The sequence below is a fragment of the Pipistrellus kuhlii genome, unplaced genomic scaffold, assembly GCF_014108245.1.
Source record: "Pipistrellus kuhlii isolate mPipKuh1 unplaced genomic scaffold, mPipKuh1.p scaffold_m20_p_12, whole genome shotgun sequence".
Classification (NCBI taxonomy): Eukaryota; Metazoa; Chordata; class Mammalia; order Chiroptera; family Vespertilionidae; genus Pipistrellus; species Pipistrellus kuhlii.
Genome location: NW_023425427.1, coordinates 11,645,806 through 11,789,984, shown reverse-complemented (window position 1 = coordinate 11,789,984; position 144,179 = coordinate 11,645,806). Strand labels below are relative to the sequence as shown.

The following is a 144,179-nucleotide window of genomic DNA, read 5'->3' as shown; positions in this document are numbered from 1 at the left end:
TGCCCAGGAATGAGTGATTCTCAACTGGGTGGCAATAACATTAAATATATCATAAATAAACTCTATAGTATTTCCAAAACTCACATGACTATCCCTGTGGCCATTTTTGAGCCTTCCCAGATACCCTGTTCCAGCCATCTAAGTAACTCTTATGCCTCTACTTTGAAAACTCCTTATACATACTAGAGGCCCAGTGCATGAAATTCATGCATGGGTGGGTGGGTGGGTCCCTCAGGTGGACTTCACCCTCTCCAATCCAGAATCCCTCTCACAGTCTGGGATCATTGGCTCTTAACCACTCACCAGGCTGCCTGCTTGATCTCCCCTAACTACCTCTGCCTGCCAGCCTGATCACCCCTGCCTCCATTCCCTGCTAACTGATTGCCCCTAACCACCCTCCCCTGCTTGCCTGATCACCCCTAACTGCCTCTGCCTCAGCCCCTACCACCATGGCTTTGTCCAGAAGGAGGACTGTACCACTGGAAGCTGTCTGGTCAACCGGGTCTAATTAGCATATTACCCTTTTATTAGTATAGATGGAAGAAAAAAATGTAAGTGAAAACAAGAGTCTCTTGAGGCTCTTTATTGATGAATACATTTAAGTAAAAAAAAAAATACCATGTGTAACTTAGTTATTTCAATATAAAAATCAGACAAGTTCCCACCTGGCTATAACAAAAAAAAAACAAAAAAAAAACACACAAACAAACAAAAAAAAAATTGGTCTAAAATGTTGTTTACATGAGGGACTGACATTAATTTAGGAAAATTTTAGAAAATAGAAATCTTATCCTGGGGAATCTCATCCTGAGAAAAGAACAAGTTCAAACAATGTTGGAATTCAAGGAGAAGACAGTTTGCCACGTCTGCCGACCTCAAGATCCAACCTTAGAAGAAAAGGAAACAATCAGATTTGAGATTTCTTTTATGTCACTTATCCTAACCCACGAGTGCACGAATAGAAACAGAAACGCAGAGCAGAAGCTCTGCCCATAAATAAGAAATATATTTGAAGTGAGAAACCTCCCTCACCAGCTGTGTTTCAGGGACATGAGTGTAGTGAGCATGATATAGGATAATAAGGCTCTCCTGTGGTTGACAAGAACCCCTAAGTCGTCTTACAGAGAAAGTTTAAAAATTCAAGGGCAAACAGGAAGTCAGCAAAACATTAAGTGTTGTTTTGGTATATTGTCACTAAAAATAAGTAAGAGAGTTTTTAACTGTCACTTAAAAGGAATCATCATATTTAATGGGGAATATGCTTGTGAAACATCTAATTTGTGGTATACTAGTAGTTAAATAAATACAGAAATCATGAGAAAAGACCTTTAATATTCTCCACTTCAGGTCTTTTTATACTCATCTCTGTGTGGTAATCATTCTGACATAAAATATGTTGGAGTTCTTAGGAAACATGTAGCCTGTGAAAAACAATTGTGAAATGACAATCTTCTAACCTAATTACAAGACTGTGTTTCTTTTGGAATCTATTACTGTCATCAAATATTTACCTTTTTGTTTTGCAGGGTATGCTTTTTGCTTTTTCTCAACCTACTGATAATGTTATTTGATAATTTTTAACAAAAAAAAAGTGTTTAAAATCATAAATTGGTAAAAAATAGAAAACTCAATGGATTAGAACTACAATATACATTAAATCAGCAGACTAAGAAGTAGGGACCAGCCAAAACTGGTTTGGCTCAGTAGATAAGAGCATTGGCCTACAGACTTGAAGAGCCTCAGGTTTGATTCCGGTCAAGGACATGTACCTTGATTGTGGGCACATCTCCAGTAGGGAGTGTGCAAGAGACAGCTGATTGATGTTTCTCTCTCATCTATGTTCCTAACTCTCTATCCCTCTTTCTTCCTCTCTGTAAAAAATCAATAAAATATATATATTTAAAAAAAAAAATTAGGGACCATGGAAAAATCAATCAAATGAATAGTCATGGTTCTTATTCTGTAGGATAAAACATCACTCACCTTCCAGGGGGGAAAAAAATCCAATGAAAGTAAGTATAAAAAATAAGAATCATGTGATTATGTGGGAGAGATTGAAAGTTGATTGAATTTAGGGAAGGTTATAAAGAAATATTTACTTTAAATTTTAATGTTTTAATATAAGGCTATCTTAACATTTCTAGACCTCCAAAATTTTTTGCTCAAAACACATATGACAGGATGATATCCCATAGTGGTAATGTTGTGGGGTTGTTGTCTTTTTCTTTTCTTTTTCTTCTTAATGGAACACAAGGTGTCATTTTCTCTCTCCCAGCGCACTCCAGAGCAGAAATAAAGATGAAAAGCTCATGGGCTAACTTATAGGCTGTTTTTACTCCCTCACAGAAAGTGTATAAGGCTAGACCTGACAGAGAGCACAGTGGATGACCAGGTCCACCACTTGACTCTGTTCAGTGGGAATATTTTTTACAACTGTATCTCAAGGCCTCCCATCAATGTGGCTGTATTGCAGCCACTGCCCATTTTTGGCTAACACCCACAAATCAAGCATACCTATCCGTTAGCCAAATTCAAGTTTTGTTTTCTTTTTCCTTCCTCTGTGTGGTCATAGATGTAGGCTGATGGAAGGACAAACTGTGTTGGGCCATCTAACTTACTGGTATCCTCTGACCCTACTTGGTCTTAAACACAGGTACCATCTTCATCTTCCAATGGGCCCACCTGACTTTATTGACCTGGTAGATCTAACAGAATTCAACTCATAATGTAGAGCTCTGGATGCATGGTCACTCCATCACTATAGGACCTGTAACACTGGGAAGACTCAGAGAGCCAGGAGTCCTATTGTCAACCTACCTTTGGCAGGACTCCATTTATTACCTGGTCCCTGGAGGTACCTACTCTGATAAGATCCATGATAATACTTGTGATTCCAGGTGTCACTATCAACACAGAGCCTGTTTCCAATAACCTTCAAAATGTCTAGATATTACTCTATCCCTGAGACACAGTCTCTTGAATAAATGACTTAAGAATCTTTGAGGAATACATATCCCTGCATGGTGTGGCATGGTACTTCTTCCTGGGAGTATGACTATCTCTTCCGTCAAAAGTTCTAGGTCAAAAAACCCACACAGATTGAGAATTTTGGCAAAAGATTATGGCTTCCGGCATACGTGGCCCACCCGCAGTCTTTTGAATATGCCTAACATATTTACATATATTAAGCCATGCTCTTGATGACTGCTAATCTATAGTGCCACTAGGGATACTATTCTATTCATCATCTCTAAGCATCCTCAGTTGCTCCTCTTAACTTTTTGCTCATTCAGGTAATTGTGTCTCCTTGCTGCAGCTTTGGGACATCCTCCTCCTCATTGTTATTAATATGCCAAGCTTGTGACCATCACGCAGGGATGATGGTGCCTATTTCTCCAGTGCATCCCTGCAGACCTCAGTGAATGGTGTGCTTCTTGAAGTTTCCCATTAAGCCTCTGCTGAATCTTCTGGCCTCGCACAATATATCTGTCCAGTATGTCCACATTCCTGAGCCTTTTAATCCCTTCCTAGACTGTTGGCTACTCATGCCTCCAACTGGCTTCCTGAGAGATATAACTTTCTTGATATAAAAAACAATCATAGGGAATTTTTCATTATAAAAAATGGAATTTTTATGTGCCATAACTTAACTATCTTATTGCTGTGCTGTTATAAATATTGCAAAACATGGATTGTGTAAGTTAGAATTGAATTGCATTATGAAATTTTTTATTTTTGCAATGTCTCATTTTGTTATTCATTATACCCTTCTGTTTTATATTTTATTAGTGTTTGTATCTTATAAGTAAGTCTGGTGGTCCAGTTAGGCAATTTTTGAATACAGAATGTGAAATGAAAGAGGAAAATTCTAGAATTAGGCCTATAAACCATTCCTATATGGTTAGTGAGGAAGAATTACAATCTTCTTAGTTATTTCACAGCACTAGAACATAAAAGGAGACCCCCCAAAAAAGCTCTTTCATAATAAGGGGAGCTATTTATCCATAGATTTTACATGGGCTATTAATCTAAGTAGTCTTGTTCCATTGCATGTTTTCTTTGGCAGGCAAATTAAAATGCTACAATGCCTCCAGAAGTCCCAAAAGACATTTAACTACACACCGTATCCATTTGACAAGGAAAAGTGCTCATTATCTTAAACATCTATTGGAATTTCAAAATAGAGTAAAACTGTTGTCAAGAAAAGGTCACATTCACTAAAAAGTCTCAAAATCAAGTTACCAAGCAACAAAACATATCACCTAGAAGAAAAGTTACGTAGTTGGTGAGAAACTTGAAGAAGAAAAAAAAAAAAAAAAAAAAAAAAAAAAAAAAAAAAAAGCCAGCATATAGTGAGTAAAATAACATTCAGTAGGAGAAATTGAAAAGGTTCCATCCTTGGAAAAATATGTCAATACAGTGATGACATGTTCCAAGATATTGAGTAGATTTTGTGTAATGACCTGAAAAACAAGAGCTTTTCTGTCTGTATTGATGAAAAAATGGATTTCACCAATGTCATCCTATAGCATTTGTAAGATTTGTAAATGGTGGAGAAATTCAAAAAACATTTTACTGCTGCAATAAGTTGCAAAAAGCAGAAGTCACGATATGTTTAATGTTTTATTTTCATACTTGGGGGGGAAAATAATGTTCTCATATCTTAAAGAAATTACACTGCTTCTGTCGGTAATGTGCATCAATAGTTGGCTCCTTGAGAGGGGTTTTCTTTCTAATCCTAATGCACTGATTTTTTTTTTTTTTCAGAGAAGTGAAGATGAAATAAGTGATATTCCTGTTGAGGCTACTGAAGTGATTAACTTTTTAAGCAATGACCATATTACTTGAAAATGTTTTAAGAACTGTAAAAACCTTGGAAAAGAGCATATAAAATGTTCCTCTAAATGCAGAAAGCTGGTGACTTACCCAAAAAGACTTCTCGATATGATGTTTGAACTAAAATATTTATTATAGGAGTGCTAGTACTTTCAAAAAGTAGTAGATGGATTTTTCTGAGTGCTTGAAAGAAGCCTACAGAAACTAGTCTACTTAAGAGGGACTTTTTTTCACTTGAACTAGTTGAACACAATTGAAATATTCTTGGATTTATTATAAAAGGAAACTGCATTGGGGGGAGGGGACATCATATTGCGAAAGAAAATCTTATAAAGTTTCCACTGCTGCTTAAGTTTGAGTATAGGAATTGATTCAAGTTCTATGATATTGAAACCACCTAGGAGAACTTCAGGGGGGAAAAATGAATAGTATTTTTTTCTCTCTTTAACACACATGTATGATGGGTATGACTCTTATTCTGAAACTTCTGCTCAGTCTGAGAAGTTGACTTTGAGAGAAAAGAACTTTGTGAGCTACAGACTGATCCAATATTTAAGATAGTTACTCCTTTGCCTGGCTAATGTTGCTTAAAGGTTGAACTTCAACCTATGACCAAGGGGTCACAGTTGGATTCCCGGTCAGGGCACATGCCTGAATTTTGGGCTTAATTCCCAGTAGGGGTTGTGCTGGAGGCAGCCAATTAGTGATTCTCTCTCATCAGTGATGTTTCTCTCTCTCTCTCTCCCTTCTTCTCTGAAATCAATCAAAAATATATATTAAGATATTCCCTTGCCTTAAACATGTTCTAGTTTATCTGTGAGTAAAATACCCTACCATTCAATTGTAAAGCAATGGACATTTTGGTGAAGTTTCCAAATTTTGACATGTGTGAGCCAGCTTTTTCATTTAGCAGTTATCAAGGACAGAAACTACCTTATTTCTGTTAAAAATGAAATTTGTTTGTACTTATATCAAACTTCAACCAGAAATGAGAATCTGTGCAGTAAAAATGAACCACTGATTTCATATTAAAAGGTAAATCATTCTTTACTTCTACTTTTAAAAATTATACTTATAAACATAATCCTATAAAACAGAGCAAGAAGCCAACACATGTATAATATTGTAAATAGGGCTAGGATTAAAATTGACATGATCATATGTCACTCAGTTTTAAAAAATGATCAAAGCTGTACATAAAATTGTGTTTTAGGATACTTATTTTATCATCATAATATCTTGTTTTATCATTTTAGTAATTTTATTATGTTATCTTTATTTAAATTAAACTTATCAAGTTGAGCTTTAGAAAAGCAGTTATTTAACATAGGCAGATTGCAGCCCACAGTTTTCATAAATAAAGTTTCATTGGAACACAGCCATATCCATTCCTTTATGTATTTTCCATGCTACTTTTGCTTTAAAGTTGGCTTAATTGAATAGTTAAACAGAAGCCATATGCCTTGAAAATCATTAAATATTTACTATGTGACCTTATACGGTAAGAGGTTATTAGCCATTATTTAACAGAAGTTTATAATATTTCCTTATGAGTTTTAACTAATTGAAAAGAAAAAGGTAATCTAGGCTTAAAAACCTGATTAGGTGTTTGTTTTTCCCTGAGAAGTTTGGCTGTAAAGTAATCTTTGATTTAAATAGAGAAAAACCTGATTAGCAGCTTGTTTAATATAAATTTGTGTAAAGACTTTTAGGCCTACTTGGAAAACATTTTTAAAAATCAAGTAAGAAATTTAGGAAAACAAAGAACTGAGCTATTCTTAATAACACTGCTGGCTTAGAGTTTATTTTCTCTGTGGAGAAGCAGAACGACACCCCCCCCCAAAAGAGAGAGAGAGAGAGAGAGAGAGAGAGAGAGAGAGAGAGAGAGAGAGAGAGAGAGAGAGAGAGAGAGAAGTTAATAATTTGGGGCCAAGTTAAGAGATCCATAGAAAAATATCATTCTCTATTCAAAAAAAAAAAAGCATTGGCAATTGTTGTAGGATTATTATATCTAATTACTGATAATCTTAAGGTACTCTGGACTATTATATTACTATAGGGGCTCTCTGAAACCCCACAATTATTTCAATAGTTCATCTAGAGTAAAAGGATTGAGAAGGGCTGCTCTTAACAGGTTATGGAAATAAAACGGAAGGGAACCAAAGAGCGATCTCTCTATTAGTGGGATTTACTCACAAACCTCCGAAATCATCACTGATGGAAAGCCTGTCTCTCACATGTTCTAGAAATATGTTAACTTATTTTTATACAAGTACAGATTATGAACACAGGAAATAGATACATGTGGAGATGGAACTCACCATCCAACATAATAAATCGGGCAGAAGCTGTGGAGAATATCCCTAGGAGAAACACCTTATAAGAGGAAGAGGTCTCACCAATATTGGTTTGGCTCAGTGGATAGAACGTTGGCCTGCGGACTGGAAGGTCCCAGGTTTGATTCCAGTCAAGGGCATGTACCTTGGTTGTGGGCGCATCCCCAGTAGGAGGTGTGCAGGAGGCAGCTGATCGATGTTTCTCTCTCATCAATGTTTCTAACTCTCTCTCTCGTTTCTTCATATATATATATATATATATATATATATATATATATATATATTTCTTTTTTTTTTTTTTAAGAGGAATAAGTCTCTCCCGTTACCAAGAAGGAGTGCAGCTCTGATCAGGAGAGGGAATGGGGCAGATTATGACACATAAGTGAGCAGAGGCCCAATGCTGATTCCTACCTCTTACCTCCCTGAATGCAAACATGGGATGCACCACAGAGGCAAAGATAAGAGACAGAGCTGAGAAGATATAGCAAGACAGAATGAGGTGCCACGGGTCCAGAGCTTTCTTCCTTTGCCATAGTTTCTTACTGAATACCGGCCATAGGTGGGTTCATTTGTAACAGGAAGCAAAACAGCATTATATTTTATCTTTATCTTCTTAGCAGAGGAAACCAGAGATACCACTCAGTAGCTGGCCTAACTAGTCGTTATGGCCAATCCCAGCCAGTCATTGTCCATTGAATACAAAATACAGCTGCCTTTGAACATTCATTTGTGTCAAAAATATTTACTTAGCCTAACCAGTTTGACTCAGTGGATAGTACATCAACCAGCAGACTCAAGAGTCCCAGGTTCGATTCTGATCAAGGGCATATACCTTGGTTGTGGGCACATGCCCAGTAGGGAGTGTGCAGGAGGCAGCTGATCAATGTTTCTCTCTCATCAATGTTTCTAACTCTCTATCCCTCTCCCTTCCTCTCTGTAAAAAATGAATAAAATATATTTTTTTAAGTATTTACTTAGCAGAGTCAATTCATTTGCTTTACAGACTAACTTCATCTGTAAGCATATTTGCTTACTCTATTCTATTTGTGACTCAACAAGTTTCTCTAAGAAAAAGAATAGAGGAGAGGGAGAGGGAGGGGGAAAAAGGGAGGGAAGAGAGAGAGAGAGAGAGAGAGAGAGAGAGAGAGAGAGAGAGAGAGAGAGAAGAGAAGAGCAGAGCTGGTAAATTGTAGAAACAGATTTTATTGAGGCCAAGAAGAGAAGGCATATAATTTATATGGGCCCTAAAACATGATTAGTAAAACACATTGAAAACATTTTCAAACCTTTTCTTAATTGTAGCAGATGGTTGAGCAATAAATTTATATTTCCAGCTAAAGACTGTTCTGCAAATATATTTGTCTTGAGCCAAGGCTGGCCAAAACAGTGTTTCATCACTCAAAGAAGATTATGTTGGTATTAGTGAACTAATATTAGAATTGCTCCCACTAGCTACCTAGGTGAAACTATTATTATTGAAATGAAAAACCTTAGTATAATGAAATTTCAGACCTAAAAAAAAATAATTCTATATTCTTCTCATTTTATTTGTAAGAAAACAAAAACATAAAAACCAAACAAACGAAGGTTAAGTGATTATGCTCAAACCACCCAGCTATCCTATTGACGAGCAGGAACCCAAGCTTGAAACATCTGGTTTTTAGTCAAGTGCTATTTACTCACCATTCCATGTGTGAAGCCATCAGTAATACTAAATTTCAGAGATTCGACACTAGCTTGTCCAAACTCACATAGCTACTCCAAGACCCTCTCACTTCAGATTCTATTATTTCTGCACTAGGTTCCATATGATGACTTTTAAAAAAAATCTCCAGGGGAGCATGGGACAGAAAAAAGAACATTGATTTTGGGATTAAGCAGACCTAGCCTAAATTCTAATCTTAATACCGTCACTTGATAGTTGTATTCCCTTTAGCAATATACAAATATCACCAAGTAAGTATCAGAAGATCAGTTAGTCATCCATAAAATTACATATTGACACTAACATCTTAAAGTTGAGATGTGTTTTAAATGAGAATACAGTTGATTCTTGAACAATGCAGGGCTTAGGAGTGCTGACCCTCAGCAGTTAAAAATCTGAATAAAACTATTGACTCCCTCAAAATGTAAGTCTTCCCTCAATGCCTATGGGGGACAGGATCCAGGACCTGCAGATACCAGAATTCACAGATGCTCAAGTTCCCTGTATAAAATGGCCTAGAACCATGCATACAGTAGGCCCTCCACATCTTCAGACTGAAATTTCAAGTATTTATTGGGGGGAAAATCTGGGTATACGTGAACTTATGCAGTTCAAGCTCATGATGTTCAAGGGTCAACTGTATGTATAAAATACCTAGCCTCACATAACAAATATTCTATAGATTCTAGTTGGGTTTATAATCCTCTCTGTCAACATCAAAATTTTCAGATTATTTAGGACATTGGTCAGCAAACTCATTAGTCAACAGAGCCAAATATCAACAGAACAACAACTGAAATTTCTTTTGAGAGCCAATTTTTTTAAACTTAAACTATATAGGTAGGTACATTGTTATTAACTTAATTAGGATACTCCTAAGATACCCTTTGCTAAAAACTCAAGGGGCCAAGGAGCCGCATGTGGCTCGCAAGCCACGGTTTGCCGACCACTGATTTAGGATATATTAATATGTTGCCAGCATCACATTGATTTTAAGTAGAGAGAAGATTTTCTACTCTGTGCAGACCACATCATCTGTGTACTTATATCTTCAAGTCAGTGTTGGGGCCTGGAATAGGAGGAGGGACTAGCACAAACAGGAAAGTAACAAGGGTATATCCAAAACATTTGTATTCTTCCCACAAGTGATTGAAAACATCAAAAATATATATAGACTTTGAATTCTAACGCCCTCTATTTCAGCCCCTGTCAATAGTTGTAGCTTATGATCGGACCTGCCCCTAGAGAATGTTTCTCACACCCAGAGCCTTCTAACAAAAGCACACCCACTCTCCCTCTCCTTCCAGTCATATATCTGGAAGAAATATGCCTCGCACCTTCCAGTCAAAATATGAAGCTCTGTAAAGAGAGAAAGCAGCCATAAGTAGTCATGCGGACTTAGGGGAAGCTGGCTCTTTTGTGGGTTCTCTGTGGTTGGGTGCCTTTCACCAGTCACTGCTATCCATCAAGATGCCAGATGGCAATTTTGAAATCCTGACCTGGTGAGGGTGACATTATTATTCCCATTTTAGAATAACCAGCCCTCTGACACTTACAGAAGTTAATACGATGACCAATTTCACAGCGCTTGGAAGTGGCAGAATCAGTCTTGGTAGGATATGCATTCAAGAGAAGAGGCTCCAGAATGGATCACCAGAGCAAGGGTTACAGAGAAAGTCCCCAGAACTAGAGTCAAGTGACCCAGAAACAGAAGCGGCAGCCCTTGCCTGTGATGGGGCTTTAACTTCTGTCGGGCTGTTGGAGCCAGTTGACAGACATGATGAACGCCGGCAGTGTTGGCAAGAAGCACGGGGAAGGCAGAGATTCCCTGTTGGGCTGTGGCTCCCATATCTTCTTAAAGTGATCTGAGCTACAAATAAAAGTATCAACGATACTAGAAAATGTTATATTTTTTCCACTGAGGAAACAACATTGACGTTCTCCCAGTTAACGTGTATAGAGATCATCAAGACATATCAGCTAGTGGTACAAACATTTAGTGGCTTTAAACAACACAAATTTATTATCTTATGTTTCTATAGGTTACAAGCCAGAAACACTGGTCTTGCTGAGCTCAAATCAACGTGTCTGCAGAGCTGTGTCCCTTCGAAGGCTCTCAGGAGTGATCTATTTACTTAACCGTTCCTCGTTCCCAGGGCCTGCCTGCATCCATTGCTCATTGACCCTTCCCTTTGGTTAAAGCACTGTACTCCAATCTCCACTTCCCATTAATACGACTCCAAGCTCAGACTGACTCTCTTGCTTTCCTGTTATAAGGACCCTTGTTATTAATTGAACCCATTTGAATGATTCAGAATAAGCTCCCTATCTCAAGATCTTTAATTTAATCACATCAGCAAAGTCCCTTTTATCATGTAAGGTAACATATTCCCAGGCACTAGAGATCAGGATGTGGAATCTTTGAGGGGCCATTATTTTATCTACCAAAAAGGTCTTAATATTTTTTTTATTTGCAGCTTTAAAAACAGAATGAAACCTATTCCTCTCTTGTATTTACCTACTCTAGCTTCTCTCTACTGGTGTTCAATGCTGGAAACTTCAACAGCATCAGTGACTCCTTCCTCTCATTCCTTCCCACATCTAAACTCTAAAACATCTAAAAATGTCCCCTCTCTATCCCATTTGCATCCTTAATTCAGGCTCTTTTTTAAAAAAGTTTTTTTTTTTATTGATTTTAAAGAGAGAGGAAGGGAAAGGGATAGAGAGATAGAAACATTGACCAGCTGCCTTCTATATGCCTCCTACTGGGGATCAAGCCCACCACCCCGGCATGTGCCCTGACTGGGAATCAAACTGTTGACTTCCTGGTTCATGGGTTGGTCAACTCTCAATCAGTGACCTACACCAGCTGAGAAATTCAGGCTCTTTTTACCTATTTCCTGGATTATTTCAAAGCCATTCAAACATCCTCCTGTCAACAATTTCTCCCTGCTCAATCTTTTCTGCAAAGCTCTTCCACAATTATGACTTAACACACAATATGAGTCAAACCCTATTTATAGCCTCCAATAGCTACTCATCAGCTCACAGGATGAAGTCCATACACCTCTGTTTTCAATAAAAATCCACTCACAGTCTTACTGCAAACTTTTCTTCTTCCATCCCCCTTTAACATACCTTATGTCCCAGCCCCACAGAAATCTCACTGTTTCCAAAAGAGGTCTGTGAGCACTTGAGGATGCTTTGACTTTACTCATCATATTACTTGGTGCCCTTTATCTTCATCAACCTAGCGAGAGTTAAGTCAGCCTTTTCATACACCCACCTAGATAACTTCCTAAATTCACGTGTCAATCTCATTGGGAATTTTTTCTCAAGATGCTGTACACTGCCAAATCAGTCATTCCCATCTATGTCGACAGCAATCCCTAGTTCTCTTTACCATTACACCTATAACATTGTTTTTGTTATGACTTGTTTATTTATATCATTATATGCCATTTCCAAACTATGAGCTCATTGAAGGCAGGGCTGAGTCTCATTCTTATTTCTTATCCAGTGCTTAACAACTCCTGGCTCATAGTAGGTGCTCAATCATATTTGTTTTTGTTCTAAGCAAAACTGGAACTCAGTCTGGTCCTTTGCAGAACAGGAGACTAGTGACACCTGGGAATCAATTTACTAATATTGATATGCATTTTCAACTTGGGATGAATTGGGGTAGAAAGAGAAAAATAATTTCTTATTTTTTCTTTTTCTTTTTTTCTGTTTCTTTTTGCATTAGTTCCTGATTTGATTCAGCCTAAGAACTACATCTGACCTGATAGAAAGTACAACAACAGAAAGAAGCTAAACAGATCATAAGAAGGAATCTTGTAACACTTTGGGCGAGAAGTGCTAATCCAGAGGTTCCCTAAGCAGAATTTCACAGAGGTAGGTGCAATGCCAGTGTCCACCCTACCACAGCCTGTTGGATAAGAAGGTTCAGAGTGATAACTTACAGGAGAATCTTTGTTCTGACCATGTAATAGGGGAGATTATAGCATCCAACAAACTCTCCCGCTCACAAACAGTCTCAGTAGTTATAGCAGGAGCAGGGGATCTTCTCACAAGTGGCTTTGTGCATCAGATCTTAGACAAACATATCAGGGCAGAAGAACATGGAAGAATTTATTCAGAGGTCATTTTAACTTCCTTTAAGGGGGTTATATAAAAACCAAAAATACTCTGAAAGTATCAGCAGCTGAGGTTCTGCCATCATGCAAATTAAAGCTATGAGACATGGGAAAAGGAGTGTTAAAGTTCATCCAACCTCATACTTACCCAAAGCTGGTGAGGCCTGAGGTCATGCTGGTTAAATAAAAGGTTTAATGAATAAGTGAATAATGCATGATAGGATGGAAGTCAGCATTTTTTTTCACTCTTACCAAAATGCAAGTTTAATTTTTTCAGTACAGCTCTATCCTTAGGAAATTGTATACTCATGTCATTGAATGTCTATTTCAGATAAGATTTAATAATTTTGCCCAGCTGGTGTGGCTCAGTGGTTGAGGGTCGACCTATGAACCAGGAGATCATGGCTTGATTCCCTGTCAGGGCCCTTGCACAGGTTGTGGACTCGATTCCAAGTTGGGGATGTGCAGGAGGCATCACTCAATGATTCTCTCTCATCATTGATGTTTCTATCTCTCTCTCCTTGTTTTCTCTCTGAAATATAATAGATATTTTTTTAAAGACAATAATTTTAGAAACTTAATTCAGTGGCTGGCACTTATTTTTGTTTGATTCTTGAGCCTATCATCCTCACACAATATCAGCTGTAAGCTTTTTATAATGCTACTAGATCCCAAGTGCATGAAATTCATGCACAGTAGGGTCCCTAGTGCCTGCCGACTGGGCCTCCTTTCCCATGGTTCATGGTTGGCCAGCTGGCCCCACTCCCTGACTGAACTCCTGGTCAAATCCCAGTTGAGGGGATAATTTGCATATTAGGCTTTTATTATATAGGATATAGCAGTTTTTCATTCATGGACATGTAGTACCGAAAAACTTTGAACTTTGATTTATCCACTATATGGCATAAAGGAAAGTTAGATAGGTAATGTGGTTTTTACTAGAAGATGGTAGACACTATATCAAATAAAGCATGATGATCTACTTAGCCTTGCTACCAACTAAGGAGAAAAAAACTAAATAATATGCATAATTTTTTAAAAGAATTGAAACATTAATGTAATGTATCTATTCTGTTATGTAACTGTCTATGGGATGCTAAGTTGAAATATTGTCTAACATTTTGCCAGTACTGGAGGGGGGGATAATTACAGATGGGCCATGTAGAAGGCAGAACCAAATCATTTTGTATTCCTTTCGATGTATATTTTCAGTTTCATTACAGATATGACTGTGATACATAATCTTACATCAGAAAACATGTATCAGCTATCCTTAGAATTATACTAGAGTCCTGGTGCATGACATTTGTGTACTGGGAGTGGGGTCCCTCAGCCTGGCCTGCACCCTCTCACAATCCGGGAGCCCTCAGGGAATGTCCAACTGACAGCAGGGAGTAGGTCTAAGCCGTCAGTCAGACATCCTTAGTGCTGCCACGGAGGTGGAAGAGGCTCCCTCGACCATTGCGCTTGGCAGCAGTGAGCCCGGCTCAGGGCGTCTGGCTGAGTGGTGCTCCTCCTGCAGGAGCACACTGACCACCAGGGGGAAGCTCCTGCATGAACATCTTTCCCCTGGTGGTCAATGTGCATCATAGCGACTGGTCATTCCACCATTTGGTCAATTTGCATATTAGCCTTTTATTATATAGGATTACATATGTGTTTCTTTTAGGACTACTTTTACAAGTAGAATATTACAATTATAAAATATTTTCTGGGAGAGATGGATAAAATCAGGAATCTATGGGAAGTGCAAGACATAAAGATGGAGAGGTTTGCCTGATCAGTGTGGCTCAGCAGCTGAGCACCAACCCATGAACCAGTATGTCATGGTTTAATTCCCATTTAGGACACATACCTGGGTTGCAGGCTTGATCTTCAGTAAGGGGCATGCAAGAAGCAACCAATCAAAGACTCTCTCTCAGAATTTGTTTCTATCCCTCTTTCCTCTTCCTTTCTCTCTCTGAAATCAATTTAAAATTAAAAAAAAAAAAAAGATGGAGAGGTTTCTACTAGGAAGCTGCACTCTGATGCCACTGCCCTGCCTATGATGTTAACTGATTCTACTCAGAAAGATGTTTAGTACATATCACGCACTAACTCTGTTCCCATTCAATTTGTCATCAGGAGCTAAGTGATATAACAGCAAACACAGCAGATGTTGGCGATGACAAGCCAAATTATTGGAAACTCAGCCAATAATTTCTCCTCAAAAGTAAGTTGACTTTATAATCTCCGGCATCCATTTCTTTCATAAGCAGTCTATGGGTTTTCATTGTTGAATCGGAATGCCATCTGTTTGCTGGATGCAGAGAAACTTGGTTTCTGTCCCACATGATAAGTCCACCTGTCACAGTTGCACTAGCATTCTCTTGTCATTGCAAACCACTTCTTCCAACTGCCGCATTCTCAGTCAGGACCACAGTTGGAAGGCTGATAACATCCCCCCAGGACATTTGCATATTTTAGAAGGGCCACCAAAAATTCTAAAGCTTTGAATTTGCACATTGTCCAGCATGTCTTTAAATGTGCTTTTTAAAATTAATTTCAGAGAGAAAGAAAGGGAGAGGGAGAGGGAGAGCTAGATACATCGGTGAGAGAGGAACATGGATTGCCTGCCTCCTGCACACCCTCTATTGGGGATTGAGCCCACAACCTAAGCATGTACTCTGACCAGGAATCAAATAGGTGACCACCTGGTGTATGGGATGGTGCTCAAACATCTGGATGTTGGACAAGAGAGGTACCAAGGGTGTTCTATGAATAAAATAGACATGGATTCTGCCCTCAAGAATCTTTAATTTAATAGAGGAGATAGGGATTAAATGTGTTATATTGTTAACGATGACAGATTCTATCAAGAAAATAAAAGAGTGTGATCAGAGATTATAAGAAGGAAGGTTTAATTTAGATTGGAATGTCAGGAAAGCTTTCTCTGAAGAAGGGATGTTGAAGCTGAAACCTCAAGATGATTGGGAGTTACGTGGGCAAAAGTAAAGTGAAGAAGGGATGAGGCTTACCTTTCAAAAGTCTCTAGGTGGAAAAGAGGTTAGCCCTTTCCAAGAGTAGATAGGAGAACAGTGAGCTGGTTTAAAAGCAAGCCAAGGGAAGCACTGTCAGTGGTGGCTAAGTGGCTTGAAGTGACTTCCCATATACCGAAGGTTGTGGGTTCAATTTCTGGTCATGGCTCATAGCTGGGTTACAGGATCCAACCCCAGTTTGGGGGCATGCTAGAAGCAACTGATCGATGTTTCTCTCTCACATTTATGGATTTCTGATAAAACTGATTAAGCTGCATTTCTCTATTTGCAGTAGAAACCATTCATATATGTATCTTTTCAATTTAAAACATTTTGAAGCTGTATTGCAAGTGCTGCATGTGTTGTAGTATATTCTGAACTTGCTAATACACATTTCAAAGGCATATTTTTGAGCACTGAAAGAATAAAAAATTTTATCTTAGGAAAAGATGAATTTGGCATGGTCTTTTCCTAGAGGAACATAGAAAAATGAAAGGGAATAAATTAATTATATCAATATCAATTATCTAAGGCAAGAGTGCATATGTAGTGTAAAACATTCATAGGTAAGATACAATGCCTAGTAATCCCACTTATGCCCTACCCTGTATTTCTCCTTTCCCTTGTGCTTTTTATTGCTGTTTAAAATATTAATAAATCAATACCTTAATTGAGCCTTCAGCTAATTTGGAGGGAAATATATTTTATTTGCATTATATATAAAATGTATATTTGGACACTTAGTTCCTTTTTTTTTCTAATACATTTATACATTTTCTCTTCTGTAAATATCAACATTTGTGGGTTGAATAGTCTTTAACTCAAAAGTCCACATGCACCCATAACTTCAGACTGCAACCTTATTTTGAAATAGGGTATTCCCAGGTTGATCAAGGTGAGGACTCAGGTGAGTTCATGGAGTGCCCGAAATCCAGTGGGAGTGCCTTTTAAGAGACAGAAAAGGGCACAGAGATATACAAAGAGGAAATCTCTGGAGGCCGAGATTGAAGTTATCTAAAAGCAAAGGAACACCAGAAGCTGGAAGAGGTAAGAAAGAATTCTCCGTGTGGGGCTCCCTGGCACTCTGATTTCAGACTTCCGGTCTCCAGAACTGGAAGAGAATGCATTGTTGTTTAACACACCAAATTTGTAGTAGTTTGCAGTGACTGCCCTAGAAAAATAATGCAATGACCATTATGTTTTGTTACAATTTGTTTTTAGCTGAACTTTGGGCTAGGAGAGAAGCCTGTGTTCACCTTAGACAAAGGTGCTTTTACAATGCTCGGGTTCTCACTGCTTAAATAGAAACTACTACTGAGAAACGATGATCTCTAGAGTATAACATTTGCCAGAAGCAAGGGTGTTGGCCGAGGTGGCCAGCACACAGGGTGGATTGAGGTGCATCTAAGCCTTTTCCAGCACCATCCTTCGCCATCCTCAACTATGTGTGAAAACAGGAATACAATAAAAGATGTGAATTCCTGCTCCTCAAGTCATATAAGATGCAGACCATACTACATTATTAGAAAACTAGGGAAGTTGAGGATATATAAGTTATATCAGAGCATAGAGAAATATCTAGAATAATAAAAGCATAATATGCTAATTAGACCGGATGTCCTTCTGGATGACCTTCAGGATGAAGTGGAGGTTGCAAGGGAAGCCCGGGTCCCCGGTGCCTGCTGGCGGCTGGAGGGAAACCTGGGTCCTGGATGCCAGAGGGAAGCTGGTGCTGGCAGTCAGGGGAAGGAAGGCCTACTCCTGCACAAATCTTGTGCATCAGGCCTCTTGTAATACGATAAAGTTGATTTAGAACTATAGTAAATACCTTACCCTCTAAATGAGGATGAATCTTATTAGATACCTTATATCATATTGCCAAGTTCCCACACATAAGACTATATATTAGACCTCTAGTAAAATTTGAATAGTATTAATGGTATAAGCCATGCTTTATGACCATAATTGAATTTTTAAAATAGTAACAGTCCTAAAGACCCAATCTCTTTAAAATAAAATTAAGTAAATAATGAGAATCAAAAAGAAGAATAGAAAAGAGTAAATTCTATTCAGAGGAAAAATAATTAGAATACTGTCAAGCAAAATATATAGTATTCCTAAAGCCCTGCTTTTAGAGTTAAAAAAAAAAAAGAATGAAAATAAAGTAAACATCTAACTAAAAGTTAAAAGACAAAAGAATCAATGCTAAGAAAAATGGAATGCAGTTCTTTAAAAGGCAACCGTGCCCATTAAAAATCTGAATGACAAATAAACCATAGATCAAATGTTCCTGTTAGGACAAACTTAAGACACACGGCCAGCTTGTCTACTCAGCAATGACAACAGAAGATAAAATGCAAATACCTAAATTTAGAAACGAGAACAGCATAAAGCCACAGGTCTCTGGTAAAGCCTCTGTGCTGGGAGAGCCGGAGCAGCACGGTGGGGATCAGAATGGCTATGATGCCAACCAGAAGACCCGTTTGTCAGAGTTCAAGCCTCAGGGCATTTGAGTGTTCACTCCCCTTCGGCCTCTCCCTCTCATAATTGGAGCATGGCCTACTTCTCTCTGTCCTTTCTCTCTGCAAGTCATAGCATCAGAAGTTGGGGTGTTAGAAGGCAGAGATTTAAGAGGGAACTATTTGTCATTGGCCTCTTTTTTTCCTATAGTTTGTTCAGAGCAATTTAGGCCTAATTAAGAGAGATTTAATTGTTTCACTTGCTTAGGAGTGTTCAGTTTAGCTAAAATATAACAGAAAAACTATTTTTTCATTAACTGATACTGCGAGGTGTGAACCAATGCGTTGATTCACACACACGTCCTTTATCCCTGACTCTTCACAATTCGTTTTTTGGCGTGACAGCAAACTACAGGATTTTTTTTATCAAACACTGAATATTTTATCTATGATGTTAGAGACTCTGGTTCCTATTTAAATCTTTTATTGTACTTAGCATGTAGTCACCCTGTTTCAGTTTAGCACAAAAGTCCTGTCCTACTTTTGTGGGCTTGGTTCCAAAGACAACACGTTCAGAGCCTCTGCAGAACCACGTTAGTTGGCTTGGTTGATTTTGTGCCTCTGGGGCTCCCACTGGTTCCTTCTGGTGCTGTCCGAGGTGAAGGAGTCTCCCTGCAGCCCCTGGGTTCTGGGAAAGTAGTCTGAAGCCCACAGAGCAGTGTTAAGGCAGCTCGGGTTATGGCAGGATCCCCACACTCAGTGTCCCCTGCTGCCTGTGGGGCATAGGAGTCTCAGCCCTGGGATGAAGAGACTTATCCCCTGGCCAGTGCCCCAGCTCCCAGGTGTCTCTGCGTAGGAGGAGGGAGTTCAGGCCTGGGAGAGGAAGGGAATGCTTCCTCCAGGGGGGACGGGGAGGCCTAGGGGCGGCGCTGATCTTTGGCAGGGCTCCTGGGAGGCATCCTTTGCAGAGGCTGCCTGTTTCAATGCTGCCTATTCTGGCTGTGGGACTCGTCAGTCCGGGTGTGGAATGAGCCACCTGGGCCCTCTTCTGTGGCTAGCCCGAGGGTGGGAAATGCCAGCTGTAAGACTGCCTTCTTCATCCAGTCTAGGTTCCCAACCAATTTACCTTCTTCTTCTTGCCTTCCAGAGTTCTCTTCTGGTTGCCTTTACATCATTGCCAGGCTTCTAGCTGTACTTAGTGGGAAGAGCAGGGAGAAATTATCTGGTCATTTAGGCTTTGGGACCTGGAGCTTCCACTTCCTTCAGAGGAATGAATCAGAAAAGGTGTCAAACTCCTAGTTTTTAAAAAACAAAAAAATACTTTAAAAAAACTAATGGTGTCCTAGCTTTTCATATCCGAAGTCTGTGGACTTCTGAATAACAAAAAAAAGTAATCAGAGTAAAAATAAATTAGTTATTATAAAACAAACATATGTAGATAGACAGATAGATAGATATACCATTTAGATTTCATTTTTCATCTTAAAAATCCATACATAGGAAATTTATGGATCTAAATTTTATTTATTTCATTGAAAAATAATTTAAATTTAGCTACAAGTTTCATGAGAAAATTGGTGAAACTGATTACTAATGAGAATTGAAGATGAATTTTGAAAATTATAGCATCATTTACATAATTTTGAATAAAAGTTAAAGATGTATTTACTGAGTTTGCTGAAAGATTTTTAAAATCCATTTTTTCATTTCTATTCACATAACTTCTGTGAGATTGGTTACTAAGGGCATCACCCAAATAAAACATAGATACAGTTAAGTATATGTTATCCTGTGCAAATAATGTCATTAATCCAACATAAATAAATTAACATATAGAAATCTAGAATTTTTGTCATATTAAAAAACTTTAAATATTGGTATACATGTTGTTTATACAAGATATGTAGAGGAATTTAATATGAGGAATTGCTTTTAACCCAAAACTTTTAAAAACAAATATATTTCTATTTGTTATAGATAGCATTCCCAACTATAAAATTGTGTACTCTTTAGAAAGTAATTCTGAATTTATGTATATCTTCTAATAACACATATTCTGTATGATTTTACCTCTTTTCCAATGTGTGAAGAGAACACAAGTATTCTATAAGCAATATCTTGCATCGACTAACACCTTTTCCCCCCCTCACTTTCCAAAGTGAGATCATTGCAAAAAGAACTTTAAGAAAGCTTACTCAGTAGATTTTCTAAAACGGAAACACCCTAAACCTTTAGAAATAGATGAATAATCAAGTATATCAGGATATACTGTGAATTATTGTCAGTTACCAAAAGAGAGAATTTCAAGAAATACTTAACAGTGGGGAAAGCATTCAGATTGAATCAATCTGGCAAGGTTATGGCATGTTAGACATAGAACATGCTCCGTACAGTCTTTGCAGGTTGAGGATATTACTTGCCTGGGTCAAGTATATTTGTTCTTCATCCATACATACAAGTCACCTCTTCACTGATTATCAGTCAAAATTAATCAAGTCATTCTTTTTTGTGCTTCACCTGTGCCCTGAACTTAGATTGTATTATGCTTGTGATGCTGTCTTATTTCTAACCTTGCTGTGTCCTACTTACCTTTGTGTCACCAACCACTAGCATTGAGATTATCCCACAGAGCAGCTAAGTCCTTGTTTGTTGAATGCATAAAACAGAGAAAGAGCCCTGATTTCAGATCATGTACTCAAAACAAGTTTCTTGGTTAATTGAGGGGTTTGCACATAAGTGGGAACTCTTGAGATTGATAAATATGAAAAAGAAGAAAGCTAAAGAAAAAGGAAAACCGATATTTATTTCATAAGTAGTATTTATTGAAAATTTATATAATGGAAGCTCTGAACACATGTTTGAAAGAGGCTTTCATTTCTTCTTGGATTTTGTCAGGTCAATTGATCAATTAAAGAGCTGTCACACTGGCAATTGATCTTAAAACTAGACTGCTCTTATCAGCAAGTCGTTTGGTTAGATTAAAGTGATATGACTGCATTTTCACTTAATTGTTTTTCCTTTGTTAATTTTTCTAAAGGGAAGGAAATGAACCAAAAGGAAGGAAAAATGGTGCAAACAGGCAAAGCATTGACTAACCATTAAAATTCCAAATGCCATTTCTTACTGTTATTTATCAGGCTCTCAAATTGGGCTTTCATTAGTATTTCACCTCAAAACTCTAATTGTAACTCTGTACCCTGACTGATATGATAAAAGTGCTGTGGGACTTATTGCTACCTCTCAATATGTAGTGCTTTTAGGTATTTTAAACTTTATTTGTGGTGATGGTTAGTTTACATTTCCGCTAATAATGGAACTCTGCCATGCTTACAAAATCTGGGGTGGGTCTTTCAATATTTGTCATGAGTCTGACTACAGAATTCTGAAGTTCTTATATTAGGCAGGTCTGAGGTATCCTATAGATTGGGTTTATAGAACTGGCAAAGCAATAAAGATTAACAGTCCCTCCCATCCCTCATCCCCAAATCCCCATCATGCAAATTAATGATCTACTCATTCATAACTAACCAATAATATACAATATGACCAATAGGGCATTCAGTAGAAATTTGAAGTAGAAGAACAAATAACATGGGGCGTTTTGGCGTAGAATGTATTTCTGCTTCATTTTATGCCTTTCCATTTGTCTTCTAAGTAATATTTTAAAATTACCTCTGAAAGAATGAGACTCAACAACACCTACATTTGAACAAAAGTCTAGCCTAGACAGATGTCCTGTAGCAATCTAGTGAATCTCTTGAGTTTTGAACTTATCAGCTTTGAATTGCACTGAATCTTAGGTTCTTGTTGCCTCCATGAAAGTAATAGAATCATAGGCCGGGACTTTGGCCATTGTCTAACCCAGTTGTTCTTAGTAGAAGTGGTATCACCATCTAGGAGTGCTTTAGAAATTTTGGGGTACATTTTTTGATTGTTGCAATTACTGGGGATCTAACTGGTGTTTAGTGAGTGAGAGTCAGAGATGTCCTATCAGGTGTGCGACAGCTGCCCCAAATGAAGACTTATCTCACATTCTATCTGACTGACAAGTATCCCTCAAATGTCAGTGATTCTCAAACTTTAGTCTGCATTAGAATCTCCTGGAGGGTTTGTAATAACACAAGAGGGCTGGTCCCCATCTCAAATTTCTAATTCAGTGGAACTAGGTTGTAGCCAGAGAATTCAAACCTTTAACAAGTTCCCAGGTGATGCTAATGCTGCTGGTCCATGGGCCACACTTTGGGATTGTAAATCTAGATTAGGGGTGTGGAACTCAATCAGAGAAGGGGCCAAAATCTAAAATCCAGCCTAAATCGCGGGCTGAATGGTTTACTGAACAGTCATAAACTGTCATTGTGATGGAAACGCAGTGGAGTGCAGTGATGACAGCGCGGTGCGGGCCACATTGCAAGGCCTGGCGGGACGGATTTGGCCCGTGGGCCTTGTGTTTGACACATGTGGTCTAGATGATGGATAGCATGTAGGTGGAAAATCTATTTATAGTAAGCCAGAAAACTGGGTCCAGTTGATGTGTAGAAAAGTTATTTTTACACTGAATATTTTGGTACTGCAACCAGCATATAACTTAAAAGAACTGTGTTGTATTCAGAGTTTAACAAGTGTTGTGTAACATTTTATTACCAGTCATTACCAGTGCCAGTGACAGCACCAGTACCACACCTCTGTCTGCCTGCGTTTATAGCTTTCACATATAAATATATAACAGAATAGGTTTGAAACTATTTTAACAGAAACAAATATTATTAAATTACTAGAAATGTGAAATTCAGAACTTCCTCAGTATTTCATTCATCTAAATTATTTCAACAAACTATGTATATACCATTGCTGTACTATTAGAGCACAGATGTAAAAATTACATATGGAAATAATTCATTTTTACAGGTGCCATTTGAATTTTCAATCTGATTTTGATATTGTTCTCAGAAAACGGCCCCACAACTTTTCTTCATCCTCTTCATTATTATTTACTTTTCTAATCCATCTGCTATCCCATATCACATGTCAAAGAAAACAATTTCTAAGGACCATTTCAGTATTAGAGACCTATAGAAAAATTTTAAGATGGGGCATATTTTTTTCTATCACTCCCCTTTCCTATCTCATAAAATAGTTACTTTGATATTAATTTTAAATATAGGGCCCACTTCATTTGTAGTTTTAACATATTCTCTCATTGTATCAATTTCACCATCTCTGATTTGTTTTGATGTGTTAACTTATTTTTCTTTTTTTCTGCTATATCCAAATAAGTCTGACCTTTTTTAATTGACTCTAAGACTAATTTCTTATTTTAATGTAAACCTTTATATCTATTCTTCTATTTCCTATACTACTTCCTATAGAATAGCTTCTGATCAACTGGTATCCAATAAATCCAAGCATTTATTATTAAAAAAAAAAAAAAGTACAATTTCTGACCTCTTCAATATTTTCTTCTGTAAAGCCACACATACTTTGTCTATAGATTCTATTATATTTTAAAATGATATGTATTTTGATAATTATTGCCTTTATAATTATTCAAAGTCTATATACATTTGGAGGGTATATTATTTTCTTTTTAATTAGAACACTATCCCTGTTTTGCTGGGAATTATATTTGTAGTAGTTTCTGTTATATGTGAATTTTACTTTAGGACAAGAGAGTATTAAAATGTTTGTTATAAAGAGATGTTGGCCCTGATAAAACTGAGAACCACTGATCTAGTTCAGTCTGTTGAGGTATTTTTTGTAGAAATAGAGACTCACTGTGAAAAACTTAATATATTTATCTGAGAAGCCACAGCTATTTAGAGAAACCAACCTTTCTAAAATCTGAGTTTACCAATTTAAAATTCAATAGTCATGCAACTAAAAAAAATATTAGGTCTAGTAATCATTAATGTCGTTTTCTAATACTTTTTTAAATCGAATTTATTTAAACAATACAACAAAATTTAATCAACAATATAGTTGCCGTTGTTTTCTACTACTTGTGCCCAACGCTCAGGAAACATTTTAATCCCTCTGTTGTAAAATTCTTGTGATTTTGATGCAAAAAATTCGGTCAATGCATTTTTGAGGCATTCTTCGTTATTAAATTTTTTTCCAAGAAGAAAGTTTTGCAAAGAACGAAACAAATGGTAATCGGAAGGGGCGATATCAGGAGAATATGCAGGTTGAGGGAGAACTTCCCATTCCAACTGGCGCAGTTTTTCAGCAGTGATTCCTGCAGTATGCGGTTGTGCGTTATCGTGGTGAAGAATTACGCCCTTCCGATTAATCAGCGTGGGTTCTTTTTCTCTTAAAGCTTGGGCTAACCTTTCCAATTGGGCACTATACACTGTACTTGTAATGGTTTGGTTAGATGGTAAAAGTTCATAATGAAGAATTCCTTTAAAATTCCACCAAACACACAACATCACTTTTTCCGCATGCAAGTCAGGTTTTGGCGTGGGCTGCGGAGCCTCATTTTTGTCCAACCATTGAGGCCGCCTTTTCAAATTAACATACAGCACCCATTTTTCATCTCCGGTAACAATTTGCTCTTGAACTGCAAATTGTGACTCTTTGATTACGGTTGTTGTCGGTCAACTCATGAGGAACCCATTTTCCAAACTTTTGGACTTTGCCAAGTGCACGCAATTGATTGGAAATTGTTTTTTGTGAACAATTTAAAGTTGTCGCAAGCTCTTGTTGGGTAATTTGAGGATTTTGCACCAAAAGAGCTTGAAGAGCTTCTTGATCAAATTGGACACACGGCCTCGACCACTCTTGTCATCTAACGAAAAATTTCCCTCGCGAAATTTCTCAAACCAACGCTGGCATTTTCTGGCGCTAACTGCATCTTGACCAAGAGCACTACAGATGTCTTTTGCAGCCTCACTTGCTTTTCTTCCTAATTGGAACTCGTAAAGCATGCAGTGCCGAATATGCTCTTCATCCGCCATCTTCTTAGCCCTAGTTTTGCAACAAAAACCAAACCAAACACAAACTTTTTCAAGCAAAACTTGTTAATTGCACTTCACACGTTCTGTAGATACCACGTGTTTGAAGGTTATGTCAATACAAGTCAACGCCAAGCAAGATTTTAAACGAATGTTTAAAAACGACATTAATTATTACTATACCCGATAATGTAGTTGTTTTTCTTTTTCTATATTTCAATGGAGAAGGCAAGAAGCTGAGAATAGAGTTATTTCTAATCATGGATTATAATAGCAACTGAATTTTCTTCCTGGCTTCAGGTATAATTTTTCTATGGTAAAATTCATTTATAGGCTTTCTCCAACTAAAATCTATAAATCCACAGATTCTTGTTTGAGTAAAAGAAATTGTGTTATAGATTATCCCTTTTTCATTATAGCATAACTTTGTTCTGCCTTGAGATGCTATGAATTGGGTTCAGGCAACGTTTTGAAAGGGATACATTTCCAGGGAAAATGCACAGAAATGGAGGCAATCATCCTCAACTAACAGAAAAGAGTGGTGAACTCAGAAAGGCCAAGAACTCCGTCAATACGGAATCAGGCCGAGCACAATGAAGTATCAGATTATTAGATAGCGGCCTTCAAAAGTGCAATACTTACAACCCAGGAGGAGTTTGGGTACTTTGAAAGCTGGGCTCAGCACTTATTAAGCACTCCCATTGCACACATCAGAGATTGCTGAGCATTGGTCCAAAGTTTATTACCACAGGATGCAGTGATTGAATATGTCTTTGTATGGGACCTAAAGAAATGAATCATTTTCAGCAGCTGATATACTTTAAACGTATTACCTTAGCCTTCTACAGAATCAATGCCACTGCATGGGTGTTATTGCTGTGGTTGTTGTTATTATTGTTTTATGGTTATAGTTTTTTAGTTTATTGTTTTATGTTGCTCTGGGAAGACTCGGGGGTATCAGTGGCTGAATTGTGTAGCATTGAGGTGGCGGCCATTCTCCCCACTTTCCTGTGAACCTATCTGGTGCTTCCCCTCATGAGAGATCCACTAGCCATACCCTCTGGGTTTCAGAGGCCTCGCCTGCTGAACTTTTAGTGGCTTTGCCCAGCTGAGGTCAGGGCAAAATCTGGGACAGACTGAGTTGTGTAGCTCCAGGGTAGGGACACCCTCCCCCATCTTTCCTGAAGCCCGACCTTCACTTCTCCCTTATGAGAAAGAGAAAGAAAGAGAAAGAGAAAGAGAGAGAGAGAGAGAGAGAGAGAGAGAGAGAGAGAGATCACTAGCCCCATCCTTCCTACACCCCAAGGTCCCACCCTGCTGAGCTCTGTCTCCTGCTGGCAGAATCTGAGGCAGACTGAATGGTGTGGCTCTAGGACATGGGCCATTTTTCCCTTACACATCCATCCAATACATAGCCCTCCCTTCATATGGCCAAAACTTGGTCTGATTGGGCTGGATAAACTCTGCTGGCCTCACCCTGATGACTCCCTGAGACCCTGCCCCAACACAAAGTGTGTGAGCACCCAATGGGTGGCAGCTAGATTTGGTATACCCCGGGGACATTTGCTGAATGGCCTCAGACCCAGCACTGGCATCTAGGTTTGAACCCAAATAGACACTTCTCCAAAAAGGACATACAGATGGCCAATAGACATATAAAAAGATGTTTAGCATCACTAATCATAAGAGAAAATATAAATTATAGCCATAGTGAAATATCACCTCATCTTTGTCAGAATATCTGTTATCAATAAACAAGTGTTGGCAAGGATATGGAAAAAAGGGAACTGTTGGTGGGAATGCATATTGGTGCAGCCACTGTGGAAAGCAGAATGGAATAACCTAAAAAAAAATAATAAAAAAATGGAACTATCTTATTACTTAGTGATTTTACTTTTGAGAATATATATGAAAAAATCCAGAATACTAATTTGAAAGAATATATGCACCCCTAATGTTCTTTGCAGCATTATTTACAACTAGAGGCCTGGTGCACAAATTTGTGCATTGGTGAGGTTTAGTCAGCCTGCCCTAATGGGGGCTGATCAGGGTCAGGCTGGTGGGGGAAAGAGGGGATGCAGGAAGTTGGCTGGCTGGTCCCACCTCCAATCCAGCCCCTGATCAAGGTTGAGGATGGGGGAAAGGCACGATCAGGCCCAGATCAGGCAGTTGGCCACTACAGTGCATGTCATAGCAACTGGTCGTTCCACCATTTGGTTGCTGGCCTTTTATATATATAGATAGCCAAGATTTGGAAGAAGCTTTAGTGCCCATCAGTAGATGAGTGGATTAAAAAAGCTGTGGTATATTTACACAATGGATTACTATGTGGCCATAAAAAAGAAGGAAATCATACCCTTTTCAACAGCTTGGATGGACCTGGAGAGAATTATGCTAAGTGAAATCAGTCAGTCAGAGAAAGACAAGTACCATGTGATTTCATTCATATGTTGTTAATTAGATTCCCATATGTGGAATCTAATTAACAACATAAACAAATAAAATAGAAACAGACTCATAAGTAGAGAACAGACATAGAGTAGGGGCTGGGTGAAATAGGTGCAGAGATTAAGAAAAAAAAACGCACAAAAATTCATAGACATAGACAACTAAAATAAATTACTATTTTAAAATAAGCCCAGAAAAGTTAAACGCATAGTTTAACTTTTTCTAAGGATATCACAAGGGTTTCACTCACATCTTCAAAACTGGTAGATGAGACTTTACACCAAATTAATTGCTGAGAAAAGAAAGAAAAGAACAATTTTTAGAAAACTGAGAGACAGCATAAAATCCTGTTGTATAAAGAGGTCCCTGTGCAATTACATTTAGTACATTACTCGACTATGTGGTTGAAGTAGTTAGTCTTTTAATGGAGATACAAAACAGGAATCTGGACCAGTTCAAGGATAATGTCGAAGTGTTCAGTAGGGAAGGATGTTAAGTACTCTGGTTTATTACATTCTGTTTATTGCATTTTGAATACCTTAAAATGACAATTTAATGTAGCTGAAATTATAAGGAGTACATTTTCTGCCAGCCTCTTCTTAGCAAAAACTTGTGAGATGTGACCAGAGATCAGAGGCTAAATCTTCATTACATTATGGAAACAAGAAATGAATTTCTAAAAAAAAAAAATGAAAGGGCAACTCCCAGCTGTGAAGAGTTTTATGTTTGTTTTTAACAGACTTTTCACTCCCAAGCCATGACTCACATTTAAGAGTTGCCCAGTCCAGAACATACCCTTGAGGCAGAGAGCTTTAAATCTAAACTTGAGAACATTGATTTGTTGAAACTTTTGAAGGCGTAAATATATCTAGACTTTGTGTGACCTTAGCCAGGGTGGGAAAACAACGGTCAATTATTAAACACTGACTCCCTGGAGGGTAAATCCTTCAGTAGAATACCAGGGCCAAGAAAAAAAGTTCATACAATGAGGTGTTTTCTTTTTAGAAAAAAATAAATATAAAATATAATTCCTAACAATGCAAAGTAAGAACAGGAAGTATAAAACCTGTATTTTTTAACCCTCATTGCTATGGGATGATTCAACAAAAACAATAACCAAGATACAATTATTATACTTATTGATATTTCAGAGAAAGGGGGGAAAAGGCAAAAGACAAAAGAGATAAGTTGAATCAGAGGGCAACAGTACAGAAGAGGAGAGAATCTAATGGAGAGAAGCAAGAAGGAGAGAGGAGAAAGAACCATCTGCTTAAAAACACAAAAGAACACATTTATCATTAGGATTAGGTTTTGTTAAAAAATATCAGAAAAAGCCAAAATAACAGTGGTTTAAACCAAGTAGATATTTATTTTTCTCTCACATAAAAGCCTAAGCAGGCAGACAGCTCTAGCATCAGGGGCCCCACATCCATTGGCATCCTGGCTCATCCAGGCATTCCCTGCCCATACTGGTATTGGTGCCACATACTAGTATGCCCAGGTGGCTGCTCACACTTCTCCATGTCCATAGCTTAAACGTTCTTTGGGAGTAAAGGATAAAGAAAAACATGTCTCTGTCTATTGTCAATTTTGCCAAAGCTGCATGCTTTACTTAATAACATAACACAACTTAAATGTAAAGCAGTGCAAAAAATGTAGACATTATTTCAAGTTTAATGTTGAAGTTTCTGTTATTAAGTAAAAAGAAAAGAATGTGTATTTCCATAGAAGTTAATATCAATTTCTACCAAAACCCATCATTTATTTATTTTTTCTATGATCACAAAAAATTAGGATTTTTTTTAAGTTATAAGAAACTAATATTTCCCGATTCTTCTGAACATTCTGATTTTTTTTTTATTTCTAGGTTTAATAAGTAAATACTATTTTAGAAGTCAATATGTGTTTTCCCATGAAGTTTTGAATTTTTTCTTCAAATATGGAAAAGAATTATTTGAGATTTTAAAGTTTACTTTGAGGCTCTTAGAATATTCCGTCAATTTACTATGTCTGCTCATATCCTTGATATTTTCTTCGCTCCACAATTCTAATTTATAGTTGGAATCTTTGTGTGATTAGTTAAGGCATCAAATTTCATGTATTCTTTCAATAAAGACAAATTATTAAATGGAATATTAAGCATAATTAAGTTAATTCCTTTGTAAAACAGTGCATGTAAAAAATAATTAAAGAGAAAATGCCATTTGTAATCCAATATGTCCCTATTTAGAATTATGGAAATAAAGCTATTCCTTCTCTTGGGAATAACTCTAAATTAATTTGTGTTGAAAGAAAAAAAAACACACTGAGAATTACATTTATGCAGTACTTTCTGAAATTCATAATCAAATTCTGATGAATAGAATGTTACATGACTTCCAAGGCTAGGCTATGAGCAGTTTCTACCTGGCTTTCTCTTTCTACCTGGCTTTCTCTTTCTCCCAGGACATGAACCTTTGAAGCTTTGAGCTGCCACATAAGAGTCCAACTAGCCGTGCCCTCTGCTAGAGAAACTATGAGGGGAGAACACATAGAGACAGAGCAAGCAGCCCAAGAAGTTGTGGGGTATGATAGTCACATAGAGGTTTGATATAACCACCTATTCTTCCAGAATAGATGTTATCTAAGATGGGACAGGATTGACAAAGGTTATTGAATCCATTGATTGACTCCCTATTTCTGGCAACTTGATCTGAAATACATCTCTGGAAAACCTGAAGTATGAAGTAAAAACAAAACAAACAAAAAAAGTACATGGATATCAAGGTCTCAATGAAAGATGCAATGATAGATATCCATGTGATAGTGGAAATACACACACACACATACACACACACACACACACACACACACACACTCACTGAGTGGCTAGATTTTTATGATCTTTGAATGCATAATATTCTGGCCACTCAGTATAGGTATATACAATATTAGAGTCCCAGTGCATTAATTTAATGCATGGGTGGGGTCCAGCCAGCCTGGCCAGGCGGGGAGAGGGGAACATGGGCTGTTGGCCGGCCTGCCTGCTGGTCGAACTCTTGTTCGAGGGGACAATTTGCATATTAGCCTTTTATTATATAGAATATACTCTGAATAGCCAGATTATTACGTGTTCAGAGATCATAATAATCTGGACACTCAGTGTATATCACACAGGAAGGATTAGTACAGGGTGGAACAAGAGAAGCGAATATACAATTTAAAATAAATCAGCACATGTAAGGTATCAAATGGAAAGTTTAGATTAAGTTACAGAAAAACAGGAATAAGAGAATAGAATCCTAGTGAATACTAAGAGTTATGGCATGAAGAGAATTAGAGGAAATTGAGAAGGATTTGCCCAGAAATGTGAAAATAAACTGGGGAGGCTAATGACCCCAAACCATGACAGGACAGAGTATGTGAAAGAAGAAATAGTTAACCATGTCAGGTACTTCTAAAAGTCTGAGTAATGTAAGGACTAAAAATAAAGTGTTGGATCTGACAACTAGGAAATTATTGGAACCACTGTGAGAGCAATTTCAGTTGGGTGTCAGGCAGGAAGCAGTTTTCAGCGGGTTGAAGTGGAACTGGCAGGTGAGGAAGCCAGTTCTTCAGTGAGAAGAGATTAATTTTCAAAAGGTCTGGCTATAAAGGCGAGGTGAGATATAGGCTGCATGGCAAAGGGAAGGTATTTTGATTTTAACATGGCAGAATAGAGGATGTAGATTTGCTGAAAGATACAACCAGTAGAAAGAAAATCGTTGATTTAATGAGATTCTTAAGGAATTAGAAATACATGGGATCCAAACTACAGGTAGAAAATTTTTTCTTTTATATAGAATACTGTGAAATGAAGGAAAATTGTTCAATGGAAAACCCAATGACATGACTTTGATGACAGAGGAAATTCCTGCCCAATGCTCTCAATGTCCTCAATAAAATGGAGGGTACAACAGAAAGGATTTGGCAATAAGTGATGCAGAAAAGAGGAATTGGATTGGTGGGAAAGAAGTGTAGACTTGTATAGGATGGAGTAATGAGTAGACAGAAAAGATGAGAATCTTTTATTTTCGATGTTGGCAGAATTGATATTGAAAATACTTAACTGATACAGCTTGGATCCAGTCAGTCAAAGAGGACAGCATGCAATCAGCAATGTTAGAATTGGGCCCAGCCAGTATAGCTCAGTGATTAAGGAACCAAGAGGTCAGAGTATGATTCCAGGTCAGGTCACAGGCCTGAATTTTGGGCTCGATTCCCCAGTGGGGGCATGAGGGAAGCAGGCTGATTGATGATTCTCTCTCATCATTTTGTTTCTACTAGTGGCCAGTGCATGAAATTCATGCACGGGGGTAGGAGGTGTTCCTCAGCCTGGCCTACACCTTCTCCAATCTGCGACCCTTGAAAGGATGTCCTACTGCCGGTTTACAAGGAACGGGCCTAAACTGGCAGTCAGACATCCCTTACACAATCTGGGACTGCTGGCTCAAGCCACTGCCCTGACTGCCTGCCTACCTGATTGCCCTTAACCTCTCTGCCTGCCCTTAACTACTCACCCCTGGCCTGTTCTCCCCCAACTGCCCCTTTACTGGCCTGCTTACTCCAAACTGCCCCCACCCCCCACCGCTGTCCTGATCACCTCCAACTGACCCCCACTGATAGCCTACTCACCCTCATCTGGCCCCCCTGCTGGTTTGCTTACCCCCAACGGCTCCTGCTATCCCGGTGGCCTGATCAACTCCAGTGACCTTCATTATTTCATTTAATCCTCATGGAATTTAGACAATGGACGGGTGAATAGTTCTAATCTCAATTTATTAATGAATAAATTGTCCATTGGAGAGTTTGACTTGCCTACCGTCCTTCATTCATTGGTAGAGTCCAAAAAAGAGCATATACATAGTGGTTCTCTGACTCAAAATCCAGTGATTTATCCATTGTATGCTTCCTGTTTCACCTGCAATGATCATTCAAAAAGAATAAAATGTGCTGAGATAGTAAGTGCCAGGCTTTAAGTACTTTGTTGTGTTGACAAAGTCCATTTAAAAAGGAGAAAACCTTTTAAAACTTATGCAACCATCAAACTTTATTCCAGTGACTAGACATGCTGGTACCATCTTAATGCAGATATTTGTAAGCAGAAAAGAGATGCTCATTTTTATCCACAGTGTTTTTCCCATCCCATCTGGCCCAAGCAATTTCCTTTTGTTTGCCTTTAAACAGTGTTATAAAAAAAAATTAATTTTACCCTGAGGGCTTTCACTATGAATCTCTAAATTTCATTCTGGTTATTTCTCATCATCAGTAACAAATTGTGCTTGTGAAGGGAACTGTGCTTATCAATTTTTCTAGTTTACAGCCCATCAGATTTTTTATTAGATTGCCACTAATAAATGCCTTTGTTTTTTTCCCATAAGTTGTTGACAGCTACTATGATTATTTTATCATAATAATACAGTTTACTTTAGTGTATATTTATTAATTGGAAAATTACCTTCTCAAATTAGTTTATAATGAGAATGATTATGTTTACTGTCACTTAGACAAGTAGTAAATAAAGAGTCAATTCATCTAAATATATGTGATTAATAATTTAAAATATAAATATGTATCTTGTAATTGGTTAGCCATACTTGCTGCAGAGCTTTCCCAACGATTTCAATAGGTGATTAGAAAAATCTGCTGATGCATAACTTCAGCTTTCTAAAGTCCTTGGAAGGTGAAAGACAAAAGAATAGAAAAATTCTATCACTTTTATTAGTTCTTTCTTGATTTACTAATCTAAGTTGAACTCAGATTTGTCATCAGGGACATACAAGTAAACAAGGCATCATTTCTGATCAATTTTGTTTTTGTTTTGTTTTAAATATATTTTATTGATATTTTACAGAGAGGAAGGGAGAGGGATAAAGAGCTAGACACATCAATCAGCTTCCTCCTGCACACCTCCTTCTGGGGATGTGCCTACAACCAAGGTACATGCCGCTGATTGGAATCAAACCTGGGACCCTTGAGTCTGCAGGCTGACACTCTATCCACTGAGCAAAGCCAGCCAGGGCCTGATCAGTTTTAAAATGTCACAATATTAACAAGTACCATTAATTTGACATTTTCTGGGTAATGGGCAGAACTCTGGGTGTTTTCACAAGGTATATAAATATTTTTTCATTGAGATGAACCCTGGGAGGAAAATATATTGTAGGGAATGTAAGATTCCTAGAACTCACCTGCTACCCTTGGAGGCAACTGGTGGGTTCAGTCTTTCTCTCTCTCTACAAGAGCCTTATCAGTGATGGAACTACCATGCTATATAAGTAAACACTTATCTTGGCCTCACTTATCTTGGCCACTTCTACTCAGAAAAACCTGACCTTAAATGACAGTCACAGTAGTCATTGAGCTCACTGGTTTTCCAAGGCACTCTGTCATTAATTAGAATATTCTGGAGGAGATGACAGTATCTGAAGCATCCCCCTCCACCAATCTCCACGCATTGTTGAGGGTTTGGGTCAGAGCTTCCAGACGTCATCATGCTCTGTCTCAGCCGAGAGCCACAAACACTTTAACTCCCACTACAACATTAGAATCAATCTTTAGTTCAAACAGACTTTTTTTTCCCCTTCAGCTTTAACTCTGTCAGTAACTAAATCAGGAGATAAGGATCAGTGGAAGATTAAGACAAGACATCTGCCCTCAGAAATTCTATTGGAAAACACACTGTAAACACATTTTAATGGAAATGAATAAGCACAGTATGAATTTATTTGGAGATAAAAGGTACAAAAATGTTCTGCCTTTGTTGGCTTGGGCAGAAGCAGTGGATGGGGAGCAGGAGTGAAGAATGTATAACATCTAAGACAATTCCTAAAAATACGTATCGAAGTGGAATTAGAGAGGCATCTCTTAAAAGTACTGAGGTAGACAGATTCGATGTACACCCTAGTTTAATTTTGTCAGTTTCAAACTGTGGCACCAAATAATTGACCTACTTCTGTTGTATTCATTTCCTTATCTGAAAAAAAAGTTAATGATGACATGTACATTTTTCTTGTATGTCTGATGCTACAATGACATAGTGGGTATCAAATGCTTAGCACAGAAGGTAGCACATATTGAGGTAGGAGGTACATATAAAACATAGAATTAGTATTTATCATTTCAGGGCATGTGTCATTTACCTTCAGATATTTTGACATGTAGGAAACAGAATATCAGGCTGTTTCCACGATTATTTAAAAGAAATATATCCAATATTTATCATGCAATGAGGAGACTAGAGCATATAAATGCTAGCTTGTATAATCCTATAAGTATCAGATAATGCTGCTTTTTGGTGTGTTGTTTTTTTTTATCATAGAGTTGTTAGAATTCTTTAAGATCCTATGTTTACATGGCCTAGACCAGCATGTTTGTCTATGCTGATGTGAGCGGCTTGCGGTTATTTTGTAAGTTACTGTGGCACTACTATATTGTGGGTTTCCCACAGCAGGGACCATGAACTATCTTTGACTCTTTAGTACCTGACACAACAGATGCTCAGTAAGAGATGCTTAGGAGCAACTGATAACTTTTACCCATTTAAGAATTAAAAATTTCAATTTTGTGATATGTACGTACAGGACATCATTTTAGTTTTTTTTTAAATATGTTCTTATTGATTTTTTTAGAACTAGAGGAAGGGAGAGAGAATGACATGTCAGTGAGATAAACATTGGTCCATTGCCTCCCACATACTCCCTACTTCAGATTGAGCCTGCAACCCAGGCATGTGCCTGACTGGGAATCGAACAGGTGGCCTCTCCATGCATGAGATAATGCCCAACTAACTGAGCCACATAGGCCAGAGCCATTTTAGTTTCTAAACTCAACATAAATACTGAGGATTACTGAGAAAATCACACAACTGGGGAAATTGATGTAATTAATGTCACTTTAAATTCATGAACACTGGGATCACCAGCCTCTAATAAATATTCACTTACCTACTAAGTCCTGCTATGTGTCTCCAGAGGCTTTTTGTTTTTATGCTTTATTCACCTACTTAGTTTATTTTTCTTTTTGTCTAGATAATCAATTTTCCTCATTATTTAAGTAAGTTAAGGAAGAGTTTTCAGTTACTTTCTGCTGAAAGCATTCCCATTTATGGAAGCCAAATACAAATATCTCTCTTTCTCTAGCTTTTAAGGTTTTTTTTTTCATCTTATTTCTCGCCCCCTTCCTCCCATCTACAACCTGTTTCAATACAATTTACTTTTAAACCAAACTGGAAAACTATAATTGGCCAGATTATTATGCATTCAGATATCATAATAATCTGGCCACTCAGTATATTTCTTTATCTCTCATGACCATATTTTTTGTCTAAGCTGTCTTTCATTTCAGAAATACTGTCTATTTTTATTTCAGAAATACTCTATTCATTCTCCAAGCTAAAATTCTTAGGACACACTCATCTCAGATCTTATCTCCTCATGAGGGTTTCCTGACTCCTGAAACAGTTCTTATGCTTTCCTCTTTTGAATCCATATTGCAATGAGGTCATACTTGTCTCATGACACATTTGACTCCATGCAATAGTATTATGTAGAATTCTAAATCTTGCCCCTACACTTACTCTTCTCTTTGTTCTTTGAGCACCTGATACAGGATTTTGAATATGTGAGAAATACTTAAGTTAAAATTCTGAAAATATTTCACTATCTTAGTTACTAGTGAGTTAGCAATATTTTCTTATAATTTTCTAGACACTACACTTACTTACATCAGTATTTTAAGATAAAGATTAGGGAGAAAATTAATATCAAATGATTAACACATTTTTTGATTGGCTAACACATGCTAAAAATAATGATAGATCTTTTGCACACATCTGGTAGGTAACTACTAACTACTTGGCCAAAGTGATTATTTTGGTGTTAGAGTATTTCTACAATATACGTATCACATACTTTGAAGAGATAAATGGAAGCTTGTCACATAGCATGCCAAATTCTTTATTGAGTTAAAAGGAATAGGAAAATAAACATAATCAGTTTCTGGTATACTTCTTACTCAGATGAAATGCCTCTGATTTAGCATGCTAATATTAAAAAGCAGACTTGAAATTCTACTATTCCTGTTTAATATTCATGCTAATATTAAAAACAGACTTGCAATTCTACTATTCCTGTTCCAGTTCCTTTGTTTTAAAAAAGTTAATTTAGCAAGAGAAAAGGGTTGGGAGAAGCATGAAAAGACCTATACTGTCTGAGTGTCTAATATATGCCAGATAATATGTTAAGACTTTTGCATACATTTTCTCTTTTTATCCTCAGAACAAACAACAAAGTTATCACCAGTATACTAATGAGAAATATGAGACAGAGAATTGTGCTCACAAATACAATTTTTAAATGATAGAGCCAAAACCTAAATCCAGGTATTGGTTAACTCCTTGGTCAGCAAACTGAGGCTCATGAGCCACATGCAGCTCATTGGGCCCTTGAGTGTGGCTCTTCCACAAAATATCACGGCCTGGGTGACTCTATTTTGAAGAAGTGGGGTTAGAAGAAGTTTAAGCTTTAAAAAATTGGTTCTCAAAAGAAATTTCAATCGTACTGTTGATATTTGGCTCTGTTGACTAATGAGTTTGCCGACCACTGGGTTAACTAAACCTAAGTTGCCTTCACCAAATATATAAGTAAGTTAACATTTTGGCTTAAAGATCAAAAGCTATGTTTAATAATATAGAATATTTAGGATGTAAGTTGGGGAACTCACAAGTTGGTAGAAGTGGCAAATGCCCATAAATAATATAATATTTTTTAAAAATCCAGTAAGATCCTAAGGAGTTCAGAATTGAAAAGCCTAAGTGTTTGAATTTAAATTTCCCTGAAGGATTGGGGTGTGGGTAGATTATTGACAAAGTGACTATAGAAAGCACAAATGAGAGGGTACAGGGAAGGGCAAAACACCAGTAGATGGTGCATTAAAAAACAGGTATGATGGACAACTGATGCTTAATCCAAATGGGACCCTTTTAAAAAACAGACATGATGGGCAACTGATGCTTAATCCCATTGGGAGGAATTTTGTGGAATGAACTTCAAAATTACTTCCTCCAGGGGTTTGGGAAACTGGGGTAGTTACCTACACACTCCCATCACTCCCTGTTTGAGGATTATTTCTAGGGCTGTTAAAAGCCCAGCACATCAGGGATTCCTTGTACTTTCAGCACTAGCACTAGAAAAAGCTCCAAGGAGAGGAATGGAGATAGAGGTGGGAAACTGTCAGTCGGCACAGGACCAGAGCCAGGAACTGTCCACAACTGAGCAACACAGCCATATGTGGGGATGTAAAGGAGAGAATGTTTAAGGAATATTGAATGAATCAAGGCAGGCATCACAGATGAAATCCCATTTGAATGGGGCATTGAAGGATGGACAGAATTTAACTCAGCTAAGTACTGCACGAGGTGAGGAAAAGAATCAGGAAGTAGAATTGCGTTTCATTCAATTTCAGGCTACGGTGACCACCTAACTTAAAACTGCAAGCCATCCATCCACCATCCCTTACCACATTTCTAAACTCCTCCTTAATTCATCTAACAATTTTGATTGCAATTATTAACACACTGTATAATTTACTTATTTGTTATATTTATTGTTTAATGTCCCTTTGCTGCTCATCTTCACTAGAATATGTTTCAGGAGGGCAGGACTATTTGTCTATTTTATCCACAGATGTATCCTAAATACTGAGAACAGTGCCCAGCACTTCAGATTGTTATAATACATATTTGTTGAATGAAAGAATGAATCTGATCATTCAGCTCTTGAGTTATTGGATGGCTAGCTCTACCTTTAATGAAGATGGAGAATCTGAAAGGAAAGTAGGCATGAGAAAAGAATTAATGAATTCTGTGTAGGGCCCACTTGAATCTGAGGTACCTATGAGCCATCCCAGCCACGTTTCAGTACAATGATGAAGGACGGGGGTAAGAATTGATGCTCCCTTGACACCGTGTCTCTGCCGTTTAACTTGATATTCAGCAGCATATATTTGGTACATTTTCAAGGATCCTTTTCCTCAGGAAATCATCTATATTTATAGTATTAATATACTCTGGCAGGCACAATAATCTCACATTTTTTCTGGCATCATCTATCCTCAAGGGCCTCTAGGCCTTTTGTGCTGGAAAGTTATTTCTCTTATAGTTTTACATTTACTTCTTTAAACTGAGCGTATCTGTCACCAGAGCGGATTCTCCCTGGCAGCCCCCAATCACTCACTCCTGCCCTTAGCACCACCACCAAACTTTCCCTGTGACTCACTCTTCTGCCCTGATATGCCACAGGATTCTCCTCTGATGTTGCTGGCTGGAACTAGGAGATAAAAAGTCTTTAGAGAGGGACAACATCCTTTGATTTAAAGTCTTAGGGAGTCTTACCAGCAAGACTAGGTAGAACTGACATTTATGCTGGATCTTGGATGATCAACAGTCAAAATAAATTATCCAGTGATTGCCAATGCCTCTTTCTTTTTTTCTTTTCTTTTTTTTAATAAAAAAATATATTTTATTGATTTTTTTACAGAGAGGAAGAGAGAGGGATAGAGATTTAGAAACATTGATGAGAGAGAATTATCGATCAGCTGCCTCTTGTACATCCCTTACTAGGGATGTGCCCACAACCAAGGTACGTGCCCTTGACCGGAATCGAACCTGGGATCTTTCAGTCTGCAGACCGACGCTGTATCTACTGAGCCAAACTGGTTTCGGCAACCAATGCCTCTTTCTAACATTAAGACTGTACCTACCCTAACTGGTTTGACTCAGTGGATAGAGCATGCAGACTAAAGGGTCCCAGGTTCAATTCCGGTCAAGGGCATGTACCTTGGTTGCACGCACATCCCCAGCAGGAGGTGTGCAGGAGGCAGCTGATTGATGTTTCTTTTCATTGATGTTTCTAACTCTCTATCCCTCTCCCTTCCTCTTTGTAAAAAAATAAATAAAATATTAAAAAAAAAAAAAAAAAAAGATTATACCTGCTTCGCCAGCTGCTGTGGCTCAGTGGTTGAGCATTGACTTATGAACGAGGAGGTCACGGTTCAATTCCTGATCAGAGCATGTGCCCACATGTATATGGGCTATCTCCTTCCCCCTGTTCTCTCTGAAATCAGTAAAAATATATTTTAAAAATTAAAATTAAAAAAAATAATAAAGTGAGAGGCATTTCAGTTGAATACTGAAAGGCCATTGTAGGGTTATTAATTGGCCTGATTTCAGTATTATCATGTCTCAAGGATTAGTGAAACCCAATGAGTGGGAAAGTGCTGGGAACTGTCCATCATTGGAGGAGTCAGAACACACACAGCATTTACCAATTATTTGCCATCTTATATGAGTTTGTCACACCCTAAGATAATTACAATAGCAACATCAAAGATCGATAATCACAGGTCACCCCAATAAATATAACAATTATGAAAAGGTTTGAAATATTGCAAGAATTCTTAAATGTGACACAAAGACACAAAGTGAGCAAATGCTATTGGGAAAATGGTGCTGATAGACTTGCTGGAGGCCTGGTTGCCACAAACCTACCATTTGTAAAAAACACAAGATCTGCAAAGCACAAGAAAGTGAAGTGTAATAAGACAAGATAGTATGCCTTAAGTAGATGATCTTAGTTTGAAATGTTCTTATGTTGAAGTTTACTTTTTGTTAATGAGGAGGAAATGGTGTGTTAGGCAAAATAACAGAGGAAAACCATTGTGAATACAGAATGTTGAAAGTTTATAAGTGCCGTATTTTTCGGACCATAAGACGCACTTTTTTCCCCCCAGAAGTGGGGGGAAAAAGTTCCTGCGTCTTATGGTCCAAATATAGCCTACACATATACTTTAAAAAAAAAAGTTTTTTTACTTGCCCGGCTCTGTGTGGTCTCTGTGTGCTTGCCCGGCTCTAAAATGGTTCTAAATGCTGCTGTTTACTTTACAGGGTTGATTACATGTGTTTATGACTGTGATGTTGGGTTTTAATGCACATAAAATATTTTAGGACACTATTTGTTTCAGAATCTTTTTTTCTTCATTTCCCTTCTCTAAAAACTGGTGCGTCTTATGGTCCGGTGTGTCTTATGGTCCGAAAAATATGGTAATTCAAAAAAGTAATTCCTTTCAAGCAAGCTCAACTACTTAGGAGTATCATTTACATACAAATACCTGGGAGGATAGGCTAATTACAATTGTTTCTATCCATTGTAACCATTTCTCAAAAACATTCTCTTAAACTACATTTTTATATTCTATCATCTCCTTTGCTTAAAAATAAAATGAGTAATTTTTAATACCTAACTGAATTAATGCACAGGTGGGGTCCCTCGGCCTGGCCAGCGACTGTGGCCCAATATGGGGGAGGGACCATGGGAGGTTGTTCAGCTATGAGAGATTGTCTGTGGGAGCACACTGAGCACCAGTGCACTGACCACCAAACACACTGACCACAATAGCAATGGTCACAAGGGTTGCTTAAGCTTTTATATATACAGAGATAATTTAAATTTGTCACTAATTATGCTTCTACCCAATTCATCAGGTTTCCAGCAGTGTATTAACCAGCCATGAAACAACATTATCAAAATAAAATGTCAAAATCCCTATGTTAAGTATCAACATCAAGAAATTTCAGGTTTTATAGAGTTGTTTGAAAAGAAAGTATAAACACTGAATAGATATTATTTAAGTAATGGACTAGAATCCCCTCATGGACTATAGCACAGCAAGAGAAACATAGCCATGCAAACCCTGTGCCTTTATGTTATTTTTATTTTTCAATTACAATTTGCATTACATTCATTTCAGGTATACAATAATATAACTGACAAAGTGATCCCTTTGATAAGTCTAGTGCCCACTTGGCACCATCCATAGTCATTATAATGTTATTGACTATCTTCCCTATGCTGTACTTTACATCCCCGTGACTATTTTGTAACTGCCAATTTGTACTTCTTAATCCATTCATCTTTTTTACCCAGTCCCTCAACTCTCCTGCCATCTGGCAACCATCAGTTTGTTCTCTGCATCTATGAGCCTGACTCCATTATGTTTGTTTATTTTGTTTTCTAGATTCCACCCCTTAATGATTTCATATGGTATTTATCTTTCTCTGTCTGGCTTATTTCACTTAGCATAATACTCTCTAGGTCCATCCATGTTTTCACAAATCCATAAGATTTTATTCTTTTTTATGGCTAAGTAATATTACACTGTGTATATGTACCACATCTTCTTTATCCAGTCATCGATGGACACTTAGTTTTCTTCCATATGCTAGCTTTGTAAATAACACTGCAATGAACATAGGGATGCATAAATCTTTTCAAATTAGTGTTGGATTTCTTCTGATAAATACCCTGAAATAGAATTACTGAGTCATAAAGTAGCTCTATTTTTAATTTTTCAGGAACCTCTGTGCTGTTTTCCATAGTGGCTGCCTTAATTTGCAATCCCACCTACAGTGCATGAGTATTCTCTTTTCTCTACATTCTTGCCAACACTTATTGTTTGTTGATTTATTGATGATACCCATTCTGACATGTGTGAAGTGATATCTGATGGTTTTAATCTACTTTTGATAAATAGTGATGTTGAGCATATTTTCATGTTGGGTCTGTTGGCCATCTGGATGTTCCCTTTGTAGAAATGTCTATTCAAATCCACTGCCCATTTCTTAATAAGATTGTTTGTGGAGGGAAGGGGGTTGTTTTGTTTTAAGGTATCTGAGTTCTTTATGTAGTTTTATATTAACCCCTTATCAGATATATTATTGGCAAATATCTTCTACCATTCAGAAGGTTGTCTTTGTTTTGTTGACAGTTTCATTTGCTGTGCAAAAACCTTTAGCTTGATGTAGTCCCATTTGTTTATTTTTTCTTTGGTTACCCTGAGCATTTAAAGGAATGAATGACATAAAAATTTACCACCCCTTGGTGACTTTCTCCAACTGTCTCATTACCTGACCACTAATGTTTCTATTACTTATTTCATATGGCAAATTCTAATGTCTTTTTATCCTAATCATTACAAAGACTAAAAGGCACTTCTTATGGATATTGCGTGGCTCTGTTGCTCCCTCTAATTATAATTCTGCCTCTATTCAGCCAGAAATCCTCCATATTTATCCAGTTAACATGAAATTATCTGCAGAAACTTGAAAAGCACATTGTTAGTGTTTCTCCTAGTAATCAATATGATTATTTTACTTTTTGCATTTAACTCTGTGATATGAGGGTAGTGTTGTATACTCAATGAATGAGTTTTTTACTAAGCATAATTATTCATATCAATTTTACTTTGCTTGTAATTTTTATTCTACAAGGATAATTGTTGCAAGCCAAAGACAATGGGAAATACAAAGGCATGTTGATTGGTATAATGGGGTAAACTTAGAAGCATGCAAATGGGTCGGGCTTACACAGGGCTGGTCAGTCGTGTCTGTGCTCATAGTAACTCCAGCTTCTTCCAGTCAGTGTACAGAGGAGACATGGCAATACCATGGCTCCAACCTGGCTTCTAGCATCAGGTCCCTACAGAGCACTTCGGAGTCAGGAAAGAACCACCCTCGCTTCCCTCTTAAATCAGGGAGATTTCCTCAAAGGAGCTTTACCTTTCAAACAGCTTATTGGCCAGAATCAGGTGACATGCTCACTCATTCCATTAACATAAGGAAATATTTAGCTCACACTATTGATGCCTAATTTCATAAGCTTCCCATGCTACCTATCAAATAAAACCAGGCTTCTTTAAATTAGCCTGTAACCAATGACATGGCACTCAAAGTCTCTGAGCCTCAGCTTAGTTATTTGCAATATGTCAAAATAAATTAATGAAAGGAGAAAAAGGAGAGTGGACCATGAGGACCATGGTTAAAAACAAAGAAACAAACAAAACAAAGAAAACCATTTTCTGTATCCAGAAATCAAGAAAAAGCAAAATGGTAGCTTCCATCCAGATTAAAAATAAATAAATAAAAAGGACATGAAATAAATGCTTAGATACAATGGTTACACAGTGACATGGCTCTCTGTATTTTTAGGGAGGTTATTCCAACACTCTTTGTGAAAGAGGTTTTTATATTGCTGAAAAATATATATTGCATAAAAATATAGAGAAATGGGTCAAGAAAGTAATGCATCATTTACATTTAAATATAGAAAGTACATTTATATGCATGGAATTAAGCTCACCTAAATAGAGACCATAGCTTATATCATGGCATACATCCAAAAGTCAAGCCTAATGCATATAAATAATTATTTGATTTTCATATGAATGGTCACTCATTTTGTATTTATTTTAAGCACTATCTACCACATTCTGATTTGTATTTGCATATACTGCTATCACCAGCACAGAGATTGTAAAACAATGGTCCATGGCAGTGGTTGGCAAACTCATTAGTCAACAGAGCCAAATATCAACAGTACAACGATTGAAATTTCTTTTGAGAGCCAAATTTTTTAAACTGAAACTTATTCTAATGCCACTTCTTCAAAATAGACTCGCCCAGGCCGTGGTACTTTGTGGAAGAGCCACACTCAAGGGGCCAAAGAGCCGCATGAGGCTCACGAGCTGCAGTTTGCCGACCCTGGGTCTGTGGTATCCAGATAGAGGATAGATGGGGCCAAATGAAAAGGGAAGAGAATATCACAGCCTTTTAAAAATGCAAGTTTCAAACTGCATGTTCTCTGTGGCATATTCTGAATGTCAACAACCTCTGTATTATAGTTTCTTTACTTGGTCCTAAGGTGGAACTCAATTTTTGTTTCTCAGCAATATGTTATCTTGTTAATTATTTTTCTTTCATGTAAAGCATTGATTGTATTCGACATCCTTATACATAGATTGTAAATAATAATAAGCAACTATTACATAAAAAGGCCTAAGCTTCTTATAACAACTTGACAGTATGATCCACCAAATGTCCATGGCCCCCAATAATTTTTCTTCATGCACACTCCTCTTGGGTCTGTCCAGTCTAGAATTTATGCTGATAATAAGCTTTGAATACTGATTTTATATGACACAAGGTCATACTGGAGAGCTTTTTATCAAAATAACAGGAGATGTAATCTTAAAATACACCTCATCTATACAGCTGTCTTTAATCTCTGGGGATAAATAGTGACAAATGAGGCTTAGTTTTTGACTTGTTTAGCTGCTGCTGAAGCAGAGTGGGTGTTCTAATGGAGCTTTTAAGTGGATAATAGGCATGCAGTGAGCATTCTGAGGTGTGATAATGAGCTCTATGTATGGGTGCAGGACTATATTTTTCACTGTGTTTCTGCACAAGAAAGTATTTGCAATTTATAAGAGAATCAGAGGTCTATTTACACGGCCACTGGGATGTGTGCTAAATTTCCTTATGCATTTAAATATCCCTATTTTCACACCCACTACAACTATTATTTAGTTTGCAGATTCATTAAGCTACACAATGTGTTCTTATTAACTGCCAAAGGAATCATGTCAAATTAGGTGTGGATTTTTATTACTTTAAAAAAAAATAGCGCATAATAATGCAACATGCTCACCTTGGTTAAATCACAAAATGGGTGTGAGAAGAAAAAACTCTGGATAAAAATCTTTCATACAAGCCTTTAAATTAATGTATTGAATGCGCTCCAGTTATAAGAAAGCACTAGTTGTGACTTCAGTACTGGTTTGATGAAAGTAAATCTATATTCTCTAATTGCTGAAATATGACAGACTATATAAATGACTATAACCAGGATATAATAGGCATGGAATCTTGACAAAGAAACTCTTGCTCTTGCAAATCTCATTGTGGTTAGTGTAAAAGAAAGAGAGTAAGAAAATGTTAAAGTAAAAGCTAGCATGGGGTGCTCTGACAAAAAAAAAATAGTCTGGTTTCCTAATAAAAACAACAGTTAATTTCCTGCAAATAAGAGAATGTGAAAACATATACATAAGAATGAGATTTATAATGCCTTATGCTACATTTCCCATGATATGTATCCTACAAAGTGTGGGAATATGATATTATGGAAACAGCATGGACTTTGGTGCCAATAACTCTGAATTTTCGTCCTCTGTATGACACTTCCTAGCTGTATGATTATAAACTATATATCATCTTTATTTTCAGTGTTCTTCTTATTAAAATATTGCAGAGGGTGTACATCTGACTTAACTGATGAGCTGACTTCTATTTATAACCCAAAATATTCTGAAGGGCTCTCTAAATACTAAACACCTAGAAAGTATTTGTGTGTAGTTGCTTTTTAAAGCAGTACTGGACTCATAAGAAATAAAACCATTCATTAGCCACCCCCACATTTTTTTTTAATTGAACTAAAACCAAAAGGCTTGATTGCCCCAAGTACAAATTCCAGTACCTGTTTTCAGAAGACTATACATTTGACCAGCTATAAAACATTTGCAAATCAAATCTAACAATATGTAGAATATACAGAATATATCCTAATATGTAAAAACCCAGGTGCTGTTACAACCTAAACGACCAGACAGACAACCAAACAGGAGGCTAGGGAGCTGAGAGAGTGGGAGCTGTAGGCCCTTGGCCTCCCACTGCTTGGCGGGGGGAAGAGGGACCGTGATTCAAACGAACAACCAACCAGTCCAGCTCTCACAGCATGGCAGGTTCTGAGCCTTGGAGGCTGAGGAGACTCTCGACTTGGAACTTCACGGGGAGGCTGAGGAGGAGGAGTGTCGTGGGTTGTGGGCGGCTGAGGCTGAGAGCCTCGCGGGGCGGGGGCTGCGAGCGTGGAGCTTCACGGGGCAGGGTCCACAGAGGTGGAGGAGTGATGCTGGGCATCGGACATGTCCCTGATTGCAGGTAGGCCCAAGGACCCTAACTACTCACGATTTAATTGTGCACTGGGCTTCTAGTATAAATATATATAAAGGATAAGATAGCATGTGCAACTAAATGAGCATATTAATAGTCTAAGTAAGAAAACCTATATGAATATCTCAATAGATGTAGAGAACATATTTGCCAAGCTTCAACATTCAAGAAAAACCTAGGAATAGAAAGGAATTTCCATAACAGGGTAAAGAACATAAAAAAATAAAGCTATAGTTACTATCCTACTTAATGACCAGAGATTGAATGCTTTTCCTCTAAGCTTGGAAAGAAGGCAAGAATGTACTTCCTTATCACCCCTAATCAACAGCTATAATAATAAAAACATAATATGTTAATTAGACCTGACAGCCAAACAACCTCTGGCATCATTCTGGTTGTCCTTCCAGAGAAAGTCACCATGGCAGGGGCTGAGGCAGAGGCGTTAGGGGTGATCAGGCAGGCAGGTTAGTGGCTAGGGGTGATCAGGCAAGCAGGTGAGTGGTTAGGCGTCAGCAGTCCTGGATTGTGGAGGGATCACAGATTTCGAGAGGGTTCAGGCTGGGCTGAGAGGACACCCTCCCCACCACCACCACCATACGTGAATTTCATGCAGCAGGCCTCTAGTGGATCTACAATATAAGTACCAACTTGTGCAAAAAAGCGAGAAATAGAAATGAAAGGCTGATAGACTGAATTGGAAAACAGTATTCACCAAAAAACATGCTTATCTATTCAGAAAATAGAATGGGTTTAACAAGGGCATAGGATACAAGATCTCTATATAAAAGTCAATCATATTTCAAAATATTAGTAAAGATGGGTTGGGCGTAGTATAGACACTCCCATTCCGAAAGGGATAAATGGGAAGGAAGAAAGGCATAGCAAATCCCAAGTACGTCAAAACCTACCAAGACAAATTCCATCAGACTTTAAGCCCCAAGATAACTCTTTTTGGTTTGAGGCTCTGCCCTCCAAGCCTGCTAGGGTGGCAACATCACCTCCACAACTTTGGTTGGAAGCCATCTGGCCTGTTGAGGTGGTGATCTCTGGTGATGTCTGAATCACCCATGCAGCCCTTCTCTTTTCTTGAAGGATAGCCCAAGTTCACAGCCAAATAACTCTATAGGACAGTCTGTAGGGTCTAAGAAGTCCTACAATCTTCCTTTATTTTGTTTCACCTTCTCCATTCTCTTCATTGTAAACTAACAGAGTCTTTGCTGGTATCATCCTATCTCTATTCCTGGTCTCTGTCGAGATGGTTGATTAGATTCCTGGTTCCCCCACTCATATTTAATCTGCTTATCAAAATGTCAGTCAGACACCCTCTTGGTTTTCTCATTTTTTGTAAAATGGACAGACTGACAATTTTCTACATCTCCAAATTCTGATTTCTTCTTGCTAAACAATTCCATCTTCAATTTATCTCTCCCCTGTCATATTTCACTATAACTAGTCAAAAGTAACCAAACTGCTTTTAAATACTTTACTTAGAAATCGCCTCAGCTCAAAATCTTTCAGGAAACAGGAGAGCATGTGTGTGCGCGCATGCACACACACACACACACACACACACACACACACAGTTCAGCCAAGTCCTTTGCTGTTCTATAGCAGGATAGCAGTAAAGTGGGATTATAAGAGATTTTTGTCTTCATTGTCCAGTAACACATTCCTCATCTCCATCGGAGACCTCACCAGAGGCCTTTACTGTTCATATTTCAATTAATTTCTCTACATGATTATTAATGTATATTTTAAGAAGAGAAACACTTTCTCCAATGCTTTCCTCTTTCCATTCTGAGCCCTCACCAGTGTTACCTTTAAAAAAAAAAAAAAAAAAAAGATACCTTCATAGCAATATTAGATTTTTCTAGTTCTTACCCATTATCCAGTTCCAAAGCCAGAATTTTGTTACAGTGCAACCCCACTTCTCAATACTAATTTCTGTCTTAGGTCTAGATCCCATTGTGGGGAGAGGGCAGAGTCTAACCATGACTTCATTCAAACCTAATTACTTCCTAGTAGCCTCATCTCTCAGCACCATCACTTTATGGATTAGGAATTCAACATGTGAATTTTGGGAGGATACAAACATTCAATCCATAGCACTACCATAGTACCCTACCACAAAATTTATTAGATTGTACTGTAATCGCCTGTTGATTTCTCCTGCCTTTCCTGTTGGACTGTGGAACACGATCTTTGCCAGTTTTATGGCTGTAGCCCATGCCACTAGCACAATGATGCATGGGCTACAACCATACAACCATACATTTTTATTGAGTGACAGAAGGAATTATTATGTAAAATGGAAATATGTATTTTTTATTTTTCTAGTAGAATATTTTCAATATTTATTATATATCTCTAATGAATAGCAAATGTATTTTTATTGTTTTATACATTTCCAGTGAATGTAGAGTTCTTTCCTTAATTTAAAGTTTGTCATAACTTTTCCTGGAAAGCAGAGAAATTACCATCAGTTTACAGATCAGATCATTGAAGCTCAAAGCAAGTAACATCTCTTTCAGAAATTAGTGCTAGCATTCAGATAGAAATCTCCTAAAAATCAGCATTCGGCACATAAAAATGATTCTCTTAAATGCTCTCGGTATTATGATGGTTCTGCGATGTGGGTAGAAAAAAAGAGCTCTATATTCTTATAAACAAGTATATAATGTAATGTGGAATATGAATGATATAATTAGCTAAAATTCTTACAGCTGTTATTATTGAAAAGTAAGTGTTCTCATTTTTCAAAAAAATGACCCAAAATACAGTTAAAACACCATTTTCAAGAATTTTTTTCTTTATCCCTAACCAAATATATTGAAATATTGAGGAATTGGAGAATAATTGTTTTATTCTTTATCCTAAAGTCTACCCAAATACGTCTATTATTCTCATAGTGTTTATTTCAGATTGATGTAAGTTTACTGCTTCAAGAACATTTAATTGAATCTATTGAATAAAGGAGATGAAGCATTTCTGGAAATAGGAAATTACACTGACATTGGTAAGCTATAGAGAATCAACCTGTAAATTGCCTTCAAGTTCTGACACCAGAGTGATTAGTTCCATTTTATTAATTTCTAGTTCTGTTTTCTATTTGTAGCACAAGAAGTATTATATCAATAATGAAAAAAAGAAAAATCTCTTATAATCCCACCTTACTGAAAAATCCTTATTTTATTTTTTTATATTTTCTTGATCATAAGAAAACTACTGTTACGTGTTTGAAAGCATAGTATAAATTTTAATACTTTTTTTTCACTTGACATTACAGTATAAGCATTTTTACATGTAGCTGTTCTTACCAATATTGCTTTTCAATGGGTGGTTTATATCTACAAATTGATATTCTGTTACTTACTGAACTGTTTTTTAGTTTTCAGACATTAAGCTGCTTTTAATTTTTCATTATTATAAGTTAGCAATGAATACTTTTGCATGTGATTTTTCCTTTTTCTTTATAGAATCTCAACAATAGCAACAACATGTCAAGAAACCCAAAAACTTTTAGTTTTTGCTATTGTGTTTTCAAAAAATTACTACCATTTATAATCTCAGCAGTATACATTAATGCACTAATTTCAACACAAACTCATTATAAACTAATTTAATAGATTTAAAAAGATACATATTGATTTTACTTCTTTAATAGTCACATTAAATTTTGTTCTATATGTGATTGGTGGTATGTGTACTCATTATCCTCCTCCTTGTTTTCAGCTCCCTGATATAAGGGTTATGACAGTGACAAGGTTACAGAGGAAAATGATAATCTTCTGAAGGGAAAATGATCCTACCCTCTTTTAGGCCCTCTCTAATCTGCTGGTTTATCCTCCAACTATGTTTTAAGGATTCATTTCTTACTTTATTCTTACCACAAATTACTAATTCAGCATTTTCTGACGTTGGAAAAGATCATTCTGTATTTCATCTTGTGGATGAAGTAAGAATACCAATTAAGATGGGGATGTGTGGCTCAGTTGGTTGGGCATCATCCCATGCACCGAAAGGTTGCCAGTTTAATCCCTGGTCAGGGTACACGCCCTGCATGAGAGCTCAATCCCTGGTAGGGGTTGTGCCGAAGTAGTTGATCAATACTTTTCTCTCACATCAATATTTCTCCCTCTCCCACTCCCTTCCTATCTCTGAAAAACAATAAGATGGGAAGGTGGTGGGTAGCTGCAAGCTCCATAATTGCATAATAGCATAATTATTTCCATTTGGCAAACATTCTAAGAAATAATATAAGTAAAATATGAAAAATACCTGCACTTAAGAATACCACTGATGTTATTCGTGATTGTGTCACAATAAAGTCACCATTTACACTTTTATTTACACTTTTAAGTTATATAACATATACAGCAAAATAAAAACTGATGCTAAAAGCCATAACAACTTAAACCATTTTTCTTCAAATTCCTGTTTCCTAACTTATATTTTTATGTCATATAAAAAGTAGGAATTTTTAAAGGAGGTCTTTGATCATTTTCAACATGTAATTTGTTCAGGACCATTATTTTTGGCAATAGATTTTTTTTCATGGTAGCAAAATAGAGTATATAAATTCTGCATCGCATGCTGAGGAGAAAATCAGTATGGCTACACAATTCTCATGCTTCAAGGATTTTTGCTATAATAGAAATCCACCTGAGAACTTCACTGCTTCAATATGTCTTAGACAGACATGGTGAGAATGCATTCCGTTGAGCTTTACTTGCTGGAATGAAGAACAACTTGGATTTAGTAACCAAATAAATGTGCTGACTTTACATACAATATTAAAAGTTATCTTATCAATGAGCTTTGAAACAATAGTCTAAAAACACCAGTATGTCCAAGAAAATTTTAATATACCAAGGTTTATATATGTAGTAAAACTCAGAGCTGAGATTTGACTCATATGAAAATAGGTACAATTTTTTCTCACTCAATAACAGAATATAATCCCTGATGACAATAAAATCTATAACTTCCCAAATTAATCTGATCTCCTGATCTCCTGTTATAGGTTCATATGTTTCTACAGGCCCTATGAACGTGGACTTCAGTGTTTCTAACATTTGACTGGCATTTTACCTTTTATACATGTCAAAGGCAATTTTTTAAATAAAGTTTATCAGTAAGAATGACTTTTTAAATATATGTATAGTAGAGGCGAGGGAAGGGTTGGTCCTCATTTCCAGCCTGCCCTCTCTCACAATCTAGGAGCTCTCAGGGGATGTCCTACTGATGAGAAGCGGGCCTAAGCCACAATCTGGCCTCCCTCTGTGGGAAGTGACCAGGCTGATCAAGGGAAGGCACCACCCCCATCACCCTGCTGCTGCTGCCACTGCTGGCTGCCATAGTCACCAAGTTGTTTTCCTCAACAGGATCGCCAGTTCCTTCACCAGGGAAAAATGACAAATTTCTTTAGGCATTTTCAAGATGTCTCTTTCATAAAATGTGACATTTCTTCCTTTCTTTTAGTTTTATCCTCACTTGAGTTATATGTTTCCATTGATTTTTAGAGAGTGTGGGAGAAGGAAAGACAGAGAGAAACATCAATGTGAGAGGACACTTCAATTGATTGCCTCCTGCATGAGCCCTGACCTGGGCCCCAGCCAGGGAGAAGCCTGCAACCTAGGTACACGCCCTTGATCAGAATCAAACCCGGACCCTGCGGTCCACAGACCAAGACTCTATTCACTGAGCCAAACTGGTTAGGGCAGGATATGACATTTCTTAGCCTCTCCAGCAGCAGACCTTCATTTTTTCCTCTAGGAGTGAGGTGGAAAAACCCTAGATTACCTTCATGGATTGTTATTACCCAAGATACCAAGAACACTGAGAGTGGTGGCATACAGGAAACTTAGCCAATGAACGGTCAGAAAAAGGTGTTTCCTCTGCACCCCTGTGTTGTCCGCTGGGGTAAGGGAGTGCTCTGAGCTACGCTGGTCATGACTGTTAAGGCTTGGAACTTGTCATGACTGTAAAGGTGACCAGGACAAATTTGCATATTCTCTCTCTCTCTCTCTCTCTCTCTCTCTCTCTCTCTCTCTCTCTCTCTCTCTCTATATATATATATATATATATATATATATATATATATATATATATATATATATGTATAGTTGATTTCAGAGAGAAAAAGAGAGATAGAAACATCAATGATGAGAGAGAATCTATTGGCTGCCTCCTGCATGTCCCCTGCTTGGGGTCAAGTTTGAAACTCAAGCATGTGCCCTGACCAGGAATTGAGCAGTGACCATCTGATTCATAGGTGATGTACAACCACTAAGCAACACCAGACGGACACAAGCAATTTTTTATATGGAAAAAAAAGCTTAAATGTATTTTATATAACATTTAAGCTTTTTAAATTAGGGTTTCACAATTATTAAGTAGTTCAGAAAGCTCAAACGAAACTATGGGACAATAGAATTAAAAATTGTGTGCTTAGCACCTGGTTTTATTATACTCTCACATCAGTCCATATTGGCTGTAGTTATCATTGAGGTTCTTTCTAAAATCTTTCATGTTTCTACAGCCTTCACTCCCTCTCAGAGGTAACCTGCTGTCATTAATTTGATGTTTGTCATCTATGGTTAAGTTTTATAATATTTCTACATTTGCATTTATCTTTAAACAATATATATTATGATTCTACAGAATTTTTAACAATGAATGATATTACTTTTCAACTTGCTTTGTTTTATTTAACATTACGTTTGTGCGCTTCATCCATATCATTCTACCTTCTGCTCTGTTGGTTTATCTTGGCTGTATTGTTTTTGTAATATTCCATTTTCTGACGATATCACACAATTTATTTATCCACCAGTTGATGGACACTTCAATTACTTCCTATTCTTCCCTTTCTCAAACAATGCTGTCATAACATCTTGGCCATGTCTCCTTTGTTACACATGGAATAGTTTCTCTGCTAGAAAAGAAGCTGCTGTGTTTTAGGGAATATTCACCTTCAACTTTACTCGGTATTAACAATTCACAGTTCCTTCACTATATGAGAGATTCCTTTCTCCACCTGTCCTTCCTAAAATAAATTATGTCCTTTCTTCATATCATAGAATGACACCTACAATGTCCTGTGATCCCTTTTTCCTCTTTACTCAGACCTCAATGTAGTAATCAATTATGGTAACAGCTAGGCTTTCCTCATTAAGACCATGGATTATAATTACACTGTGGGGCAGGACCATATTAGTCCTACCACCATGGTTTGCCCCAAGATAGCGATTTATTCTGTGGGAGGAAGTATCAGGAATGTTGAGAATGGAGAGAATGTTTGATTATGTAAAGGCTGCCTGCACCATGTGAATTCCCTGCAAATAAGCATACAGATCTCACAGGGCATGGCTCTAGGTATTCTGCAGCATGGGAATCAGTAGGTAAGCATCCTTCACTCTCCACCCCCAAGTTCTCCCAGAAAGCTCATCCTGTCTTTGGAATAAGACACTTGTGCTGTGTGTTGTATTACAGTCCAGGAGCCAGCAATGTTTGCCCTCCCTCCATCCCCCACAAGGTAATAAGCCTGCTATGACTCTGATCTTCCATGTAGCACCAAGTTTGCCTGACATAACAATACATTAACCTCTTCAATTTCCAGTCACCTCATTTACTACAGGAGATGCAACAGGAAATCAGAGAGGGAAAGCATTTTCTCAACACAGCCAATAGGTAGCAAACCATGAAATGTAACTCAGTCCTGCTTCTTAGTAAGATGTTCTTTCTACTAAGCCATTCTTCCCAAGTGATTCCTCCCTTTAGTTTCCTCTGAGTTTTATCGGTATTTGCTAGACAAAATTGGGTTTTGAAACATATTTATAGAAATAATATTATGTAAACATAAACTTTAGTCTCAATATTACATAGGTCCTCTGCATACAATATGCCATCCCCTGACAAGTTTAATAGCCACAGAATTTCACAGCAGGAAGGGAGCCTCAAAATGTTGGCTGAACACCATCAATTTCCATATAAGCCAAAGGTGGAAAATTAAATGTAAAGAGGTATTTGCCGAGCGTCAACCTGCTAGCAAGTGGCAGAGCCCCTATCATCTTAACTTTTTCTAATTGCAATAGTAGAGAATAAAGGAAAACTCAGCTACAAAATCCTACCAGAGATAACTACTATTAAAATATCATTGTCTATGATACCTTCCCTTGTTTTGGCATATATATAAACTTAAGTATTCATTAATAGGAAAATAGATAAATTGTGGTATGTATGTAATGCCATAATAATTACCACAGTCTTCTTGGGTTTTATTTCAGTTTGAGTATTTATTATAATAGATGTGTGACCTTGGGCCATAATACTTAATTTCCCTGATCTTCAGTTTCCCATCTATAAATTCAGGGAAATAGTTTTGAGGATTACATGCAACACATGAGGAAACAGAGAACAATATCTGCCAATAACCCATGCTTGTTAAAGCACAGATATAATTCAGTCTAAACAAGTGAAAACATATATTGTGTGCCATTATAATAAGACAGATATTTTTACATTTTACATGTATTCTATTCTGTACACATACATAGTTATACATGTAAAACTCTATTATAAACAATGCCTGAGGGTTTCTCTTTTGTTAAAAAGAGATCTATCAACATCAGCCTGAAGACTGAAGGGTCCCAGCTTTGATTCTGGGTCGAGGGCAGATGCCCAGGTTATGGACTCCATACCCAGTAGGGGACGTGCAGGGGGCAGCCAATCAATGATTCTCTCTCATCATTGATGTTTCTATCTCTCTCCCTCTCCCTTCCTCTCCTGAAATCAATAAAAATAAAAAATATGATTAAAAAGAAAGATATCAGATCAATCAGAAACCTGAGATATGTTGGGCATAATTTTATCTTAGGAAAGGCATCCTGCTCGGCCGCTCACAAAAACTAGTCATGTCCTGCAACCTGACTACCAGTTCAGTAGAAGCATTCAGATCACAGGCCCAAATAAGCTTGTTCTCAACAATTAATTCATACGTGCATTACAGGTCAGAAAAAAGTAACAAGGTATATAAAAAATCACCTTAGTTACATATTTTAAATTGTGTATTAATATTAGGAATATATAATATATATATATATTACAAATATATATTTAAATAGGAAAAAAATATGCCCAAATGGTATCATATACTTTTTTATATTTTTTTGAATTCCCATTATGAGTTAGAATACTTTTGTAATAAGAAAATTTGTCTAAAAGAAATAAAGGGATGCCTTCTCTCCCATATGAATTATTTATAGCTGAACCCATAATACATTTTTTAATGGAAAACAAAGACAAATCTTTGGCTGTACAACTTAGACTGATTTAATACATTACAATATGTCACAAGTTGGGGCACCCCTCTGTGTTTTGGCCTGTGATGCTCTAACTGCCTGGATTCCCTTTTGTCTTTTAGCTTCTTATACTCCATCAAAAGCCTAAGAAAAAAAAAAAGAACCTAATTGTATCTCCAGATACAACTTGTTTCTCCTTCTGAATTAAGGCTTTATTAATTACTCACTAATAATTGACTTCTCCCATCTTTAGGAGCCATTGTAACTTGAACATATATTTTTCATAAGCCTGAAACAATTTTTTGTACCTTCCAAGTATGTCTGTACCTTGGGATGGCAGAGTCTGCCTAATTCATCTTTGTTTCCTCAGTACTTAGCAGAACAGGTGCTCTGGGAATATTTGTTAAAGATAGGTAGGGAAGGATAAAAAGAGAAAAGGAGGGAAAGAAGAATGGACTTGGATAAACTGGAGTCAGACTGTAGACAGGGACAATGGGGATTCTGCAAGAGAATTTTCCTGAAGAATTAGAATGAAAAGAAACTGGCCTCTTTTGGTGTTACATTTTTCCAATAATGAATGTGTATAGGTCCAGGGAGAATAAAAGAGTCTCTGTGTAATTAACATAAATTGAAAAACAAAAATAGATCCATAGACAGAGAAACATCAGTCAGAATGTCAAACCTCAGGGAAGGTAGGGGATAAAAAATAAAAAAAAGAAGCTCTGTGTCCATTGCAATGTCCGTAGAGAGGGATCCCTTTTCTGAGTCCAGCATGGATAGAAGGCGATCGGGTTCCTGAGTAGGGGCGAAGGGGAATTGAGAAAACGAAAGAAAGAGACAGACACAGTAGGGAAGGTTGGGACCGGGTGAGACCACTGTCCTCTGATGGAGAGACAAGGACCCTGACCTGATACAAAGTGCTTATTTTATACCCCCAAATACCAGGAAGTTTTACTAAAAGTCAAGACAAAGGAGATTATTTGCATGCTTGGGTGGGCCTGAGTCCTATTCATTCCTGGTGCTTGGCTGGATTTACATAATCAAACCCACTCCCCAGCACTTGGGCAGAAATGAAGGTCAAGCTGACAACACTTCTGCCTTTGGCAGAATGTGTTTCTAGCACGTGGCTTTGCCAACCGCCCTGGATTCAGCTGACAATTTAAAGAAGTACCCATGTGCCTTCCCAGGTGCTCTCTACAATGTCTATTTCACTAAGCTCAGTAATGATTTGGAATCTAAATAAGTGCTTTGGAATACTTCTGTTTACAAATGAACATAACACACTTCACAAGTGCAGCGATATTTGCATACTGCCAGCAGTGATGTTGGTTCTTGCTATGCAAGGCCACTGGACAGAGTATCATTAAAATAAGGACAAAGCAATTTTGTAGGCCAGCAGCTGGGACATCCCTATCAAACTAGCAACCCTGGCTGTGACATCAGCAAATCTTGAGCGTGGCTAGTTTAATAAATAGCAGTGGTAGAAACATACTGATCTGAAGACAGTGAGAACTGTCACTGCTTAGAGCAGAGATGTCTTTTTTAGAATTATTGAGGCCAGTGGCTGTGGAATCGTGAGTTAGTTAAATTAACTTCTTCACAGATTAATTCATCATTTATTTGTTTAACACCTACTCTAAGTCATAGCCCTGAGTTTTTGTCGGTGTTAGATACACACTGGGGAACAAAGCAACTTCTCTTTCTGTTCTTATGGAGCTAAAATTTTAGGAGGAGGAGGAGACAGAAAATAAGCAAGGAGAGGAGCAAATAAGTAATGGAATTTCAAGTATTCACACCCAGGATGACTTCTAGGTTTTAGAGAATGGTTATACCATTTACTGAAATGTGGAAGCATAGGGGTTTGGGTGGGCAAAATCAAGTGTTTGGTTTTGAACAAGTAAATTTTAAGATGCTGACTCGATATTAGCAGAAATATTGATGAAGCAGTTGGGCATAAGATCCTGGAGCTTGGTGGATAGGTTTGAGCACAACAATGAATCTCCACTGTAACTACCATGGGATCAGGGTTAGGGGCATTGGTAGTACAGCCTGGAGCATAAGCCAATTCACAGTCCCATCTAGGGCTGTTCCCCCAAATGTTTAAGAATGGTTACTCTGAAAAGAAAGGAGCCAGAATTGTTTAGGGAGCATCTTGGAGTGGTGGAACCAACAAGATTTGAGCTTTTTTTTTTTTTTACCCACCCCATGATTTGAGCATGTTGATATGATCTCATTGATACCTACAAATTAGTAAGGTATCGCATGCTTCAGTGATAGATAAACATGCATAAGTGCTATGTGATTGTTTAACAATGTCCCGATGTGATGATTCATTTTCATTGTATAACTTAATTTATAGTTAACTTCTATCAATGTCTACAGAATAGTGATGCTCTATTAATGGAGATATAGTAGTAGAGTAGAGTAGAGTAGAGTAGAGTAGAGTAGAGTAGTATAGTATAATGGGAGGGTCCTGGATTCAAAGCCAAAGTGAAGTAATTGCTTTTTAATGAAGAACTTGTTGCCTCAAGCTTCCTGGAGTCCTTTTAGCAGTCAGTTACCACCTTCAGGGATTGTTTCAGCTGCAGAGAACCATGTTTCCCAAGTTCACACCCCTGGGGGAGGGTGGTGGCACATCCAGTACAAAGACTGTGTGGGGAGACCACAGAGAGAGCTATGCTTGAGGAGTCTCAACATTGTCACACCAGATGTTTGAGTCTTCCCAGCCCGTGTGAGTGAAGCCTCTGCATCACCTCAGCCCCAGCCATCACACGATTGCAACTCATGAGAGACCACCAGCTGAGCCTAGCTAACCCTCAGGTGAGCAAAATAAATGAGTGCTATTATTTTATGCCACTGTTTTAGGGTGGTTTGTTCACAGCTATAAATAACTGCAAATATAATTACATTATTTTAACTTTTTCAACCTCAATTTCTATATCTATGGCCTGGAAATAATTTTATTAAAACTTCTGGAACCAATCTCATGAGCATATTGAGCATATTGTGGAAATAACTTTAATAGTATATGTAAACTTGGTTTATAAGCTCTAAGAGGCATTAGAGGTGCAATTTATTATAATTATCATCATAAATCATCATTAACTTGAAGGATAGTGTTCAGAATACCAAAAAGCATGGCTCCTGATTTTAGTTCCATCAGCTTTTAGTTCACAAAAACTTATCCTAACCATATAAAGATTTGTAGCACTATATGGAAAAAAAAAAAAGAATATAAATAGAAGAGACTAAATGGTGGGATAGGGGAGGATGGAAATCAAGAAGTGGATTTAAATGCCTATGAGTCCCAAAGTATCCTGTTGCTACAGTGTCTTGTAAGCTAGCCTCTTCTCTCTTTTTACCATATTCTATGGATTATTCTTCCAGTATTGTTCCTAAAGCTTTCATAAAGGATTGTCTAAATGTTTCATTCTCTATTTGGCATTGTTTCAGAGGCTTAAAGAAAGAGCGGACCATTTCAATTTTTTCTCAGGCCTTCTGTTCCCATTCCCACCGCGACTCCATTCCCCATTCATGCCTGAATCCCGCATGGTGGATGTAGTGGTATTTGTGAGGGATTTCCCCCAGGGCAAGGCAAATGTCAGAGTGTGAGAGCCTGGCTGTCAGGTCTACCTGTTCTTTTCCAAGTAGGAATTCTCCCCACAGTGTCAAGCTCTTGACTATCTAATTATTTTAATTTTTACTTTATAGGGAAGCTATTTATTTATACTTTAAGTTAAAAGTACTCATACATATATTTTACTACCTTATTAGACCATCCTTAATTTACTTGAGATAAAGAGTAAATTTAGGAAAACCACTAAAGCCTTCATTTCTCAATTGGAGAATGAGTGGCTGTAATTCTTCAAGGGCTCTTCCAGTTGCAGGGCTTACTGATTTTATGTGAGTCAGCCTAGACACCATAACTCAGGAAGGTGGCGCATACCTTATCTCCAGTTTCCATATTAGTTTGCTGGCAGATATGCTGCTTACATCTTTTTGTTTCTGTCAAGTGAAATAACTGCTCTGGAACGGAGGGTGAGAATAACACAAAGAAATAAAACAAAGAAATTCCACATCAGCCATCACCAGGAGCTCAGGGGCAATTTGGCTAAAAGGAGCTTGAAATGTTAAAAGAAAAACTGAAAATGCAATCTGTTTCTTATTTGCTTTCTGTTTCTCCCTTAAACAAGCACACTCTGACCCACCAAAGATTTCTCCTAAAAAGAAATACATTGCACAGCTTGACCTATAATTTAAATCACAATTAAGGTTCCAGTTAGAATGTATGTTTATCATAAATCTGCCACAAATCCACCAGTGCTCTGGTAAATTCCCTTATCCTCTTAAACAGCATGACCCTAGTTTTATTTTCCCTAGACAGAAAATGCTAAATTATAGCTTATTTATGAGCTGCATGAATAAGACTAATTTGATTGCCATTTGCAGAGAAATTCTCACCAGGTTATTATACTCTTAGATCTCATTAACTAATAAAAAATATACAAAATAAGAATTACTCCCATTTAGTTGGACAAGCAGCATTGCTGGCAATATTTCTTTGCATTAAAAAGAAGGTGCCACCACTATTAAGAACTTTTCCACCTTTTCCCTAGGCCCAGTACTTCTATCTATGCTATATACATATGCTTTTAAAAAAAAATGTATTTTATTGATTTTTTACAGAGAGGAAGGGAGGAGATGGATAGTTAGAAATATCCATGAGAGAGAAACATTGATCAGCTGCCTCCTGCACACCCCCTAATGGGGATGTGCCCGCAACCAAAGTACATGCCCTTGACTGGAATCGAACCTGGGACCTTTCAGTCCGCAGGCCAACACTCTATCCACTGAGCCAAACTGGTTCCGGCTTCATCTGCTTTTTATAAACATTTACAAATATACTTTTTAGCCTGTTATAGCATTTATTACTAGTGGGCCATTGCTTCTCCCCTAAGAATTCACTCAAGATGAGCAGTGCTTTCTTTTTTTAACCTATTCATTGCCTTTACCTTTATTAGAAAGCAGTAAATAGCTCCCCTAAATATATTCATGTTCAACAAATATTTATGATATACTATGTGATAGGTACTTGTGATATGTCACAAAGGAGTAGAGGTCAGAAGAAAAATCTGGGTAAAGGATTAAGGGATTATAGACGAGGTTGCAAATAATTCTTCCAGAAATGGACCAGATTCAGGATTTGAAATATAGAAATATACATGGTGGAGAAATAGAGAGAGGGGGTGATAATTTCAAGTTCAGCACATGCAAAGACAAAGAGTCAGAGAACATCGATATTTTAGGGATGACAAAAAGTTCTTTAAGATGACACATAAAATGTTCCGTAGTCGGTTTCTGAGCTTCTCCTACACTAAATCTTGCTCCTTCTTGCCTCATATATTGTGTTTATCTTCTATGCCCTTGCCTGTGCAAGCTTCTCTATTTATAATACCTTTCATTCTTCTCTTGCTCTGGTTATGTCTTTATATGTGTTATCTCTACACAACTAGAGGCTCCTTTTAGTCAGGCCCATATTTTACTTATCTTGGTATCCCAACACTTGACACAATCTTTAGCATAAGGTAGGCATTCTATAAGTGCCTATCTTTCATATATTCATTAACAAAGTTAGCTAACATTATTTTTGGCATTGGTAGGTGCTTGGTACACAGTAGTAAATAACAACAAAACAGGAGATGAGTCTGGGAAAATAGGTTGAGGATAAATTGTCAAGGACCAAGCATTCCACCTTAAAAAGTTTAGAATTAAAGTTCTGTAAGTGGTTTTCACTAAAGGTCTACACAGTGATGAGATAACATATTTCTGATATAGAAACAGATCTTTATAGATTAGACCTTTAGAGGGGCAGAAACAGGTGGCTAATAAGTATTGTTGAAATAGAAATTTAAGTTAGAATTTGAAGACCATGACTGCAAAGGACTACAGAATGATGTACAGAAGAGGTAGAACTTGTGAAAAAAATCTTGTCTCTTTGGGTTTAGTAAAAACTGAGTTGGTAATAACAGAAACCAATAGGAAGACAAGCAGATATGTAAGGATCTATATATATAAAAGGCTAAGTGATTTGCCAACTGGCCAGTATGTATGACACACACTGACCACCAGGGGGCAAACGCTCAATGTAGGAGCTGCGGAGCTGCAATGACTTGGCAGGAGTGGTTCTTGGGTGACACATCCCAGAACGAGAGAAAAGGGAGCCTGATTCCTCTAGGGCACATGTGTCAAACACAAGGCCTGCGGGCCAAATCCGTTCCGCCAGGCCTTGCAATGTGGCCCGCACCCTGCTGTCATCACTGCACTCCGCTGCGTTTCCATCACAATGACAGTTTATGACTGTTCAGTAAACCATTCGGCCCGCGATTTAGGCTGGATTTTAGATTTTGGCCCCTTCTCTGATTGAGTTTGACACCCCTACTCTAGGGGTCACACAATTCCACCTTCGGCCACGGGCTATGTTGTTGCTGGGACACTGTCGCCCAGAATCTGGTTTGCTGCCGAGCTGCAGTGACCACAGAAACTCTTGGGAGCTATATTGTGGTGTTGACCCAGGTGCAGCCGGCAGGGAGGGACCAAGGGAGGCTGGCTCCAGGGCATGTCCAGCCCATCTCACCCAATCCTGCTCCACTGGCCACCTAAGCAATTTCCTTTCAAAGTGCATGAATCCATGCACCGGGCCATTAGTTTTAAATAAAAGATAATAAGCAACCATGATGACAGGGAGAATAATGAAATGAGAAGACCAGGTGAGAAAGAGAAGCCATTAGGGAAGAGATATGGCAAAGAGGAAGAGAGATGGGATGAGTGGCTTTGCCTATGAACCAGCATGGAGGTGATAAAAGCCAACGCAATATGGGAAAATCGAAAGAACAAATATGAGATAAGAAGAACCTGGATTCTATAAATAGTGAATAAAAATATTTTAAGAACTGGTACCAGAATTCTTTTTTAAAATCTACTTTGAATGTGGACTATGGGATTCTGAAAGAAAGACTTGGCAAGAGTAAAACAAAGATCCCTGATGTTTTTCCATAAAAAGTAAATGAGAAGACCTCCTCCAACATAGCTGATTGATGCCAGGGGTCACCAGCAGCCCCTTAATGAGGAATGTACAGAGTATTCCAACAGTTTCACTGTGAAAGAAAAGGCTAAGGGACAGCCTGGCTATAGCAGCTAGGCAGCCTTGATTGCCTGCCTCATTAGGCTTTTATAGGAATTTTAATATTTAGATACAATCTGTAGGGTGAGTAATCTTGGGAGGAGAATGTATTTACATTGTCCACTAGGCAAGAGCATCCAGGTATTAAGCATAAGGATTCCAGTAAACACTGAGGTCTACATATGCACAGACTTGTTTGCAAAAGTCAAGGAATAATTAGGGGTGCTGCCTTCAACACTCCCCTAAGTCTCCCCTAAGTTGGAATTCTATTAAATAGGGCAGGCGGCCTTCCACACACTTGCCTTTTATCAGAATGTCTTCCTTACAAACTTTCCAACCAAGTCTCGTATGTTCCCCAACAGATTGAAGTTCCTTTTAAAACTCAAGCGATATACTTAGTAAAATATAATTATTATGTTAATTACATACCAAGATCAATAACAGAAAACAACAATAAAAAGGAAGTTCTCAGGCTTGCAACTGATATAAATTTACAATATCTGCATAATTCAGGAACCACAAACAGAAATAATAATTTACCAATGCTCTGAGATCTTTAAGAGCCAATAACTCTGGCAGAAGCAAATACATAACTGCTCTGTAGGGACTCATTTACAATTTAGGGCATAAGAGACTCCCATAAACAAGACTACCCCATCCCAAAACAGCACCATGGGAGGAAATAAATCGCTATGAGTAAAGATTCAGCAAATGTTGTAAACAGCATTTATATCTTTGAGTTAGGAACTTAAAAGCTTGAAAAAAAGAATCTGAAAGAGAAGATAAAATAAAGATATTTAACTTGATTAAAGACACAAAACCCTATATAATAAAATCCCAGCGACTGAACAGCAAAATGACCAGAATGACTGGTCAACCATAAGTTCCAGAAGTAAAGATTCACCCAGGACCCTAAAAAGCTACTTTAGGGCTTCAAAGTTCAGAAAGTGCATCTGGGAAAGAGGACCCCTCCCAATGTCTGGAGGAGATCAAATATTTTCCTAGGTTCCACTTTATAACTTTAATGGTATCCTCCTATCTAATAAAAGGCTAATATGCAAATTGACCATCACTCCAGCACACAAGATGGCCACACCCTTGTAGTAAAAGATGGCCACCCCCAAGGGACACAAGATGGCCACCACAAAACGGCCAGTAAAGGAGGGTAGTTGGGAGGGACCAGGTCTGTAAGGGAGGGCAGTTGGGGGTGATCAGGCCTGCAGAGGAAGACAGCTGGGGGTACCCAGGCCTGCAGGAGAGGGCATTTGGGTGGGACCAGGCTTGCAGGAGAGGATAGTTAAGGGCAACCAGGCTGGAAGGGAAGGGCAGTTAGGGGCAATCAGGCCAGCAGGGAAGGAATTAGGCATCAATCAGGCTGGCAGGGGTGTGGTTAGGGGGTGATCAGGTTGGCAGGCAGAAGTGGTTAGGGGCAATGAGGCAGGCGAGCAGTTGGGAGCCAGCAGTCCAGGATTGTGAGAGGGATGCCCAACTGCCCGAATAGGTCTGATTCCTCAAGGGATCCCAGATTAGAGACAGTGCAGGCTGGACTGAGGGACACCACCCACCCCATGCATGAATTTCATACACCGGGCCTCTAGACTTTACAAGGACAAGATTCCTCTGGCCTGCCACAGTTGAAGCTTTCAAAAGCTTTTGATCCATGGTGATAAAAGAATAGTGCTCTATTTATACACATACAGGATAGTCTACTTTTACTTAACAGTTCTTTCCTCTCCAAATTGGGGGGGGGGGGGGCATATCAGTGCCTTGGTCTTCCCCCTTTCCTGTGATCTCAGGAAGCAGACTTATACTTCACCCATTAATGATTTCTTCAAGCCATCTGTACTAACAGTTCCTTAGTATTTCTGGTATGCACTAACATTGATACAGATCTCTCCCTTTATAAGCAATTTTCATTTTAATAAATACTTTTAGTTGGAGTTAGTTAGATGTGTATATTCTTGTAACTACCCAGAAGCCTTTATTTGGCAAAAGTGCATTTGTATACATTTGTTTGTTCCTTTTATCTTAAATATATCAGCTAGTTATTAATCTATTAAACAAGTGCAAAGGCTTATATCTGTCTTACACTTACATTTTCACCCAATAAGAATAATTTCACAACCTAAAAAAATTCAATTGCAGTTTGTTGGCAAATTAAGATTCTTTATTCACAGTGATGAAATGAAGGGTACACAATTGAAAATAAATACATTAAGATTAAATAGAATCAATACAAGTGAATAATGGCTATGGAGTGAAAGGGATGCAGGAATTAAGGTCAACAAAAATAACTGCTTAACTAAATTGGTTTTAGGGCCGTAATGGTTGACATTACAGGCGGAGGTGAGATATGAGTAAATAAATGAATTTTTAAACAACTCCACTGACCTTCAAACACACACACACACACACACACAAATTCTTTTATTCTCAGAGAATTTGGTAGTGTATGTAAGACTGATGTCAAATACTGCAAAGCCATTCTCCAGCCACAAAGGAATTCGCCATGGATGGCCTAAAATATACTCTCCTCACCTCCTTCCTATTTCTTAGGATATAGCTCCACAGCGCTCTCTCAAACCAAGCTCTTCCTAAGTGTTAACATAAGAAAACATTACAACCTGTAAAGAATTTTTGTGGGTTTATTTGAGCCAGACTGGACAATTGCTGGGAAGCAGAATCTCAACTTTTTGGGATAATGCTCGGGAGAATGGTCGTTTTTATAAATTACCACCAAAGGTGGAGACTTAAGTAGGTTACATGAAATCTATAGTTAGAATAGGAAGAGGGGAGAAAGCAAAAGGGTTGCTGGGAGACCTCTGGGATTGGATAAAAAGAAAAATGATAGACACAGTGCTTCTTTTACACTGGTAGGTGCAGGATAGTTAACAGCCTACAATTCACAGAGAGCAATAACAGTGAGGGAATCTGTGGACTCTGCCCTAAGGGGTCCAGAAAAAGGGAAGTTACAGATTACCCTGACCTTCCACAGGTAGGTTATCTTAGATACAAAGACAATAGGCTCAGTCAAGATCTAAGTTGATTTTGTCAGGGAAGATACTGGCCTGGGACTTGACTACCAAGGGCTTTTTACTGAAAGGTGTTAATTTCAGACCATCCTTTGTGGTGACTTTAGGACTCTGAGTTTGCAAGGCCTCCACGAGGGCCTTCCCCGAGTTAGGTTAGCATGGGGTCCCTTTTCGCCCACATAACTTACTGGTATCAATGTGCCCCACTCTAGGTAAACAAGCCAGTTTGTGTGTATTTTCTTAATCAATTTCAGAGACAGGAGGGGAGATAGAAACATCAATGCTGAGAAACAAGCATGGGCTTTGTGGGAGCTGCAATCCCGAAATGGGCCCTGATGGGAATCAAACCGTGACCTCCTGGTTCATAGGTCCACACTCAACCAGAGCCACAGGACAGGGGGGGCGGGGGGGCAACAATACGCATCAGCACTAGTGGCACTGGATTTCCTGGAATGGAGGGGGAACTATGAAGTAAGTATTTAAGCCAAAACCGGTTTGGCTCAGTGGATAGAGCAGCGGCCTTCGGACTGGACTGAAAGTTCCCAGGTTCGATTCCGGTCAAGGGCATGTACCTTGGTTGCGGGCACATCCCTGGTGAGGAGTGTGCAGGGGGCAGCTGATCCATATTTCTTTCTCATCGATGTTTCTAGCTCTCCCTCCCTGTTAAAAGTCAATTATATATACTGTATAAAAGAAATAAATATTTAAGAGTGCGCGCTCTGGCAGGCTGGCTGGGAACAAGCCCCGGCTTCTCCACTTACACCTGGAATAAGTAAGGTGCCTAACTCTGTGACCCAGTTTGCTCCTGTGTAAAATGAGCACAGCATCACCCATTTCAACCTGTGGCTACGGGGAGAGCAGCTTTTAAAAACCCTGGGAACCCAGAGCTCAAGGAATATTAGCTGTGGGAAGCATGTGAATTCTCTGAGCTGTTAGTTTGCCTTTGCTTATGATTTAGAGCAGCTTGGCACCCACTGCCCGCCCACACAATCTCTCCTGCGGGCTCAGTGCGGCGGCCGGTTGAATGGAATCGTTCCGTTGGACAGGAAACTCCAGAAGGAAAGGCCGCCGGGACCCTCGGCCAAGGGCAGAGCCAGGGACCGGCGCCTTCTCCGATCCAAAGTTCAGCTTCCTGTTCTGAGGAATCGGACCCGACCCGGTGGGTTCCAGCTTCCCGTCCCCGCCGCTCGGAGGCAGGAGCTGTAGGCGCCGCCGAGCCCGCCCAGCCCGCCAAACCCGGGAGGGGGCGGGGCCTCCGGGACGCGGCCGGCGGCCGGGCAGTGCCCGAGGCGGGGCGGGCCCAGCGGAGCGCGAGGCCCGGAGGCTAAGGCGGGGGCTGCCCGACGTGTGCCTGACGCCGGCCTTCACCTATGACACCCGCTCCTTCAGCCCGCAGGCCCGAGCCATCGCGTTCCCGGGGCTGACATTGTCGCCACCCCTTTCCCTATCTCCCTGTCACTCTGATTGTTCGGTGGGAGGGAAAAGTGGAACCCTCCAAGTCAGGCATCTCCTAGGCATCAGCCAATGGACTGAGCAGAGGAGGCGGGGTCCTTTGCTCGCGCCGAAATTCAAAGGTATAAATATTTCCGGGCGGGGACGCGGAACCCGGAGCGAGGGCTGCCTCTGCCATGGTGGGAGCCGGACTCTAGGCGCCCGAAGTGGGGCCAGGTTGGCCCGCTCTCCGCCCTGGTGAGCAGGAAGAGCGTGTGGGGGCCTCGAGCGAGCGCGGGCGGCCGGCCCAGCTGCGAGGCGGGCGGGCGGGCGCGCGGCCGGCGAGGCCTAGCCTGGCATCCCTGCAGCAGGTGGGGGCCGCGGGGCCGGGCTCGGGGAGAGCGGCAGGAAGGGACTTCAGGCTAAAATTAGGACGAAAGGGCTCCTGGCAGAATGGCCAGTTCCTATCCAGCCTTGGAGTAGGGCGGGGGAGTGTTGACAGGCCTGGCGAGGCAAGGGAACAGCCTGAGTGGTAGCAAGAGGCTGGAGAATATGTGGGATTCTTGTGTTTAATAAATATTTCTTGATGCAACCCACTCCCCTGCATTCAGGCATATTGGAGCTCCCCGGGGATACGAGGCAAAGATCCGTGATGATATGTTGGATAGATGAGTAGATAAATACTGTTTAGTGTCGCCTTTAAGTTCAGTGAATGAAAAAGAAAGCAGAGTTAGGGGCATGGGTTGAGGTGCTACAAAGTGGGTTTAGATAGAGACGCCGGGGAGGACCTCTGGTAAGGTGACATGTGGGCAGAGACGTGGGTGGGCGAGGACAGTCTGGGCAAAGGGAATGAATGGCATGGGAAATGATCTGTAGCCCGTTTTCTGTATTATAACGGTGAAAGATAAGCCTGGAAAAGTAGTTGACTTCAGGTTGAATTAATGGCTTAATCAATCTCCAGGTAAGGACTAACGCCTGGATGTTTTTAAGTTGGAGAAAGAGAGCTTTACATCAGAGGAAGCAGCTTGGGTTGGCAGGTTACTGTTTTATTTCTGTTGAGCTGTCACTCTCTTTTAGTCTTGCACGTGCTACATATGTATGGTTCCAGGTTTTCTCATCCCACGTACGTGTTGTTATTTCTGTTTGTACAGAACTTCCTCTGTGGCCCATTTGATTCCTAGCAAAGGTTTACCTGTTCAAGTCAATAGTGAAAATGCACATCAAGTCAATCGTTCTAGAAGGATTCAAGTCCTACGCTCAGAGGACTGAGGTCAATGGTTTTGATCCCCTCTTCAATGCTATCACTGGTTTAAATGGCAGTGGGAAATCCAACATCTTGGACTCCATTTGTTTTTTGCTGGGCATTTCCAATCTGTCTCAGGTAAAGTGTAAACTTTGTGATGTTTGCGGACTTAAGTTTGGGGAAATCCTCATTGAACTCGGAAACTGTTGCCAATGTTTGCATTTTTTACTCACTGCAGCCCTTTAAAGGTAGGGATGATTATTCAATTTTTAAGGAGAGAAACCAGAAACTTAGATGGGTTGCGAAAGGTTCATCTTCTTATGTTATTTGGAGCAACACTCAAACTCAAGTATTCTTACTTCAAGGCAGTCAGTCTCATTCCAGAGTCTGTATTCTGTGCCCCCTACCTCTACCCCACCCCCAAAGTTAAAATGCCTTTTCAGGATCTGCTAATGGGATTGGGTGAATACTGAAATTCTTAGATCTGTATACCTTGAATACCTTTATATGAACTTTTGTTAAGAAATGAGTAGAAAACAATTCAATTTAAGGTTGAAAAATTCTATGGAAAGATGTATTCATTCAGGTTGTTGCTATTTTCTTGGCCCCATTGCTTGTCCTTGGTTATTTGGTGGATAATATAACATGGGTGGTTTTCCAAATATCAAGAAACCTATTTTTAGTGCCATTTTGTGCAATATGGGATTTTGTAATTGATAAACTTTTTTTAAAATTTATTTTAGGTTCGGGCTTCTAATTTACAAGATTTAGTTTACAAAAATGGGCAGGCTGGTATTACTAAAGCCTCAGTCTCAATCACCTTTGACAATTCCGATAAAAAGCAAAGTCCTTTAGGATTTGAAGTTCATGATGAAATTACAGTAACAAGGCAGGTGAGTGGCTAATATCTGGATACCTAAGAACTTGCATGCCTGCTCTGTTTTTTGGTGATATGACTTTGCTGGGGAGAGGAGTGTTTTATGTGAGAAATTTATGCATTAACTACTGACTAGATTCCTTAAAAATATCTTCCTTATGTTAAAATTTGACCATGCACATCTTAACCTTTTACCATGAGGATTGAAAGGAATTTGAAAAGACATCTATTATTATAAGCACTCAGCCATGCTTCAGTCTTGAACCATAGCTGAATCCTCTCTGCTGGAACTCATAACAGTACTTGAGAACTTACTGTCTTCTACGGTAACCCATTCTGGTTTTGGACAGGTCCAACTAGAAGCTTTCTATAATTTGAGCCTAAGTGCTGTCTTAAAGTTTTATATATTAATCCTACTTCTATTGAGGGTACAAAGAGTAAATCTAATTTATTCCATATTTCAATATTTAAGTTCTATATGTCTAAATGTTATGACCCATAAGGTATGAGTTAATAATACCTTATGAATTCATATCTGATTTACTTAAAATTGCACTAATTTTTTTCATGTGTGCTATGTTATTGCCATTTCTGTATGCAAGCAGGTTTGTGAAACTGACGCAGGACCTTATATTTTCCCTTTAAAATCTTTTTTCTTAATAGTCAATGCTTTTAGTTTGTCAAAGTTTTATTTTTAAAAGTTCTAATTTCCACCTTAGTATATGTAATTTATAGACATCCCTTTCTGCTTTAATGAAACCTCTGGTTTAAAAACAAATAAAAAACGCATTGACTATGATGTGACAGAATCCTGTTCTGTGTCATTAAACATACATCAAATAATCACTCTTTAGGAATTTTCAGTAAGTCTCCTACTAATCTATCTAAAATCCCTGTCTTCGTGTAGTCCATATGTCTATATCTTAAAAATTTTTTCGCAAAGACTTTATTAAATTACTAATATAGATGTACTAGGTCTGTGATTCAAGTATATTAATATATGTTCTATCAGTCTAATAATCCTGTCAGGAAAATAAAAATTAACTTTATTCAGTATTGATTAAGTGCTTGATGTATGCTGGGGATTCTTGAATGCACTGGGAAATAACAGGGAGAATTAAGAATGAGAAACAGATCTTGTCTTTAAGGACCTCAAAATATGAGTAAAACAGTCATACACAATAAATGACAATGTAAGTGCTATTGTAGAATATAGACAAACTGGTTCTGATATAAGTTCTTAGTGAACCCATCCTGGAGCTCCATATTTTTTTGCAAGTATTCACAAATCACATCGTTATTAATCCCTTTTAGAATCTTCTAAGGATTGATATCAAACTGCTTACCTTTAGTTTTTTCATATCTGACTTTTGTTCTTTGGGAACAAAAAGGTAGAGGAAGAGGGGTTAAACTCTGAGTGGAAAAAATTGCAGGAAGAGGATGATCAGGAATAAAAACATTTTGGAAACAAAGCAAGAAGTGGCTTTAGAGACCAGTGTAGAGACATTAGAAGGTTGTGAGTGGTTACATGACTTGTTAGTAAAAGTCTCTAGATTAGAAACAGATTGTCCTGACTCAACCTCATATTTTTCTTGACTATGTCACATTTCCTGCAGAGTGGTTTTGCTCAGGATTGGTTTTATCAGTTGGACGAAACAAACAAATGCATGATAATGTATTTGAGAGTTTATTATCTTAGTTCAAGGTGTGTGTGTTTGTATCTTTAAAAGTACTTTTTGTTTTTTTAGGTGGTCATTGGTGGCAGAAATAAATATTTAATCAATGGAGTAAATGCAAACAATACCAGAGTACAGGATCTCTTTTGTTCTGTTGGCCTTAACGTTAACAACCCTCATTTTCTCATCATGCAGGTATTCTTTTTGATCCTTTTACCTCTTTCACAATGGTTTTGACTTTTTTTTTTTTTTTTATTGTTTTAAGTATTACATTAGGGAACATGCCTCTTTTTGAACTTTTCCATTTTTTTTATTTATTCTGTTGGTGTTTGGGCACTTGTTAAGAAATAGGGTTTTAAGTTATTTGTACTGATGTGTTCTAACATGTTGTATACATTTGAATTTTGAAGAACATCTAGAAGTAATTTTTCTTGATTTACTTTGTTACTTACTAGAAAAACAACACATGTTCACTCTAAAATTTTTTTAATGTTGTCTCATTATGTCCTTTTAAAATATTGGATAAGTATTTTATTTTAAATATATATTAAATTTTAAATAATTTTCTTCTTTAGACTTATCCAAATGGAAAATAAGAATTAATGTTAATCTTGCCCTTATATTATCTCACTTGACCCATCCAGCTATCCTTTGAGAAAGTTAAGGCAAGATCAATGGCAGGATCCTGATGACACCAAAATAAAATTATTCTCAATACATCACAGCCTCAAAACTGAAAATTTACTTCAAATGAAACTAAATCTTAAGTAATATTCTGTCTAGAGAGTTAAATAGCAGTTTTGGAGGTGGGGAGTTTTTTTTGTTTTTTTGTTTTTTTGTTTTTTTTTTTGCTCTGAATGATTTTGGTGATTTTAGCTTTGAAATAAAATATTTTACAGTTTATTCTATTTAAGGCCTAAAACACCCATGGGAAACATTCAGCCTGCAGGCTATATAAGGCCTTGGAAATCATTTGGTCTGGCCCTGCCAAGGCATTAGTGATGAATTAATTAAATGTTTGACTAAATATAACACACTAAGTATTAAGTTGATAATTTTGTATGGCCCGAAAATGTTATCAATATCCAAATGCCCTTGGTAGAAAAAAGTTTCCTACCCTTGGCCTAGAAGTATGCAGTCTATTTCTAGAAATTATTTTGGAGAGCTGTCTTTCAAAAAGACCAGGAAATGTTTAAGAATTATGCTAAAAGTTTATTGATATGCCTGTTTTTGAATTGGCAAATTCTACATCAGTAGTATTAACTGTTGCAGAAATCTGGTCAGAGTTAACTTTGTATCTATCATTAACTTCTGTATTTGTATCACCCTAGAATTAAAAGATACCTTCAAGTCTCAAAAGAAACATCTTTTATTGTATGAAGAATGGGTGTGGGGAACCTTTTTTCTGTTAAGGGCCACTTGGATATTAACATTATTCCCGAGCCATACAAAATTGTCACCTTAAAAAAATTAGCCTGCTATATTTGGTCAAACATTTAACTCACCTCTAATACTTTGGCAGGGCCAGACCAAATGATTTCGTAGGCATATTAAATAGCCCGCAGGCTGGATATTCCCCACTCCTGATATAGAATAAAGAACTCCCAAAAGATTGATGTATTAGGATACAGTAGCTTCAGGGCAAATAAACATGTATGCCTTTAACTTTTTATCATTATGGTAAGTTTACCATTTTATTTACAGGGTCGAATCACAAAAGTATTGAATATGAAACCTCCAGAGGTAAGAGAACTACTTGATGGACAGTAAAAATAGTAATAATACATATTGTTTTAATTTTCTAGGTAATCAATTTTTAATATGCTTTCTTCCATTATTCTTGAAAACATTTTATGTATGAATGATTAGTAAAGAAAGTTTTTTTTTTCAGCATTTGCCCAATATTTTATTTTAATTTTATAACATAACCATCTGAGCCTTAGTTTTTTAATTTATAAATTGGAGTCAATAATCCTAACCCCAGGATTAAATGAGAATGTATAACAAAAGGTGTGAGACAGTGTTAAACAGATTTTTTTAAACTATTAATTGAAATATAATTGACATGTTAATTTCAGGTGTACAACATAATGATTCAATATATATGTATATATTGCAAAATGATCACTATAGTATATTTAGTATCGTCACACAGTTACAATTTTTCCTTGTGATGAGAACTTTTAAGATTTAGTCTTAGCAACTTTCAAATACAGTATTAACTATAGTCACCATGCTATACATTGTATCCTCATGATTTATAAATGTTATAACTGGAAGTTTATACCTTTTGACCACATATTTCCCCACCTCCAGTCCCCTCCCTCTGGCAACCACCAATCTGTTCTCTTTATTAGTTTGGTTTTGGTTTTTGTTTTTTAAAAAGAATATATATGAGATTATACAATATTTGTCTTTCTCTCTCTGACTGACTTTGTTTAATGTAATGCCCTCAAGGTCCTTCCATGTTGTCACAAATAGCAAAATTTCATTTTTTTAAAATTGATAAATTACATCATATATACAGGCATACCTCAGTGTTATTACGGGTTTAGTTCCAGACCACTGCAATAAAGCAAATCATCTGGTGGAGGGTCTTGCCTTCAATTTGTAAGAAGTAGAACATCTATGAAGTGCAATACAGTGAGGTATGCCTATATACCTCATTGTTTAATTTATCAATGGACACTTAAGTGTTTCAATGTCTTGGCTATTGTAAATGCTGCATTGAACATGGAAGTACAAATATCTTTTCAAGTTAGTGTTTTTTCTTTGCATAAATACCCCAAAATGGAATTGCTGGATCATATGGTAGTTCTATTTTTAATTTTTGAGAAACTTCCAAACTGGGAAGTTTTTCCACAGTGATTATATCAGTATACAATCCCATGAACAGTGCACAAGATTTTCCCTTTCTCCATGTACTTGCCAGTACTTTTTATTTCTTGTCTTTTTTATAATAGCCATCCTAAAATATATGAGATTACATGTTATTGTGGTTATGATTTGCATTTTCCTTATGAATAGAAATGTTGAGCACCTTATCATCTACTTCTTGGCCATCTGTCTTCTGTGGGAAAATGTTTGAACACTTTCTGCCCATCTTTGAATTGGATTTATTTGTGTGTTTTTCTTTTGAGTTTTGATGTATTTGAATATTAACACCTTATCAGGTACATAATTAACAAGTATTTTTTCCTGTAGGTTGTCTTTTCATGTTGTTGATGGTCCCCTTTGCTGTGCAGAAGTTTATGTTTGTTTGTTTGTTTATTTAGTTTGATGTAGTCCCACTTGTTAATTTTTGCTTTTGTTGCACTTGCTTTTGGTGTCAAATCCAAAAAGTCATTGTTAAGATACAGTGCTCTTAATAACTGTTGTTGGTAGAGTAAGTAACTTCTGGGATACCAGGGTCCATGACTACAATTCCTAATTTCAAGGCATTTGGGGAAATGAAAGGTATTGAACCAAACAATTAAGTTTTCTTTGTAATATTTGCAGCTTCTAACATAATGATGGCAAGGATGTCAAGAAGCTAACCATCTAAGCTTCCTTCTAGGAGTTTTGTGTGCCCAATATTAAAATAAATTTTTTGAGTGTATAAAGCAACTTTTCTCAACTGGTATTTCATATCAGAGTTAAGCCCTATAGAAAAATCCTACAGAAAAATATTTGAGTTCACTCAAATTAATTCATTACATTTAATGGATTACTTTAGGGCATTAAGGCATATTTTCTCTTGACGTCCCCTTGAGAAGAGTTAGTATTAAGGAATGAATGTTTTTTAGAGAACATAGGCTCATTAGTTATTGAGAAGCACTAATAAGACTGATAATTGATAATATTTTTCTAGTTTGAATATGGGGCGTGCTTATTTCCTTTAGATAACATCTTAAGGAAAAACTTCTAATTTGAAAACTGCCAAATACATAGAAGTCAAAGTGAGTTCCAGAGGAACAATCCCTTTGAAATAGGGATTGGTCCTGAGTAAAAGCTTCTGAAAATGGAGTGCTGGAAAAATTGCATTTCTTATACTGTTATAATTGATTAATATTTGCCTTTTTCAGAGTGCCTTTCACATGAATTATATTAGCAGTGCTCTGAGATATTATCAGTACTCTCGATGAAGAAACTGAGGCACAGAGAAAATTACTTGCCCAAGTTCTTGAAGCATGTGCCATGGTTGGGATGCAGATGTCATACCATGCTTCATGCTTCTAGGCACAAAATGACTAAAGTCTTACTTGGATAATTTTAAGTAGAAACTTCTAAAATGAAAGCTGAATGGAGTTAACTTTTCATTTTTTTTTTAGACATCTCTTTGAAGGAAAAGAGGAGTGAGGAATTATTGGCTTCAATTTTAAAAGAAATGTACTCTGGTATAGCTTAAGGTTTGATGTTAGAATTGGAGTGACAGCCAGTAATGTTTCTGGAATGTGAGGGTTATGACTAACATGTACATTTTTATACACTTTTATGCTTCATTTGATCCATTATTTTGATAAGCTCTTAGTGTGGTCAAGGCTTTAAATGATATAACTAATGTAAATTTCAATGAGATTTATTGTCTTAGATTCTTAAAACAATACAATTGTCTTTCTAGATTTTGTCCATGATAGAAGAAGCAGCTGGAACCAGGATGTATGAATACAAAAAAATAGCTGCCCAAAAAACTATAGAAAAAAAGGAGGCTAAGCTGAAAGAAATTAAGACGGTAATTAAATTTACATAAAACAGTTTTAGAGAAGAGAGTCAATTTTGCATTTAAAGTTTCTCTGCTCTAAGGAAATATCTCCCCCCCCCCCCCCCGCTTGTTTCAGTTTTCTAATCTTCTGTATTACTCCTTAAAAAAATGATAGTTTACATATTGAATATATTTCTTTTCCTTTATTTTTCAGATACTTGAAGAAGAAATTACTCCAACCATTCAGAAATTAAAAGAGGTAATATATAAATGTGAGGACAGCAAGCTAGGATCTCTCACAGTTGGTGATGTATCCAAGATCATATACATAGGGGTGAAATATGTACTACATTTTAGGGATTATTTTCTGGGATGAGATAAAGGATTAGAGTTGGTAACCCATACTCAGCCTTCCATTCTAGAGTACATGTACTTTATATCTATTAAGTCATAATGATTTGGGATGATCTTAGATAATGACATGCCAAAATTTAAGACACTGTTAAAGATAAATTAGATTTATTTTTTTTTGATAATTAGAATTGCACATTTCTTAAAGATACAGAACTCTTAGTAACTTCTAGGATATAGGGGCCATCACTACAATTACTACTTTGAAGGCATTTGGAAAAATGAAAGGTATTGAACTAAATAATTAAGTTTTCTCTATCTTGGCAATTTATGATGCCATAATTAGTGCTTCAGGGAAGGTGCATATATAGCACATTTTGAGAGTTAGGCATCTAGAAATTTACTAAATTCTTATTAAAATTTGAAATTTTTCAAAGCTCTTCTGAATCCATATAGTAGAATAAATGTCACTGGAAAAACTGAAACATCGTGATTTTGAAGGTCCCCCCTCCCCTGTGTGCATGACTTAGTGGAAAACACTAGGTTACAGTTTAAACCTAGGTTTCACGTGTTTTTGCCAAATTCTTTTTAAATCTAACACCATGAAAAGGTCATTTAACTACTCTGAATTTGTTTCTTTGTCTGCATATTAGGAAATTTAATGGTTACTTTGTGTGCCCCAGATGGTCCTTAGGGTAATCAGGCTTAGTATTGTGTAAGTGCTTAGAATAGTTACATGAATGAAAGTTGGATAGGCATTTTGGTAATAGGAGTACTTTATATTATGCCATCCAAATAGTAAAACCCTAATATACAAGTTGACCAAAGAGCAGTTGCTATGACGCACACTGACCACCAGGGGCAGACAATGCAGGAGCTGACCCCCAATCGCCTGGGCGGTTGCCCCGCAGATTGGCCCTGATCACTGGCCAGGACTAGGGACCCTACCCTACATATTGGGAACAGTCTCTTAGATTTAAAAATTAAAGCCTGGCAATGCTACTCTAACACTGAAAAAAACAGGATGATGCAGCGATGACATGCATGGACTCTGGCTTGCACATTTTGTGGTCAGCCTGATTCTGACACTTATAACTGTGTGACAAAGCCAATTCTCTCCTTCAATTTTTCCATCCATAAGATGGGGAAAATGGTACTACTGCCTCAGAAGGATCATGTTATGTACTACTTTTTATAATCAGGGCAAAAAAAATGTGGCTGCCCATACAACAGCAAGATGCCTTTCACCTGTATGAAAAGCATGGTCACTGGTGTATGCAGCATCCTGGATTGCGAGAGGGATGTCCAATGCTAGTCAGATACCCGCAAGGGGTCCCAAATTGCAAGAGGGTGCAGGCGGGGCTGAGGGGACCCCTGCCTCTCATTCCCCCCTACGCCACCCCTTGCAAGAATTTCATGCACCAGGCCTCTAGTTTTATATACTTGAGTATCTGCAGATTTTGATATCCACAGGGGGTCCTGGAATCAATCCCTTGCGAATAAAGAGGGATAACTAGACTATTGAAAAATATATTAATGTTGTATCATTGATAGTTGTATATGCTGTTTTTATAGACTTATGAACCCCAGTCTATGAATCTATATTCACATTTCTGTGTTAATCCCAACTGCCTGATTATGAATGAAAAGAAATAGCCACATAGGATTCACTAGACTTGTAATGTTATCTAAAAAGACATAGTTCTGATGTTATTTCAAGTTTTTTAAAATTTATAATCCATGATCAATTAGTCTAAGACAAAATTCTATTATGTCATGGGAAATTTTATACATGTTGCTGTAGTTTTATTCTTTCCAAGTTTGCTTAAAAATACGAATGCTGAATTATGTTTTATTGCTGATTTCTCTTTCAGGAAAGATCTTCCTACTTGGAGTATCAAAAAGTAATGAGGGAAATAGAACATTTGAGTCGTTTATATATTGCTTATCAGTTTTTGCTTGCTGAAGATACCAAAGAGCGCTCAGCTGAGGACTTAAAAGAAATGCAGGATAAAGTTCTAAAGCTTCAAGAGGAATTGTCTGAGAATGATAAAAAAATAAAAGCACTTACTCATGAAATAGAGGACTTGGAAAAAAGAAAAGATAAGGTTAGACATACATGTACGAACACATAATATATCCTGAACAAATACTACTAAATTATATACAATGGTTATTTAGGATTCACTAGGCATTGTCATTCTAATCTTTTAGAAAGTAATTTATGTACAAATCATATAAAAAAAAGATGACATGAACAAATTTTAAGTATTTTTTTAAAATATATTTTATTGATTATTTACAGAGAGAAAGGGAGAGAGATAGCTAGAAACGTCGATGAGAGAGAAACATCGACCAGCTGCCTCTTACACACCCCCTACCGGGGATGTGCCCACAACCAACGTACATGCCCTTGACCAGAATTGAACCCAGGACCTTTCAGTTCGCAGACGGACACTCTACCGCTGAGCCAAACCGGTTTCAGCAAATTTTAAGTATTTTGATTTAATTGTATATATTTGATTACAGGAAATTGGAGGTGTACTCCGATCTTTAGAAGATGCTCTTGCAGAAGCTCAGCGAGTTCATACTAAATCTCAAAGTGCCTTTGATCTCAAGAAGAAAAATCTGGCAGGCGAAGAAAACAAACGCAAAGAGCTGGAAAAAAATATGATTGAGGTAAGCAAATAAGCTTAATTTTATGTCACTAGTAATATACATTCTGTTTAAATTTACTGAGTGCTATGGACCAAGTGTACTTGTTTGGGTTGTGTGTGTACCAGAGGATAAAGTGACAAAAATGGACAATACCATCTGAGTCTTCATTCTAGTGAAAATGATAAAGAAAAATATAGCATGTTATATAGTGATAACTGATGTGGATAGAAAACAAAGCAGGAGAGAAGATTGGGAATATATGAGAGAGGGGTGCAATTTGGGCTTTTAAGTTGGGTAGCCATTGAAGATCTCATAGGGTTATAGCTCATTTAAGACCCAACGGATGTCAGAGAACCTTATGGATAAATTTGGAGGCTGTGGGGTAACATGGTCCAGGCAAAATAGGAATTTCCCCAGGGCCTAAGGTATTGAGAAAGCAAGGACATCAGTGTCCTTGGTTAGCACTAAGTAGTAGGAATGAGGAAAGGTAATGGGATTTCGGTTCACATGTAGTTTTATAAGGCAGTGTGTGAAGGACTTTGACCTATATTTCCAATGACATGGGAAGCTACTGGAGTTGTTGGTTGAACAGAAACATGACATTTCTTGTTTTAGTTGGACTACTTGTATTGTGTTTTTAAATTATATTTGTTTCAGGTGTACAGTATAAATATTAGACATTTATATAACTCATGAAGTATTCAGCTCAGTAAGTCTTGTACCCATCTGACAATATATACTTATTACAGTATTATTGATTATATTCTCTATGCTCTACAACCCTGTGACTATTTTTATAATTGCCAATTTGTGCTTCTTAATCCCTTCACCTTTTTCCCCCATCCTACAAACCCTCCTTCCATCTGGCAACTATGAGTTTGTTTCTGTTTTGTTTATTTTTTTAGATTCCAAATACAGGTGAAATCATATGGTATTTGTTTTTATCTGACTTAACTTGACTTAGCATAATACCCTCTAGTTCTATCTTAAATTGTAGCAAATGGCAAGATCTCATTCTTTTTATGGTTGAATAATACTTCATTAATATATATGTACCACATCTTGAGCCATCATCTACCAAGGGAAACTTGAGTTGCTTTCGTATCTTGGCTATTGTTAATAATGCTGCAGTGAACGTAGGGGTGTATATCTTTTTAAATAGGTGTTTTGGATTTCTTTGAATAAATACCCAGCAATGGTATTGCTGTGTCATATGTTAGTGAGGACTTTTTATACTGTTTTTCAAAGTGGCTGCACCAATTTACAATGCTGCTAACAGTGCACAAGGGTTCCCTTTTCTTCACATCCTTACCCAACATTTGTGTGTTGATTTATTGAAGATAGCCTAGGTGTGAGCTGATAACTCCATTTTTGATTTGCATATCTTTGATGACTAGTGACATTGAGTAGCTTTTTCATATGTCTATTGACAATCTGTATGTCTTTGGAGAAGTGTCTGTTCAGGTCCTCTGCCCATTTCTTAATTAGACTTGTTTGTGTTTTTGATATTGAGCTCTTTATAAATTTTGGATATTTATTAACTCCTACCATGCGATCAGATGTGTTCTTCCATTAGCAGATATGTTCTTCTATTCAATAGGTTTGTCTTTTCGTTTTGTTGATGGTTTCCTTTGCTGTGCAAAAGCTTTTTAGGTTAATGTAATTCTATTTATTCCATCTATTTCCCTTTCCTGAGGAGAAATAGATTAAAAAATATATATTGCTAAGATTGATGTCAAATAGTTTACTGCCTATACTTTCTTTTAGGTTGTGTGTCTTACATTTAAGTCTTCCATTGATTTTTAGTTTGTTCTTGTAGGTGATATAAGAATGTGTTCTAATTTGATTATTATTATATAATACTAGAGGCTCATACACAAAATTCGTGCACGGGTGGGGGTGTCCCCCTCAACCCATCCTGCACCCTCTCAATCCAGGACCCCTCAGGGGACATCCCTCTCACAATCCGGGATCACTGCTCCTAACTGCCCACCTGCCTGCCTAATTGCCCCTAACTGCCCCCCTCCTCTCCCCATGCTGGTCTGGTCACCAACTGCTCCTCCTGCCAGCCTAGTTGTCCCCAATGCCTTCCACCCCCCCAACCCCCACTGGCCTGGTTGCTCCTAACTGCCTCCCTCTGCTGACCTGGTTGCCCCTCACTGCATCCCCTGCCAGCCTGGTCATCCCATGCAGCCTCCTGTTCAGTTGTTTGGTTGCCCCTCACTCACCCCCCTGCCAGCTTGGTTGCCCCACACAGCCTGTTCTGTTGTCCATTCGGTTGCAATGGTCACTTAGGCATGTATATCCTATGTAATAAAGAGGAAATATGCTAATTGACCCTCATACCATCACAAAGCTGAGGCATCCACAGCCAATAAGGAGGGAATATGCTAATTGACTGTCCAGCCCTCAAAGATGGCAGCACCCACAGCACAAGATGGTGGCGCCCAAACCTCTCCGCCCCCTAGCCTCCCAGGGCTGGCCACAGGTGCAGGTAACCAGGGTCGGTTGAGGCTTGCACTGCCAGCTGTGGCAGCAGCAGAGTTGTGATGGGGAGTTGCCTTCTCTTGATCACCGGGTCGCCTCCTGCCCCTGAGGGCTCCTGGACTGTGAGAGCGGGCAGGCCGGGCTGAGGGACCCCTCCTCCAGTGCATGAATTTTCATAGACTGGGCCTCCTGTGTGTGTGTGTGTGTGTGTGTGTGTGTGTGTGTGTGTGTATAAATATAGATTATATATATAAAAATAAAATCTGGCCACTTAGTGTATATTGTATTTATTTGTCCACTTTTCCCAACACTGTTTATTGAAAACTGTCTTTATCCCATTGTATATTCTTGCCTCCTTGGTCATAGATTAATTGAACATATATGCCTGGATTTATTTCTGGTGTTCCTATTCTGTCCTATTTATGTGTGTCTCAGCATTGTACTAGTATCATGCTGTTTTCATTAATATACCCTTGTAGTATATTAGGTGTATCGGTAAATAATGTGGATATTGTAATCAAAGAAAACACAATAATTTCAATAGAAACATCAAAAGTGCTTTATTCAAAATAATGTCCATTACTAGCTACACATTTCCCCCATCTTTAAGGTAATTTGTGGATACTGTCCCAATAGAACTTTTCTTATTTTGAGGAAAACCATTCGGAGACCTAGTTTTCCACTTCTTATGTTTTGAAGTGCTGCTCAGAAAGTGCGAATGCCATGGATCAGAACAAGGAGTAATCTGAAGGAGCAAGTTATGGTGAATATGGCGGGTGGGTTAATACCCAGGCAAGATCTTTTAACGTGTCTTTACCTAGTTTTGAAGTGTGTGATGGTGCGTTATCATGAAGCAAAATTACTTTGCCTTGTCTTCTGGTTCATTCTGGTCATTTTACAATCAAAGCATAGTTCAAATTGATTATTTGTTGTCAGTAGTGGTCATTATTAATGGTTTCACCTTGTTTTAGAAGCTCTTAATACACCACACCTTACTGATCCCACCAAACACAGAGCATTGTCTTCTTTCCAAATCAATTTGGTCTTGCAGTTGATGTTGATGGTTGACCTGGATCAACCCATGATTTTGTGCATTTGGGATTCTCAAAAGAAATCCACTTTTCATTGCCAGTCACAATTCTATGCAAAAAACTTTCTTTCCTGATGTTTGTTGAAGCAACATTTTACTGAAGACTTTTTGGTTTTACATTTGTCTTTTGTTCAGTTTTTGGGGCACTCGTTTAAAATCTTTCCCATTGCTTGTAAACGATCGGAAATTGTTTGCTGAGCAATGTTTAATCTTTCTGCAAGTTGTTTTTGAGTTTGACATGCATCCTCACCCAATGCTTTTAGTTTTTGGTCTTCAGACTTTCAGTTGACCTGGACGTTCTTTGTCTTTCATATTGAAATCATCACTTTTAAAGCATTTAAGCCAGTGTTCACAAGTATCTTGAGATGGAGCATGTTTACCAAAAGTATTCAGCAGCACTTTTCTTCAAAATAAAGTAATTAATTAAAACATCCCACAAATGCTTTTTTTGGGCCACAAATTCGACAATTTATAGGCATAAAAATGTCTATGATGTTAACACCTTTTGACATGAAGTTTTGATGGTTGCTGTCAGTACAACAAAATAGCATACATATCAAATCGCATATATATCAACATATGTGTAACTCCATCTATAGAAAAAATATGCATTATTAAGTAGTATACCTAGTAGTTTCATATCAGGTGGCTTAATACCTCCAACTTTGTTCTTTCTCAAGATTACTTTGGCTATTTGATGCCTTTTTTGGTTCACATAATTTTAGGATTATTCTAGTTTTGTTTAAAATGCCATTGGAGCCAAGACCGGTTTGGCTCAATGGATAGAGCGTCGGCTTGGGGACTGAAGGGTCCCGGGTTCGATTCCGGTCAAGGGCATGTACCTTGGTTGCGGGCATATCCCCAGTAGGGGGTGTGCAAGAGGCAGCTGATCGATGACTCTCTCATCGATGTTTTTAACTCTCTATCTCTCTCCATTCCTCTCTGTACAAAATCAATAAAAAAAATAAAATGCCATTGGAATTTTGATAGAGATTTCACTGAATCTGTAGATTGCTTGCAATAATAAGTTCATTTTAATGATGTTCCATGAGCACAGTATTCCATTTATTTGTCTATTTTTTTTCTTTTATTTCTTTCTTCGGTGTCAGTTTTCTGACTACAGGTCATTTATCTACTTGGTTAAATTTACTCCTGATTTGTGTGTGTGGGGGGGGGGGGGGTTGTTTTTTTTTTTTACAGAATTGTAAATGGGATTGTGTTTTTAATTTTTCTTATAGTTCATTATGGTGTATAAAAATACAATCAGTTTCTGAATATTAATCTTGTACTGAATTAATTTATTCAAATAGTTTTTTGGTGGAATCTTTAAGGTTCTTCATAGAATCATGTCATCTGCAAATAATGACAGCTTAATTTTTTCATTTCTAACTTGGATGCTTTGTATTTTTTCTTGACTAATTGATCTGGCTAGTGTTTCCAATACTATCTATATACGTATGTCTAAGCTCTATATACATATGTATAAGCAACCATTACAACAGAACAACCAGAATGACAGGTCGCTGTGACACACAGTGAGCAGGCAGCAGGTGAGCAGTTAGGAGCAAGCAGGCAGGTGAGCAGTTAAGAGCAAGCTGTCCCTGGTTTTGAGAGTGATGTCCGACTGCTAGATGTTCTATGTTCGACTGCAGGGATTGAGCTTAAACCAGCAATTGGCCTTCCCCAAGGGGTCCCAGATTGTGACAGGGCACAGGCTGGGCTAAGGGGCCTCCCCCATGCACTAATTTCATGCACTGGGCCTCTAGTGTTGAATAGAAATGGTGAAAGAGTGGGCACCCTTATTTTATTCATGATTTTAGAGGGAAAACTTGTGGAGTATGATTTAGCTGTGGGCTTATCTTAGGTGGCATTTATAATGTTAAGGTATGGTTCCTCTATCCCCACATTTCTGAGAGTTTTTAAATAGATGTTGGAATATATCAAATGCTTTTGCTGTATCTGTTGATTTGATCATCTGATTTTTAACCTTCAATTTGTTTATGTGGTATATCACATTAGTTATGTGGTATATCAACCTTGTTTCAGGAATAAATTCCACTTGATTATGTTGTATGATCTTTTTAAAGTATTGCTGAATTCGGTTTGCTAATATTTTGTTAAGAATTTTTGCATCTAAGTTCATCAGAGAGATTGGTTTATAATTTTAATTACTGATTCAAATTCATTAATATTTACAGATCTGTTCAGAAATTCTGTTTCTTAAAGAAACAGAATGTCTAATTTGCTTGCAAATAACTGTGATACTTTCTTTTAATCTTTTTATTTCTGTGGTGGTGTCACTTTCACTTGTGATTTTATTAATTTGGGTCCTCTTTTTCTTAAGTCTGGCTAAAGGTTTATCAATTTTATCTTTTTACAGAAGCAAATCTTGGTTTCATTAATTTTTTTAAAGACTACTTTATTTCCACTCTGATATTTTTTATTTCCTTCCTTCTACTTGCTTTGTGGTTTGTTTGATGCTTTTTCTGTTTTCTTTAGTTGTAAGGTTAGATTGTTTACTAGAGATTTTTGTGAGGTAGGCTTGTATTGATGTGGCTTTCCGTCTTACAACTGCATTGGCTATATTCCATAAATTTTAGCTCATTGTGCTTTCATTTTCATTTGTTTTAAGGTACCTAGATTTCTTCCTTGATCTTGTTAACTCATTTATTGTTTAGAGCATGTTATTTAGCCTCCATGTGTTGGTTTTTTAATTGATTTCTGATTTCATACCATGTGGTCAGAAAAATATGCTTTTTATGATTTCAGTCTTTTAAGTTTATTGAGCCCTGTTTTGTGTACTAATGTGTAGTCTATCCTAGAAAATGTTTCATATTCACATAAAAAGAATATATTTTGCTGCTCTTGGATCAAATATTCTAAAAGTATTAATTAAATCAATCTGATCTAATGTGTCGTTTAAGGCCATTTTTCCTTGTTGATTTTCTCTCTGGATGATCTATGCATTGATGTCAATGAGGTGTTAAAGTTCCCACTGTTACTGTATTACTGTCATTGTTTCCCTTTATGTCCATCAATATTTGCTTTATATATTTAGGTGCTTCTATGTTGGGTGTGTATATGTTTACAAGAGTTATATCCCCTTATGTATGGCTGACTTCCACTAGTGTTGCATTTGGCACCTTTTGATGGACACCACATTGGGGGCTCAAGCTTGCTGCCACTTGTGCCAGATTTTTGTTAGTTGAAGCTATATTCCAAACCTGCTTATGCCAGAGTTGGGGCCATCTGATGAGAGAGTGGTCACCACTTTGTGTGGTTGGAATAAACAATAGGTACCGAGCACACCAAGTCTTATTTGGAATTTGTGTACCTTTGAAAGATTTTAGGGAAGTCCACAACTCAAGCTTAGGCAGGTTCCTTCTGTCTAGGAGCTACTGGAAGAGATTCTGCCAGGTGGGTGAATTGGGTGCACTGGGTCTCAGGGAATTACTAGGGTGAATGGTGTTAGGTTAATGAAGAGCTCAGATTAGATTAATGAAGAGCTCAGATTGGTGTCTGCCTGCACTGGGAAGTTAGAGGGTGGAGGACTCAACACAGGAACAGTAGCACCTGCCAGCACTTTCCTCTGGGAGAGAGCTGTCCCTGCCCTTCCAGCCCTTGCCCTGAAGCTAGTTCTTCCCTGTGTGTTTCTTGGCTTTTTGAGATGCTGTGTTGGGGCTCAGAGCTAGATTGTGAGTGAGTCTATGTCCAGGCCCTCTAAGACTTGCAGTGAGTAGGACTCCAGTACACACACACCCGTTTCTTTTATATACAATGCCCATTGGTTTCCACATCGTTGTTATGGGGACTCCTCTTCCTGGCATTGGAGCTCTAGGCTGGGGAATGTGAAGCTGAGATAGGCCTCCTGATTCTTAATTACCAGCATTTGAGACCTGCCTGTTCTGTTTTTCTGCCCTTTCTACCAGTCCCAGCATGGCTGAGATGTTGAATCCAGGTTAAAAATACAAATCAAAGTACATATGTTGGCATTTCCCAAATTCTTCACTTCTTTTCTGCATTCTAGACTCAGGGAAGCTAGATAAATTCTAGACTCATTTGTCTAGCTGCTTAATTGATAGTTTTACAAGGATGGCTAACAAAGTCTAAAATTTAACATATCCAAAATAAAACTCTTAAATTTACTTCACTTACCCAAACCTGCCTATATTACTGAATTTTTCTTTTACTGGTAAAGGACACCACTAGTAACCTAATGGTTTTGTCCAGGAATTATAGGATCCTCCTGGATTTCCCTTTTTCTCTCAAATCCTGCATCTAATCCATCAGCAAATTCTGTTGCATTTTTCATCACCACCATCACCTCCCATGAGGGATACTGCAATAGTGTCCTTATTAGTTGTCCCTCCTGCTCTATAGTCTGTTCTTTACAAAAGCTAAAATACAAATTGGATTACATCATTCTTGTTCTTAAAACCTTTCAGTGGTTTCAAAGTTACAAGTATAATTAAATCCAAATCTTGACCTTGTTTTACAACTCTGTGTGGTCTAATTTCTGGCTCCTTCACAGTTCCTACTAGAATACCATGGCCATTTTATTTCAGTTAGGCTTCTGCTCAAATGTTATCACAAAAAGACCTCCTGTCATTCTTCTTAAAACAATAGCTCCCCTTAACTTTCCATCCCTTTGCTTTGTTTGCTTACTATGTCTTCCACCCTAACATACAGGCTCCCTAAGAAGTCTAAAACAATACATCATTTTATTTGGTACACAGTAAATATCTGGTAAATATTTATTCAATCATGAATTAAACAGGTGGGCCAAAATTTCTGGTCACTTTCATATAAACAATATAGTTATATTTTTTAGGGCTGGTATCTTGAATAGTGCTCGATTAATAAAACTTAAAAAGGTGTTAAAAGTAATGCTGCCCCACAATTATTTAATGCTTAAATTTTATGGCCTTTAATAGTTTATAAATATATTCTAAAAATTTTCTAATTATAGATTTTAGAGAGGGAGAGAGCTAAACACTGTTTTGTTGCTCATTTTATTTACGCATTTATTGGATGATTCATGTATATACCATGACCTGGGATCAAACCTACAACCTTGGCGTATTGGGATAATCTTTTACCCAACTGAACTACCAGGCCAGGGTCTAAAAATATGTTTATATACATGTTCTTAATCCTAAAATCTCTACTTTTAAAATTGGTGTAGGTTGGCTATTTTAATTATTTAGATTTAGAAACTGTTTTTTCAAGTGGTTTAAATTTGCAATTATGTTTCAGCTCATATCTTAGATTTGACTATAACATGAAAGTATTTCTAAAAGAATAAGAAGCACATTTATCTTAAAAACAGCAAATTTAAAATGGGAATCGAGTGTTTAAATTATTTGATTTAAGGTGACAGTATTTTCCTTGTAACCATGCCACCTTCAAATTGCAGTGAAATTTGATGACATAGTGTATATGTGTATAAGATGTTTCTCCTAAAATATGACACTTTCCATTCTGAAATTTTTCCTAAAGGATTCTAAAACTTTAGCAGCAAAGGAAAAAGAGGTTAAGAAGATAACAGATGGGCTGAACACCCTTCAAGAAGCAAGTAATAAAGACGCTGAAGCTTTGGCTGCTGCACAACAGCACTTCAATGCTGTTTCTGCTGGCCTGTCCAGTAACGAAGATGGAGCAGAAGCAACTCTTGCTGGTCAAATGATGGCCTGTAAAAATGATATAAGTAAAGCTCAGACAGAAGCCAAACAGGTAAATATAAACATTAAGCACTATGTAATTACTTTTTTGTTTTGTTTGAGAAGATGCTTCACATTTATGCTTTGTTAAAAAATAATCAGATCAGTGTCAAGGAACTTACTTTTTTCTGCCATTTTATAGCATTTGCAATAATGAAATTCTAATATGTGGATTGCTAAATGTTGATAGTTTAAAGACGCTTTAAAACAATACCTTTATAGGTTAATTGAAATTGTTAGTGCAATGAATATTTTGTTTCCAGCACTATGTGGAATATTTGAGGTTAGTCAATTTTATATATATATTTTTGCTATTTTTACTGGTATCATAAACTTAAAGTACTAAGCTTTAACAGGAACAGAAAAGCATCCTCTCCATTTCTATGCTAACCACCTATTTCTTAAAATCTTGGTTCTAAAACATGACAACATAGTCTTTGGAAGGATCTCTACTTCCCACCTACCCCCATTCTAGTCTTTGGTTTTCCTACTCAGACAAGCCTTTGAAAATTATGAAATCAATCTATTAGAATGGTTTTCAAACTTGTTTAGATAGTTGTACAACTCTTAAAATCCTGTCAATACTTTTGATAGCAGAAAGAAAAAAAAATTATATATACACATTTTTTGTAATGGAAGACTCAACTCTGAAAATATATATGGACATGTGTATTTGTGTATTAACCAATTCAAGTTTTTCTATTACCTATTTGCCACTTTTTTATACAACAAAGATGGTCACAAAATATTTAAAAAATCAATAGCCCCCCAAAAATGTTAAAATCCTCTTAGTTTTCCTATAAATTTATTTGATGGGGAAAAGCCCATTGTTATGCAGTTTTAGAGGGAGGGTATATCGATACAGACCTTAGAATACTACATGGTTTTAAGGAATAGTGTTCAATTATATAAACTAGCATTTAAATATCAGACTCTACATTTAAATTGCTGTCAATTTAGTTTCCCTTTTTCTATGTAATATTTCTCATTGCTCAGTCCAGCTTCTCTTGTTAAACATTCACAAATATACATTAGTACAATCTAAGTGGGAAGGAAGAGAACTAGTTAGGATTTCCAGCTTTCTGTTGTGTTTTTAACCAGTTAATGACAGGTATTTTATATAATTTGAACTAATTCATTTCATATTTTATATAATTTGAACTAATTCATTTCATATTTTATAAGTATTAAAAATAGGGATTTAAATTGCAAGTTATTTAATGGTTTATGTTAAACACATTAGTTTTTACTCTGAGTAGTTTGTTTGTGGTTGTTTTTTTTTGAGGAGAAAATGTTGGGAAATGATTGCTCTTTTGGGATACTAATCCAAGTGGCCAACAGTTGCCTTTTCAAGGCTGATTCTTTTAAACCAATCTGAACTATCTGTCTCAGATGGTCTGTTACATTTTTCATGTAGGCTCAGATGAAATTGAAACATGCCCAACAAGAATTAAAGACTAAACAAGCTGAAGTTAAGAAGATGGATAGTGGCTACAGGAAGGATCAAGAAGCTTTAGAGGCTGTGAAGAAGCTTAAAGAAAAACTTGAAGCCGAAATAAAAAAGCTAAATTATGAAGGTTTGCCTTTACAGACATACTATTAGACCATTAGTAGGTAGTGGTGATTGGTGAAATGAACTTAAAGAAATAGCAAGCAGGAAATTTTTGTCCTATTAGTATTAATGTTTACAAATATAGTCACAAAAATATCTAACTATAACATAGTGCTTTGAATTTTTGAAGACTCACTACTCAGGATTTTCTGCTCCAATCACTGCCCTGACACTTGAAAACTCAAAAATGTATTTGTACTTCAGTAGGCATTCAATTCATTTGTTATTTTTTGAAATAGAAATTGTATTATTTGCCAGAAATGTCTACTTGACATGATAGAAATTTGAATGTTAAGCATGCTATTTATTTCTTATCAGAAATTTGTATTTTGCTTCTAGAAATGCTTTGGAAATAGAAATTAGAAATTACAAATATTTTCCTTAAAACAGAATATTTTAAGATTTGGTTTTAATTTACTTATGATTTACTATTTAGAAAACAAGGAGGAAAGCCTTCTGGAAAAGCGTAGGCAGCTGTCACGTGATATCAGTAGATTGAAAGAAACATATGAAGCTCTCTTGGCCAGATTTCCCAATCTTCAGTTTGCCTACAGGTATGAGATTTAAATCTTGAATTTTAGCATAATAAAAACCAAGATCCATTTTTATTTTGGCTGGAAGGCAGTCTGAAAATTTCATGGACATTAAGATTTTTGTATGAAAACTATTATAAACTGCTTTACCTTAATTGCTATTTTTTTCTTAAATGTTTATTGAAATGTTTCAGGTGTGGGCAGGGGAAGTTCTTTCTTGTAAGATTTTTTTTTTAAATATATTTTATTGATTTTGTACAAGGAGGAAGGGAGAGAGATAGAGTTAGAAACATGGATGAGAGAAAGTCATCGATCAGCTGCCTCTTGCACACCCCCTACTGGGGATATGCCCGCAACAAAGGTACATGCCCTTGACCGGAATCGAACCCGGGACCCTTCAGTCCCCAAGCCCACACTCTATCCATTGAGCCAAACCGGTGTCGGCTCTTGTAAGATTTAATGGCTATTCATGCTACCTATCTTGAAACCAAAATGAGGGAATTTAATCTCATTCCAAAGTTTCTTTAAAGTTTTTCTATCATTAATGATAAATATCCACATTAACATTTTACAATTTGACTTCCTCATAGGAGTTTTTCATAGAATTTGTGGTAATTTATGTATTACAAAGATTAGAAAGTCAAAGGTTTTTTGTTACATGGAAACAATATCTACTAAAAGGGCTTTTGATTGATTTAAAAACAATAGCTGGGTAGGCATCTGGGACATTTTCCAGTTTTTGTTTTGTTAAATCTTTGATTCTTTCAATTTAATGTGTTGTCAGAAAGAGCTCCTGAGTATTACTTATATGTATAATTTTTTTCTATTTTCTTATCTAAAATTGACTTTGGTCATCTTTTCCATTTTAGGGATCCAGAGAAGAACTGGAATAGAAATTGTGTGAAAGGACTTGTAGCTTCTTTGATCAGTGTGAAGGATACCTCTGCAACCACTGCTTTAGAATTGGTGGCTGGGGAACGACTCTACAATGTTGTAGTAGACACAGAGGTAAATTGATTTTAATAAAGGAAATTTGTAATTGCTGTTCAGCTTGAAAATCATGTGCTGCTAGAAGATTTGGGTACTTTGTTATAAGCTTCTTCCAGGACTGCTTATTTTTACAAGTTAAAACTTTTCAGTTAATGACGTTTTTAGTATATTACTTATTATATTTGATTAGAGGCCTGTTGCACGAAAATTAGTGCAAGGGGCTCGGCCCTCAAAGCCCCAGCAGCCTCGAGTCATTCTACTGTTTGGTCTAATTAGCATATTAGCTCTTTATTATATTGGATTTAGGTGTATTTCAGAGGAACTCTCAAGTTCACTCGGGTATCCAGAATGTATATTATCAGCCTTAGACTTTTAATTGTTCAGGATAGTAGGCACTAAACATTTATTTGATTGTGGATTCCTAAAGGTGCAATCTTTCCATTCAAATGTTTTCTGCTATCATTGATAACATACATGCATCTTTTATTTCCCATGCACTGTGTTTTAGATTACTGGAAAAAAGCTACTAGAAAAGGGGGAATTGAAGCGTCGATACACTATAATTCCACTCAATAAAATTTCAGCCACGTGTATTGCTCCAGAAACCCTGAGGGTCGCTCAGAATCTTGTAAGTCTTACTTAAGTATTTTATCTCTATCTTTAAAATTAGAGAACATTAATTTTGGCAGACTTAATATATGCAGAATTACAATTTTTGCTACAATGTTTTAAAAATTAAGGTACAAAAAAAATTGTGTTTCAAATTTGTAGTATAAGAATCTCTTTAACCCTTAAGTCAAGTTATATAACTATCAGGTGTTAGTAAAAACAGTGCTCTCCCCATTAAAGAACCCTATATAAGGCCTTGGTCCTATGAGATTATAATAGAGCTTTAAAAATTTTAAGGCTTAGTGAAGTCCTAGCCTTAGTAATATCATAGCACATATTACACAAGTACTTAACCCTTGTGTTACAGTTGCCTACAGTATTTCATACAGTAACATGCTGGACAGGTTTGTAGCCTAGAAGCTCTAGGGCAACAATTTGTTACTCCTAAGTATGTCTATTTGGTAAAAAATATTTTAGGCTTGTTAAGAAAGAAGTTACCCTTTGTAAAAGATACTTTCATTTGTAAGGGTGTAGAGGGGAGTCACATTACGTCTAAAAACTCTAATCATATCAATTCAGAAGACAAGGAAAATCTACATAGCAACCTTACCTTTGTTTACTGTGCTTTTTCTGGTATCTTACTCTTTCCCACCCCAATATCGTTTGCCTTGCACTGAAGATGACATTTAAGGTGCTGGCTTCACTTTTTGAGGAGTCAGTTTCCCCAGGTCTCTTTCATGTAAAAAAATAGTTTGTTATTAAACTTTTTGTTACATTATTAAGCATGTTATTAAACTTTTGTTTTTCTCCTGTTAATTTTTCCCCTTCCCCCCTGTAGGAATGTCTCAGCTAAGAACCAGAAAAGTGAAGGGAAAACTATTTTTCCTCCCCTACAGATCAGTAGGCTAGTTGTGTAATAGGCTATACCATCTAGGTTTGTGTTAAGTACAATCTGATAGCAGTCGCCAACCTTTCTGACCTCACGGGAGATCAGTGGTCCTCCGACCATCGGTTGGCGACCGCTGTCTATGATGTTTGAACAGTGATGAAATCATGAAACAGTGCATTTCTTAGAACATATCCCCATCATTAAGTGGCTCTTGATTGTATTGAATTTCTGTTTTCTGAATAATTAGAATTATAGTTTACTAATACCAGAATTCTTCAGTTTTTTTTCATGCTAGGCACATGTAAACTGTCCACAGCAAGAACCGTACGGAAGGTGTCTGTTGATCTTTCAGAGACGCTTCTCTGTTAGAGTTCTTCTAAGTTGCCTTTCAATCTGTGGACGTACAAAACACAGGGCAGAGATACCCAGTCAGCTGTTGAGAAGTAGTAGCTAACTCCTACCCCTGGTCTGATTACTGGTAAATAGCAGATGAGTATAAGGAAGTTCATTTAAAAGGCAATTACGATTGTGTAATATTCAGCAGTAGAATCAGCTTCAATGGTTATTTCAAGTGCAGAAGTTGAAAAGATTGAAAGCTCAAAGTGCATTTGTAATTAAGATATTAAATGGATATTCAGTATATTTGCTGAAATTTTGAGAAGCCTTCAGTTAAAATTACTTCAAAGTATAATTGTGTTGATCTATACACTGTCAGGAGGTGAAGATGATTGCACAGTAATTGGAAAGTGGTATTTTGAGTTTAAGGTGCTGGCTTCAGCTTTTTGAGGAGTACTTCCTTCACTTTGAAGGCTTTGGAAGTTATTTCAGCTTTAGGTCCAGTCCCAGTGTCAGAAGTAAATTGGGATTTCAAGTAACAGTAAAAATACAACTAAATCCGTTAGCCAGATATAATGCAGCTGCTACATTGCAGTACAGTGCTGAACATGTGTTACATAGTCTCCTTTATTTTGACTTCTGCTGCTGCTAAGCTTCATAAAGAATACTTAGTTGTTCTAAAAGACGAGCAGAGGTAGACACTATAAATAAAGGACAGATTTAAAAAAAAATTTTTAACTCAATTATTGTGTTTTTATTTTAGTGGCTGCCCTAGCATATTTAATTTGATTGAAAAACCATTCACTGTGGAACAATCATATTACTAATAATTAAAACAAAACATTTTATGTCATAATGTTGGTCCAGCATTGCTATACTTTAATTAAAAAAATCTGGCCAAATAGTCCTATTTGGATTTAGAAACTTCATAGTGGCTCCTGCTTGCTGGAAACTCGCAATAGGTCTTTCAGGTTTTAAATTTGTATTTTTTATTTTTTTCCTAAATAAAAAACTCTGGAGATTTCCGTAACATTTTAGAAAGTTCTAAAGGAATTATTGTGTTAGATAAGTATTACCTAAATTTCTATTGTAGCAATTCTTACTACTTTCCTTTCAAAATTATTTTCAATAGTAAGTACTAGGACACATCTGTTTTTCCCCACAGGTTGGCCCTAACAATGTTCATGTGGCCCTTTCCCTGGTTGAATACAAACCGGAACTGCAGAAAGCAATGGAGTTTGTGTTTGGAACAACATTTGTTTGTGACAATATGGATAATGCAAAAAAAGTAGCCTTTGATAAAAGGATAATGACTAGAACTGTAACTCGAGGAGGTGAGGTATTTGATCCTCACGGGACACTGAGTGGAGGTAGGTGTTATGTGATTTGCCCTCATAATTCTATGTGGCAAATAGGATGGGAGCTTTTATTATCTTTAACAGGAAATAGTAGGGTTGGAATGACTTAATTCAGAGTTTTATTACTAATCTAGGGATTGGGTTTTCTTTCGAATACCTACCACTTGACAGGCATTTAATAATTATTGAGAGATTATGTGATGTCATAGTCCTCAACGAGCTCTAGTCCAAGCATCAATCCTAGCTTTTTTATTCATCAAGTAATTCTGTTACTTTTTGTTTTCTTTGCTTATTGCCCTATCAGAATATTCTAATCACTGGGAAATGAACTCTTTTTCCCTCTCCCCCCAGTATATTTGTAGCCTAACCACCATTTTTCCTTCAGCAAACATTGTGTATATGCCACTGCTACTGTCAAAAGTAAAACAAAATTAAATTTGCCCTTGAGATGGTACTTTTTTAATGCTTTAAGAAAGGAATTCTTAGGTAATGACCATAGGCTTCTTATTTTAATGTTTACCACATTGAGTTTACAGATCTGTATCAAGTGATCATATAATAGCAAACACTGAATAATACTGTGTACTAGGCAGTGTTGTAAGACTGCACTGTCCAAAATAGGAACTGTTAGCCACCTGTGGCTCTTTACATTTACATTTAAATAATCAAAATTAAAATTCATTTCCTCAGTTGCACAAGTCACATTCTCAGGGCTCAGTAACCATACATTTAGGTTAATTAATGGTAACTGGAAAATGCAGATAGAGAACATCTCTATCATGCTATAAAACCCTATTCTAAGCGCTTTAAATAATTAACTGATTTAATCCTTATAGCAACTATGAGGTAAGCATATTACTATCATTTCTAATATACAATTGTAGAAAGTAAGTTACAGAGTGGTTAAATAACTTGTGGTAAGTGACAAAATTCAAAATTTGAACTCTAATTAGAGTTCGTGCTTTTAACCAAACCAAGAGGCTATATAACACCTCTTACATATTAAATGACAATTTCTTTCTAGGCCAAGAATAGTCAACAAAATTAATCTGATGATCAAATTCCCCAGTACTTAATTAAGATGACTAGTAATTTCAATTGGAAGACAGACCAAATATTTTTAAATATCTAAAATAGAAGAAACTAGATTTCATTGACTTGTATGTTCTTGAAATTACTGCTTAAGGGATGGCAACTATGTAACCCCATATCATATTAACAAAATGCTCATAATGGCATTGCTAATTGACCTTTTTATTTTACCAAACCTACAAGTTGCCTTGTCAGTATAACATCTTGGCCTGTCAATGCCAGACAAATACAGTTGCTTATAAAGTGAAACCAATTTTCTGCTATATCAGAGCCCAGACAAGGTTATGGTGTAACAAACAGCCCCCAAATCTCAGTGGCTTACAAATTTTTTTCATGATTATGTTACAATAGCTGTAGGTCAATTGTCTCTGTCCCATGCTAATTCCATTCTGGGACCCAGGCTGAAGGAGAAATAGACCAGGGGGAAAATGATTTAGGGGCTGTCATTAAAGGCTTACTTTCAGAAGAGGCACATTTCTCTCTTTGTTGACCAGATCAAATTACATGCCTAACCCTGATCTTTATGGGAAGTACTAGGGCGGGACAGTGATTAGCTTGAACAAATAATCCACCACATCTACTTAGAAGTACTTACCAAGTATGTATATTGTAAGATTTAAATGAAGTAAATTCTATTGTTTCATAAGCTCATTGTAAAAGATTGCCTATAGAATCATTTCAAGTATAATTCAAACTTAACGTACAATTTCAATTTGTTTTTATCAGGTGCTCGATCCCAGGCAGCTTCTATTTTAACAAAGTTTCAGGAACTCAAAGATGTTCAAGATAAGCTGAGAATCAAGGAGAATGAACTACGGGCCCTAGAAGAGGAATTAGCAGGTCTTAAAAACACTGCTGAAAAGTAAGACCTGTTGAATTAAGCTACATATATTTATATATATTCTTTTTGGTCAAATATTTTGCATGGTAGAAAAGGAAATATATATTTACTTAAAGAAATGCAACTTTGACTTTTTCTTCAGGTCCTTGGTTTTAGTTAAATAAATTGTCAGTTGATAACTTGTTTATCAGTTATTCCATTTTTATAATAAAAATGTTTTTGTGATAAAAAATTAAACAGAAGGAAAAATTAGCCAAATATCCCCCTTTCCCTTTGAGATGTACTCTGGAGGTTGATAACAGATACTTGGTTCTTGATTTGAAGGATATGATACAGTATAGCATTGATCAGGTGTCTGCACTGACTTTAGCAGCATTATGGCTGTCTTATAGCTATTTAAAATTACTAGGTTACCTATGGAGGAAGTAAACAAGTTCTTGTCAGAAAGTCACTGCTGAAATTAAAGTATCCTTACATGTTTCTTCTGTGGGTGTAGATTATAGGTATGTATGTGAACCTTTCAATATTATTTCTGTTTATGTATGGTACAAGGTTTATGTATGTTATTTTCAAAATTGGGATCATGCTGTTTAACCTTTTTTTTTTTTTTTAAACAACATTATTCATTTTTGAGATCCTTTTCCTATGTACCAAATACTGGAATACAATGATGAATAAAACAGATAAATCTCTTCATCCTGTTTATAAATACATATATTTATAAATATATATATTTGCTAAATATATATATTTCCTAAATATATATCAACATATTAGTTTAGGAAACAAACTCTAAAGAAGGTTAAATTGGTAAAGTATGTTAGAGAAATGCTAAGTTCTAAGGATAAAAAAGGACTACAGAAAGGGAGATAATGAACTGGCAGGACATAGGTGCTGAAATTTCAGATTTGGTGTTCAGGGAAAGCCTTGCTTAGAAAGTGGCTGTTGAATGATGTGAGTGAACACGTGTGGTTATCCTGGAGAAGAGTCCTTGCTTTGAAAGGCTTCAGGAGTATAAACCCCCCAACTTACAAAGTACATTACATGAAAGTAATTTTTTCCAGTCCCTCTGAAGCTGGCAACTGAGGTAAAATCAAACATTTTATTTAGAATTCACAATGCTGAATAAAGGTTTTTTAAAAATCTACATAAAGTTAGAAATGAAATTTGTAGCATTCATCTAAAATTATCAAAGCTTAGAAGGGTAACAAAATTTTTAGGATACTGTGTATATTGAAGAAATTGTTATCATCAGTCAGCATGGTCATTCTAAGGTATAGTATATCAGAATGCCCATTTGCAAACATCATATACATGTATAGGCTGCATTTTACCTTCAGTAACATAAATTAACCATAAAGTGACTGAACTTTTTCTGTGAGGAAAATGCAACAAAATTTTTCTGAGCTGTGTGGAAGCTCTGATATGGCAGCGAGTTTGTGCTCACATTGGGCTTAGAACTGTTAACTTTGTTCAGCAGTATTGGATCATTTATTTTGCAGAATTGTCCTATAGATTTATAGCACTGGAGTCAAGGAAAGGAAATAGATTTTGAAAAAATATGAGAATGGAAGGGTCAACTAAAGCTATTCTTTCATAGACCATATCAGGAACATAGGGTTTTTGTTTTTAAATAAACTGAAAAATTACTAGCTTAAATTATGGCTTTAATTTATGTCAAGCAGTTTGAGGCAATATACGCAAATAAGTATTTTATACTTTTTCTTCAAACATCATGAATTTCTAATTACTTGAAATTTAACTGTAGATGAATTAGCTAAATATATTTAAACAGCCAGAACTGGGGTAGATCACAGGATTTGCAAATGTTTACTCGGTGCTAAGCACTTTTAAACTATGTCTCATTAAAAAATGTAAGGGACATCATTTTTTTTTTTAACATTTGAAAATGGAGATTACTAGATAATATATTATTATTAATGGTTATTTTTAAGGAAGCCTATTTCATTCAAAGATGATTTTTAGTGTTTTCTAAAAGTAGGAGTATTGCTGTAAATAAATTATTAGTCTTAGTCATTTAGAGTTGTTAACCTTCAGCGACCAAATCAACCTTGAATTTAATTGATGCCTCAAAACTATTCTGATAACCAGTGGTACCTTATATTGTTTATATTATATTGTTTATATTTAGTATATGAGTTTGTTTTAGGTAAAAGCCTGTAGTTTGAATGCATGTCTTAAACATCAGAAAAATTGTGTTCATTTGGTACAAACTTCTCTTTTTCTAAGGTATCGCAAACTAAAACAGCAGTGGGAGATGAAAACCGAGGAGGCAGATTTATTACAAACCAAGCTCCAACAAAGTTCATATCACAAGCAACAAGAAGAATTAGATGCTCTTAAAAAAACCATTGGTAAGACGAGGAACTGTGTTTAATGTGTTTCTGGTAACCTTACTTGAGTTATTTAGAGTTTAAAACTTATTTTAATTATTGCATGTTATGATTACTATATTGCCAAATTCTGCCCATTTGTAGAAGTCCACATTTGCACCAGTAGCAAATGAAAGTTCATTTCTCCAAATTCATTCCTGTTCAGACTTAACTTTTTTTTTTTTTTTTTTTTTAATACATTTTATTGATTTTTTACAGAGAGGAAGAGAGAGGGATAGAGAGTTAGAAACATCGATGAGAGAGAGTCATCGATCAGCTGCTTCTTGCACTCCCTCTACTGGGGATGTGCCCGCAATCTAGGTACATGCCCTTGACCGGAATCGAACCTGGGACTTTTCAGTCCTCAGGCTGATGCTCTATCCATTGAGCCAAACCGGTTTCGGCCCTGTTCAGACTTTTAAAATTCTCCAGGTTCTTTCAGCGTGTCATTTGTGAGAATAACATACTTATTCTATTTTATTTTTTCTTCATAAATTTAGAGACAATATGTTTCATCCTAGACATTTTTCACAATATTTCTCTTGAATCAAAATAAGTGAGTGAAGAATACAAAGTAAGCTTATTTATAGAATTCTAAGCTTTCTGGCAATTAAAATAAAGGAAAAATATCATAGTTATTCTCTCTGTTCTGATTTTAGGAAGCACACAGATATATTAAAAAAGATGGTCTGATCTTTTTAATAAGTTATAGGTTACGTTTATCTTTTGTTATTCAATTTCATATGATTGGAAATAATTTCATAGATCTTCAGATCAAATATGGCTCTCATGCAGGATCTTTTTCAACATACCATTTCAAGAATAAAGTTGGAATAGTTTTTTTTGTGTTTTTTTTTTTAAGTTCTAGTTTCTAACTTTCCAGACCGTTTTTTTCTATTAAGAGTTGAATTTGTAAGCCATTATCTATAACTGTTAATAGTTGGAAGTATCTCAATTACCCACATTTGCCTACTTTATTAAACAGAGGAAAGTGAAGAGACCTTAAAAAACACCAAAGAAATTCAAAAGAAAGCAGAAGAAAAATATGAAGTATTAGAGAATAAAATGAAAAATGCAGAAGCTGAAAGAGAGAAGGAACTGAAGGATGCTCAGAAAAAACTTGATTGTGCCAAAACAAAAGCAGATGCTTCCAGCAAGAAAATGAAAGAAAAACAACAGGTAATAATAACCTTTGTTGAAAGAGAACCAATCTTTTAACATCCAACACAGAGCTGAAGGTGGTAGAGCACCATTGATTGGCCTTATTTTTCAGTATTCTCACAGAATCTAAAAACAAAGCATACTTTTTTAGGAAATACATCTTGTTATGTCATATCAGATTCAGTATTCATTTCTTTTGTTGATCATTTATGTGAATGTGTACTCTGAAAAAATGATGTAGGACAAAGCATGCTGTACTTATGGAATGCCCTTCATTTGTAGGCTGGTGATATTTGATTATATCTTTTGGATTGTATCAAAGCTAGGAATTAAACCTAGATTTTTTTCTGTCTCCAATGTCTATATTCTGAATCACTGTTCCATAAAAGTTCACTTTTCTTCATAGTTATTTTTTAAACTCATGCTTTTGTCATTAAATAGCTGCACAAATTATTTTCTAATAATAGGGAAGGCTATATATAATAGGAAAGAAGAAAATTGAGAAACTTCTTTTACATTGTACTTAACGTATCTGTTATGTAGAATTCAATATTGTTTTTACCTATAGGAATAAAGGAAATAGTGCATGCAAAGTTTCTTGAACTAGTAAAAATGACAGATGTATGTGCAATATTAAGTATAGGAGAGTAAATATTTTCCCTCCCTTCTTCTGATGAAGCACTTTAGATATGTTTTAGGTAGTTAATTAAGCTGTTGGTTTTACTTGCAAGAGAGTCTTTACTAATTTTGTTGATATGTAGTATTTACTTTTCAGTAGTTAATGCCCTGTGTTTCTTACAGGAAGTTGAAGCGATCACTCTGGAACTGGAAGAGCTCAAGAGAGAGCATGCATCCTGCGAACAACAGCTTGAAGCTGTAAATGAAGCTATCAAATCCTATGAAGGTCAGATTGAAGTAATGGCAGCTGAGGTGGCTAAAAGTAAGGTAAGGTTTACTTACCATATTGAAGAAATTGCAAATGTCAATCTACTTATAAAACACTGGCTAGAAGCCATTTAACTTCAAAGGTCTCAATCTCTTCACTCTTAGTCCAGGTTTATTCAGATAACAAAAACACAGTAATTTGAAAGGGCAACTTGTAAATTAAGAAAATTAACAGTAATAGGAATCTGGAGTGTTGTAGGATCACTAAGGGGTTTTGAGAACTCTGAAAATAGGAATCAGCAGATAAGGGAACAGGCATTACCTGTAGGGCTGAAGCAGTGTCCCCATAGATGAAATAAATCAGGAAATAGCCCCATTCCACTGCAGGGCTGAGAACCAGATCTAGTTGGAGAAGACTTGACTGTAGCCCACTGGTGGTGAGGTTTGGAGAGCCAGGGAAAGCCCTTTGTAGGAAAGTTCTGTGATGCCAGGGGAGACAGGCTGTGAACATGCTGAGAAGCCCCCTCACTGCCATGAAGCTTGTCCTTGAGAAAAGCACACCAGACAGTAAAGCCCCTTCCTTCTACAGTGTCCCCACAGCATCCTTTACTGAGGAGGGAGATGTGATGATAGCAGAAGCAGGCAGTGGATTTGGAGTCAAGGGGGGTTTTTTAGGGTATGTCTTTATTAGAGATCGCTCCTCCTTAATATTGGATACCCTCTTGTCCCTTTTTATGTTTCCCACCTTGAATTCTGTTGTTTGATGTTAATTTTCAAAAAGGGGTAGAAATAAGTTATAATTGACATTAGTTTCAGGTGAGGAATACAATGATTAATATTTGTATATATTTCAAAATAATCAAAGTAAGTCTAGTTAACATCTGTCACCAGTTACATTTTTTAAAAATATTTTTTATTGATTTTTTACAGAGAGGAAGGGAGAGAGATAGAGAGCTAGAAATGTCGATGAGAGAGAAACATCAACCAGCTGCCTCTTGCACCCCCCCGCCACCGGGGATGTGCCCTCAACCAACGTACATACCCCTGACCGTACATACCCCTGACCGGAATCGAACCTGGGACCTTTCAGTCCGCAGACCGACGCTCTACACTGAGCCAGACCGGTTTCGGCACCAGTTACATTTTTCATGTGATGAGAACTTTTAACTTATTCTCTTAGCAACTTTTATGCATTAACTAGTAACCACGCTGTACAGTGCATGCATGTACTTTGATTTTGTGATAAGAAATGAAGTTTTCTGCCATTTCAATACTGTTTTTGTAAATAGTAAATCATTGATTTTCATGTTAACAAAATGTACGTAGCTAGCTTAACAGGAGTTCCATTCATTTACCTCCATTGTGGTAAAAGAATGTTTTTGCCTTGCTTCTACTTCTACATCTTCCTTTTAACATGACTTAATTATTGTATCATCCTGTGTTTTGAAAAGTAGATCTTTCCTCTTAATTCTGTTGTTGTTTATAAGGGATAGAAATGCTTCTCAGCTATAGTTTCTATTTATGTCTCCAAAGGAAATTTTAGTTTTTAAAACATTGACTCCTTTGATTTGTTATCTTTTAATCTCATTCCTTCATATTTTCTACTGTCTTTCATGGACAGTTAATAAGATAATCTGATAGACTCCCAAATGACACTTATCAGGAGGAGCAAAGAGTTTTTAAAAATTAGACAGTTTTTAAAGAAGTGTGAAAATTGGCCCCTCCTTTCTTCACCTAAATAAAATTAAAGCATGTACCTATTTTTATAAAGAAAGTATCTTTCTCTTTATGGAAAACTATAAAATGGATCACTTGGTTTTTAGAATGTAAAGTCGGAAAGAACAAACTTTAAATTGTTTTTCTTTGATGGTAAGTTGTGTTAAGGACATTCTAGGGAGTTAAACTGCCTAAAACTAATTAGCTTAAAACAAATAACACTAAAATTTTGTTTCTGATCAACCTGAATTGACAGATTTCCTGTTTTTCCCTACCATTATAAAAACGATTATCTAAAAGATTAAGTCAGTCACACCTGCAGTGCAATCTTTAATGGTTAGGCAGTCTTCTTCATAAACATGTTTTTGTCAGGTACAGCATTAGTTAATTCAGCATAAACTTTCTCTGTTTTCCTTTGGTGAATATCACCAGAGTATTTTTTTTAGCTTTTTAAAAGATTTAAAAAAAAAAAAGTAAATGTATTTTAACAGTGATTTTCAACCTTTTTCATCTGATGGCACAAAGAAATGAATTACTAAAATTCTGTGGCACACCACAATGTACGTATATTTTTGCATTCTGACCAAAAAAAATGGGTAAAATTTTGATTGATATACAACAGATGACTATTCTGTTGGCGTTTTTTTTTTTTTTTTTTTTTTTTTTTTTAATTTGACAATCTAAGGGGAAAAGGCCAGTGCCCGTGACTAAATAGTCAGGTATTGCTTGTTTTAAAAATACTGTGGGCACACTGGTTTAGATAAGTGCCATGATTTATCCTCCTCCTGCAAAAGCATTTTGGGTGCATTCAGTAACCTGATCATGATGTCAAGTATTCTTTATTGTTCACAATTACCTTGTTTCCTTATGAGCACACTTAAAAGTTATTATACATTCACTTTTAATCATTCATGGAGATAATTATTCCTGAGTCTTTTAGGGAGCAGGTTGTCTTGTTTTCCATCATCTAAATACAAGTTGACCTAGGCTTTTTTGTCTGTAGGTATTTGTGTGAGTTAAGATCTAGGGTGAAGCATTTGTGGTAGACTAAATCCCAGGTGTGATGACCAATTTGGAGGTTGGGGGATAGAAGTCAGACCAGGAAGTTTTCCTTTGTGCACAGATCTAGTTCTTCAAAAAAGTTCCTTTCTCTTCCATTTCCTTGTTTTGCTCCCTGTTCTAGAACCAAACAATGACCTTCCATTGTCACGGGTAAAGGTAATGTATGTGGCTTACATCCACAGAAGGGAAAAGGAACAGATCCCAGACTACCTTACTTCTACCCTTGTTCTTTGCTCCTCCTGATAAACTCCCAAATGACTCTTATTAACTACCCAGAATTGCCACTTTTTCAAGAAATCTCACTAGTCAGATTCCAATAGTCTCTTCTACCCCCAATTAATCCTAACTACACTATTCAGTAAAAACTTAGTTGCCTCCAGCATAATCACTACATCTCCCCGCCCCCCCCTTTTTTTTTTCCTAGTAGAAATCCCAGTTTTCTCCTGTGTATAAGATTCATTAGTCATTTTAATGGGGATATAATATGTAGAGGATCAGGTGACCATCTGCCTGTAATCACATTGCTATCTTACCCAGAAGGCTGTTAGATGATCTTTTAAAAATATCTCCTAGCCGAAACCGGTTTGGCTCAATGGATAGAGCATCGGCTTGGGGACTGAAAGGTCCCGGGTTTGATTCCGGTCAAGGGCATGTACCTTGGTTGCGGGCATATCCCCAGTAGGGGGTGTGCAAGAGGCAGCGGATCGATGACTCTCTTTCATCGATGTTTCTAACTCTCTATCTCTCTCCCTTCTTCTCTGTACAAAATCAATAAAATATATTTTCAAAAAAATAATATCTCCTATATCGTTGCTATATATCTTCTAATTATTTCTTTCAGGAATCATTAAATAAAGCTCAAGAAGAGATGACCAAGCAAAAGGAAGTGATAACAGCCCAGGACAATGTAATCAAAGCTAAATATGCAGAAGTGGCAAAGCATAAGGAACAAAACAATGAGTCTCAGCTCAAAATTAAGGAACTGGACCACAACATTAGCAAACATAAACGGGAAGCTGAAGATGCTGCTGCAAAGGCATGTTTGTGTTCATTATTACCCTTAATCATACTGAGTTATTAAAATATTCCAGTAAACTGCTGGATGCAGAAGGACTATGTAACATAATTTTGAAGCCTTAAAAACTACGTTAACTGCTCAGCGATGGGTATTTGTACCAATCTTCAAGATCTTTTTTTTTACCACATTTTTAAGTGGTTTCCCATACAAATGTCTTTTTTTTCCTTCCCAATATTCATAGAACTATTACTAATGTGTAATAATATATATTCTTTACCTTATTTTACATTGGATTTAAAGACTCACAGAAATGTAAATACAGGCAACTTTTGAATTTAATTGGCTTCTGGATGACTTTCTAAGGATCAGTATAATCAATTTTTGCACCCTCAGCAGAAATCTGACATTTTACCAAACAGTTATCTTTTTATATTATCTCAGGTTTTTTTTAATGTATTTTAATTGATATCAGAAAGATAGAAACATCAGTAAGAGAGAGTCATTGGTTGGTTGCCTCCTGCACACCTACAGGGATCGAACCCTGACATCCTAGTTCATAGGTCGACACAACCACTGAACCACACTGGCTGGGCTATCTCAGGTGGTTTTGTTTGTTTGTTTGTTTTGGTCACTTAGTTTTAAGTATTTTAAGGAAAATACACGCTTTTGGAAAAATCAATTGCTTGGTTAGTGGGCTGCATCCATTAGTCTTAATTTACCCATTAAGTTTTCTTACGGGTATATAACAGTTTGGTGCCTTTAAATTTTTGTTAGCATCATAAATCTACAACAGTTTAACTTCAAAAAGATCATAATATACAAAATAGAGCCATATTTAGGTTAGTTTCTTGGTTTTAAAAATAGTTTTTTATAGCCACATTATAATATCCTAATATTTTACTAGTATTGACTACCCATTAGCTTTTTTGGCCATTAAAAACACTAATATTGGTGATTAATAGGGTATTTTATTTATAGTTAAGGTGATAAAGAAAGGTGCCTGAAAGTGGAACTGCTAAAAAGTCAATCAGTGATCCTTTGAAATACATGGTTTATCAAATATTTATTACCAACTAGTATCAGATGCTAGATAAAAGAATGAGCAACATGTACACAAAATGCCTTCATAGAGTTTATGTATCAGTAGGGAAGACAGACTAGAAATGATCATTTTTATTTAGAAGCTTAGAGATGAGACCATACTCAGGGAATTAATAAGGATAAACATTGATAAATATTCTGTTAGTCAAAACTAACCTTAAACAATTCTAGAAGAAGAAAGTCTTCCTTAAACACTGTACATTTTTTTTATTGGTTATATAAAGGAATTTTTTTGTGTGTGTGCCTGGTCAAAAGAGAGTGATGGAGATGCAGTGAATGGTTAGGACAGTTTCTTAGGATATAATTCTGAGAATAATTATTAGGTACCCATCAAGAAGAGGCTTCCATGATTTTATCAAACCTATAACTTAAGTATTGGTATAAGAATTTTAATTTTCATAGATGTGTATTTTTATGTGTTTTTTTTATATGTTTTGATTTCAGAAAGAAAGGGAGAGGGAAAGAGATAGAAACATTGATGAGAGAGAATCATTGATAGGCTGCCCTCCCTGACTGGGAATTGAATTGTGACCTCCTGGTTCAAGTGTCGACACTCAACCACTGATTCACACCAGTTGAGCCACAGGCTGTTTTTTGTTTTGTTTCTTTTGAAACAATGATTGAATTTGGTAAAATCTAAGAAGCTTCATCTGACTTACATTTCATTCCAATGGAAGTACTTTACATATATATTGTAAAAATTTCTGATTTGGCTTTATTATCATGCTTAAGTATTAGGAAATTATTATTTAGCATGTGTACAGATTTTTTAAAAATATAATCTAACTTCTTGGACCTGACTTCCAGGTGAAATTACTTGTATTTACTATAGGTTCACTGTCAACGTAAACCTCATTTTTTTTCAAGTGAGTCGTTGTGGTGTTTTCCTCCAGTTTTATTTAAAAATAGTAAATATTTAAATTTAGCTTTTCAAACAGTGATAGATCTTTCTCTTATAATATGACTAGGTATCCAAAATGTTGAAAGATTATGACTGGATTAATGCAGAGAAACACCTCTTTGGGCTACCCAATAGTGCCTATGATTTCAAAACTAATAACCCAAAAGAAGCTGGTCAGAGACTTCAAAAATTGCAAGAAATGAAGGAAAAACTAGGAAGAAATGTCAACATGAGAGCAATGAATGTACTAACAGAAGCAGAGGAGCGGGTAAGTCATTTTCTTATGACTGGCCATGTTAGGATACTGGCCATGTTAGGATACAAGTAGCATTGTAGCCTCAATGGCTCTGTATAGTCTCCGAGGTGGTGGTTAGGGTCAAACCTTTTGCCTGATGTCTTTGGTACTTGCTTTTCCCGTTTTCATTTTCTCCCTTTTTAGTTCTTTGTTTTCTTATTTTATTCTTATGTTCTGTTGTACTTTGAATGACTTCAGCTTGCTTTGCCCTTTTGTCATAAATTTGTTCTACTTTTATTCTTAGTATAAACAGAAATACTTTCAGATCATGTTAACGCCTCACATTGCTAGCATTTGTTTCATTTACCTTGAGAGGCTAAGAAAAATAATGTATACTGCCTCCTTACCAATCTGCAGTGTGTACTGGAAACATTACATATATAACAATTTTAATCTCTGACCAGTGTTTTTCTAATCTGTAATTCCAGCAGCGTTTCTTATTTAATGTTCTCAGTTGCTCAGTAATGTTATCCATCTCCCCTACTCGGACAAAACATTTATAGTCAGACATGTCACTAGGAAAATCCAGAGGGGGGAGCAATCCCTATTCTTGACTAGCAGTCAGAAATTTTATATTATGCTCTATACCTTCTTTAATTCTGCAAAATTCCGTTTGCATTTGTATGATAGAGTTAATGAGAGCTCTGTAAAGCTGATAGTACTTAGGATGAACTCAATTACTTTTAAGGAATTTTGCTGTAATGAGTTTAAAAACACAAAACTGTTGACATACAAAGAATCTGTATTATGTTAGATACCAAAAGGCTAATAATGTGCGTGTTGTGATTTCTATAAAATGTTCCTGCTGGTTTTCATTTCTCCATTAAAGCTTTGCAATGTACTGTGTAAGTATATTGTTAGCCTGAATGTCCACTGCAGAACATCATGAAACATGTTATTAGATAATAACTGGGTCTAATATTTTTTAAAATTCATCTCCTGACCAGAGAGAAAAGCACTATTGGTCAACAGATGGCCTTTTGTTTTGTTGTATTTTGGGTCTGTCTACATAAATTACTACATGGAATTATGCAAAGAATAAGAAGAAAAGTAATGCTAAAGTTATATACTTTGGGAAGCTTATGGTGAACATGTTTTATCTCAAGATACTTCTGAACACTGGTTAAAACGCTTTAAAAGTGATGATTTCGATGTGACAGACAAAGAACATACAGGTCAACATAAAAAGTTTGTAGGCCAACAATTTAAGCATTATTGGATGAAGATGCATGCCAAACTCAGAAACACCTTGCAGAAAGAGTAAACATTGCTTAGCGAACAATTTCCAATCGTTCATAAGCAATGGGAAAGATTTTAAATAAAGGAAAATGGGTGCCACATCAACTGAACGAAAGACAAATGGAAAACCACAAAGTTATCAGTAAAATGTTGCTTCAACGAATGGCAGGAAAAAACGTTTTTTGCATTGAATTGTGACTGGCAATAAAAAGTGGATTTCTTTTGAGAATCCCAAATGCACAAAATCATGGGTTGATCCAGGTCAACCATTAACATCGACTGCAAGGCCAAATTGATTTGGAAAGAAGACAATGCTCTGTGTTTGGTGGGATCAGGAAGGTGTGGTGTATTATGAGCTTCTAAAACAAGGTGAAATTGTTAATACTGATCGCGACCGACAACAGGTAATAAATTTGAACCACGCTTTGATTGAAAAATGAACAGAATGTGCCAGAAGACATGCAAAGTAATTTTGCTTTATGATGACGCACCATCACACACTTCAGAACCAGTTAAAACACATTAAAATATCTTGCCTAGGAAGTATTAACCCACCCACTGTATTCACCAGACCTTGCTCCTTCAGATTACCCCTTGTTCTGATCCATGGCACATGCACTTTCTGCCCTTGTTCTGATCCATGGCACATGCATTTTCTGAGCAGCACTTCAAAACATATAAAGTGGAAAACTGGGTCTCTTAATGGATTCTTCAAAACAAGAAAAGTTCTATTGGAACAGTATCCACAAATTACCTGAAAGATGGGGAAATGTGCAGCTAGTGATGGACATTACTATGAATAAAGCACTTTTGATGTTTCTCTTGAAATTGTTTTCTTTGATTACAAAGTCTGCATTATTAACCAGCACACCTTGTGTATGTTCAAGGACCTGAAGAAAGAACATATGGCTACGGCCTGAGGAAGAGTGTGATGTCAAAAAGATCAGTAAAAGCCAGATTAGTATTTGTATATCATGGTGAAGAAGTGAAAGTTAGTGTCACTGCTGAGACTAACCTTAAAGCATGCAGGGCTACTTTTGAGTTGACATATGACACTTTTCTTTGTGTTTTGGCTTCTAGAATATTAGAAAGGGAATATTAGTGGAGTCCAAATATTTTGGATCCTTGTCATATAAATTCTCATCTAGGTGATATAATTTAATTATAAGAAAAGTAACTATTAATACAGTATATATATTTTTGGTAAATAAGAATTACATAATGTATTGAAAATAATGAAAACTCTTTATTCCTGACTGAATTCTATAATATAAAGTTTTATGTTTTTCCAAAATATTTTTATCTTACTAGTATAATGACTTGATGAAGAAGAAGAGAATTGTAGAAAATGACAAGTCCAAAATACTTGCAACTATAGAGGACCTTGACCAGAAGAAAAACCAAGCCCTGAACATTGCTTGGCAAAAGGTATCTGAATCAAATATAGTATCATTTATTCTTTATGAGACAAAGATGAAGAATATTGGCAATAGGTTATACTCTTAAGTTCAATTGGAAATGCTGGTTTGTGTTTGAAGGAGGTATAGCTCATATTAAATTATAACCTCATAGACCTCAGGTATTTTGTCCTTTAGGACTTGACTACCAATTTGCAAAGGTAAGTGTGTGTCACCCCATCATACTCTTAGTTCTTCTCTGGTTCCTAGGTTATAGTAAAATCCTAAGTCTACCTCTCTGGTTCCTAGGTTATAGTAAAATCCTAATTCTTTAGATATTTGCCCTCTTTCCTTCCCATGAGATCACAGGCTATTTGGAAGAAACCTCAGATACTGCCCACTCACCCTCTGCTTGAAATCGGAAGCAGTATTATTTTCACATCGGGAATCTGTTGGAAAGTTCTCCCCGGGGCTCCTTCAGTTCTACCCTCATGGTTCTTTCCCACACTCATAGAGTGTTTCTATAGTAAGATTTGCACATTCCTTACCACTTAAAAATTAATAAGTATTAGTTAACACATCTTAAAAGAATGTTAATTTTAAATGATTACTTTAAAACAATTCCATAACTTTGGCAGTTAGTATCCCTACTTAATACATGAAGAAACCAAAGCTTATAAAGATGAACTAGCCTACAAAGATCCTACAAAGATCATATATCCAAAAGGTAAAAAAAACCTGAAAGATGGGGATTTCTTTTTTCTAAATTAGTACCTAAGTTAAAACTGCCTTTTATTCCTAACTATTATCACTCATGTTCTTTAAGAACAGGGCAGTAAACAAGGAAGTTTGATATTCTCTTTTACTGGACTCTTAATTTAAAAATCCCAATTACCATATTTGTTTTATGACAACTTTGGAAGATTTAAGGATTTTCATTTATTTCCACTCTCCTGTAGATGTGTACAGTTGCTCTTAAAATATGCATTCTTAGTAAATCTACATTCAGGAGCACTACTGTGTATAAGATTTCCTTATTACTAAAAATACTCATAGGAGAAATATATTTGCCTTTATTTGAATTTGGAGATTTCCCTAGAGAACCTGGGTGTCAAGACCGTGTGTGTGTGTGTGTGTGTGAGTGTATACACCCTCAAATTTGTCTGAACTCTCTAAGGTTATTAGTCATGTCTTTGAGAACAGATGGCCAAATTCTCAAATCATTAAGTGTGTATGCACAAAAATTACCCAATTATAAGCTACCCTATTGGCCCTAAATCTCTGTAATCTCCTACTGTGCCTTGATGAAGATAGGCCAAACAGATTTTTTTTTTTTTAAATATATTTTATTGATTTTCTACAGAGAGCAAGGGAGAGAGATAGAGAGTTAGAAACATCGATGAGAGAGTGTCATCGATCAGCTGCCTCTTGCACACCCCCTACTGGGGATATGCCCACAACCAAGGTACATGCCCCTGACCGGAACCGAACCCAGGACCCTTCAGTCCCCAAGCTGACGCTCTATCCATTGAGCCAAACCAGTCTCGGCCAAACAGCTTCTTTAGCCTCTTTGTCTTAAATTCGAAGACTATTCCTATTCCTTGCCACTTCAACTTCACTAGCTATGAGAAAAAGCATAGAAAGAACCATTCAACACTTTGAGCAGATCTGGTGGTTTGATTTCATGCCTCTTTTTCAGGTTAGCTGATAACCACAGGCCCATCTTACCATACCATTCAATAGAAAACAAGGTTTATAAGAGAATATTTTGTGGCAAAAAGATTTAGTTCTATTTTTGCTTCTCTGTGTCTCAGGATTCCTGTATGATAGCCCACAAAACTACCAGAACTTCAGGGTCGAGTTGAAGGTCCCTCTGGAAGTTAGAACAGGGTTCAATAAACTATTTCTGTAAAGGGACATACACTTTTTTGTATGTGTGTGAGCCAAATAGTCTCTGTTGCAACTAATCAACTCCATGTTTTAGTGCTTGCAGACAGAGAAATTAATTGAATGGATATTGCTAGATTAGTCACATGTGCCATATTTTGCTAACCCTAATTAGAGTAATAAACAACAGAATGCATTGTTGGGTTGCAAATACACCTGTCAACATTGATATTTTAATCTTTTTCCCTCCCCCCAGGTGAACAAGGACTTTGGGTCTATATTTTCTACTCTTTTGCCTGGTGCTAATGCTATGCTTGCACCACCAGAGGGGCAAACTGTGTTGGATGGTCTGGAGTTCAAGGTTGCCTTAGGAAATACGTGGAAAGAAAATTTAACTGAACTTAGTGGTGGTCAGAGGTGAGTAATCCCTTAGGTACATTATAATTACTAATTACTCTTATTACTACCCATCATCTCATTGCCTACCACTTTTATATTTATTTATTTATTTATTTATTTATTATTGATTTTTTGGAGAGAGATAGAGAGCTAGAAATGTCGATGAGAGAGAAACATGGACCAGATGCCTCTTGCACACCCCCTACTGGGGATGTCCCCGCAACCAACATACATGCCCTTGACCGGAATCGAACCCGGGACCTTTCAGTCCGCAGACCGACGCTCTACCACTGAGCCAAACCGGTTTCGGCATGCCTACCACTTTTATATCAGTTTGCATCTTTAACTCTTTGCGTATAGAATTTAATGTTACGTAAGACTATCTGCCTGCCGCGAGTTAGACATGCTTGGACTACACATTTTAGATAAAACATTTTATTAAAATGGTAGGCAAAAATGTAAGAATAATCAACTAGATAAAATAGATGAAAAACAATTATTTTTAGATGAGTAGTCCAGGAGTATGTGCCTGAGAGAAAGGAAATGAAAGTCCTGTTTTCCACCTTAAAAGCCCCTACGTTTACCTCAGCTTTCTTCCTGGGAGCAATTTCTGGAATGCAGCAGTGAGAAATTCCCACAAAGCCCAGTAGTCTCACTAAATGCAGTAACAAGGATTAGAATTAAGTTTATATTATCTCTGAAGTGAAGGCTACTATAGATGCACCTTAGCAAAGTTCATTGCAGGCCTTGAATAAAGCTGATCTGCATGTAACTTAAGTGACTCTCAGAACAAGGGCCAACACTCTTTATTAGCACTTCGCTCTAAACTACTGAGTTAACTAGCCACAAGCTCCAGCATTCTTTAAAGACAACAAAAGTGAGACTCTGAACAACATAACAGTGTGCAGCATATAATAAAAAATTTTGGGTAGATATTTAAAAAAAAATGTGATTCATACCCTAAAGCAGTGGTTGGCAAACCCATTAGTCAACAGCCACAGTTTGCCGACCACTGCCCTAGAGAAAAATCAGTCATTGGAAACAGACCTGGAAATGATAGTCAATAAAACTAACAGATTAGAAAGGTAAATAGATACCATTTCCAAAAATTATTAAAAAATTATTTTAAAAAAAAAAAAAAAAAAAGAATGTGATGAGAGAAATGTAAACTAAGAATTTGAGCCCAGTAGAACTACACAGGTTAAGGATGTTCTGAGGTGAAAGGAAAATGGTAGTGGATAGACATTGAGACCTTCAGGAAAGTCTCCCAGCCTTTCTTGGTGATTCAGACAATCAGTGTACCAAGAGAAATTGAAAGTCATATGGCCTGACTCCTTACCTGTGGAGAACCAAGTTATTAAAATTCCCTAAGCTGAAACCACATTTTGGTTCAGTGGATAGAGCGTCAGCCTGCGGACTGAAAGGTCCCAGGTTCGATTCCAGTCAGGGGCATGTACCTGGGTTGCGGCCACAGCCCCAGTTGGGGGTGTGCAAGAGGCAGCTGATCAATGTTTCTCTCTCATGGATGTTTCTAACTCTCTCCCTTCCTCTCTAAAAAAATATAAAACTCCGTAAGACAAAATTGTGATTGTTCACATAATTGAAGATGGTTATTAATATTTCTTTTGGAAGAGGTACAGTACATAGTTTTTGAATTATTCTCACATGCCCCATAATGCCATGTTACTCTTTTGTACATGGAAAATACTAAGACCCGATCCGTTAATTTCCTTATGAAATCCTTTGTCATTTTATTAAAATGGCAATCCATTCTCTATTTTTCATTATTGATAAAATTCATTTTTTTTTTCTATTGCCTGTCAACCAAAATTGAATTTCACAGTTTAGATACTAGTCATCTAAATGTTTTTCCAAAGTCCTAGAAAATATTTTGAGGAAAATATAAAATGAATGTTTAGTTTGTTATTGGGACCTAAAAATTATTTCCATAATTAAGATGAGAATAAAATTATTTGTAACTATACCACTATTCAGCAAAGTAGTTTAACTCTTGGTGTGTGTTTTTTCCCTCTTCCTGAATGTGTAAGTTTAAAACTCAATGCCTTAAAATTTAGCACAGAGGAACCAAATGGAAAATAATTTTAGGTTGTTCGAGTGACCTCAACTACCTGCTATAGAGGCACATTTAACTCTGTTACTTGTTTATTGTATCATTTAATTCATTTTCTTTGCTAGACATTTTGGTTTTACCTCCTGGGCCCCCTCTGCTTGTGCACACTTTCCCCCCACCCCCACCTGTTTCTTAATAAATACCTATTGGGATACAGTAAGCAAGAAAGTGACAATTTATTCAAGTGCTGCATATAGGGGATATTTGATAATATAGAAAAAGTGTTACACATTCTCTTGTAATTTTCTAATGTTGAATAATTACATTTTGTATTAAAATATAAATTATTACAGTTCTTTATACCAGATTAGAATGAAAATAGCTGCCAGTTAATAGCTACCAGTTAAAGGGAGTTAGCTAGAAGAGAACTTTAAAAGAAGCTGCAGAATCTTAAGAGTGGGTGTCACAACAAATTTTAAATAGATTATATATATACTAGTGGCCTGGTGCATGAAATTCATGCATGGGGGGAGAGAGGGAGTGTCCCTCAGCCCAGCCTGCACCCTGTCCAATCTGGTGTCCCTCGGAGAATGTCCAACCTGCCAGATTGGACTTACCCAAACCGGCAGTCAGACATCCCTCTCGCAGACTGGGACAGCTGGCTCCTAACCACTTGCCAGCCTGCTTGCCCCCAACTATCCCTCTACCGCTGACCTGCTCACCCCCAACTGCTCTCTCTTCCTGGCCTTATCACCTCTAGCCGCCTCTGCTTCAGCCTTGCCACCATGGCTTTGTCCAGAAGGTCTCCCAATCTCATTAGCATATTACCTTTTTATTAGTATAGATGAAGAGATTTACTACAAGGAATTGGCTCATTATTGTGGAGGCTGAGAAGAGACTCAAGAAAGCCAATAGTATTTCAGTCTGAGTGTGAAGACCTGAGAATCAGGAGGACCCAGGGCAGAAATATTCATGTCCCAACTCAAGTTGGGAAGGAGGGAAGAATTCTTTCCTCTACCTTTTTACTATTCAGGCCCTCAGCGGACTGACTGCTATCCACCCACATTGTGATGGGCAGACTGCTTTACTGAGTTCCTATTCAAATGCTAATTTCATCCAGAAATAATGTGTAGCCAGACATCTGAGCATCCTGTGATTCAATCAAGTTGACAGAATTAACCATCCCATAAGGATTGCTTAACCCTCTGGCACTGTGAAGTATTTAGAGTAATGGGCCATAATCTATTCAACTTACTCAAATAGTGCCAATAAAAAAATGGAGAGTTTATGTATGTACATGGATGCATATATAGTATAAGTTTGGAAGAGGGTATCTGAACTAACACTATTACCAAGACAGTTGCTGTTACTTAAGTGTATATAGCCCTCACTCATTTGCCACCTGTGTATATAGCCCTCACTCATTTGCCACCTATGCATTTATCTCTTAGCTAAATCTGTATTTTTCATAATAACAGCAGAGCAGATTTGCTTCAGTTCTTTGGTAAAAAGTGGTAAAAATCAAGTTTTGACAGCTTTCTGTACACTTCTCTTAGGTCTTTGGTGGCTTTGTCATTAATATTGTCCATGCTCCTCTTCAAACCTGCTCCAATTTACATCCTGGATGAGGTCGATGCAGCCTTGGATCTTTCTCACACCCAGAACATTGGACAAATGCTGCGTACTCATTTCACACATTCTCAGGTAAGAACCAGACAGAGTCTTCATTTCAAAAGCATAAATAAAGTCTTAATATTAGTATTTGTTTTTCTAAAACTGTTCTTTAGTAGTGGTTACCATTAATAAGATATTTAAGATTGGGGAATACTAAAGCATTGTATATTTCTTTAAATATTTATTAACATTCAAATGGGTTTAGAATGAAAGAGTTTGGTCTCCTATTAAAGAAAAAGCCAGACATTACAATTGTTGTAGCATGAAGGAGAATCTAATATGTTCCTCGTTAGGAATTTAGGGTTAAATGCAATCATTTTTCTAGATAGTTGCCAAAGATGCAGTCAGAACAAACATGTTTCAGAGATGTATACCTACGTATCAGAACATCATGTGGCACTTGGTAGAGTACTCTTCATTCTCCTGGCTGGAAAGTAGAGGCAGCCCCTTTAAGTTAAGAACTGTTTGTGTTGAACTGGGGCTGACACATATGGTTTATAGATCATGCATTATACAGCTCAGGTCTTCACTTGTGTAGTTATCATAGACTATTTTTATGGCAGCTATTTGCGGACAACAGTGAATTGGTACCTATTAATTATACAAATATAAATGTTCCATTTGAGCTAGTAGGAACTTCAAACCTTGACATTATTCAATGTCCCAGAGAAAAATATTAGAGCTAACAACAAAATAGTTTGTCAGCTACAGATGACCAACAAGCTGTCAAGCAGCAGGAAATATAAACCTGGATAATGAAGTCATCAAGGTAAAATTAAGAAGACTCTTAAAAGGAATATGAAAAGCTAGAATATACTTAGATGTCTAATATTATAATTGGTTGTTACCTACATTTGAGGGTATGAGTTTAAACAATCAAACTATCTCCAAATAATTCTTTAACCTCATTAGTTTTAAAATGTGAACTTTAGATTTTAATAAAAATTATCTTATGTTTTTCCCCCATTTCTCTTAAGTTCATTGTGGTGTCTCTAAAGGAAGGTATGTTCAACAATGCAAACGTCCTTTTCAAAACCAAGTTTGTGGATGGTGTTTCTACAGTAGCCAGATTTACTCAATGTCAGAATGGAAAGGTCCCAAAGGAAACCAAGGCCAAGGCCAAAGGACCCAAGTGATCACACGTGGAAGCGAAAAGGATGAATTTATTCCTTCACCTTGACCTGCCTTTTTAAACAGACTTTTTAAGAACCTGGGATTTATCTCTCTTGTTTATATAAAGATATAATGTTATTTTATTTTGTTACTTGATCCATATTTTCTCTTCCTTTATATAATCACTTATAAGTGAACATGATTCCTCTTTTTCTTAATTAGTTTAACTATGGTCCAATTACTGTAATTGTGATTTTATGCATGTCATCAATTATTTTTCTTACACAAGTCTTGTAGATTAGGGAGCCTGAGATACCTGTTTGGGGGAAATTCTGTTTGTAAAAGCAAAAATACAAAGAAACAGATAACATTAGATTATGGAATAAATATCGCTGATAATCAGCTTTAATTTCTAAGATAAAATTAGTGTTTTCTATTGATAATAAAGTTACTAGGTAAGGAAGAATTAAAAAGCAAGGAGCTGGACCAACAACGGGAACATGGAGCAAGGTGTTAGGCACATTCTGACCAATTTGTGGTTATTCCCTGAGAAAATAATGCTAGATCCCCGATTCAGATTCAAATGACAGAAATCAAGACCTATTTCCCATTTTGTGATGTTTGAATATCATGTTTGTAGATGCTCAGTAATTGATCTGTACATGTGTAATTTAAAAAAAATCTTTATAAATATTTCAGTAGAAATTTAGGAGAAAGGTATATTGCATACTGCTCTCTGGTGCAAGTTTATCTGAAGTCTCCCAATATTTCTGTCAGCCTTTTCATAATCTAGTCAATAACAAGCTATTGGTGGATGTGAATGTAGAAGCCAACTGACCAAATGAAATTTGACTTTTCTTTAGTCTAATATATTTGTAAGTAAATTAGATCCCTCTGTTTAACCGAAAGAACTCAAAATTTGATTGTGTCTTCTACTCTCCAGTTCAAAAGGATGGTGTTTCTTTAAGAACTCAAAAGATTGTCCTGACAAACAACCTAAGTTAGTGTTTCTAGGTAAATATCCCCAGTGTCTCCAAACTCTGAATCTTAAAAAGCTCTGACATGATCTCCTTTGATCTTGGGTATTTATTTTGATCCCACACCCTTCATATTTCAGTTCTAATTCCTTTGTTTTTTTCCTTTCCCTAATATATGCTCATCCTTATTGGCCATGGATTTAATATTTTTCATCATTTTTATGCATATGTGAGCATGTCAGATAGCACACAGGTAACTGATATGGGATACCTTGGAAAGGATTGAATCTGGAGTTAGTCCTGACTGCTGTGGCAGGCGAGGGGAGTAAATGCTGTTACAGGAAGCCCAATACCACAGAACAGACATAAGAAAATTATTTCCTCCCAAATGCATTGCAAATTGTTTGCCAAAACAGTTTACACTGTCACAGTATAGTATACCTGTTGGCCACAGCCTAGTCAGCAAGGCTGTTAATTTTAATACTTGTGACTTACTAGTTATAAAATGGCACTTCATTGTTATTTAACTAGTATTGTGTAAAGATCTGTGTGGAGTATTTTTGCCATATGTACTAATTTTCTTTCCTTTGCTATAGATTATCTTTGTTTACTTTCCTAATTTTTGTCATATGCTCTATGATGAAAATCCTCAAACATTAAATTTTTGTGAGTAATGTTTTTATTCTTTGATTAGAGGGAGGACAGTTAGTAGAATGGGGACATTATTTCACACATCTGCAATTATATGAGTAATGTTTATTGAGCTCTATCTACACATTAGACACTATTCTCACATGCACATATTTTCATTTTTAACCTATTAATGGCCCAGTGAGGTAGTACTGTGTCAGGATCATATCTGAGGAAACTGAATTGAACAGAGTTAGACTTGCCCACCATGATACACAGTTCAGTGGCAAAGCCGAGATACAAATGTTAGCAGTTGGTCTCCAGAACCTATGAGGTACTACTGCCTGACAGCTTGAACATTTGTGTTTGTATGTAACCCATTTAAGAGGTACCTATATGAGCAGGATACACAACATGTGAATTAGCTACAGGAAGAATCTCAAAATGTTTGAAGACTTTTAGTTTTAGCATTTCAAGTACACTAACAACAAATGCAAAAAACAGACTTGAGAATCCCTCTTCCAATGGTGGGGTTCCCGGTCATGTCAGCTTCAGTTGGCAGTTTTATTTCTTTTTTATCATGTAACTTCTTTATAGCCTGTTACTATTATGAATTAGCTTGCTTAATTTCTTACTATTAAACCAGCCTTGTGTCCCTGGAATAATTAATCCCCACATGCTCCTATTGTATATAGTTCTTTTTATGTATTGTTGGATTCAATTTGCTCATAATTTGGTCATGACATTTTTATGTTTCCATGAGTGGCATCGGTCTGTAGGCTTTTTTTTTTCTTTCTTTTTCTCTTCTTCTTTCAGCCTTTGTTTAGTTCCAGGGTAATGAATTGTGAAGTGTTTTTAATTTTTTGGAGTGTATTTAACTTTCCATTATAATGGGTAGTTTTTTCTTAACTGATTGTTAGTTTAATTTTGTTATGGTCAGGGTATATCATTTTAATTTTTTTTAAAAATCAGAAAGAAAATAATAGATTTAAATGCTTCTCTTAGAAAACAAAGAGGTACAAATTCAGTGGTCAAAGGTTCTATTTTAAGCTATATCTTTAAGATAAGAACAAAGTAAACCCAAATTAAATAGATGGAAATCAAATAAAGAGTAGAAATCAACAACATGTAAAACAAAAACAATGGAGGGGGGGAAAAAATCAATGAAACTAATATCTAGTCCTCAAAAGAGCAACAAAATTGGAATATTTCTAATTAGGCCAAGTAAACCAGAGGGATTAGAAGTCACTAGTATCAGGAATGAAATTAGAGTTGCCACTATGGATCCTACCTAAATTAAAAGCATACAAAATCATGACCATTCTTTATGCCAATAAATTCAATAATTTGGACAAGATAGAAAAACCATTAGGAAAATAAAACTCACCAAACCTGGCACAAGGATAGAAAACCTGACTAGCTTCACATCTGTTAATGCAGTGGAAATTATCTTCCCACAAAGAAAACTCCAGTATTATATGGTTTTACTTGTAAATTTTACCAGTGAAGGAAGAAATAACATCAGTGTTACAGTCTTATAGAAAACAGATGGAGAAGGGAGTATCTCCAACTTGTTTTGTGAGAGCAGTGTCATTCTAATACAAAAACTTGACAAAGACATTACAAAACAAAATTATAGGGCTGTAGTCCACAAACAAAAATTCTGAAAATATTAGCAAATTGAATCTAATATCTATAAAAGGCCATTTTCAAGTTGTTTTCAACAGATGGTACTGACATATTTACACAGAAAAACAAATACAGACCCTTCACACACATGTAAAGGCATCACAGCACACACTACTGGTAGTACTGTGCCATTTTCATGGCCGTGTATCTGAATGTTTTTTAATGGCAGTTTCAGAGTATCTGATGGAACTATTCCAATTTACTTTTATATCAACCGGCTGAGTACATGGCTTTAATCATTGGAATGACCAAGTGGGGATTATGTATAAGTTCTGCATACCAAATCATGATGTGTATTTTGCAAAATGTAATTATTTCACTTGGGGTCTGAAGTATCTGCTTTTTTATTTATTCTCCCACGGAATACCATAACATACAAAAATATTAAGTCTATGGTATTTAGTAGACATTCCTCAAAACTGAACAAAGTTAGCCTGCCATAAGAAGCTGATATATCTGTTGCAAGTAAGAAAATTGAGGCTTTCAAGTAAAAATTAGAGTTTTGGCAAACTTGTATTCATCATTGTGAACGTGACATTTTCTCAATACTTAGACTTTTCTTGCCCTGGCAGTGTGGCTCAGTGGTTGAACATCAGCTCATGCACCAGGAGTCGCAGGTTTAGCTCCTGGTCAGGGCACATACCCAGGTTGTGGGCTCGACTCCCAGCAGGGGGTGTGCAGGAGGCAGCCGGTAGATGTTGATATATGTTTCTCCATGTTTCTGTCTCTCCTCTCATCCTAATAAAAACAGGTGTTTTGTGTGTGTTTTTTAACTTTTCTCATAAATGGGTTTTTTAATATAACATTTTGAAGATCTGCATCACCTGGTGAATGATATTTTCCACTGTCCAATGTGCAATGTTAGAAAATCCTGCCTGGGTAAAATAGTTGTTGTAAGTACAGTAAAGACCAATGGATTTTAATGTTAGAGCAGTTGTTGGCAAACTGCAGCTTGCGAGCCAAATGAAGCTCTTTGGCCCCTTACGTGTTCTAACGCCACTTCAAAATAGACTCACCCAGGCCGAAAACCAACTTGTGCCCATGGGCCACGAAGTTTTAATCACACTGCCTGTGTGTGCCTGCAAGTGGTATTTTGTGGAAAAGCCACACTCAAGGGGCCAGAGAGCCGCATGTGACTTGCTAGCCACGGTTTGCCGTCTGTGTTAGAGTATGAGAACTTTATTGGTCTGGTACAGATTCCACATTACAACTAACTTGTAAGAAGCTATTGTCTCATTTTGTTCTTAGTATCAAGAAGGAATATTAAATTATCTAGTACTACTAGTATATATTCTCAACTACACATTCTCAACTCTGGATGAGAAACTAGAGTAATTTGTCCATTTATATAGCTAGGAAGTGGCTCGAGCAGTGGGCACGTGGGCAGGACTTAAACTCAGACTGGCTGAAGAGCCGGTACTGTTAGGTACACTCTTGGGTTTGTGCCTGGAGCTGAAATAGTATTACCATTAAGCCTTGTTTGCATCGACCCTAGTCATGCATGGGTGGGAGCAAGGAGAGATAGATTTACATACATAGCAGAGGAAAAGGTTGCAGTTCTAAGGTTCATGCTAGTGGATCATTTTATGCCAATCTGGTGAGATAGTATGGCAACTCATCCCTAAACTTCAGAATGGTAAGAAGCTGTCCTTGCCTCCAATTAAGGACCAGTGTTTTCTTCAACAAATTAAGGGTTTACATACCCTTACAAGACAATTTTTTTTATGAGGATTATGAGATGAGCTTTGTTATTTGATGGCCACTAAGAATTTTCTGAAGTTCTCTCGAACTTGAAGCTCATTCTTGCTTCATTCTGTGTATTGGACCTGGTGCACATTACTACCTGTTCAGACAACATGGCATTGTAAGCCCTCTAGTCTCCCACATTGTTTAGCCCCGTTTTGTCTTAAACTAACTGCCTTTCTGGAACCTATATTCCATCCCGTCTGCAGCAGTGGCCACTCTGCACACAGCTTTGTCTCTACAGTCAGTGTGACAGTCACTATTCCATTCCTAGCAACAGTGTGCCCATCCTTGAAGCATCTACTCAAAATCTGTCACCACCTCTTTGGGTCCTTCTCTGTGCCCACCCCCTGGCATGAGGCACCAAGTATTCCATAGTGGTAATGAACACGTGTCTTTGTTCTAATAGGCTATTAACTACTGGGCGCATCTTTTTAGAGCCCATACCGTAGCCTGTTTCCTTCATCTCAAAGATGATTTGCTTAATATGTGAGCAGAATCATAAAAATTAAAGACGGAACAGACCACGGTATTTAGTTCATGTACCACACTGGATTAGCAAACTGACGAGGAGAATGTTTGACCTGAAAAGTCACTATTAGGATTTTGTCTTATTCCCGTGCTAGTAATAAAGTGTCGCAGTAAAAATTTAAAAGCAAAGATTTCATGCTGGAGATGTTTCCTCCTAAGAATTAAAGCCATCATTGTCCTATTATATTATATACATTCTATTCAGTACTTCCTATTTTTATAGGCCTGGAAATTATGTAAATTGTTTAAAGTTGTGCTCCAAAGTTAACGTTTTGATTTCACATCTTTCAACTTCAATCATAGACAAAATTTTACTCCCTTAAACGCTCTTATCTCCTTTGTCTAATATTAATTGACAGATGTGGGTTTCTTCTGGGGCTCTCCTGTTTCATTAATCTATATGTATGTCTTTATGCCAGTTCTATGCTGTTTTGATTATTACAGCCTTGTATAGTTGGTTGTCAGGTAGTGTGATACCTCCAACTTTGTCCCTTCTCAAAATTGCAGAAGCTATTCAGGTTCTTTGTGGGTCCATAATTTTTTTTTTTGAATTATTCTAGTTCTGTGAAATACATCATTGGTATTTTGATACAAATTGTATTCAGTCTACAGATTGCTTTGGGTAGTATGGATATTTTAGTGTTATTAATTCTTCCTATCAGTGAGGATGACATATCTTTCCATTTATTTGTATCTTCAGTATCTTATAATTTTCTGAGTACAGGTCTTTTACCTCCCTGGTTAGGTTTATTCCGTGTGTGTGTGTGTGTGTGTGTATGTGTGTACTCGCGTGCGCAGTATATCACTAATCAAATAAATGCAAATTAAAATTATGAGACATCACCTCACATCTGCAAAATGGCTACCATCAATAAATAAACATGGCTACCATCAATAAATAAACAAGTGTTGGTGAGGATGTGGAACTCTGTGTACTCTTGGTGGGGATGCAGATTGATATAGCTACTGCAGAAAACAGTATGGAGGTTCCTCAAAAAGTTAAAAATGGAAGTGCCTATATATAACCCAGGAATTCCACTTCTGGGTTATTTATCTGAAGAAACCCAAACACTAATTGTGAAAAAAATACATGCACCCCTATGTTCACTGCAGCGTTATTTACAATAGCCAAGATATAGAGGCAATCCCAAGTACCCATCAATAAATGAGAGGTACATTTATACAATGGAATAGTACTTAGCAAAAAAAAAAAAAAAAAAAAAAAAAAAAGAAAAGAAAGAAAAAGAAATCTTAACCATTTGAGACAGAATGGATGGGTCTGGACCCTAGAGGGTCTTATACTCAGTAAACTAAGTCAAAAAGACAAATACCATATTTCACTTATATGTGGAATCTAAAGGACAAAATAAACGAACAAAATTGAACAGACTTGGTCACAGAGAGCAGATTGGCGGCTACTGTAGGGGAAGAGTGTCGGGGGACTGGGTGAAAGAGGTGAAGGGACTAAGAAACAGATTGTTACAGAACAGTCACTGGATGTAAAGTACGACAGGGAATACAGTCAATAATTCAATGACTATGGTGCCAGGTGGGTACTATCGAGGGGAACACTTGGTAAGGTATGATGTCCAACCACTATTCTGTACACCTGAAACCAGTACAAAATAATATTGAAAGTAAACTAATTGGGGGAAAAATCATTTAAGTCCCTTAGTAATTTAGATATAAAAGTTTGCTATAGCCGGGACCGGTTTGGCTCAATGGATAGAGCGTCGGCTTGGGGACTGAAAGGTCCCGGGTTCGATTCCGGTCAAGGGCATGTACCTTGGTTGCGGGCAGATCCCCAGTAGGGGGTGTGCAAGAGGCAGCTGATCGATGACTCTCTCTCATCGATGTTTCTAACTCTATCTCTCTCCCTTCCTCTCTGTACAAAATCAATAAAATATATAAAAAGAAAAAAAAGAAGAAAAAAAAAAGTTTGCTATATTGCTTATTTCTCAGGATTAAAAATTCAAAGCACATGTTAATTTGAAGAAAAAACAAAAAAGTAAGTTTCCTACCCTGAGATTGCTTCCAGCTCAGCATAAGGAAGCAGGTGTTAAACATATCCTGATTACTTCTGCCTTATTACCTCTGCTTTGAGGGACTAGAAAGCACATGAGTAATTTACTTTTATAAATAATTCCAATACCCTAAGCCACATCTTCCACTTCCTCTCTCACATAATTCCCATCAGGCCTAAATGGGCCAGAGGTGGACTAAGCTGCTACCTTGCTATTCCCTGGTGGGTTCTACTGAAAAATACCACAAAATGTGGACTGAAGATAAAGAGAAAACAAGCATACGGACTTCACAGTTTTATCTCTTCCTGATTTTAACAAAGGAGCCGCTATTCTCCCAGATGAGAAAACACAGGCTCAGAGAAGGTAATTTCCTCCCTCCCAGTTAAGGTGCAACAGAATCAGAATTTGAATGTGCCTAATCCCAGTGTTCATCATCTTTCCGCTTCAGTTGTTTCTAAAACATGTTGCTTAACGTAAAAACTAAAGGAAACATACTTTCCACACAAGATATACTCTAATATGTATGAACATAAACTTCGAAATGAACTTTGCCTTCCATTCCAATAAAACTTTAAAATAGAAAATACAAAGTAAGTACAAACAATTACAATGTTTAGCTTAATAACACTTATCTAATTATGCCAGTAGAGGATGGAATAGAATTGTCTGGAGTGAAGACTATGGTAAGTGCAGCAGAGCAGGCTAATTGGAGTTTAGCATGTCCATGTGAACCAGGGAATGACTCATTTGCGCCCCCATTCCTCACTGTACCCCACTCAAACTGCACGGCACAGTGTCATCTGGTCTTCATAACACACCGTGTGCCTTTTAAGAACACCTGTTTCATTTCATGGCACACTGCATTAAAAGACAGCTACTTCATCCTAGAGGGATTGTTATGTGAGTATAAACCACTCAGGGTTTAAGATGCAAGTTGTTGAGATGAACCCCAGATAGGTAGATACTCCTTTTTAATGTTATCAAAAGCACAAAACTAAGTATCTAGGAGACATTAGACTCTTTAGAATGTATCCTGACTCCTCCCCAGAGATGCTCCAATTGCGATTTGGAAAGGACCACACGAGAGCATACTGAAGCTGCGTTTGCATGATTTGGATAGAGGGTCGTCCTCTGGCAAAGGCCAGGCACCTTCTGTGGGCGCATACGGACTGGTATCCCTCATCTGTTCCTTTGTGCTTGTGTGACGTTCCTCCCCTCCCTGGAAGCGGACAGCTTCAGAACTCAGTTACTTTGGATCTAAGGAAAAATTGCTAGAATAGCTCTCTCACTTTGGGTCTAATTTTTAATTTCTAAAGCCCTGTAAGAATGCCAAAGGTAATATAACTTGTGGCAGATGTTTTTGCAGAAGGCTCATTATGGTACCTGTAACCAAACCCCTGCTGTTTATTTGTAAAACATAGCTCAAGGCATGAAGGCTCTGATTACTTCTGTGTAAGAGAAGGAAGGGAATGAACCTTTACTGGAAGCCAAGGCAATAAATGCCATTCCAGAAAAGAGGGAGGGGCATGCATAATTGTCATAATTTAAAAAAATTTTTAAATATATTTTATTGATTTTTACAGAGAGGAAGGGAGAAGGGGAAAGAGTTAGAAACACCGATGAGAGAGAAACATCGATCAGCTGCACACGCCCCACTGGGGATATGCCTGCAACCAAGGTACATGCCCTTAACCAGAATCAAACCCGGGACCCTTCAGTCCGCAGGCCAATGCTCAATCCACTAAGCCAAACCAGTTTGGGCCATAATTGTCATTTTAAATCTAACTGTATATTAAATGTGCATGTATATTAAATAGAAAGAACACTGAATGTTGGAGAACTGAAAGTATTTCTATGCCTGAGATACAGGTGAGTAAATGGAATCAAGAAATAAAACTGGAGGATGTGAAGAAAAGAGAACCCTTGTGTACTGTTGGTGGGATTGTATATTGGTTTTCCACTGTGGAAAACGTAGTTTGGAGCTCCCTCAAAAAATTAAAAATAGAACTACCATATGATGCAGCAGTCTAATTTCTGCATATTTAAAGAAATGAAAACACTAAACTCAAAAATATATGCACATCATGATCAATGCAGCATTATTTACAATAGCCAAGATATAAAAACAACCTCAGTGTCCATCAATAGACTGTTGGATAAAGAAGATGTGGTATATATAGCCAATTTTTCAGCCATTAAAGGAAGAAACTCTTACAATTTGTGACAACATGGGTGTATGTTGAGAGCAATATGCTAAATAAAATATGAATATTGTATGATCTCACTTACACATTCAATCTAAAATAGATAAACCAACAAGACAAAAAACCCTGAGCTCATAGTTACAGGAGAACAGATTGAGGGTTGTCAGAGATGAGGTGTGGGTGATGGGTGAATGGAGTCATAAGGTCCAAACTTCCAGTTAGAAAAAAAGTCAAGAGTATGTAATATACAAGCATGGTGACTATACTTAATAATACTGTTTTACATATTTGCAAGTTGTTGAGATGTTAAAAGTTCTCACCACAAGAAATTTTGTAGCCATGTACACTGATGGATATTAATTGGACATATGATCATTTCATGATATATTATAAATATTAAATCATGTTATATACCTGAAACTAACACAATATTATCTCAATTATACCTCAATTTTTTTAAAAGTTCAGAGTTAGGACTGGATTGAGAAAAGTCTACTTGACTAAACTATCCTCTTAAATCTGACTTTAACGAATAATTGATGTTAGAAAAAAACTTATCAGAAATCAGAAGACTGAAATTGAAACTCTATCCTGAAATATAAAAGGAAAATGGTCAAACAGAAGAAAAACAGTGTGCTACAAATTATTAAAATGTGGATTTAAGCCCATCATCCAACCTTGAAAATTTAGCACAATTCTAAGAAGAGCAATAATCTGAAACAAAGTGTTCCCAAATGGGGAGAAAAATGCTGCAAAAGCAGGTAAAAGATGTTCCTGAATTTTAGGCAAAATTGATGGAAAAGCCATACTTTGTCTATGCCTTCTGATTTGTTGTTATTGTTGTTGTTGTTGTTGTTGTTAAAAAGGCACTACCTGTAACAATTAGAATTGTGTTGCATTCAAACTGGAATTCATGGTGTGAACATTGTCAGTTCACTAACTTTTCAATCCCAGGCACACAGAAAATCTATCATACCTTTTGGTGCCTGCTGCTTTCTGTAAACTACAGACATGACCACAGACTGAACCCAAGATGGGAATGAAGTTAGACTAGATGCTTAACCTCAAGAGCCAGTTTAGGCAACAGTGTCAATCAGCCCAGGCCTCAAGCATTCTCCTTCCTTCTCCCTCTGAACCAGTGGCAGGTCTTACTGACAAACCTGATTCTGCTTTCGCCTGGCCTCTTTTTGCTCACTAATCACCGACCGGCATGTTCTTGTAGGTCCTTTGCTAATATTTCTACAGGAAATTTTCCAAAAAAACAATTTATTTCTCCAAAGCCCTGTTCCTAACCCATTCCCAAGCCCAGCCTTAGTTTCCGGCACCACAGCCCTAGCTCCTCCTGCTTGTCTGGGAAGAAAATATGGAATCTGTACATTTAGCTAAAAATATTGTAACAAGCATTTTGGTCCAAAAAAAATTTTTTTAAAAGAACATCAAGTTCAGAAGAATAATGCCATGTACACATTTTTGGTGTATGTTATGTATTTGGAATATACACTTTTTCTAAAAAATAAGTGCATGCATAATTTGCATATATCTTTAAGTGTTTTTTTCTTTACTACATAATTTTAAATTATACCTATAATCTAAAACATACACTTTTATATACATATACTTTATATAAATGTATATACAATTTAAACTATATTCCATAACATTATGGCATATATTTGCATCCATTTCCATATACACACATGCTACAGGTATACATGTGCTATACAGATCTATCTGATCATGTTATTCTTTTAAAACGAAGCAATGTATTTACATTTAAATGACAATTATGGAAATTGTTCATAATAAGAGGAAAGATAATGTATGAAAGACATGTGTCTTTTTAAAAAGAAGTTGTACATATACATACCATATATGTAGTGTATTTTTTAATGTATAAAACAGAAAAATCAGTATTTTTAGCCAACCTAATAAGTGTGGATCTTTTTATTATTTCCAGACATTGTAGTTGTAAATAACTTTGCAGTGAACATCACTGTAGCTAAATCTTTGCACAACATTCTGTTTTTTCAAAACCTGTTACATGATAGGTATCTAATAAGTATCAAATGAAAAATTTTAAAACATTTGTAAATTTAATTGTAAACATATAATTCTGCCTTTCATAAAAATCTTTCCAATACTGAAAAAAATAAATAGAATATATTTTATTACTTAGGATGTTGCTATGACCTTGTAACTATCTCTGTCTTTTGTCTATTTCCATTGCTCACACTACTTCCATTGTCCTTCTAAAAAACAGGTCTACCTGATCATGTCATTCTTTTAAAACTGTTACTTATTCTCTATTGTCCACAAACTAAACATGGGCGGTTATATTTAACTGTAGTCCCATACTGCCAGGCTCCGTGTCTACCACCCCACCCCCTCACATTCCCCCCCACCCCATTCAGAGTGCTCCATCCACTGGGTGACACACACATTCAGCCACATCCCATGACAAGTCAGGAACAATTTATCCAGCCACTCTAACCAGCTCTTACCAGCCCTCCTCAACCATGTAGTGCTCTCCTCCCAAAACTTGTTCCCTGTAAGAGTTATAATCCCTTTTTCCAAATCCTGGGTATTTCTGACTCAGCCCTTTATATCTTGTTAAATATAATAAAGAAAAGCGCACAAACCATAAGAGCATAGCTAAGAGGGAACACATCTACCCAAGTGGCAGGGAGCTGTGTTGGCCCCGGAATACCTGTAGGAAGGGTTAGGAGGGGAAATACCGTGAAGGGGATGCCACTTGAAGTTGCATTTACATAGCTTCATTCCCAAGAAAGCAGAACATGATGAGGAAAATAAGACTGTTTTTTGTTGTTATTGATGGTGGTGTTGTGTGTTTTTTTGTTTTTTTTTTTTTTTTTTTTTTTTTTTTTTGTGTGTGTGTGTGTGTGTGTGTGTTTTGGGGGGGGGGGGGTTGCAGTTATAAGCCTGAGTCTGTACCTAGTTAATCAGTATCCCTAATGCACATTCTATTTAGCCTATAATCGAGTCATTGCCCCTTCCTTAATTATCTGGTCTTGCAAGACCTGTTTACCTAGATACTCCCATTTTACAGAGGCATAAACCATGAACCATACACAAGCCCAGGAGGAGGTTATCAGCGCTGGCTCCAAACCAGGCCTTCAGGTGTGGTCTCATGGCCTCCATCCCAACACATGGGGTTTTTTGCAAAGCCCATGAAAGATTCATATTTGGGGGACAAAGAAACCAAAGGGTATAAAGAGAAATCTTCCTCCATACTGGCTTGCTCAAGATTTGGAAATGGGCTCCCCCGAGTCACGGTACTAGTACATCTGGAAATAAATGGGTTTTTCATGTATCTCTGAGTACTCCTGTGTGTAGTTTTCATAAGTTCTGTAACAAACATGGATAGTAAATAATAAAGCAACTCAGTCCTAGGAACTGGGCCAAGGAGGGAGTAAACTAGCAGAAATGCCATCTATTGACAACAGGTGAATTTGATAATGACACAGTATGGTGGTAGCATGGAGAAACAATGACACATTATGGCCTTAAAAACTACAAATTACTATGCCTGTCAGTTTTAGATATCATATCCTCCTCTAACCTTGGCATCCTTTAAGAGGGTGGGTGCTAGTCTGATAGAGGAGCTACAGAACAAACATGAAACAACTTGCTTAGAACGACTGCTAGCATGAGGCAGAACAGAGAAAGCTTCTTAATTTAGATTTCATCATCAAGACTAAAACAGTATGGGAATTTGAAAAGGTAGAAAGTCTTAGGAAGCATGCCAATTATTAGATGTTAAATTGTTCTTTTCATTATGAAAACAATTTAATTTAGTGCATCATCAAGGGATAATATTATGGTCAATGTCCTAGTTGTAATAATATATTAATAATTTTTAGATTGTTCATAGGGCATATGAGTACTATTTTATGATTTATGAGGTTATATAGATGTTAAAACCATTTTTGCTATAAAGCAATTTATTCTCAAAAAGGATTAAAATCATTAACATTTAAGGAGTCATTTCACTTAGGAAGAAAAATACAGAAAAATTAACAGATCTTTCCTCTTCTCAGTAGACATGTCAAACACTTGCATTTATCCATAAATAGGTCAAATGGGCCATTTGTAAAACAAAACACTTACAGTTCTTATGTCAAAGAGTGGTGAAATCATTTAACACATGAAAGAAAGGAAACTGCAGGATAATTCAAAACCACCCAACTAAGTAAAAATGGTCTAATAAAAACTATTGAATGTTCTTAAGTGTTTTTAAGTATCTTACATGTCATGACTCTGATTTATCAGAACAGTAATGACAGTAAGTTTTAACACTCTTGTAAGGATCACAATAATTTCTAAGGTTTTCAAACTTCAATTTTGGGGGTTCAAATTCCAAGGAAAATGGAGTAAACACATTCTATCCTATCTCTCCCACTTATTAAAACTAAAAACCCTGGACAAAATGCAGAAAGACACCATCTGAGAACTCTTTTTTTTTTAATAATATATTTTATTGATTTTTCACAGAGAGGAAGAGAGAGAGCTAGAAACATCGATGAGTGAGAAACATCCATCAGCTGCCTCCTGCACACCCCACACAGGGTGCCCGCAACCAAGGTACATGCCCTTGACCGGAATCGAACCTGGGACCCTTCAGTCCGCAGGCTGAAGCTCTATCCACCGAGCCAAACCGGTTTGGGCCATCTGAGAACTCTTAAAAAAATGAAAACTTGAGAATCACCAGACAGCCTTGCATCTCTCGTTTTGTTTTGTTTTGTTTTGTTTTGCTTCCATGACCCCTCCATGGGTTTTAGGGCATCCTAAACCTGCAGTTAGGGGCAAAACAATCGCAAGATCCTTTTCTGGCCAGAAGATGTAGAATAGCTGTAGAGGAAATCCCAGTCTTAATAACTCATCAGCTCTGTGCTACGTAAGCCTTGGTCATGAGGCTGTCCTGGCGTAGCTTGGACAGCAGTAATAGCCACTCAAGACCCTAACACTGAGATCAAATCCTTCTTTCTGACCAAAAGGACTCAGAGAAGGAGCCTTGTGATCCAAAAAAATGTGGGACAATTCAGGTTACTTTTCTTTTTTTCCCCTTGCATCATGCTGCTGGTGAGGTAGACCCTGTCATAGGAAGTGGATGACAGGACAGAGCATTAAAATGTAAGCTTAATGGCCAAAGGATCTCCTGAAGACAGAGCATAGGGGAAACTTCAGATAGGAGGGATCTATAGAAGACATCCCTAAATCTGTGTACAAGACCCAGACTCACCTTCCAAATTGCACAAGCATGGAACTGACCTGATGTGTGTTGTCACACACGAGTTTTAATTCACTGATGAGTTCCCAACTCACACAAACAGCATTGCATGAACTTGGAAAACTGAGCCAACAGCTGAGCGGTAGTCTACAAAAGGTTAAGACTTGCTTCTGAACAAAATGAGGTAGGCTGCTGCTAAAATGAAATGTCAACACTCTCTGAAGAATGGAACAATCTCACAATGTAATATTCAAAAAGTTCTGGATACAGTTGAAAAGTACTTTATATAGAAAGTACTAGTAAAATATCAGTAAAGTTTACAGGTGCTAGAAAATTTATAGGTGCTAACCCTGAGATGCCTGTGAGGTGGAACTACCAAACAACTTAAAGCAGAAGATTAATAACCATATTCCATGAAAGACAAATATTCTTGAAATGAATGGGAAGGTATGTTCTCAGCAAAGAAGTAGGAGCTATGGAAAAGGAAATAGAAATTTTAGGATTGGAAAATATAATACATTTTTTGAAAATTCACTTAAATAGCTCACGTGCAAAATGGATTATGACATAGGAAAGAATTGATTAACTTGAAGATAGACTGGTTACAGTTTTCTGTCTAAAAAAATGGTAAAATGAACAAAGACTCAAGAACCCCATGGGACAGTATTGAAAAATTAATATTCATGTCAGTGGAGTCCCAGAAAGAAAAAAGAAAAATCAATGCCAAAAAAAATTATTTTAAGAAACTTGCTTAAAATTTCCAAAAGTTGGAGCAAAACAACTGAACATTTGGTGAAATCTAACTAGGATAAATGCAAAGAAAACTACATTATGATACATCATAATAAAAAAAATACTAAAAACTAAAACTGGAGAAATAAATCTTGAAATCAGACAGAGGAAAGCAACACATCACAGATAGGGGAACACCAGTTTGAATGACCTCAGATTTTTCATCAGAAATCATAGGGGCATAAAATAGTGGGGCAAATAATTTTGAAGTGCTAAGAGAAAAAATTATCTACTGAGAATTCTCTATTCAGAACAAATAGCCTTCAGAAATGAAGGAGAATTAGGACATTCTAAGATGAAATAAAGCAGGGAATTTGTCTCTAGCAACCTCCTTTAAAGAAGGACACTGTGCAGGCAGAAGGATGGGATCAGAGGGCCACTGGGGACTTCGAAATGAAGGAGAAACACAGAAACAGTAATAGACAGATGTACAAAATAAAGTTTCCTCCTTTAATTCCTTAAAACATATATGGCTATGGAAAACAAGAATTATAGAATTGTCAGAGTCTTTCCAATTCTAAATATATATATATATATATATATATATATATATATATATATATATATACACATATATATATATATATATATCTTCCCAAAGCACCACACCCACCCACCTTGTCAGTCCAAAGTCTTTGAAGAGACAAATGAAGTAAAGAGCATGTTTAATGAGGATACTGTTACATTTGATAGGAAAAATGAAAATAAGAGCTTTTAATTTCATTGAGAACCTTGGTATATCTAAAAACAAGTAAGAACTGAAAGTGTCTCTTTGTCTACGATTGAATAGAACTCATACATTTTAAGAGGCTAGATACTTTTACACTGCTCCCTTTGCCTAATCTTTTTTTAGTTCATTACTTTCTTATTCATGTCCTATTCCCTCTGTACCCTCACCCCTTCAACTCTTCCCTATTCCTGCCATGTGTAATGCATAGGACAACTACAAAGGAAAGGAGGTGAAGTAAAGAGACTATAGCCACAACAATTTTACATTTCAGTTGAAGGGAAGGGATAAAACACCATGAGTAGACTGAAAAAATTAGGTAAATATATTATAATATCTGCAACAATCACTAATAAAACCTAAACGAAGACATATAATCCAAAAGCCACACAGATCAATTAAAATGGAATTCTAGAACACCCTATATAATAAAAGGTCAATATGCAAATTGGCCTTACAGGTGGGGAGCTAAGGAGGGAAAAAAGAGGAACAATTGTAATAATCTGAACAATAAAGATTTATTAAATTAAAAAATAGATTCCAAATTAAAAAATAATAATAGTAAATAAAAAATAAATATATCATTAATTATATTAAATGAAAATGGTATAAATTACTAAAAAAAAAAAAAGGCAGAAATTTTCAGATTGGATTAACAAAGAAGACCCCATTATGTGTTAGGTTAACTATGCCCTAGAAAAAGGTAGATAACCAAATATTTTATGGAATGATGGGTAAAGAGTTCGAGTTACACTGATACCTGGAGGCGTGTAATGATGTATTCAAGTGGGGGCACTTTGAGGGGACAAGGTAATAAATGAGAACTGGCCCACAGGGATACACGGGGGGCACGAACCCACCTGATGGTCATTCTCCTAGTCCCAAAGGTAGTCAGAGCAGCCATCTTGGTCATGAATGGTACATGGGGACCTCGGACTAGAGGGTAAAACTGTTCTAATATGAAGTTTAAAGGAAAAGCCTCCGATACTTCAAACCTCCTTTTTAATACGGCAAACCGGAAATGATCCCACATCCCAGATCCCACTCGCAACAATCCACAGCCATTTCTTCCCCTTTTCCCCAGTCCGGCCCCTACACAAACCAGACGGAGCTTACAAAATGGCATCAGGCTATTGCAAACTCACAGCCAAGGAGTAGCCCTCAGCTACAGCCACCACCCCAGGTGGAGTACCTTTGCTTGAGCAAATTAAAACCCCTCTGGGTACATGGAACACAGCCATTGGCTTATGCAATGGAGTCTTTTCCATCACTATCAGAATAGGATATCAGAAATCACTTGAATTCTGGTAATAGGCAACAGGATATATTTAGAACATAGCTCCAGGCTTATGTTAGTTTTTCCTTTGGCTATCGTCATAATATGTATATAAAAAGGTATGCACAGTCTACACATCTTGCAAAATACCAGGTGGATCCACTAAATTAAAGGCGTCATGCATGTGGCTAGCTGGCATATTAGAGATCCTGTGCTCCAGAGGATGGGAGATAGCCCCTAGGGCAACTCAGGGATATGGCACATCAGTAAAATTTTAGGGTCTAGTGGTCACCAGCATTCCGGAGCATCCCATACGAAGGAAGTAACATAAATTATCGCAACCTGCACCTCGCAGTACCAAGAAGCACAATGACTGGCAGGTATCTTAAGATTCTGAAGGCAGTATATTCAGCAGCAAGGAATTCAGCCAATGCACACACCAAGGGTTAGGGACGCTAGGAGTGGGACCAAACCAGGAGAACTGTAGGAGGCCAGGCTGTGCTGGACGAGACCCTGTGGTGTGACCAGCTGTGGGAGAAGATGCCATGTGAGCCTTGGGACAAGCCCGCGCGGTATTTACAACACAGACCCAGGGCAAGGCCGAGCCGCGGGCAGCAGAGACTTCAACAGCTCCTGAAAAACCACTCCCTGGAGTCGAGAGTGACCACACCGCTCAGGTGGGTCCAGCAACAACCCATTTTTAACATAAAAAAACAATTCATCCAGCACCAAGCCCAAGTCTGTTCTCAGCAAGCCCAGGACTCCACACAAACCACCTCTTACCCAGGGCCTCTCCCTCCACCCTGAGCTACCCCCGGCCCCCTAAGAGCCCATGTAAGAGTGAATGTCCCACAACGAAGCAGCGAGCCCAGGACGCCAACAGAATCTGCAATCTGCACCGCCTCTCCCTCCCGCCCGGGCCTGGGCCACACCGGCCCATCTCAGCGACCATGGCAAAGCGAATCCTCACAACAAGCTCTCCCGGCCCAGCAAGGAGCGAGGGGCCGAGGGGCCGGCCCTGAGCACGGAGACCCTCAGGGGAGAACCGCACGTGAGGATGCCCAGGGCCAGACCCCGCACAGGCTGGGACAGACGGATGGACGGACGGACGGACGCCAGGCTTACCTCGGTCACAGGCCGCAGCATCACCAGGACGCGGTTGCATCCTCCTGGGGGCCAGTCCTTCCTCCCGCAGCTGCCACCCTGGGACCCAGCCACCCCCTGGACTCCCCCTCCCCCAGCACCCTGCGTGCCCCTCGCCCACCGGAGCCCCTCCATCAGCAGCGGCCTCTGTTGAACACCAGGAGTGACACCCGAGGGCCAGGTGGGTGGGTGCGGTGGGTGGCGTGGGGGCTCCCCAGCGGGGCGAGCAGGAGCCCGCGGGGCACCCCATGTGGCTCAGGGTGAGGGCAGTACCTGGTGTCCTGGCGGAAGGGCTACGGGGAGGGAGGCTGGGAGAGCGGGGCCCTCGGTGCTGCTCAGGGATCGCGCTCCCGGGAAAGCAGCGCTGGGAGATATAGGGCGGGGGCTGGGAGGCCTGAATGAGAAACAGCTGGGCGCCCAGGCACCTGGTCCCGGCGGCTCCTCCTTAGAGTCTGGCTCACACCACCTGACCCCATGGACACATTGTCCGAAGGGGTGGGTGTGCTCAGTGGGATGTGCACTGAACCCTGCAGATGGAGCTGATACTGCACGGCCCGGGGGCACGCAACATTGGAGGGAGCTGGCCGGCTGGTGGGCCAGGCAATGAGGAGCAGCTGCGCTGGGACCAGCTGCAGCCAGTGCTGTTTACTCCCTGCAGTTCACTCCAGAAGTTTATTAGAATTTTGTAGGAGTTGCTCAGGAATCGTCTCTGAGAAAGCAGCTTCGAAGTGTACAAGGGGGATTTCATAGACACTACATCGCCCAGATCTGCCTTCAGGGAAGGACTCGTTGCCCTGATTGTTGACAGTGCTGCTGACCTACAGACACCCCACCTCTCTCCACACACACTTCAGCTGTCAGCCATTCCAGGGCCCGCCTCAGCTGCAGGGAGTCACCTTGCCCAAGGCTACATCTCATCCTGGGAAGTTCACCTCTACATGAATGACCAGTGAGAGTAAAGAAAGGCCTGCCTGTCTTGACCCAACCAACTCAGGAGGGACTCTGAAGGGGTATTCTGGCTTCAGAAGGACTTTGTGGTCAGACCTGCCTCTGGGCCCGTCTTCTCTCTGCTCAAACTGCTTCCTTCCTCTCCCTTCTACAGAGTTTGTCCTTCAGGGGGCTCCTTAGTAAGCATTCAGCCAGCCAAACTCCGTCTTAAGAGTCTCTGCTTCTGGAGAAACCCAACCGGTAATTATACTTCACCTTCAGTTTCAATTTTTCTGTTTTGTATTTGTTAATTTCTGTCATTTTCTTTTTAAATTATTCTTGTCTGTCTTCTTCTCCAGGACAGAGTGTAGGACTAGAAGAAACATTAAGGCCACCTACCTAGTTTTCTTCTTGAATACACTGCCCTCCCTGTATCATACACAGCTTCAGCCTGTGGCGGTGTCTCTTCAGTGATATCAGACCAGACAGTAATGCGGAGCTCCTGTGTTTACCATGTCTCCTCCTATGAGAGAATCTGTCTCCTTGTGTCTTCTACCCAGTCGCCTCTGTTTCATTAATCCACATTCAAAGGACAGTTTCAAATAATTGAAAGCATCTAGTATGTCCTCTGCTGAATCTTCCCGAGGCTAAATAAATCCAGTTTCCTCAATTATTCCTCATTTTTTCAAGATCCCTCACCATGATGGCCCCGCCTTCCTTGTAAACTTTTGTAGATTACTTATCCTCGAGCACAGAGACAACTCAATTTTTTAATCTGTTCTGTCATTCCCCTTATCCAACGCATCTTGTCCAGGGTGAGTATGAAAACGAACAAACAAAAACAGTGTGCTGGAAAGATAGTACTTTGAGTTTGTTTTTCTGTCCCTTGCAATACTAATGTACTTGAAGAAATACCCAAATTTTTCAATTTAATCTCTCTCTTCCTCAGATATAATGGCATGCCCATAAATGTCAGGGTGGGGATTTTGGTCGCGTGGCAGGGCTAATATGATTTATTAATGGTATCATTACTCTGTGAAATGATTTGACAAGTCAGAGGTAATTCAATTTTTCATTGTTTCAGTTAAGCGTGAGTGACTGATTCTTCCTCTGACTGGCACTGCTAATGACAGTGTGGGCTTCGGCATTCTGCGCTCTGCCTCAAGGACAGCAAGAGGGTGAACGAGCTGCCAATCTGACTGACATTTTATGCAAATGACATGAACCGACATGCCTCTCGTCCGTGGCTCATTGAAAATTATAATTGTGTATTTAAAAATGCATACGGGCCGTGTTTTATGTTGGCCCACAGCATGTGTTTTGTGGAGCAGGTAACATCTGACAAGAAACAAACATCCTTTAACTTATTAAGAAAATGAGGCCCCTCGCTAAATGAACACACAAACCTTTTTTTTTTTTTTTTTTTATAACAAAAGTGTCCACATTAACAAGAAATCCTAATTATTAAATTCCATTTTTAAGGCCGAGTTCTATAAAGGACTTGCAACCCACCCCTTTGGATAACTTAAGTGTCAGTGTGCTTTGGAAATTACAATGATATGGGGCTTATGTCATTTGGAAGCAAAACTCATTAAATTAATTCCCAGTTCCTAATTTACTTTAGGAAAGTATTAATGTTGAAGAGATTAATAGTTGGGAAGAAGATGGATGAGTTTAGTGTTTTTTTTCTCACGGTACACGGAGGTTGTAAAAAGAAAGTCAACTGATTTATCATTTTTATATTGTGTGAACTTCCTACCTTAATGAACAAGCTGGCATTTGGTTGCCTCCGTTTTTATTATTTTATAGTTCACCACAAGCAGGGGCTTTCTTAGCATTTCCAGTGAGGAGGTGGGCGGCACAGTGAACAATGAGCATCAGCCTTGGAGTCACCGGAGTTTAACTCCAGCCCTGCTGCCTGTTAGCTACCTGACCTTGATTTAGTTTTACCTTATCTTTTCAGCCAGGTTTTTCTCATCTATAAAACGAGAGAGGCAATAGCAATCACTTAATAAAATTGAAAGCATTAAATGAGATAGTACACTTATGCTCTGTAAGCATCCTCAAGTGGTAGCTGCTGTCATTATAGTTTGGATGGAGTATGATTCAGGAGCTTTGATGCAAGCAAGGTTCTCTTAATATATCAAGAAACAATGACTAATACGCATGCTCATTAATACTAGGAGAATAGTGAGAGAGGGAAAAATCAGGCATTCTGATTCCAAAGGCCATTATTTTCCTACCTCTTAGCACAAAACACAATAGAGAGATTTTTGATAACTCTTGAAAGATGCAGTATTTTGGGGGGGATGGGGGTGGGGGCTGGGCTTCAGGGATAAAAGCTACAGGTAAACTCCATTGCAAATATTTGACATGAAGTAACTTCAAAATGAGAATGGGAGGAAAATAATGATTTCTTACTATGTGTCAAACTCTGTGGTAAGTACTTGTTTAAAAATCAGACTCACCATTCTCATCAGCATCCTAATGGTAGTGACAGCTGCTACTCATGAAGGACCTGTTCCAGAGCAAGCACTTCACATATGCTATTGGGTTGAATTCCTACAATGACCTTGTAGGCATACATTATCCTATATAATAAAAGCCTAGCAACCGAATGGCGGAATAACCAGCACTACTGGTCGACCAGTCACTATGATGTTCACTGACCACCAGGGGGAAGGTGCTCAACAGAGGAGCTACCCCCTGGTGGTCAGTGCACTACCACAGTGGGACCACCACTCTGGCTGACTGGGATGAGCAGCTGCTCCCGCTGCAAATCCCAGGCTTGGCAGAAACCAGGGCTGAGATCATCTCCTTCTTGCCCCAGGCTCCTCCTCCTCACTGTCTACCACCTCCTCTGGATGCCTGCAAGCCACGCTGCACTGCCTCCCAGCCTCTGAGGGCTGCTGCCTACTCTACCACCTGTCAGATCTTTTGTCCCAGGGCCCAGCCCCAGTTCGGTCCCCTGGAGAGGTGAGTGCTCCTACTCCATGTAAGATGCCTGACCAGGCAGCAGCCTCACAGAGGGCGGGTCCACAGCCACTCGGCTGACCTAAATGAATGGCGCTCCCACAGTGGGCTGATCCCTGCAGGCCACACCCCCAACAGTGCACGAATCCTGTGCACTGAGCCTCTGGTTTTATATAATTCATTGACAAGGAAAGCAAGGCCTATTAAATTGAAGGAACTTGCTCCAAATCATTGGCTCTAGAATTGGAATGCACTTCTATACAACAAGGACCAAAAAACAAAAAGAAACAACCCCCAAGACAATAGTTACTCTATTCCAACTCACTTTACTGCCGTTTGCACTAACACAACAATCTTCTAATATATTTTGTATTGTCTCCTAATAGCATGACCTCCGCCTAGTGCTGCAGAGTCTACAGCGAGCCCCTGGCTAAATTCCAGCAGTCATGAGGACCACCTCCATGATCTTACAGTCTCCTTGAACTTTGTTCTGTGTCTGCTGGACACCACTCACCAACCACATAGGTATTATATGTCCTCCATCCACGTAGGCCTATACTTATCATCCCTGTTGCTATAGGCCAGTGGTCGGCAAACTCCTTAGTCAACAGAGCCAAATATCAACAGTACAATGATTAAAATTTATTTTGAGAGCCAAATTTTTTAAACTTAAACTTCTTCTAACACCAGTTCTTCAAAATAGACTCGCCCAGGTCATGGTTTTTTGTGGAAGAGCCACACTCAAGAGGCCAAAGAGCCACATGTGGCTCACCGACCACTGCTATAGGCCATGGCACCAAGGGTGTCCTAGCCAGTACAAGCATCTCAGCTACTCAAGGGAATCCCCCGTCTTGCTGAGCACTCTGGCATTCATACAAAGCTTCCTCGGCTGGCAATGGAGTTGGATTCCCCCCCCCCCCCCCTTAAAATACATACCATGCAAGCTTTCTCATAAATGAGAAGTTTCAAGCTGTTTCATGGTTCTCTTAGGCATTTCTCTTGCAGAAACACTCTAGAACCCATTGAACCAGGATGTCACCTGAGCCTCAAAAGCCTCATAGATCATTTCTCCTTTGACCAAGTTGCCTCTTATGTGAATCAGAGAAATTCTGCTGTGAAATAATGATTGACCTCATAATTAAAAGATAGTATTTTATACATTGTAGGTGTCAGTTAAATGTATAAACATGGTCTCCAAAGCAACTTGGACTTTTGCATCGATTATCACTACATATCTGTTGTACAAAATCTATAATGCTGCTACAATCAGAGACACCGTGATGCACGGGGACCTCAGGGGTAATTCTGTTAAAAGACAACAATATATTTTGACAATAATGTCTTTTCAAGGTACAGAACAATGGCCTAAGATACCCTAACTGGTTTCTTTTTTTTTTTTTTTAATATATTTTATTGATTTTTTACAGAGAGGAGGAGAGAAGGATAGAGAGCTAGAAACGTCAATGACAGAGAAACATCGACCAGCTGCCTCTTGCACACCCCCTACCAGGGATGTGCCTGCAACTAATGTACATGCCCTTGACTGGAATCTAACCTGGGACTTTCAGTCCGCAGACCGATGCTCTACCACTGAGCCAAACCGGTTTCGGCCCTACCTGGTTTCTTATCTGATGTCTTGAGATCTCAATTGTGAAATATACTTTATTGTGTAGGATCAAAAGGAAACATCCAGAAGCTCCAGTGAGTCAAAGGGAAAGGTCACCGATGAAGGCAATCCAGGTGAATGATGCTTGTATGATACCCAAGGTCCAGACTGAGAATGAGAGAGACCCACACTTGACTGTCTTAGAGGCAAATCTACCAGGTTAGCCGGTAGGCTGGAAGGTCAGATGAGATATGCAGCAAATCAACCCAATTATTGTAGTTCCCAAATGCACGATTACCATATTGAGGAACAGAAAGGTCCTTGTGCCAATTGCTTCATGGGAAGCAAGTCAGGCTGGAGTTTGCATCACAAGAGTCCCAGAGATCTCTCTCTCTGAACTTTTATGACATCCTCACGGCTGAGCTGTGACTGGAATCTTGAATCCTACTTGGGAAGGGATGCTGTTTTGTGGGCAGAAGGAGAACTGGAGAGGTTCAAGCTTGATTTACAACGGAAGTTTGTGTGGAAAAAGTTGTAAAAACAGCTTGAAGCTACCTTAAAAGTTGAAAAAATAGCAGTTCAGCCTTGTGTAGCTAAAGTTATTTCAACCCAGAAAATGCTACTCCACAATTCAGGCTCAGATCTTGGATTGAAAGGGAAGTCTTTTTATTCCAGTTGCAGTATTCTTTCCGAGTACATAACCCCTTACAGGTCAAGGAAATGCCAGGGGAAACAGAAAAAAACAACAACAGAAAACGGCATTCTTAAAAAAAAAAAAAAAAAAAAATGACCAAGAGCTCAATGAACATGCAAGGAGAATTTCCTGTGATCCATTACTATTTTTTGCTAGGATATTCTTCTTTTTAAAATATGTTATTTACTTCAGAAAGGAAGGGAGCAGGAGGGAGAGAAAGGTGGGAATATCAATGACGAGAGAGAATCATTGATCAAGCTGCCTCCTGCATGCCTCTCACTGGGATTGAGCCCACAACCTGAGCATGTGCCCTGAGCAGGAATCTAACCATGACTTCCTGGTTCATAGGTTGACACTCAACCACTGAGCCACACCAGCCGGGCAGCATATTCTTATTTTAATAAATATTTACTCTGAGCCAGGCACTTTCTTATTTAATCCTCACGATTTTCTTGTGAGGGATGAATTATTCCATTTCTGAATGATGACTCTGAGGCTCCAAGAGGTTAAGTATCTTTGCTCAAGGAGATGAGGTAATTACCAGGCGGATTCCAGCTCGTGTCTTTTGACAAGCAAGTCCAATGTGCCTCCCTGAAGTTTTGCGCGTAGCTTGACCTGGTTTCTGCACACTGCTGCCCTAGTGAGCCTCACAGGGAACTCTAGAGTTGAAATACCAACTCAGAGATTTTTACAAATGGAAATGCACAAAGTGAGTGGATTACCTCAACTCCAGCCTTCTTTAGTTGAGAATCATTTGCTAATTGGGCATTTGAGGCTAATGTCTCTGGAGATAGCTAAATAATTGATCTAGTGTTGGACGAGGCTCAGCACCATGAGAGGTTTCTTTGACTGACGCTAATAAGGACTCTCATCTGTCCATAGCTCCTGCTGCTAGTCTCTATCTTCCTGATATACAGTGCCCACATACACAGTGATGCAAAGAGTTTATTCCTTCAATAGGTATTGAGAATTTACAGCATTGCAAGAGATGGTCTTTCTTTTTTTTCTTTTCCTTCACCACAGGGAAACCCAAATCAAATACGTATCAGACCTCTAGAGCTCAGAGGACACAAAGGCTTGCACGGTGAGTGTATTATTCTCCTGTCTTTATGTCCCTATCTTTACACACCTTCCCCTCACTGCTTTGCCTTTTTCATTTGGGTATGGGTAAAATTAGCCGGAAATGAGAGCTGACACAGCAATGACTGGTACAGGGCTCTGGCCCGGATCTCTTAGCCATCCCGGCTGGCCATTCACCACTGGCAGTTGCTCCGTCTGGAACGTGTAGTCTCTCTGGTCATTGGAGCAAGAGATTCCGGAGATGTGCATACATTATTTTCTTTGTCAGCCAGCAAGGGACATGCTTAGTTCACCTTTGTGTGGCTTCCTTGGCCAGACCTGGCTGCAGCACCCCACCCAAAAGCAGGAGAGTCGGGAAAGGGAAAAGTAAGGGTTCAAGTGGAGCACACTATCAGAGTGGTTTTTGCCATGGTTTTGAGAAGTATTTTTAGAATGAGACAGGATATAAGTAATTTGTAGGTCAAAATGGTTAAATATCAGCAGTTTTATGTAGTTCAGCCTACTACATAAATACTGTTATATGCACTTTACTGAATTAATAACTGCCCTTGCTCTCTCTCTCTCTCTCTCTCTCTCTCTCTCTCTCTCTCGAGGCTACTTTGAAATGAGGCCATACATGTAGATGGGATCAGGCTAGAGATGACTTTGTACTCACACTAAGGAATTTTCACTGTTTGCAAACGCACAATCGGAAGTGACTGATGATGGGATGGGCTCAGATCTATCTTCAGGGGTGAGGAAGGAATCACACTGTAGGAAATATTGGGTACTTTCAAGAAGAGCTTTTGGCCCTGGCCAGCTTGGCTCAGTGGATGGAACATCGGCTTGCAGACTGGGGGATCCCGGTTCGATTCCGGTCAAGGGCATGTGCC

At 37.5% G+C, this 144,179-nt stretch overlaps 1 protein-coding gene and 1 long non-coding RNA gene across 2 annotated transcripts; both read left to right on the top strand.

Moving 5' to 3' along the window:
• The first annotated feature begins 67,816 nt into the window (after positions 1–67,816).
• On the top strand, positions 67,817–119,799 carry SMC2 (structural maintenance of chromosomes 2). The gene is made up of 25 exons (XM_045579948.1): positions 67,817–67,946; positions 68,840–69,069; positions 69,675–69,824; positions 71,557–71,679; positions 73,189–73,227; positions 76,085–76,195; positions 76,380–76,424; positions 78,391–78,624; positions 79,046–79,195; positions 88,251–88,484; positions 89,889–90,048; positions 90,520–90,637; positions 91,486–91,624; positions 92,115–92,234; positions 94,606–94,810; positions 96,617–96,752; positions 98,982–99,106; positions 100,110–100,303; positions 101,087–101,230; positions 104,790–104,984; positions 107,036–107,236; positions 109,814–109,930; positions 112,043–112,203; positions 115,813–115,960; positions 116,908–119,799. Exons 2-25 carry the CDS (start codon positions 68,902–68,904, stop codon positions 117,064–117,066), a joined length of 3,576 nt encoding a protein of 1,191 aa, XP_045435904.1. The 5' UTR covers positions 67,817–67,946; positions 68,840–68,901; the 3' UTR covers positions 117,067–119,799.
• Positions 119,800–123,830: 4,031 nt separating this feature from the next.
• Positions 123,831–124,608, top strand: LOC118716236. The gene is made up of 2 exons (XR_004987093.1): positions 123,831–124,304; positions 124,552–124,608. It is a non-coding gene; the product is annotated as an uncharacterized LOC118716236 (long non-coding RNA).
• Positions 124,609–144,179: the final 19,571 nt, after the last annotated feature.

Bases quoted from the DNA above. Each gene is read 5' to 3' on its own strand.
- SMC2 (XM_045579948.1), top strand. From the start codon at position 68,902: ATGCACATCAAGTCAATCGTTCTAGAAGGATTCAAGTCCTACGCTCAG. The intron at 69,070-69,674 runs GTAAAGTGTAAA...AATTTATTTTAG, and splicing joins GCATTTCCAATCTGTCTCAG to GTTCGGGCTTCTAATTTACA. The intron at 73,228-76,084 runs GTAAGAGAACTA...TTGTCTTTCTAG, and splicing joins TGAATATGAAACCTCCAGAG to ATTTTGTCCATGATAGAAGA.